Here is a 144,179-nt window from a genome sequence, read left to right as displayed (position 1 = left end):
ATTAAATCTCCGCGAAACCTGATCCAACAGAGAGCAATATATAATGTACGCTCGGCGTGAAGACCGATCAATGTTGCTCCGGCGGTGGCCTAATTCGTTTTATTTTTATTTTTGTTTTTTTTTTTTTTGTATACATACATCTCGAGTTTGAGCTTTCAGAAAGATCTAGTGCTACTTACATAATACATATAGGTACCTAAGTCTCACACATTTTACACATTATTATATACTCGGAGGCGCCGTTTTCTGGCCCCGCCGAGGACACTTTGCATTACTCATTCGGTTTTCACCGCCCGCGATCGAATAATCCGAGAGACCATATTAGAATATTCGATAGCGGTGAACATTCGTGTGAATAATGACCGATCCAATAATGCGATTTTATCTATATACCCACTGACGAATGTTTCACTACATAAATATGATTTTATTACTCCTAACGAGCTGTAATATTTTATAAAATACTTTATCATAATATTTTGTAACATTGGGTACTTTTAAAACGAAGTAATAGTATCGCCCTGACAGTTCTAAATGTATACGTCATCATGATTCATGAATGATATTGCCGATACCATTATAAAATGACTACAAAATCGTTGAATAAAAAAAAATACTATAATATACAGTAACGACGTATCGTCGCCGTAGTGCACCACCGTATGTTATATCCCTGTTAAGAATATTGAAAAAATATGAAGTCAAAGCTCGCTGGTGATGGTCTTCGGACACGACGGCGTCACGGAGATAATCTTTATATAAACTAGTATGAAATGGCATATTATTATTATATCATAATAATACACCTAGTCGCATAGGTACGTCGCCGTCCTGAGCGGAAATAAACTCGCAGGTACCTCCTGTGTGCTTTGCTATTAATATCGTATTTTTATTATTGTAATATTATCGTACAGCATTACGACGTCATATTGTACAATGCCCATTGTTATTGTGCGGAAAATCGTTTTGTACCTGTGACTGCCGTCGCGCGCGTATACCTATCGCACGATTTGATTTACGGCGTCACGACAAAATTAATTTCGCCCATTATATCGTATAACGCCGTTATTATGACGCCGCCAATTATGAATATGTTGTGTAGGCACGGGCCCCGTGTGCGATTAATACCGCGTGACATGATATTATTATCGGGCGAACCGAGAAAATTACGCCGAGAGAATAAATACCTATATAAATACTGCAGTGTTGTGTTGTACGAAGGATGGTATAAATATTGGTCTTCGTACGGTGGTAATACTTTGGAGGACAGTGAGCCTGTTCATCAGAGAGGCATATTATTATTATTTTGGCGATAGTTTTTGACATGCTGTAGGTCAATAATATTACAACCGCATCGTCGTCGTATGAATGGGTGACGAGTATGGCTTTTGACTTACAGGAGCCAAGCTATTGAGACGTCTGTTTTCAAGTTGGCATACTCTCTACGAAATATACTCAGTAGCCAATTTAGTGATGTCACTAATATCCGGATTCTAATACTATTCCGATAAACCGGATATCCGAATCCGGATAATATGTATAACGGATAAATCCGTTAATTTATTGGGGACAATTCCGCTAAATTCTGAGGATGAATTTTCAAAGTACTTGGCTGAACCACAAATTAATCATAATGATGATCCGTGTTTGTGATGGAAACCGTGTGAACTTACGTTTCCTTTTTTATCTGTCCTCGCAAAAAATATTCTTTGTATACCGGCTTCTTCGGAACGTGTTTTATCTACTACTGGATCAATTCTATCCCCGAAGAGGAATAGAATGACTCCCTTTCATTTATCAGTCTTAGTATTTTTAAATAAAAATATTTGATCCCATACTAGACAAATATAAAAACAATTATTTCGTTATTACAGTGTGTATCCCGTTTATACTTAAAATTGCATTAAATGTGGCTGTGTGTTAAATTTATTTAATAAAAAAAATATTATTATATTGTATAGATATGTGTATATCGTATCACTTATTTATTATGGATTAATTATTTTTATAGTTGATTTTGATATGATTATTATCTATTATAAATGCTGAAATTATTGTTATTATTTAAGTATTTAATATTTGCTAGACATGATCTATATTCTATAATATGAAATATAATATTACCAACATCAACCGTCAACATATTTTTAAAACCTTCCTTTATAATAATTAGATATGTGAACATTTGAACTATTCGAACTATTCAGATTATTCGGTTATTACATTTTGGATTCGGATACCCGGACAATCCGGATTTTCGACATCACTAGTCGCTATTGGTAAGTGTCCATGGAGGTCAGTGGTCACTTGTCAGTACTAAAACAGTAGCTACATATTGCCATCATACTTGATATAATCGTTTTCGCACTTCTGTTCCGATTTAGGACTATTAAAATCGCATCACGAGTTGCCATAATTCTTAATTCAAATGCAAATAAAAATTATTATGTATCTACACTCAATTTTTTTTTAATTGCCATTAACCAAAACTTACGATGAATCTTACACAAGTTTTACGACTGAGCAAAAAATCTTTTATCGACACTAGTTTAAAAAAAACTTATAACAATCGAATTTCTTCATATGCCTATTTTACTTTTAAGTCTCTAAAGTACCAACTAGATTCACTTTTCTAACAGAATTCATGCTGCCGAAGAAAATTGAATTATTTTTACTGCCTTCCAAAAATTTAGGACTGACTGACAAAAAAAAAAAAATTAAAAAATACATCATTGTAAAATCAATACATTCATCGCTCGACTCAAAATCTAAAATGACTATGAACCTATTTAAAATATTTTTAAAATACTATTAGTACAACTCATGGGGTTTTTGTATTAATAACAATGAATAAGCTTTTATCCGTCTGCGTTTTAATCATCGTCGAGCGTGGTTAAAATTATTGTTCCCGTATCGTAAGTCATAGTTTATAAATGTTTATAAATTTTTTTTTTTTGTTGCAATATACCGAAACTATATAAACGGACTGAGTTAGTCTGAGCATCAACTTGAGCCAAAAATAAAAGCAAAATATTTTAATTTTACCAATCGATTTCGAAATATATAAATAAGTAATGCTTATATTTGGCAAAGTAGTAAGATACATTTGATCTTACTACCTACTTATGTATTATGTATGATAGTTAGGCGAAACTTAATATATGTACCTATCTAAATATGTACAATTCCCGGGAACGTATTAGAATACACGGGAATCATAGCATAGTCTATTCATCATAATGCTAATTAATGATGTTTTTTTCGTTTAAAAATTAAAGTATTTTGTTAAATTTAAATTAAAAAATGTACTTATTGGAACTTCTTAAAAATATTAAATTAGTTTTCAATTGGGATATTATGTATATTAAGTACCTGTACAGGTAGAATCAACGCTAGTTATGTGAAACTTGAGGGTCCCGTTATAATTAACAGATTTTATTAAATTAATAGGAAAAATAAAAAACAAAATATGATTACAATTTCGGAAAGATTTCACTTTTAATTTTGAACCAATTATGTAAGAGGAAAACGGGAAATACCACTGCACAATAATACAGTATACAAATTATTAGATGATTCTATACAAATGTATAATGATCAATATTATACTTAGGAAATAGTAAGGGAGCTTTATGTTAGGTTTTTGTCATATGACTGTTTTGTTGGCTCTCCTAATATTACAATAACAATTGATTTTGTTTTTTATGTTTTCTTAATTTGTCTCAGAATCTTAAAAAATATTTGAAATTATTTCACCAATACCTAGTTGAATGTAGTATGTGTACACTATAATAGCGGTGAATACGTCTTATTCTGTACAAAACTAGGTACATGTACTATTTTTTCCTCTAAAATATAAACTGTACTTTAAAAGTAATGATGAAAATCTTTAATAAGTTAAATCAATATCTTGGGCTAAAATAGTAGAATTGTAAAATACATTATAAATCACAAAAATATCTACAATAATATAAAGTCATACTTACTTAATTTGTAAATACTTCATAAGTCAAGAGATTTGATAGAACTCTAATAGCAAAAATAATCACAGAATTCCCGGGAGAGCCAACTCCTAGGTCTTAATGTACCCATGTTATAAATTTTTTAATTGTTTTTCTCACCATTACTATATTTTAAAATATGAATTAGACGAATGATATAATACATTTATCTACGGCGCAAGTGACGTATAGACGTTAGTCCACACGCACATTTTGAAAATATCACTACCTATTAATATTCTAATATTATTGTGCTCTACACATTCATCCGGATAATCCATTATTGTTTTTATCGTTTACCGTTCGACGTTTATAAAATGTTACATTGGCCGTCTGTATCGCTGCATGATGCTTCACATATCATGTAAAATTGTATTGTTTTCGAGCCGGACGTAGGTACTTATAGTATAAGAGTATAGCGGCGCCCGTAGTTGGATTACAAAAACAAAAAACCAAAAGGACTCTTCAGGGCCCTTTACCACGTTTTAGTGGATAGGATATACTTTTATTGGTTTCTTAGCTACATAATACGAAAGAGCTATTATGTATCAGAAACTCAGAACAGAACAGCAATCCATTGACTTCTGTCGTGCTGAAAACAAGAAAAATAGATCAACTGGAGCATACTCTTGTCATTGGCCACCGGAAAAACGAAGGCAATTTTGAAAACATTATTCTAGTTTAGCTTCCCAATCATTTTTAATGCCTTTTTATGGAATCTTCAAAAAAATTCAGACCAAAATAATAATATACTTTTTGACTTTTGTAGTATAATGATCAATAAAGAGCTCGACAATACTAATTTGCCAAAAATCTATTTTCCTAAATTCAAAACATCATATTATTATTATTATATGTCTACTAATTGAGGGTAAAAAAATTTACAAATAATATTCTTATTTCAGTAGGACACCATAACACGATTACGCGCATGTCATATTACGCAGTGACACAGTGCAGTGAGTTATTGTAAAACGGCAGAGTGTTTATCTCTCTTTTGAGGCTCGCGACTTGACTCTCCGCTTAAGCCAGTCACTGATCAAGTGGTCGTGTTATTGCCACCATCCCGTATTCCTTTGAATAATATTATGGACCTAGCTATATTTTTATAAATATTTAATTTATTTCTTACGTTATGCCTAAATATGATTAGAAACACATATAGAAATAAGGAAATAGTTAATAATTTCGTATGAATCATCAAACAATCCATTCAATTCATTCAATTCGTCTTCCGACCAGTCTATATTTGAATTATCAGCATTTTTGGCAATAACTTCCTGCATTAGTCCAGAAAGGGGGTCGTACGCTACGTCATCGAGTAGAAGAACCCAGTCATAGCGTGTCACCCTGATTCCCGGAATGACTTATATTATACTTTGCCGGATAACTTATATAGAAGCACTTGCTTTCTGGAGTATTGTATTATTGACGCTTTGGCGTAACGCCACATTTACACACTCACATGCAGTTTCTAGATTTTCAAATTGCATGAAATTATTGACTGTCAAATGTTTATACTTTTTATTTTAACTATTATCCCACTAACGTAACTCTGAATTTAAAAAGATAAGTGTAAAAAAAATGTATTAGATTTTATAATATTTTATACTTACCTACTTTCCGCTTCAGTTTTTAAAAATCGGCCGAGAGTATAACTAGAATTATGCAACTCCCTAGACGAGCTAAACAGCGGAAACGTAAAAAAAATATTGCTACAAACGGCAATGTGTTTTTTAGAAGTAAATCCTATTCGCCGAACTGCATCGATTCTGCAACTGATTTTTCCTTTGGATGTGAACACGGGGAACCTCGGGTCCTTTCTCCTGTTCAATTAAACGGACCTCAAACCACCCTACTGTGTGACTATATTCTCATATAGATTATACAATTATATTATACGTATGTCATTTCATTATGAGTTTACATTTTTTAATAGTATAAAAGAAAAAGCATGTTTTTATAACTAATTTTACCTTAGGTAGGTACATACTAAAAGTTTAATAATATGATAATTTATAAGATACTAACAAATATTACTGACAAGAATATGAACGTGATTATATTTTGTCGTAATAAATATAAAATGAACGTGTTCCATTATGGAAAAAAGTCAACTTGAATAAATTTAATTTTAACGTGATCATTCCGAACACTGATTTTTCTAGTGTGTATATTATGTTTATGTAGTGGATAAGAGGGTGTCTGACTATTCAAGCAGTCATGTACATCGTTTTTCCTTATCGTTCATTAAAATTTAAATAATACCATGTCGAATATTCTATTATAGACGTCATAGCGTGTATGTACATTTTATATTATAATATGAAGATTATTTTACAAATTTATATTACACATAGATGCGTCATAATGACTACCAATACGATGTAGGTACACATTGGCACACTTTCTAGTGCCTCTAGGGACCTCTAGAGGGTAATTTTTATGTTCGAAGTATGTCATGTCAAAACATGTCTACTCGAAACCAATAAGCGCACTGCAGTTTACGAGTTACATTGTATAATAAATTGTACCTGCATAGGTACTTAGAGTAAGTATATAATATTATAGATATGAATATTTATCGTAAAGTGTCAAATTAGTCGTTGTTGCTATGACGACAAAAAAAAAAAAAAATCGTACAGGCGAATCAATACCTAGGCACGTTTGTTTTTTTTTTTTTTTATGTCACAAATTCTTTGACTGTGTTAATAATAATACATCTATATCATGCATGTGCGCATATGACAATAATATCAAATTATTAAAACGAAATTATTCAAATGCGCAATTTAATTTATGTGCGCACACGTTTTGATGTGACCACGATGACGGTGTTGTAATGGTATACGAGAACGTTGTTATAATAATACAAGTCATGACGTACATATTGTAGTGGAAAAAAAAGTTCACAGTGTAAGAATAAAATATAAAATTATATAAATAATGATAAGTTAAAACTGTGTCAAATGATATTATACAGACTAACGAAATGAGATAATTACGAGAATATAAGTTTGTTTGGCAGTACGACAATCCGTTTTCATAATATGTTAACACTAAATATTAAAAAGGGGAAAAAATAATCGACAGTGCAACAAGGAACAGAAAAACGTATTTAAAAAAGTAATGAACTACTATTATAATCATATTTTTATTATATTTTATTACATACATAGAACGAGAAAAAAAGTTGTCAACAATACGTATAATAAAGTGAATACAAATATAATACCGTTATAGGGAGGAAAAATGGAGAAAGGCAACAGGAAATGTTGTTATATTATCTTCGTTTCCTTCGATATAGGTACACAGTAGCTTTTTCATTTTCCGATAGACAATTTTAATTTGTTTTTAATACCACGAGCTAGCTTTTGTGAATTCTTTTTTTTTTTAACGGAAACTAAAAAAAAAAAATGATTGGCGCTTAACGAATACAATGGAAACGAAAGAAGGAAAAAACCGTTCTTCCGTTGTTTTTGAGTAATTATTTTTATATTGTTGCAATATAATATAACTATATAGTATAGGTATACCTATAATACAGGTCGTATCATTTGTGACAGGCTAGTATATATAGTAGGATACATCGTATTGGCTCCGCGCAAAGGGTACATTTTTGTATATTATTTTTTGTCGAGCAGAAAAATAAACAATTCCGTCATTACATATAGATATACGCTTACTGCAGTGTTGTTCACTGGCACCACATTTCGTAATTCGTACAATACAACTACGGACATAAGACGAAAAAAATACTTTAAACGTAACCAAAATCACCCCGAGGTGATAAATAATTTTAATTTCACGTGGACATTGCTTATTTTTCGTTTCTCTTGATAGTTATTTGACGAGCTGTTTAAGAGCAGGGGAGACTTGAATCCAATTTGATTGCTCTTACTACTGCATTGACGATGGACAATTCACATTTTACGGTGTACAATGCGACACATTTGATCTTTTTCAGTAAAATTAGTGCCCTAAACAAATCGTCAACATTTAACGAAAAAAAAATGAAGTGAAAGTATTTGGATAATATTTGGTATCTTATTGTTGTGTACTTGAATACCAGGGATATTTTAGCATTTGTTTTTTAATATAACAAAATACAAAATAAAGCCTATGACTAAATCGTACATCCATATAATGTTTATTAGATAATGAAAATTCACTGGGGGAAGTCACTCTGCAGTTTGTGTCTCGCCATTGAGTAGGTCACCGAAATAGATTTGTTGAATTCAAATTTAATCATAATTGCATTTAGAAAAATCTTCTAGGCGGAGACGGTGTGTCAGTCAATATTTTTAAAGTTGTTTTATAAAGTATTTATTCAGCTTACTATAAAAAAAAGTTTACCCGGATTGGACTACTTTTTTGCCGAAAAACATTAAGAATTCCATCATTGTTTTAATTTATAATACCATATCATATAATATCATTGTTATTTAATTATTAGCCAATAGGCACCGACGTAGTATCATAGTATATTTATTTTGAAAATGCCATTTATATATAGAAAATAATGGTAATAAATAGTATAAAATGAAATTTAAAAAAGTTCCATACGTTTTATATTTTTTGAAGAACAACTAATAAACTTAATAGTTAAAATCAATATAATTTTTAAGTGTAGCAGGTACCCTTGCAGATTTACGAATCTGCGAGGTCGGGAATTAACGAATTGAAAGGTGATAGTCAACAACTGTAAAGTTACTTTTAACTAAGTTAAGTATTTAAAAAGCTAGTTTTTTATGTAACTTCTAACTTGAAGGCGGGAATTTATAATAAAATATATGTGTAGCCTAATTGCCAATACCAAATAGTTTAGACATGTCAACATGTTGAATGCATGTATAATTATTAAATACAATAATATGTATATAATTTGCTGTAACCAAAAGTAACTTATGATACAACTATTTCATTGGATTTCTACTGCTTAAATATCGAGAAAAAATTATGAAATTTGATCTACAAAATAAATAGTGGGTCGGTAGGTAAGCGATTTTGAAAACTCTCTGTCTTTGAACAGATAACAAATTGGCTTTTAAATATTTTTTTGTTTTATTTCACAGTTAAAAACTGATAAGGAACAATTAAAAATCAAAATTATAAATGCATACAGAATTTTTGACAGGGAATTATTTGTAGATTTTCCTGGATTTTTTTCTTAGTTTTTTCGATTATTCTGGAAAGTAAAGGAAATATTTAGGAGTAAGCTAGATAAAAGTGTACACTAAGAACCACCCTAACAATTTGAGTTTTTAGGATCGCAGTTTTTTTTTCGGCTGCTGAAAGTTACATCTGACGCAGTATAATAACCCACACTTTAGCATCACCATATTACACAACACGGCTTTGCTCAAAACCAAATATGCTAAAGTAAACAATTTTTCTATCACATGCAATAGTAGTAAATCAGCGACCATTATTGTTTCATGCAACACCTTACACCTTCCAATATTACACTTATTTGACATTCCTAACTGAAAGGAAGAATACTCGTATTTTAAATGTACATGTTAAAGATGGACATCTTGCTTTTCATCTTATATTTAGATTTGATTTTATGTTGTGTTTTGTATAATTTTGGTTTTGCATTCAGTAATCATAATTTATAATTAATGTAATATATCGTGTTTTAGTAATGCAGTATTACAGTACATAAGCATTGAGTAAAAATAATTCAGCCAAAGACTTTAAGATAAAAAAAAAAATGAATTGGTCATGGATCAAAATGATTCTTCCGTTTGAACGATAATTTAAAAATATGTTTTGGAAGTGGTTGTAGACTAATCGAAATCAAGTCGAAGATCAGTGAATGCTTAACTTAATTAAAAATATATAAAGTTTTCTAAAAAAAAAAAAAGTTTCGATATTAATTATTTAACAACAATTTAAACAATAAATAATTGTTAATAATCGTTGTAATGCACGTACAATACATTTCAAGTGGCCTGGTGAGGCGTGGTCATACGCTCAATCTGCGGAAACGCTCTGACTGTACTTACCTAACGTTGCTAGCTCTCGGATGGGTGACCACTTGGGTTTTGAGCAACACATCCTTGCCAACACGTGTTCCTACAAACATAATAACCTACTGAAACCTATACAAAAAACTCCCTACCGCACCACCTCACACCCAATGGCCTATGTCACTGCGGGTTAAAAAATACATTTACATGCCTATTATGTTAATAAAATATAATATGAAAAAAGTTAAATGATTTCAACTCTTATCACTATATATTATATACATTATAATATTCACCTAACACTCATAATCCACATAAATTTATTACATAGTGTCCTAAAATATTTAACAACCAATTCAGTATAGTTTTCACTGTGTTTATGTAAAAAGAGACAAGAGCCGTTGAGTTTTTTTAGGACAAAAACATATTTTAAAAGAAAAATTCTTCTGTAGAAAAGTTGGATTTCGTTAATTTATTTTTTTATTTTAATGAATAGAACATTTTTCAGATCACATCAAAGCTTGATTTTAAAAATTATTCTTATAGAAGCTAAAATATGCATTTAAATAATGCATAATATTTCTTATATTTCAAACATATTTTCTAGCACTATTTAAAGTAAAATGAAAATTCGATCTTTAATCTGACCTAGAAAAAGTTCTCAACTTAGAAAATAAAAATAAAAATCTGACATATAAACGAGGCGTAAAAGTTGTTCCTCGAATTTATTTTTGATGGTATACTCACCATAGTATTAATCCCACCTAAATAGGTAAGGAAATTAGTGGAAAAGTATTATAATTAAGGTAGCAATTAAAATATAGAATATAGTTTTAAAATTCTATAGAATTGTAAAAAATTGTGAAAACTGGAACCAACCGCCCTTGGCAGTAATTACTTATGCATAAACAATATGTAACAAACTATTTACGTATATAGTTTTTAGGAGACTTTAATAAGGTCAATGAAATAACTAATACCGAAATTAAATGTAATATAATATTGACTTGTTAAAAAAATACACTCAACCCTCAGAAAAAACCACTCCCCATATCTGTGATCCTTTATTGCTTCAAACAGTCAGACATATATTGACCGTTTACTACCCCAATTAACTCTCATACCCAAATCCATAACTTATGCTCAAGAGCTACTGCTAACAATGTAGCACACATCCACACACCCATCAACCAAACCTCACCACCACATATAACCAACCCTGAGCGGTTTATAATAGAATTATTTAAATCAACGGTCACGCCTTCGATTTCTTTATTAAACACAGTTATCGTGCACTCAGTAGAAAAAAAAATGTACATTAATATTAATTCATATTTGCGGGCTACCTCTTTGAAAACAAACACTATGTGTATTATACATGGATTTTTAAAAATTCGTATCGCAGTGGTTCTTAACCATTTTCGGTTAGAATCTAACGGAACACCAATGATGTTTTAAACCACTTAAATAAATTAACTTCACCACCATTGGAGATAAAAACATAGTAAATCAAAAATAATGGAAAACAATATTCCCGTGACTTGTCGTCGGTGGGTAACTTCTTCTTCGAGATAATTAACCCTAATAATTACAATCACACATTGAACAAATATTGTATTGATTCTTTTCTTTAAAAAAAAAACATCACCTGGAACTTCGTTATTCACATTATTCATTATTTAAATCCGAAAATATAAGACCAAGGTTATATTAACCAAGTGATACGTCCCGTTACACTGTAATATTATTGCATGAAACTTAACAAAATTGTCTTGTGATTGCCCGATTTTACACATGTATAATTAATATACACTAAAAATACAAATCCAATGTAGGAGTTTCGGTTTTAATGTATTTCTCACTGTGAACCGAAATAGGTACTTGGAATGCAATTGTTCTTGTCTCAAGAGTATCCCAAAAAATTCACTTTGCAATGAAATCCGGGGCCTGGCCATCACATATAATTTTATTACTATAATACGTTCATTCAAAACGCTTATTGTGTGCTTTACCCCCCACGTAAACAGCGGTAATGTCTGTGTTGTACTGAACTCGTATTTGAGTTTACCTAGAAACATCATAAAATTATTATTGGTATAATATTTTAATATTTTTTTTGGAAATAGATACTGCAGTTTCAGATATAAAATCGATATTAAACTAACAAAATATAAAATTTTAATATTATAATATTATACATGCGAAATTCAAAATGCAAGTTATATGTATTGTGTGTGTGCCATCATACGAGAATTCAATATGCATAAGAACAATAATAAAGTTTTCTTTTTGCATTGAGTGTCTGTAAATGATCTAAATGTTAAGAACTTAGCAGGGTTATACAACAATAATATTGCATTTGCATGGATACGTTTGTTGTATGTAAAACGGCACTCAGGGAAATACAATAAGCACCAATAATGGTACGTATCATTGACTCTTTATGAACAAAAATGCAACTGGACGGACATAATTATTATAATATTTATAGTAATAGAGTTTAAAGCAACCGACAACGATGATAATCTGTCAGAAGTGCTAGATTAAATTTTTAATATTTTTATTTCAACATCTCAACAGTCCATGAAACATTAAATAAATATTATTTTTATACATGCGTCCACATTTTAATTATGCATCGAATGTTTTTAGTTCACAACATGTATATTTAATTTGTTTGTGATCCATTACAAAATACGACCACATATCCACCATATCATTTATAAGCAATGGTGTTCCCATAAAATTTGTTGACGGTACTTAGCACTATTTTAATAATTTCAATGAAGGAGTTTAGAGTACTAAAAAAAGGTTTTAAGTATGGTTTATAAAATAATTACATTAATACATTATACATTAAGTTAACATTTTTTTTTAATATTATATATCTAAATATATTTTACATTTTTTTATGGCTGTCATAGACTTTTGAGGTAGGTAATAAAAATACTTTGATTTTCGAAATCAACATCTTTTCTGGTGGAAAAGCGAATCTATTTGTTAGTATTGAAAATTCTCAGAAGTTTCAGAAAACTCAGCAAAAAACAAAAATAAAGTTTAAAAAATTGATAATTTTTACGCAAAACCAATTTTTGAAAAATGTATTTTATTATTTTGGCGGTACTCAAAAGTTAATAACCGTAGACACTTTCAATTTTCACAAAATATTTATATTTTGAATTTTCATGTATGGTAATGTTTTCGAAATCTTTTGAAAGTTTTCGGTTACTCATGGTTTTGAGAATTTTTTCAAATTTTGTAATTTTTTTTTTTTTAATTATTGTTGTGTCAAACAATTTTTGCTACGTAAAAAAGCTTAAAATTAAACCTTGAGTGATTTCAAAAGATGCTTTTATAGCAGCTCAGAAATATTAAAGATTTATGCATAGTTAATTATTTTTTATAAGTAATTAAAGTTCAAGTTTTGATAAAATTCATCAAAATCCCGAAAATTTGAAAATTATTTTTCAGTTAGAAATTCATATAAGTTTTCTTTTCATAATATCTAACATTAAACATTTTAATAGAAGATCCCACACATGTTTTTTTACCTTTAGTAGTTTGTTGTGCAGCAGAGCAGTACCCATTTGTCTGCATTTTTTTTATTGGTTTTCATTAAATTCTCGAATTCCACTAAAAAAACAATAACTATGTTTTTTGAAAATGCATTGAGACTTGAGAGTATCCTCAGCTGTATATTTAAAAATCTTGATTGTGTACGTCGTACACATGGAGTATACCCCATGCCCTATGGGAATACCACTGATTATAAATAACAATCAAGACTTTTGATATCTGATGTTTTCTTTTATTTATAAATTTATTTACAATTTGTTAACTAAAACAATAAGTAAATTTGGTTCGTGGAGAATAATAAATTAAAGTTTCTCATGAATTATTAGTGGAGGAAGCTATTCACTTACGGGCTCATTCAATAATGTTTAATATATTTTAAATCATAGGAAAGAATAAGCAGTGATGAATTTAAAATTTAGAGGAATAGATTTTCAGGGTAAAAAAATGTTGGAAAAATTACGAGTATCTAGTGTAATAAAAAAATGATTGTCATAAATTAATAAATAACTATAAATTATAAGTCGATCATAAATTTATTTCTTAAAAACTAATTTATGAATATAATACAAAATATAATTCATATAATAAAAAAAATCATTTATTGAAAGGTACCTTATTAAAATATATCTCTTTAAAATACTCGACATTATAATTAATCGTCATATTTAAGGGTTTTATAATTGTTATGTATCTTTTTTTCGATGATAAATACCTAATAATTAACATGGAACAACCACACCAATAGCTTAGTGCAATAATGCAAAATATTTAGATACCATCAATTGCCTACCTTAAAAATAAGACAATTATTATGGTGCATGGGTGAACCATTACTTCAGGAGGTACTTATAATTTATCAACTCGATGATAATGTTCAATAAAAATACCTCGATGTGTAAAAATAATAAAATATATTTATATATACGATATAATTATTATCTATGTGCATAAAAGGTACGAGACATTGCGTGATGCTAGTTGTACTTAAAGGTCTTATTTATTTAGGCATAATGGGCAATAAAAACAAAACCGGGGAAGTCACTCTGCTGTATAGTAGGTATCGAGTGTACAAAATTTAAGTCAGTACAAACAGTAAGTACCTATACTTATATAATTTTAGGTAACATAATAATTCGGTAGGTATCGTTTTTTGATAAATATAAATGATAATATACTGTAACAGAATATGACATAAATAAATTGTCATTCCTTTTTATCAAACAAATTGCTGAAATTGGTATGACTAAAATTTAGGACGTTCATAAGATTACCCACACTTTGAATCATATACACGCATATTATGTAAATGTATTAAATAGAAGTAAAAATGAAAACGTATCATAAATTATACTTTACCTGTTAAATTGCATTTCCTAAAATAAAGCATGAAAAATCATGACAAAAAAAAAAAAATTGCCAGAGGTTTCAACGGGCATCTGGGAGTGCTTAGTTTAGGTTAGAGTGAATTGACCTATTGTCAAGCTCAAATGAAGAACATAACCTGTTTTTACTTGGGTTTTTTTTAGCTTTAAAGAGAGATATAATAATTTTTAACTGTGACAAATCACATACTCGTATCTCGCTTTAAAATTACTAAACCGGAGAAATCGAGCTGCTGAATAGTAGGTAATGAGTCTTCAGTATATAATATCTGGGCACTCAGTAAGTCACCTAATGAGTTTTATTTTGTTAAATTAGAAATCATTTAAAGAGTGGATCTAAAAAGAGAAGATCTAATAGTTTATAAGAAACATTTTATTTTTTGGGCTTTGAGACTAATTGATATTACTTAGCAATAAATCTAATAGCCCATAAAAAAGCATACACCAACTTCTATTTGAGTACAAAGTTTAATATTTGCAATTGCATTACTTATATAGAATATAAAAGTTATATAAATAATATTGAACTAAAAATTAAAATGTACACTTAACTAAAAATTGTTGTAAAAAAAAACACACATCATAATAAATCCAGTACATTTTTCGTTCCGCTCATAAATTAAAATTCAATTATTTCGAAGACTACGGTTTAGTAAATACGAATAAGGTTTAAGGTTGATTTGTCAATTTTTTTTTTTGTATTTGTTTATTGTTTATTTTATTATCCATAATTTATCCAAATGATTCAGAAGAAAAAACTAGCAGTACAAAACAAATTCATATAAAATATAAATCATAATATTTTCTAAAAAGTTGTATCACAAGATATCAATAGTTGGGCGAATACAATTATTACTATAAGTACTCGCGTTTTTTTATGAATGACATACATTTTAGTTATTCGAAATTTGTGACATTGGATCAGACATAAAGCTTTCAAGAGTGATACTGATTTTGGAGTAGTGTTAAAGTGTAAAACTATCTAAATATCATGTATAATGATACTCGCGTTTGAACCAAAAAAGTTATAGGCGAATAAGGTAAAAAAAAAATATATATCTGAATCATTATATTATATACAAATAAAATGTTTAGCGTAGTTATTATAATAGCTTATACCCATTAACAATTATTGTGTACATTTTAGGTACTGTACCAACTAAGAAGTACCACGGTATATCGTACCAGATAAATTACGTATAAATATATCAGATGTAATACCGTATCCTAACCATCATTGGAAAGTTTAGAGTAGAAACGAATTCGATAGTAATATTTTGGGAATTATTAGAACATATCGCTTGCTTATACCATTCAATAGATATCTATTCGATGGTCACGTATTGAAACATTCTTCCTTGATGATATTAATTACTCCTCTTATTAGGCACTGCGCTGTGAAAAAATCTCCTGTAATGGGTCAATTAATACTTTAGATATCGATCCGACGACATAAAACGATGTAATTAATAGCACTGCAGTCATTTTACAAAGACGATGGAAATTTTCAACGCTTGCAGTGTTATATTATTTTCGATCTCAAAAACAATAATAATAAATCGACTTGCATTACGTAGGGTAGTTATGTAACAATATATTATGTACTAATTTATAGGGAAACAATAGAGTAGTACGTCATGGCGGGTGAGCTGCACTTCGACCTTTTTAAAAATTAGATGTTTTTTACACGCTGGTGTTTAAATAATTTAAGCACGACGCGTACATGATTTTATCCCTGTATAGTCCGCAAGCAATATTTTACTTGGATAATACCAAAAAAAAAAAAAACAAAAAAAAAGGGGGGACGCGGTTTAAAATATTGCATGACGAGACCACTCCACTGACATGGAAGACACTTCACTCGGCTGAAGTTTTATAGTATTATTTAGAGGTGTACATTATTGTGTAGTGGCGTACGTCAGTATATAACTACATCACAATATAGATGTTCATGTGTGTGTGTGTGTGTGTGTGTGTGTGTGTGTGTGTGTGTGTGTGTGTGTGTATACGTATTCTACGAGGACCCCCTGGACCACTCACCTGTGGTATAGGGGTAGTTCTTTTTTATGACACAGATTTTGTCGACGGTAATCCACTGGGATTTTAATCGAATTTATGTGGGTCAAAACGGAGCAGGTTGTGTATAGAGCTCTTTTGGTTGTTGTTGGTTTTTTTTTTCGTTTGTTTTTGTTTTTATATTGTTCGAATACGATTTCGGCAGCAAGTTGCTGTCAGACGATAACCACTTTAGGGGACTTTTACGTGTCGTAAAGTATAAACAGCCATCCATATAGGTACCTACATCCTTACTTCTTAGGTAATACGATTATAAACATAATAATAAGTGCATTTGGACAACAGACTATCGAGTGAAATCGAAAATCTTCGAACAAAGTACATAATATAGGTATACATAAAATAATATGATATCGATAGGTAGACAGCCATGTCCAAGATATTAGGGTTTTACATTATTTTCAGACTCGGCCGACTCCCGCTCATTTTTGGACGTGTCCGCAGAAGGGGTTATATCGCTGCAGAACACTCGACGTAACAGTGTATTATATTACATTTGTTTTAATTATTATTATTGATTCGTATATGAAACGATCGTTTTTTTTCCGGACAATATTATTACACACAGCTCTTTCTCTGTCCATGTAAATATTATATTTTACGAAAAATCTATAGTGCCCGATGGAGACATACTATTCATTAAACGTCATGGCACGAGTGAATTCCTGGAAAACGTTTCCCTAAACAGTATAACAATAATTATGAATGACTGTATAATATAATCACCAAGAGTTCAAAATATTTAATGGAGCTCGAGCTCTCGGCAAATATTCAAATTATTCCATTTTGGGCTACAGGAGCTCATAATATGTTAAACCTTTTTATGTTTCGAATTTCTAATTGAAGACTATAGTAATTTGTCATATAATTTTATATTGATAGGTATTATTGATAATATTATTATACAATATTCTTTCAATGAAAATATATGATGCATGCCATATTCAGTCAAATATTAAAAATACAGAGTTATTCTAATACAATGTAAATAATAAAATAAATAAACAGCGTAGCTAGGTAATGCGTTAGACAGCAATATTATTGTTTGCAACAAATTTGTATAATCTAACGTTATTGAAATTAAAATTGTATTATCATTTCAATATACTTACCGACACTATATTTTCTTCATACACTTCATTTTTTTTTTTCAAAATTGATTTTTATTTTCAACGTGACGTTAATCGCTTGAAAAATATTTACTTAGCTATGTGTTGAAACAATCGTAGTTCGATAATAATTATACTAAGAATACACATTACATATTAATATGCTATAATAAGCAATATGACGAATGTCACCATTAAAATAAAGTAAAACCTATGAACCCGCGGTGTGGCTGTGTCACAGGAGAATATTATCGATTCGTTTGAATGACGTGACTTAATGTAATATGTACAATTTGTTTTTTAATCTGTGTGACATAATTTGCATAAATAACTACATAATATTATTGCTATTATTATTATAAGTATCACCGGGATATTAGATTATGATGTGATTCACAACACTATACATTGAATAATAGATAAATGTTTTAACAGTTTCCGGCGGACCGCGAAGGGACAAAACGTATCAAAATTACGTGTGCAGAAAGAACGTGATCAGAGTACTATCATACTTGTCTTATGGCAAAAGCATATCAAACTCAATCGATTGGAAACCAGATGTAGGATATTATAGGTGTCTTATCGAAGCCAATAGACTCGAAAATTGAATTAAAGGTCGGGCGCCAGACTTTGATACGTAACAAACTTATAAATCGCAATTTTATTTCATACACTTTCCAAATAATATATTATAACGTTGTAGTGCAAACCCTGAGTTATTCGTCGGTAGATTTCCACTGACCGCGAGAAGATATTATATGTTTATCTTTTTATAAATTATTTATCATTTTACATTTTCCGAAACGTCCAAATAGGACATATTTTATAATCCAGACTCGGCTTGTAGGAAATCAACAAATTAAGTCCTTCGTCTGACTCATTCTGGTGTAAATATAAATGACAAAAAAATACATTCCAAATGAATGCACCAACAACTCTTCAGGAACTTCATAATTCACTATGAATTTTGAATTATAATATTTATGAATAATGTATATCATAATACCCACATACCTATAGTGCAGATAAAATAATTATTATGAAAAAGAACGTAGTTACTCATCAATTGTATAGCTTCAGTGAAATGGATTATTATTATTGTTATTATTGTACTATTGTCTATGTTACTCATAATTATTATTAGTATTGTAAAAAAAAAGTATAAATGTTGTATTATTATGATCACTCGTACCAATTAACTAATTCATTTCACTGGTAGAAATGAGCCTCCAGTCATTAAACATTACCGCGACTGATGGTAAATGAAAAAAAATATTGAACTTTTGTACACGGTTTTAGCGTATTTCATATTTTTTAGTGTGTGCGTCGGCGGTTTATCTTTCGACTGGATACCGAAGGAACATTGTTGAGCCTGTTGATAGTTTTATATTCATAAAATATAATTAATGATTAACAATTCAAGTAAAGGCGCATGGTGTGAAAATATGTGTTCATACCCAGAAGATATCCAGACATAATATAATAGGATTATGTCCAGGTTCATTGTAAGCGATAGCTATTACTAAACCTTCGGGAAACAGCGTCTATCAACTTTCGAGATGAGGACGCACATGCAATTACGTCAATCCTTATCCGACATGAAGCGAGACGAATGGGTGTCTAAATGTTTGCATAATCACACACAACCCATCACTTCTAAAGGGTGTTAAACAGTATAAATATCTCCTCGAGTCGGATAAACTCAACTTTTTTTTTTTTGCTCGTTTTTAATAATCACGAAAATGAGGTGTAAACATTTGACGATATAATTTCATTTTCACGACACTCAATACTAACGATTTCGTGTTGTAACCGAGCAGGCAAAGGTATAAACTGGATGAGTGGTGACTCGAGGATGTTAAACACTGCAGCAGGCCATATTATAGTTTCTGATATCATCTTACACTAGTATTATAACGAACGTGTAGTATTCATTAAAAAGTATAAATTTCGTCGTACTTAATATATTATCATCTAACAGATTTAATTTGAAATCCTAACCACTTAACTGTCAAGTTATAAACGTAATCTTAAAACCACAAATGTCCACAAATCATTATTATAAACTTCCTACTTAAATGTATTACCTGCTTGACGGTTTACACAAAAAACAAATAAATCGCAATATTATAATATGTATTTTATACAGATATTATAGTACGAACTGAATTACTATGATACAGTAATTAAGGCGTCTCCAAACTACGGCCCACACACAAGTTTCAACTGGCCTCCTCACAGGACATAAATAGATTATCTAGAAACATGCGTAATAACCGAATTCGTTATCGCCTACACTTGTCAATATTGTCATCTGTATCGGCTGTATCATAATTTACGAGCCGAACGATTACATTTTTTAAACACCGAGATTAACCGTTATAAGAATTATTTTTGAAATATTTTTAATAATTTATATCTCTATAAGACTATATTATCGTATATGCGTTGGTACATTTTGGCCCGCTTAGAGTTTTTCATATTTCATTTGGCCTTCGAACGACGAAGTTTTGAGATCCCTGCTGCACAAAGTTAACAAAAATAGTTATGGTCAATTAGTTGATGTATGATGTACTATCATCGTTGTCGAGATACTGTAAACCAATATTTATATTGGCAATAATTAATGAACGTTTATGAATACCTATAATATGTACTGCACTAAACCCATAATGCGTATAATAGATACATGGGATATTAAATACATTTCGTGTAGAGACTAAAAGTGTTAGAACACTGAGAGTAAACTGTTCGATCGGGTAGTTCATTATTCGTATTTATTCCCATGTATAGTTTTATAAATATTTAATATTTTCAGGTAGATACCGCATTAGCCAGTTAAATTACTATCGTTATATTATTCTACGAAAAAATATGAATATTAAAATTCGATTCATAGAAGACGTTGTAGAAATCCAATAATTATAATAATAATATGTTGGGTAACGAAACGTTACCTACAAATTGAATTGAATTGAACTCTACAACGCGGTATCTATCTATTTTTTAAACCAACAGCTTAAAGGCGCATTCACAGCTACGTGACGTGTCTTGTCGTTTTGATCAAATCGCATTGTCATTTGATTTTCATTTTTTCGTATCGTGTGATAACCAAGTTTCAATCGTGTATACCAAGAATTGGCTACAGCTCAACTTTTAGACCACATTGGTTACCAAATTGACACGACACGCGACACACGACGTAGCTGTGAATGCGCCTGTAACCTTACACTCGAAACCGGGTAACCACGATACTTAACCACCGCGGATCAGTCTTGAAGGAAAAGTCAACCATTTTCTCCACGTGCACAGCGATTTTCAATTCTCAATATTATGTCTTTTCGACTACGAACAACGGAAAATACATATTTATAGTACGCAATGAACGGGTGTCACCGCGATAAATTCCGAATGATTCTAGTTAACTTACTCACTTGTTCTATGAAATTTGACGGTTTATGAATATAATATTTTTATTTTTATCTATTATAATTACCGTCGATCGTGCGAAATCTAAATAAATGTTTGCATTGGTGTCACGCGAGTGTAAAAAACCTCGTTTGAGGTCACCTGTAAGCCGCAGTGTTTGTCTTAAAGCCTGATTTTTCAGTAGACGAAGCAGCATATATTTTTATATTTTGTGTAACCAAAACAGGTATAATATGGTAAGCATTACTATTTTGTATTTTAACAACACAGCCGATCGAGGAAACAACGACGTGTCCTTTGAAATGATGTTCAGTTTGTATAGAAAATCCTAGGCCATCATCCGATGTAACAGCGGTGGGAACACACTGAGATGGTGAACAAAAATAATAATTAAAATATTATAATTGTGTCGAAAGTGTTTTTTTTTTATTTATCTTTATCAAAAGTAGTATCGTATGACGAGAGGAGTAAAAAATAGTTTTTATCGAACTACTATATTGTCTACTCGTAAATACATATTTTATGTTTTAACAAATAGGTATAAGTATATAATATTAATCATAGTGTGAGACGTGTGAAATAATAATATAAAATAAACGTATATGCGTACCTAACACATTAATTAATTGTATTGTATAATTAAAATAATATGTTTATCAATATAACTCTTCATGTAACACTCGATTTTTCAGAATACAGTGGCCGTAATTATATTTCGTAAACATTTATCAGTAACCTAAGCAAAACTAAGCTAATCTAAGAAATATCAGACATTTTATCGTCTTCAATATTTTTTTTCTACTACCTTTTCATATTTTTCATATCTTATATTATTTTGTATACCTATGATACATCATAAATAATGTGATCCGAACCTAGTTGAATCAAAATCGTACATAAATGCACGGCGAGAAGTATTTATTTATTTATTTTTGCATAGTACCTAAATATAATGTAATGTAAATATTTTTAAAGTTTTTTAAATCTGTTTTTTATTCATCGTTGATGTGTATCGAAAAAAAGAAAATCCGGAAAAATAAAACAAAAGTACCTTACTCTGCATTTAATTACTTCTGTGTTAGGTATATGAAAACATTGTTTTTCAACTTTTTTTATTTTCAGTTCAATGAAAAATAATAGATGATTTTTCTTTTATTTTCGAAACATACACCATTATTATTATTTATTTCCATTGCACTATAATATGTAGATTACAGTAACCTAATGAAACGTTCACCTGTGTAATGTATAAGCACATCTTTATGCAATAAAATCATATACTTTGAATAGTTTAATCGTTCAAGATATAGATATTGTATTTATTTATTTTTTGTTCATTATTATCAAATATAATTATGTATATTACGCAATCTGTAAGTAATTTTTTTTCTTCTAATATTATGTGAAAATGGTGATGTGTTGAATAGATCGTGATATTATTTCGTGTTGCACGAAGAATCCGTACATTTTGGAACTTCACATCATGAGGGTGTATTTTTTAATCAATTAGTAGGTCACAGCACCATTCCTATTCATTGGTCTTCAGAGGTCGCATGGAATGGTAAGCTTGTGGACTAGAGGATTGCGAAGGCTTGTGGTGTTTGGAGTGTAATCGTTTCAAGAGGATTATGAGCTGCATTTTGTAAAAGTTGAAATTGAGAGGTCTTAAATTATATTTTAATGAAATTATAAAACCAACAACACGATAACAAAAGACTAAATGTAATGAAAACTGTATGGTACCTATACAAAATTACACGAGTCAGTTTTAATTTATTCGTTTAAAAGTTGCAACTATTTTTTATCTTCATGGAAATTATTCAAACTAATTTTCGTAAATACTTTTTTATCCGACTAATATTATTTTCTTTTACAAAAACAAATCATTCTACACGTAAACGATATGAGATATAAAATAATAATGTTATCAATCAACCTTATGAATTTAGCTTGGGTATTAGTTATTCTATTATAATTTACTAATTTAGTAATAGTGCCTATATTTAATTAATATGTAAGTTGTTATTCATTGTAATTATGAACTGTAAACCTTATTCAAGTCTTTATGAGGGTTATCGATGATTTACATTCACAAAACTACTATATTTATTTTTTGATAGTTTATATTAAGACCTCAAACTAATGGTGATAAACTGTTAACTAATAATATATTAGAATGTTAATTTGTCTTCATGTAATGGACTTACAGGTATTCAATCATTATTCTGAAAAAAAAAACAAATTTTTATAACTCTTATGCAAAAATAAATTAAAATAAATTTTATTTTTTTGGGGATATTTTTTGTACTCTAGCCATATTGGAATACAGTACCATAAAATAATGTTACTATTTTACACTTTTAAAAATGTCATACATATTACTTTTTAATTTTTGTTTATAAAGAAGTTTTAAATGTCCTTTTTCTTTGAATTTTTCAAATAATTAAAAAAGTTACACAATATTATATTATTAGTTATAACAATGTCATAAAAATATGTAGAAATAGAAATAAAGTTAATGTTTAAATAATTAAACTGTCTCACAATTTCAAACGATAACATGAATTTGAAATAGACTTGATATAGCCATATTGTGTATTAGCGTTTAGTATATTTTTTTTCATATTATTATATTATAAAGGTACATACTAGGTACCTACATAACTTTAATATAGGTAACTGAACAATGATAAGTACTTCTAAATTGAAGAAAATTAATTTTAATTTTTAACGATATTGTAGTATTGTATGGGAAAAAAATTTGATTATAATGATGGTATGATATTTCAAATATCGTTTTGAGAATTCCATTTAATTATAAAAATATAAGGATTCTAATAACAATACTTTTATTTTCCAGTAAATAATATACACTATATTATAGGTACGTAATTCACCTAGCGCGCTCACGCCAATCTTTCTTATAGTAATTAATTAATTCAAATTCTGATTGCAATTAAGTGCAATAATTGAGTGATATCAACATCTCTGAGATATTAAATGTTGATCTCAAATTAGACATCACATTCTGATATCCATTTGTCATTACATGGATTAAACTTTAATTATGTTTCCATACGAACATCCAAAAATAGGCCCATTTACATTGACTATGTGATGTTATGATTTACTTATAACATTAACTACTATGCGATGTTTTGACAAGTTCATCAATTAATGAACTGTACTCAATAGATTATTCACCCAATGAACATTGAGTATCTTTGAGAGCATTTAGTTCTCGTAGTGATTTAAATGTGACAACAAACCAATAAATATTATATTGTTTCCAAAAATATAAAAAAAAACAGATTATATAGACATATATGTATAGTTGATAAGGACTATCATAAACTATGAAGTAATAATAGGTGATAAACCGAATTTGTCGGTTGTGCTTGTCGGTCATTTTCTATTGGTTCTTCAACTGTATCGTTGTGAGTGCCTTCGCGTTATACGACCATTTACCATTTTTCCCCCGATTTTTTCATTTATTGACCCTTTTTCCGCCCCGTTCATATTTTATTCGTGTTTCTCATTAAGTCTTAAATCTGTGGGTGTCCGGTTTTCGTTCGTTTTCTGTCCTTAGCGATCGCTATCTCGATCGAAAACAGTGCCACCCGTCCGGATCTTACAATAATACTACTACAGATTGTATATTACAATTCTTTTTGTATGTTAGAAGTTATTAAATAACTAATTAGTTACACCACGAGTAGGTCGTAATAACGACGGTATTTTGTTAAATCGGCGTTCACCGCTAAAATCAAAAAATACGTTTTTGGCATTAAAATGTGCAGAAAAATCGCGAAAATAATCTGGTGGAATCTACGAAAAAATAAGATAAAAATACCGAATATATTATATCCGGAGGCCCTTTTAACAATTAAAATAATCTACACAGGACTGTTGAACTGTTGTACCATTTCGAATGTATGCTAGTCGTTTACAATCTATACAGTTTGTAACAATAATTATGATTTTAGCTGTTTCTAACAAAATACCGTCGATGTATTGGTTATTGAATATGTTATTAAGCACACAAATTATTGTGTAATTATACAGTGCAATATGATAACACAACTTTTTATTACTTATATTTATTGATGGAAAAAGTGGAATGCACACAACGAATACGTTTATGTAATGTTTTATTACACTTATTATTAATTCATACGGATTTGACAGGTTATTATTGAATAAATATATTAAATATATCAATATATTTAACGCAGCATTCGTCACATCAGATAAATGGCTTAAATAGTGTTGTTTTGAAGCTTGGAGACACCTCGAATCATAGGTACAGGTAGCATTAGGCGTTAGCCCCCCCTTCCGCTATAATACTATGGGTACAGGTAGCAAATTAAATTAGGTAACATTTTTTTTTTTTGTAGAAAAATAATGTGGTGCAGTATTTATTTTCTGCCCTTCACCCATCGTTTTCGAACAGAATTTATAAGGACGATAGATATTACCTATATTGTGATGTATGCATACAATAGCTCAATAGATAGGTATATTTCAAAAATTAAATTTGTTCCGCTAATATCCACTGTATTAACACGGTCCTATCCAAAGTTGCAAGTCACTGAAGCGTTTTTTTCTGCATTTGCAAAGTCGAACTATGATTTCGAATTATAAAGAGAAGGTTAAATTCAAATTTTTTTTTCATAAATAAAAAAATCAACTCCCAAAGAGTGGGTTACGCGTGTATTTGTTTTCAGAATACAATAATTGAATACCTAGGTATAGTTGTTTGCTCATTTTTGGTTTCCGTTGGTTACACGGAAAACCATTTATTATAAAGAAAGTCCCATTTTGAAAATGTCATCCAGTTGGTTTATTATTCTGTCCAAAACATTAGATTACGTCGATGCCGTACGTCTTGACTAAACTGGTGAATAGGTAGGTTTTGTATGTATATAGCAGCGCTACAGATCTAGGACTTCGCCATAAGCTCCTACGCTGATTTCCTCATAGGCAGTCGTCCCGAAGAAAATTCGCGTGTAAGGAGAAAATCTCTCTTGGGATTGATGGTGCCCATTATATTGTCGTACCCATGCAATATGAGTTCGATTTCACCTATATTACAACATATTTTATACAACGAAAACAAATAAAACATTACACATCCGTAGTTCACGTCCTATTCATTTCGGTATGCTGCTGATTAATCTCATGTCGAATGTCCAATAATTAATACGCTTTGATTTGAAGTGCTCGAGTTTTCTTCAATTCAGAGTCTCTGTCGAGAATGATCGATTGAGAAAATAGTAGCCATACTTTTAATTCAAACAATATTATTATATCGAATTAAGACGATTTGAATCATTGATAAAATAAGACTGGTTTTGTGAGAACCAATATTGGAGAAAAAAGATAAATTCTTAGACGGATTTATGATTTTTTGAACTCGTGGTGATGAAGCCAACCGAAAAGTAGTTATTAAATCTTAAATTGTTTGTCTCGAATTAAAAAGAAAAAAACAGATCAACTTGGTTGTTTTATTCCTTGAAGTTTGTCTATCAATACGTCTGCAATTCCTGCGCAACCATATTTTTTTTAATAATCCAAATCCTAAACCACCGACATTTTTATTTTGTGCAATGTGTGCATTATTACAGCGACCGACGCATTGACGCGACAACAAGGTTTCTTTCAACGCTTTCAAGTCTCGAATAATAATGCTTTCCTCTATATATGTGTGCAAATAATATTCTATGTTTGCGTTTTAGAGTATTGTCGCGGGATGCGTTATTTGATGAAATATTCGGTTTGAACTTTTCGACCCTGACTGAACGTACATGCGAGATCATCTCTGGAAAGCCATCAACTACCCACCTACGTGACTATAGCTGCGATAAAGAACATGGTCGTTATTTACTAGCTCCCCGCGGCCATCATTCGTGTTTTTCACCATCATAATATTATATATTATGACGTTATGTTTTAGACTATAACAATACATTATGGTATCGTAATAAATACTTAGAGAAAAGCTTTTATTCAAATGCCATCACTACTACAGCGGCCGTGGCTGTGGTGGCGGTTCGTATAATATTTCATATTATCATATTATTCTACAGGATATAAACCGACGGTACTAGTGAATATGCGTAATATTATTGTTTGTAATACAATATAGATTGTACAGTGTGGGGGGCAGGCGCGGAAAAAAAATAAACAAATTCGTCTGTTTCCGGAGCGTTTTAAATGTTGGAATTCCGAACACGAGATAATACTTTCGAGGGAAGAGCACGCGCGCACGGTCGCCACTCGCAACAGCATAATATTATTATTATATAATACAACAACACCCACACACACACACACACACACACACACACATATATTATAGACACTGCACGCGGGTCAGGGTTTCCGGTCGCCCCACGTGCGAGCACTATACCGATACCGATATATATCGTGTTCACGATGAAAAATGCATACACCTATGTACATGTTATACTATCATCGCAGGAAGAACGGGGGGGGGGGGTGGCGAAACTATAGTTTGAACCCTTATTGTATACACGACTATGACTACCTACTACAGTGGCTGGTGTGTATAATATGCAATATGGCACGGTACTGTGCTGCACCCGTATTAATATTGCATCGGGGGTTGTTGTGCGTGCATTACTCACGTCGTCGCATATATGTGTATAAGTCTCGTCCTGTGTATAGGCAAATACGCACAAGAGACCAGCAGACCTAGGTACGGTCGGTTCGATTGACCGACACTATATGACGACAATAAACCGTAATCTGATTACCGCGGTATACAACAGCGTAGGTGGGTATCGACATTGATGTCGTCTGTTTATCGAACGGTTTTGTTTTTCTTCATTAACCGCAGGCATATAATATAACAGAATGTGTTAGATCGTCTACATACCTGCAGCGGTTCCCGATAATTAGCATCGAGCCACTGGTCCCTAGCTGAAACTCAAATTGCACCCCGTGTTTGTGAATACTCACCTCTCAGTTTCGTTTAGTGACAAAAATAAATTATATAATGATTTATTTTAATTTTACACGAGTGCCTTTTTGTAATATAATACAGACGTTATAACTACAGATTTAGGTACTCAAAAAATACAATACAAAGAGATTTACTGGTTTTGACCGTTGGCTTAACATAGAAAATTATTGAAATGCAATTTTACGATTTAATGACGAGTTACTTAAATTAGTGATAGCATTAATTTTCGAACTTTGTGAAACGAGTGAAACCTTTCTTTTTTGTTCATAATCTCATCCAAGTTTTTTTTTTTACTGAAAACCCCATCATAAATTACATAGAATACAACACATGAAGTTATTTACATGATTATCTATCCCTTTTAAGCTATTAGCTTGTGTCAGAGATATAGGGTAATACTTGATTATTAAGAACACAAATTACATTGTATAAGTAGCATAATAAAGTGATAAATGAAATGGAAGTTAAAAAAAAAAATTTAAAAATAGAAAAATTGTAAGAATGAAATATGCTATTACACAATTCAGAAATAATTTTTTGGACGAATACTTGATATTTTAACTCTGAAATATCTCTCAATATTGAGTCTGTTACGATATTTATTTTTCATGTGACAGTAGGAAGAAATAGCTTGTTCTCATCTATAATGTTGTACAGGTCTTAAACGCATAATATTTATATAATATAGTAGCTGGACAGCTGGTAACAGTGATTGTTGGTGATTAGGTGAGTAAACACGATAATTAAAATCAATTTATTGCAGTTTAATAAAATTACAAAACAATAATCATTTTTTTTTTTTTTTTTTTTTAATTGAATTAATCAACCGTTTGAACACACGAAACCGCAGGCTAGCTATTGGAATCAAAAGAGTTCAACGTGACAATATCAGAATATTGTTCAGTTGAGCGATTTCAAGGATTAAAAATTAAAACGATTTACTTACACCCTGGTGATTTCGCAATTTTTCCATCATCAATTTCCGTAAATTCCCATTTCGCATCAATCACATTTTAGGTATATTTGCAAAACAATACCTTTTAAGTGAATATGAACCAACTTTAAAATGTCTAGTATGGAAACAATAGAGTCTATCAATAAAACATAATATCGTTAACAATTGTATTAATTTTTTTAATCGATAAATGTTATATCCGATATCAATAGTGAATTTGCACTCAACATTATTTTCAGGGTTGCTAACCTAAAAAAATAACAATATATTTAGGTACCCGTGTAGGCTATTGTGAATATAAATGGAAGTGTATTTACTTATGTTTACTTATTATAATACAACCGTTGATTTTAACTATCAACTACTTCAGTATTCTAATGTATGTCCCGACATACCAGTTTTGAAGTGAACCAAAAATATTAGTGATATTGAAATACACGATACTTATAAATTGTTTGATTGCATACATATATTTTCCGATTACATTTTTTTGTTTGTCTTAACAACAGTTATGTAAAAGATACTTTTAAAAGATATTCAATTATTATAGATATATATCCAGATAATTATTTTGAAAATTATTTAAAATACGTGTTTGAATACTCAGTAAAAAAAGTACTTGAGTACATTGAGTACAAATTCAAATGTCTTTTTTTAAATACATATTTGAGTTAAAAAGTATTTGAATACTTTTAATCAATTGATCAATTGGATTTATTCGATACCATTTTTTGTCTTAACTACGAATTGATAAACAGAATATTTTACCTATGTATCCGGCAAAGTGATTGTTTATGACTTTATGACTCATATATAGAACTTTTTGTTCTACTGACTTATTAAATAAGAATAAATTATAAAATGATTACAGGCGAAAAAAATGCAGACAAATAATCCTCAACCGAACAGCTTAAAGCCCCATAATAATTGTTTTATAAAGAACTCTTTGATTTCAAAATCAGAAATGTTATCACAATATAAATACAATAAATCATAATGAAATAATGAAAAAAGTATTTAAACATAAATTTAAAAAATTTAACTATTAAAAAAATATTTTAAACACTTGCTGTATCTGAAAGCTCTGCAGAATTGGAATTTGTAGAGATATTTTTTTTTTCATAAAAAATTATTAACAAAGATAAAATATTTATTTAATTTTGCGGAAACCAAGTCAAGAGACAAATCCTAAGAAAAATTAATAATGACACTAAATAATATTATTATATCGAGCTCGATTTTTTTTTCAAATTATAAAATTACGAAGATATGGATAGTAAGTGTAAGAATAATACTATCTAGACTATTATTTTAAATGTATTTGAAATAGGCGCACAGAAAGAAAAAAACTGCAATATTTACCATTTCTTTAAATAATAAAATTACTACATACCCAATACAACTAGAATTTATTTCATTTTTAAAAAACACTGAAAAATATAAATTTTTTAGAATCCAAAAACGTACTTCGAGTACAACACACAAAAGCTTTAAATAATGTTTACATTAAAGTGTGAAAGTAAGGTGATAAATTCTTTTCGATAAAACAAAGTTTTATCAAGTAAGTTAAATGGTAGCTGCACCTTTGACTTTGTCTATTTTTCCTACTCACTGAGATAGGATAAATTCTTCGCCAAATAAAATACAATCACATAAATTCAACTATGATGCGAAAAACAAATACGTGACCGTTTACTTTACAATAAAGTACAAATGTTCGAAGGATACCAACGTAAGTTCATGTCGGGAAAAAAAATACATTTTTAAATTACGGAGTCTCACTTTGCACTTTGACGTTTCTGGATGCTTTGTTAATCTTTTCGAGCTAAAATAATGGTATACAACTTTAAACCAATAATTAAAAAAAAGTTTTCCTGGAAGTTTCGACAAAATTTGCATATTACAAAAAAAAAATACGTAGTACTTCAGTAATAACTTAATTAGTTAAAAGACTTAATACTAATTATTTATGCACAGTTTTCGTGAATTATTCATCGATGGGATCAGTAAATTTTAATGTTTTTATTTTTTATTTTTATAATGAAAATTTATGATTTAAAAAGCAAACGAGAACGGTTGGGTGAAATGATGATTTTAATTATTATTTGAAATGCAAATTTTTAGATTTTGCAATGTTTTGTTTTCACAAAGCCCCCTCCAATTAGTTCTTTAAACTTTTTACCTCCGGTATTTTGTTGGCAAAAAATAAAAAACATAATTAGCAGTACTCACATCCGTGTCACTGTGGCAAACAAAGTCAATGTATGTACGCATATACATGTTAACGTTATTATTATTATTATTTTAGATGAAAACATACATCATATACAGACCTGTAGTTACATTTGTACTTTTCGGTTAGCTTATAACTAGGTACCAGCTTATGCGATGGAATGCCGTTGTTTGTTACAATGCGGTTACCGCGACTACCACAATTCACGAGCACTGTAATTTATTACAAATTAATAAATTACTCATTTATTTTACCACGTACAAAATAAATAATAATACATTTAGAACGAATCACTTTGGTAGTTTGAGTGGACATACATAAATAATATGACTGAAAGACAAATACGGTGAAAATACCTACATCAAATTAAAACTGTAATTGCCAATTAGTATATTTTTTTTGGTGGTTTTTTTTTTTTGTGTGTACGTTTACTATAATATTCATCATCACTATAATATCTATTGTCGAGTTTCACGAAAAATGTTTTCACGGTTATTGGTTGATTAAAATGTTTTGGACCACTTAGTCGTGTTTAAGCGGCAATGTTCTCACTATCGATTCGTTAAAATGTTTAGTTATTAATTGTTCATGGAACTCGGCACTAGTATTGTGGTTGATATTATAAATAAGGAACACATTCAAAATAACAAAAATGTAATAAATTCATAATTGAAAAGGTGTTTGAGTATAATAAAAACCGTTCATCATGCAGTGCTGTTTCCGTCGTCTGAGCAAACAAGTTAGTTTTTAATATTGTTTCGTTTCCTCTTTTGTACTCATAGATACCTTTGTCCGACAAGATAAATGAAAATAATAGCGTTTTACGACAACAATACACTTTGATTATGACGTTTAAGTGTTGGATGGAAAAGAATACTTTGTAGATTTGCAAATAAAAAATAATTAAATAATATGTTGACAATTTCAAATTTGTGACGAGAGCACCGAGTACCTACTCCACCAATGATCATCGACGTTGTTAGAAAATATTTAACGAAGTAACTGTTGTAAAAAAAAATGTATAAATTATTGCTATAATAATAATAATTATGTATCATATACGTCATATGCGTCTTAAACATATGAGTAAATAAAATAATGAAGCAATCAGATGGTAAATGATAATAATACCTGTACACTATAATACAGGGTGTCTCAAAAATAATGCCGATTTTGAAAACGCCGCCATTGTTGACGACCTAACACTACGTGATTTTTCCTTATGGGGACACAGTAAGTCACGAATTTACCAGAACAAAGCCTGAAATTCCTTGACATTTTAACGAGAAATTTGACGTGTTCTCGACAACATTGATGTGCCGATGATGTGATCAGATGATGGTCAATTTCGTGGAAACAATAATCATCTATAATTCAGGTAAAACGTTAGGGGGGTTCAAAATGGTAAGTTTTTTGGGGGGTTTTTTTTACAGAAATAAACTTGATTCACAGAAGTTTTAAATCCGGCTATTCTTAAGAGACAGCCTAAATATTTATAATAATCGATGACGCGCGTCTATGTAATCCATTATTTTTGAATTAAATATGAACTGACATTATTTGTCTAGTCTTTGTTGTATAATTATATGTTCGTGAGATTTTTCTGAAAATGCATTTGTTTTGCATTTTAAATATTACTTGCCCGTACATTGAATCACGATGTACGAATTATTGGATATCACAATAAATCAGTCTTAATAATACATTTTTCAAACAGTTATACTTTTTAGATATTGTTTTTTGTCAGTCATAAAATCATTGCTCCACTACGTTTTAGTTATTTAGTTATATGCATTCCACTTGATTTACAGGTTTTAAGATTTACTACTTAACTCTGCTTATGAAATAATATCATAGATAATTATTTAAGTATGATTGAATATGATAATTATTTGTCACTTAATCAACATATTATGTTTTTCATTATTCTTGATGCATTTTAAAAGATTTAAAAAACGGTATCGACATTTTTAACTTATTTTTATTGATTAATAATTATTAATTATATGTTCGTGTCATTGAGCGATAAAGTCACAAAAATTAACATTACAAAAAGCTTTCCATAAATGAACATCTTTTGAAAATGTTTAATTTCAGAACTTAATTACCTTTTTTTAATCGAGTAAAAAACGATCACAGATTTCTTTACCTAGAGATAATTTACAAAGTGTAAAAATCATAATATGGAGTTTTTTAAAAAAAATTATTACTCTCAACTATAGATGAGCTTTTAAGAAAAAAAAAGCGCATAACAATAATTATCGTGTACCTATTACTTCCAGTGATGTATTTTGAATTTTAATGATCTTACTGGAGATCGATTTCCCTGGGTGCTCTTATTTATAAAGCTGGTGCATAGATCACAAAATACTATAATGTTTTGCATAAATGTCAAATAATTGTCAAGTTCAATCCAGATTCTGGACTTTTGACTACGATTTTCCGCAGGAGTTAATTGATGTAACGTTTATCTTGTAAAACCTACAACTTTACTAATGGCGTACATTTTATAAATAAGTAAATAAAATAAACTGATTCAATAATGCCTGTTAAAACGACGGGCAGAAAAATAGAATCTGTGCATTGATCAGTGTCATGTTTTTAGCAATTTTATGTTACACAATAATATTGTGCTTAGAAGCTATGTTTATTTTATAAATAGGTATCAAGACTTTGAACTTTTCATGTTGATTTAATAATTTGTGTATATTTACTGTATTATCTATTTGAATTATAATAAGAGTAACTGTGTGTTTGTATTTCTAGAACTAAAAAAAAAAAGTTTTTTTGGTAACAATAATATTATAATAATATAATTATTTTTTTCTTATAACTAATTAAAATCGTTAAATTTACACTTCACTAAAAACTACTATGTTCATTTTTACGTTTACAAATCTTTCCTCAGTCTAAAGGCTGTTGAGCGTTTACATTAGTGAAATTGTCTTGTTATTTCAAATCAACGAAATCTTTAAATAACATTTTAATTAGATCTGTTTAAATCACGATTTCAATAAAATTCAAATGATTTATTAAGTTCTATACATGTTTCCATTATTTAAATTAAATACTCCAAAATAATATGTATATCAAAGCGATAGTTTAATTGGTTTAAAATTATATTTTTCTATGGAAAACAAAAACGTTTATTATTTTTAGTTGATCATTTAGCCATAAGATAAATGAATTCAAAATTTAACAGACACGACAATACCACAATTTTATAATACATAATATTACGTACACATACCTGCACATAACATTTAGGTGGGTACATAATTTTGAAAATTACATTTTGTTTTTTTCATATTTACACCACTGTACCTAACATTAGCTCCCTGGAGCTATTTGTTTGTTTCACCCATTCAGACTCTGTTGACAATTTTTGCAAACAAACAATTTTTTTCTCATTTTACATGATATGAAAACAGAAAATGCAAACACTTGTAGTACGTTATGTATTTATTCACTATATTTTTCGTTTATTACTCTTTTTAAAATTTCACTTGCCTACCAAATATTGTATTAGTACTAAAATAAACACTTAAACTTATTTAGATTACATTTAGTTTCAGCATTTAAGAGACTAAATAATTCGTTTATAACATTATCATGTTTCAATGATTTAGGGATCATTGCAGGGTACCTACTACCAACTAACCAAGGGATTAAGGTACAGTGATTTGGACTTCACTTTGGTACTTTAAAATACAGAAGGCTTTAAATAACAATTAATCGATGTTTTGTTCAAGAGGACACAATAATACAATTTATCGTACAATAGGTCCACATAGCACATAATATATGATGTCAACGCGGGACGCTCACACAACCTACCCATTTAGAATTCATCTAATTTCACTGTGATATTATATGTTAAGCGTGAAATAAAATATGAATTATATGCAGAACCAAAGTAAAGGTATTCGCATACTTGAAATAATAATATGACAATTTTTCTAGGTATTGGAAATGATGTTCAATCACCTATAATACTGAGTAGAGATTTTTACGTGGAAACGTGGAAATGAATGAAACAATTTTCTAGTGAATTCGAAACATAATGGTTTTAATATTATTTAGAATTGTATCAAGTAAGAAGAATAACGATTTTTAAGTATATTATCTGGAGGACTTTTTACTGACGAGGTTTTATGGTTCTGGGAATACAATACACATTAATTATTCTGTTATAATTTGCAATCACTTATATAGCAAGTCCGTACTAATTACTAATTAACCAATGTAAACTAGTTTAACCATTTTATATTCATAAAATAAATAAAGCTTAAGACAATATTGGGTGTCTTAAAATTAATAAAACATGACTGTAACTGGTCCGTGGAAATTGTTAATCCTGAAATTGCAGATAAATTCACTAGAAATCTGTAAATATATCTTTTACTGTACATTTTTTATTGATATAATACTATATAATATGTGAAACTAGACTCAAAAAAGTAACTACAACCAAATGCTAATAAAGTAAATAATTAGCATACAAATGATGTTGTAAAAAAAGAAACTCTACCATTAAATAATCAACTGGGTAAGTGATCATGAAGAACTGCTCATCATCGAAAGCTATTTGACATTTTCAAGAACAAAATACTGAACAAAAACATATTTAATTTAAGGACATACAAATAAACGAGAAACTCTTTTTAACCATTATATATAAAAAATAACAATTCAAAAAGATTGCATTACCATTTGTATGCCAACTATATATTTTCATACGTCAATTTATTGAAATACAGTAATTTTACTTCTATGAACGTGTTAATCCTAATAGTATTTTTGATATTTCTAATACTAATTTTTTTAATCATTAAAACCATTTTAAACAGTTCGACTTATTTTAGTGAAAAGTAATTAGGTTCTTTTTTTTTGAAAAAAAAAACAACTGTTTGATGAAGTCTGCATTTTTTATAGGTTACATGTATATTCATCTTAATTACATAGTTAGCTGGAATGAATATTTTGTTAAATTTCAATTAAAAGCGAATCACTGTGTACCTACGAAAAACGATTTTCAGCGGAGACGGCCGGTCAGCCTATTCTTCTATATTGTTAGTAATTTTGTTTTCTATCACCTAGAAATGTGGTAGGTTGAACTAATTTTTTCCAAAAAAAATTACAAAATTAAAATAGTTTATTATTATAATATTAACCATTAAGTACAAGTTGTACCTAATAGTTGGTAGTTTAGTAACAAATCACCGACGTACCGAAAAACGATGTGAATAGGTTTGTGGTACAAATACCTTATAAAATAACCCAAATATTTTCAAAATTGCATTGTTCATAAAAATAATACCTAATATAATATACGTAATGGTAAAAAGTTTTAATTACTTTAAAACTACTTATTTCTAATCACAACACAATCATTAAAGGTAAAATACCTAGTTGATATTCTCTCCTTTTAATATTAGAAATTTCGTCAACATTTTAACTTTAAATATCTGTAGAAAAAAATCGTTACAACGACATGTATTTTTGCTTTTATCGGTATTATCGGTATTTTTAAATTTTTGTTTAAAAAAAAGTAATGATGTATTTTTTGGATTTTTGACAGAGAAAAAAATGTATCAGCTTTTATAAAAAAAATCATAACATCAATAATTACTGGTCAATAAAAAATCAAAATATGTTATCAGTACCTATTTATATCATGTTTAAAAAAATGCTCATAAAATAATATTTAGCACAATTTGCAATTACCTATCTATAATACTGTTGTATACATTTTAATTACAATAATATAACAAAATAAGCTGATGTTGTTGAACCTGGTATTGCGATTAAGTAATCCCGTTGATTTTTAAAAGTTTTTCTGAATATTTTTAACCTCTAAGTACTAACGAAATTAAATTTTCTGTCAAAAACTACCCTCATAATTTTAAAACTTAAGACTTTTTAGTGCATTCAAAAGATAATGACCGACACACGTGAATAAAACAATATTATAAAACAAACACACATAAAAAAATTGTAAAATCACAACTTAATCGCTCCGTTTAGAATCTAAAATGTTGAAATACTCGAAATGATACTGCAAGTACACCCTAGTAGTTAAAATCGTAACTACTGAAATCAGCTAAAACCAGTATAATATTGTCTTTTGGAAGCAAACAATCATAATACAATTATTGTAATATTATGTTGCTCTTGTTTTTACCATTAAAGTGGAAATTACACTATTTATAATATTAAACAAAATAATGCATTTGTTTTGATAATAATGTGTTGTCATATGTTCTATATAATAATATCATCGAGTGTTTTTGAAATATGTGTAAGTGTTATGGTTTTATTCCGATGTAATTGATAGTCTGCAATATTATATTATTATATTTTGAGACCTAAAAATCTTAATTTAGCTACAGACTAAACGAGGAAGAAGATGAATTGCACACAGAGTATGTTGATTTTGAGCAACCATTAAAAATAGAATGTCAAAATTATGAATAATAATTTATTACATATTATAGTAAAATGTACAAAAAAACCGGCAAAAATGACACGAATCAGGAACAGGCGAACATACGGTTTTGTCGGAAAAGTATCTCCCAAAGCAATTGTCAGTGGATACACTATGAAACTATATTATACACTTCCTGTTATAATTCATAACTATTATAAGTGTAGCAACAAAATTATTTTTTCCTCTTCTCACATTTACTTGTTTTTGCTATTGTACATTTATGGAGACGATAATCCGAAATAAAGTTTTTTTTTACCGTACTTACATAAAAAAAATCTGTGTTTGACGCACTCGTTCAATTGCTTTGAAATATACTTTTAACGCAAAACCATATTTTATTTATAACATACATATTACACAAACTTAAATTTAAAAAAAAAAAACATTATTATTATTAAAATATAATAACCTACGTAATTTATATCGTCATTCCTTGTACTAAAACACAGCCTTTTTAGTTAATTTGCTATAGAGTATTGTCTTGGCTCGAGCTGTTATTTTTGTATTCATTTGTATTATTATAACTTGTCTTTAAACCGATCGACTAAAGCTCGTCAAACCGAATATTATGTTGGCTTAAAACACCAATATGTTATAATTATGATCTACTTACTTACAAATGTTTAGACTATATAGAACACTTCCCCACGCTATGCAATGGGAAAATAAAGTTTAAACAAAAAAATGTGAATTAAAAGACAATATTCTTATAATATATTATAAATTTAATATTGTAAAAACATAAGTTAAGACTCGGCGTTTTTGTTCATCGATATTTAATAGATTAAAATGATGTAGGTAATGAATTTTCATAAAAATGCGTCATAAAAGTATAATATAATATACATTATATATATAATATTTTATTATTTTACGCAAATGTGTTTGGGAACAACTATTATTCAATAGTCATAGGTGATCATAATAATAAATGTTACATCGTTAAGAGTTACACCTTAGAGGATATTATCACGTGTCACGTTATCATTGGTTACTATATTTGTTCGAGATGGCTATGTCTCAGAATCTTACTTGGTATGACTATAAAACTTATGTATGAAATTATCTATAGTCTACTAAACATAAAAAATATAGTGACATTTTAGCTATGTGGGGACGATGGTTTAGAATCCGGTGGCGTTGTCCTTTCGCTAGCAGTAGTTGTTGGCGAATTTTCTGGCCTCAACGAATCATCCATTCTGTTTTCGTCGTCTTCGTCCTCGGTGTCTGCTCTGTAAACGCTTGTCTCAGCTGCCGAAGGAATAGTGGCCAAAAATCGAACGCTCAATCTATTAGGAGAACCACCCACGACCAGCTCGGGGTCGTCTAACACGGCTGGTTGGCGGGTCAGCCGAGCCTTTGGTTTGTGATCGCTGCAACCTACACTGGACCTGGAAGCCCTCGTGCTTACACTAGTGCTGGCCGTGTTGGCAGAACCCGAACTGTCGTTTCTCGAGCTCGACAGATTTGAGTCTTGTGAAGTCTTCCTCGTCACAATCCATGAACTGGCACGCCTCTGTTTTGGGTCCAGAAGTCTCAAAGGTACGCCGCAGTGGTGGTGATGATGGTGGTGGTGGTGTTGTCTCCACGAATCTGATCTTGATGAACTGTAATTTTCACTAGAAGACATCGAAGACGCTCGCTTATGCTGTTTTTGCTGTATTTCGGCGATTTGGTAAGCGTACCGGTCGCTCCTCATGTACTGTCTGCCCGAATCAGACTCCCGCTGCAAACACGACATTATTCTTCTAAATTTAATGTTCAACCAATCGTAAAATGTCTCCTCTGTTTTCACGGATTTGTCGTCCAACAGTTTAACGTTGCAGCTGCACGGAGGATGTGGATAGTTATCTCTCGACGACCTGTCCACCAGACTGTTGGTGTTAGCCGGCGTCTGCCTGTTGCTGAAGTTGGAGCTGTGTCTACACCTGCCGATGCCTCTGGTCACTCTGGACTCTTCGATGGCTTTGCATATCATCACGCAGTCTTTCTTGAACTGTTTCGTCAGTATAGCATACAGGAACGGATTGCAACACGAGTTCAACGGCAACACGAACACCGTAAACACTTTGGCCTGTTCCAGAGAGACGAGGTGAAACCCGCAGATGGCCGTTAGCGAGACGAATGCTATGGGGGCCCAGCACAGCAAATCAGTGAATACGAGCAGTGCCATGCGTTTGGCGATCCGCGAGTCGTTAGAATTCCAAGCCTGGGAGCCTCTGATGGCGCAATACATCTTTAAATAGCACCCCATGAGTATGAAAAATGCTACACCATTAATGAACATCAGGAAGACTACGTAAACCAAACTCCACGTGCCAGTGGTAGTCTCAAATGGCAGGCAAGTTGCGTACTTGCGATAGTCGGACACACCAAACAGGGGTAAGGCGGCCATCCCACCGGCGAAAATCCAACCACAGAGCATTATATACGACGCGTGCTTAAGGGACAAACGCTTGTTTAGATGCATGGCATGCGTGATAGCGTAATTCCGTTCCAGCGTGATAACGGCAAGTGTGTACACCGAAAGTTCGGAGCTAAGCACTGCCAACACGCCAGCCAACTGGCAACCAGCAGACATTTGCCAAGGTATCGCGTACACTTTGAACTCTCCCAAGGTGCCAGCGTCAACGACAGCCAATATACCTGTAAAACCATCAATCTATGAATATTTGGGCTGGAATTAACTGATATCGCTGACAGTAGTACTACGCTAGTACTAGTGAGTTTCGATAGGTCAATACATTGTATTACTATACCTAAATAGAGGCCCATGAAGAAATCGGCTGCGGCCAAATTGCACACAAGAAACCTTGGCACGTCTATTTTACTCCTGGCAAATATCAGCACGAATACTACCGTCCCATTTCCCAACATGGCCAATAAGAACACCACCCATACTCCACATCTCAATGTCCACCAATCGAAGAGATCTTGGCATGGCAAGAATGGACCTATATGAAAAATATTAGTTGAACTCTTTTGTCAACAACTGATTATAAAACATATAACCCATATAAAATATTTACCGGGAAGTGGCAAGCACTTGATTTTTGACGACATTACGTCCTGTGATTTTCCTTCCAACTGTTGTTCTTCAAAATATTCTTCCATGTACGATGGCAAATTTCCTGGGTACGTGAAGTCTGAACCAAATGAATCCCACAAATCATTGACTTGGGTCCCAAATTTTTTACTTAAATTTTCTGTAAAATAAAGACAATTTTAAAGACTACAAAATTTAAATTTATTTTCAAATAAATGCATGAAGAGTTTTACATAGATATGTTATTCGCGGTCCACTGGATATTAACAAGAATAAAAACAGATGTATAGAACAATTATTTAAAAAGGGGTTTATAACGTTTTTGCAATATCGTAAAATGTCATCTGCAGATGGTGTGCGTTTGTTAAACAATAAGTACCAACACAATTTAAAATATAAAAAATGAAATCACTTCAAAAGTTTTATTTTACAAACCAGTAGTTTTTATAATTTTCCAATATGTTTTTTCCTCTATGATGAAGTAGGTAATATGAATAATAAACAAATAAATCTTAACTTATCTAAACCAATCTATTATAAGTCATCAGCTACATTAATTCAAATTTGCTATACGATTGAATTCATGAGGAACTAGAAAAAAATTAAGTTAATCAAAATGTGTATTACATTTTATAATTTTTTTTATGTGCATATTCAAATATTTAATACGCATATGAACTAGGAATAATTAAGTCCATAAACAATATTCATGTCTCATTCAATGTTTTTATACAAGCTTATTACGTTTATTCATACACCTAAATTATAGCAGAGATATGAATTTTTTTGGAAGTACCCAGTACCCACCTAAAATGTTTTCTATACATAAATTCAGCAAAGTTATTTATACTATCAACGCAAACACAATATCTTAACGACCCGTGTCAAATTTAGAAATTTTATAATAACGGTTTTGGAACGTGTTTGAAAAATGCCATATTTCAAAAAGAGATCAATATTGTACATAGTATGATAATCACGTTCCCGTACAAGTTATGGTAAATATCATGATAACATTCAAAATAAGTTCTTGAGTTTTCGTTCACTGTTTTTGTACATTTATAAATCAATAAAATAACTACACGACCATAATTATTATTATATGGTAATAATAATTATAATCATAATTATATTATTATCATAATTATTATTTATAGTACAACTGAGCTTTATTCAAACATTGGCTTATTCAACGGATAATTTTCAATTTTTATCAATACAATACAGATAATATTCATGTTTAGTATACTTTTAGTGACAATTATTAAAATGATATTGATATTTTACAGTTAGATAACTTACATTTTACGAATATGATGTTATCTGAACAGGCTAGATAAAAAACTGTAAAACATAAATATAGGTACCTAATAAAAACTTTTTTTGAAACTTTTAAAAACACATTGGTGTATTATATTTGTATAATATCAAACGTACACAGAACACAAAATTATTACAAGAAACAAAAGTTTATAAATTATATTACGCGTATTGAATATTGATATTATAAATTCAGAGAAGATAGTAAAGTATTTTGACGTTCTGAAATATGATAACGAAATTTGTATTCCTGTTGTACTTTAACCATGTATTATATTTCATATGAATGCCAGTTATTATTTGTAATCCAATCCGTACCGATGATATAAATTATTTTTATTTATATCATAAGAACATTGAGAAAATATCACAAAAAAATAATGGTGTCACAGTGAGAATACTTAAACCCTGGTACATATCAACCACTTGAAAATATATTTTTCTACTCGCTTCATGATAATCATTATTCTAAAATACAAAAATAATATATTATCATAATTTTCAAAATACAAAAAAATTCAGGAAATTTCAACCTATGTATTTGGTCACTGATATTTTTTACATATTTTTTTTTTTATATATGTAATTAATTCAATATTTTCTTATTGTTTTCGTATAGTATCAACTCATTTATCAATTTAACTGATGTATTTTTTGTTAATTTCAGTTTATATTGTGATAGAACATAATATATACAAATGACTGAAATTTGAGGATCTGAAAATAACTTCTATTGGACCTGTTGATTTATAACTATAAAACATCTTTATTATTGTGATATTGAATAACTTCAACGTTTTTGAATACAACTACTTTTTAAGGAATAATAATTATATTACACACAAAGTTTTAATTTACAAATTACGTTATATTATGAAGGTATAGATGACTGTTCAGTTTCATTAAAATAGTTCTGCAAAAGTGAAAATTATGTATTCATGAAAAATATATTTTCAAAAAAGAAAATCCCCTAACGGTACATAACGAATATACATCTTATGTGTTCTTCAAATTACCACTAACTATTTGACTAAATCTACGTTTACGATTATAAAGCTGAAATCGAGCAGGGCATCAAAATACTATAAAATTTATCTTTTAATATTATAAATATAAACTTTAATATGGAAAGTTGTTTTGTTAATAATGCACACAGTCGACTTGAAATAAAAGTTAGCTAAAATTACGAATTGGACGCTGGGCAAAAGATTTCGAAATCGATCAACGACCAATGAGGTTTTTTTCAATTCAACCTTATGGGTATTTGTGCGACAATATATTTGAAAATGTATTTTCTACATCGTATACTTATTCCAGATTGTCTTATCCAGATGATTGCATAACGCGTCTTATTGTTCCATAGTCCTATGATGTTAATTATTGAATAATTAAATAATTGTATCATAATATTCAATGTAGGTACCTATCTACATATTATTATTATTGTTGTTGTATATAGGTTTATGATAAGTGTATTAGAACTATTTAATTTATTTGGAATATTAATACGATGTTTACAATTCCAAAATAATTTTTCATACGAAATCCGATTCCAGTGTAATCTCGATAAGAGTGTCCGGCAAAAAAATATGCACAGTATAATAAAAATCCAAGGGGAACAAGGAACAATATTCGGCAGAAAAATGTCCATAGCGTGGCATAGTGCCATAATAAGTATAATAATATCCGTATAATGCATTGGCATTGTATATGTTCAGCCTTTGCTTGTAAAAAAAAATAGTGTTGGACCTAATTAAGTTTTATCTTTCTATTATCTAACAGATAATAATGGCTGCATAATACAGGTAAGTGAGAATGAGTAATTGATTACGTTAAAATACTCCTTCAATGGTACTCAATTATGAACTAATTATTTTTATAACTATAATTATTTTTAAAACATCAATTTCTGTGTATTTTATGAATACGGAATTATGGACAGGTACCTACAGTCGTGTTATGTATTTTATTTTAAAATCGTAACATTTAATATAAAAAAAATCTATTTTATTTTCGTGTATTTTTGAAAGTTAAAAATTATATATTTTTAGCTGTGAATAATGATATATTGCATGAATACTTTTTTTTTCAAATACAATTTCCCTCGGATTTTAGTTCTTTGCATATTTTTTCGCCAGACATGATGTGCGAATACCACGGTTAAGTTTATACTAACGCAATTGAGGCCATATGTCGGACATGCTGGAATTCCAGAGAGTCATGTCAAAATCGTTTTCGTTGGCTGGAAATATGACGGATTCGTGGAGACTCGTCTGGGAAGATGGCGGCAAATCGTCTTCGGACTGGAGGGGTAAAAACGAACAACAGTGGTATGCATATGATAACACCAAAGATTGAATTCTGGGAAAATGTTCGGGTGTCGGGAATTGTCTCAGGTTCGGGTTGTTGAACGTTTTTAGGTGCAGAAGTCTCTCCAGGCCTTTGGTGGGCAGTTGTTCGAAGACGTTTTTGCCCACGTTTCTGTAAAAATAGATAGTTATTATAATACTTGTTTTCAATAGTTCACACATATTATACAGCCGTGCTTGTCAACAATATACTTTTAATATACAAATAATATTATAATGATATATTATCGACGAATACGTACAAATCTTCCAGTTGGGTAAATGACAAAAACGTTTCGTCGTCAATACGGTCTATTTTGTTCGATTCCAAATCCCTGGAAAACAAGAAACATATTATTATTATTATAGCGCCATCTGTGAATGCCATGTCCGCTGCCGAGATGTCTCTCTGTGGCAACGATAATAATTTTGTTTCTGTTTGAAACATGGCAGCGGTATCTAGTGGTAATATCGTAACCGTTGCGCTTACAAGACTTTGAGCTGAACTAATCCATGAAACGCGTCTCTGGGCACCGAAGTTATGTAATTGTGACCGAGTAACAAGTCGTGGAGATGAGAGAGGTTACGGAACAACGATCCATCCAATGACGCTATATGGTTATTAGCCAAATCTCTGCAAAATCAAATACCAATAAATCGTGTGCTTTGTGATTTGTGTGTAATGATATGCGATCTATTATAATGTGAAATGAGTAACGAGCTTAAATTAAACAATGTTTGATTTTAAATTTAAATTAATAATTCGTTTCGATATGATAAAATTATGCATTGTTCTTCAATCGTAATACATTTTAATACATAATTATTTAGAGATAGAGTAGATTATAACACAATTAGTTAAAACATCCACATTGTAAAATTGTGTTTGAGTTATTTATGAAAGAATAAATCACGTGTGTTTGTATTTTCAAATCACGTCGTTATAGAATAAGTAAGATATAAATCGAACATAATAATGTTACATCAAATGTTGTATAATATGGAAATATTGTATTAAAAATATCATCACGTATAGGTATATAATATTATGAATGTTATGTGAAAATAAAAAATACTCACAACACTCTGAGTTCTTTACACTTGTTGAGATTTGGTATCCTGGATAATCTATTCGATTTGATGTCACTAAAGTAACACACACACATAAATACAATAAATTATAACATAACATTGGTACATCGTGTGCAAAGCAGTGGCGCCGATCTCCTAATTTATGTATGACACATGCGTCGTAGTAATTTTTTTAAATGGGATGTAGGGCATTGTATGGTACTGAAGGGACCTCGCTGTGGATCCAAAATGTTCGTTAAAACGTAAAAATGAATGATTAAACATTGTATTATGTGGTTTCTTTGATTCGCATCTGATTGTCAAATTTTAAAAAGGGGAATTACGGTTCGCGGCTCTTTGATGTATGACGTCATAGTATGTTTTCGGCGCCACCGGTGCAGAGTATAATATTATAGAATCACGCACAGGCTTTTTAATTTAGGACATGTGGTACACAACGTGTCGGGTATCGAATAGATGCTCGCCCTGTCGATTCGGAGCACTTCGAGTGCCGACGTCCCGTTAAGATTCGGAAACTCGGTGAGTTCTCTGGCTTCTGACAAAACTCTGGAACAACAATAACAATGGTAAATCAATAGAAATTAGGTTTTTTTTTTTACTACGTCGATGACGCACTGTCCCCAGACAATCGGACTTAAAAATCGGATAAATCCGGTAGCAGTAACGCTGCACACATCGTTATGCACTCACAGTTTTCTTAATTTCGGTAGGGAAGCGAACGCATACGGGTGTACGCCAATCAGCGGGTTTCCTTTGAGCTCGAGCAGTGCTAGGCCTTGCGATCGCTGCAAAATGCCGTCGGGCACGAACTTAATATTATTGCCAGACAACGACCTGAAAAATGCCACGAAACGAATGAAGTGTCGTTTTTTTATTAATACCTCAGCACCGTAAAATGTGCAATATCACCTAAAGTATAATAATAATACAACGCTCCACAAGGTACGTGTAACCCACGATACTCCGTGCGGTTGACGTACTTTTAAGTAATAACAAAGTACGCTTTATTACAAAACCTCTAAATAACATATCGTGTCCCGAGCAGATTTTTATGATACGAATTTCGTCCCGTATACTAACAGTCTCGTATTATTTCCGTCATAAATTACCAGAGGATCTGAAATAATGTTTTCATAAGTCTTCCGAGAGACGACCGCAACCGCGGGGATAGGACCTTTTTGTTTCAAGTATTACACATTTTTTGTTTTTTTATCTTATCCTCAACACTTCTACATAATAACTTAACCTACGCCGTATATCATATATTACCTAATATGCGTTACGCATTATTACGGAGCACAACATTTATTTTAAGATGACTGCACATTGCACCGAAACCATGCCATTCGTTCATGTCTCGACTTTATGTTACCCATAACATACCTATAGTAACAAATCCTAACACTATTCTTTTTCAAATTTTCATAAAACCATGTTGTTATTTATATACGTCATATAACTTACTACTACTGCGAGGACCTTATTTTCTACAGCGTTTTTTTTCTTTTCTCATTTTTTTTTTTTTTTTTTTTCTCTCCATAATCGTATTCTACATATCATAATATCTCTTTACGACTCTAGTGCACTACCCCACTTTACTTTTAATACACATTACTTTTCTTTCCAATGTATGTATATAATAATATGTACCTATATATTATGATATAATATATAGTATATTATATTATTACCTATCATGTATGTTATGTGCATAATACATGTAGTATGTATGTATGGTGAGTATATCATGCATATTATGTGTATAATGTATGTAGTATATTATGTATACTGTATATACGTATCTGAGACGTATCTAATATTCGTATTTATTTTGATGTCTGTATTATTATTACCTTTTTATTTTTATTTTTTCTCAAATGCATATTTACGTTTTATGTACAATATTTTACAGTATGGGAAAATTAGACAGTGACATATCAAACTATTATGTTAACCTATAAAAACAATTCGTTGCAACTGTATTCGAGTAGAAATACTAGATGCACTTTATGTGTTTAAATGGTGTTTTGTTAAATAAAAAAGACAAATTAGGTATGAGTATTGAGAAGTACCCTACGTAATTTACATTTCCAATTGATAAACGTTATTTCTTACTTTTATTTTTGCTATCTATTATCTAATAATTCAAGTTTAGATGATCTTACACCAGTTGTACCTACAGTACAAATATTGCTGGACGAAGTATTTTTATTTTATTCAAAAGACGTAACGCATTGTCATACCTATATTGTGTTTTTTAAACAAATTATTACTGACCATTATATTTTTATCATTTAGTAATACGGTGTCATTAAACATATTCACGCTGTATACAAAATAGTTTTATTGTACCAAGCTTATAAAGCACATCGTAAACCATTTCATATTAGTTTACGTATTTATTATTTTTTGGAACGTATTCAAAGTTTATCCCAAAGATTAACAATAATTATTTGTTAATGTTGGCCATAACCAAAACTATTGGATGTATTCCAAATAGCAAATTTATAAACATTCATAGATGTGTTATTAATTTTTGGTACATATTAACAATCAAATTAAAAAATATATCCATTGAAATATGACGTTAAATCAGTTTAAATGTACGTAGTATCATTAATTTTAGGTACCTACTCAAATTTATTTTCAAGATAACGACTGAAGTTGAGAAGTAAATAATTTGTTTTGGTGTTTATATTTTGGCAACATAAAGGTCATTAAAAAAATATATTATCTTTTGCATTAAATGGTGTTTTTTAATATATCAAGTTATACAATAAATAAGAAAAATAATACTTCGGACCTTGAAGGTGTTGAAAAAGATAAAGCAATGGTGTTTCAAAGGTTTTGCTCACTTTTTAAGTAAAAAAAAACCAAGAAAATGTTATAATTCTATCGTTTGAAATAGCTAGAAAATCGTTAAAATTCTGTATGAAAGCTATTAAAAAACTAAAAAAATGTTGTAAGTATTAAATTATAATATTCGTTTATTTCTTTTTTTTTTACGTCTCTAAATAAATTTAAAACTTCCAAGTATACCTATGTGCAATTAAATTAAATTTATCGTACATAAAACTTATGGCTATCAAAGTGAAAATTAAATTCTTAATATCATTACATTTTAATTTATTCACATTACAATATTTAAACTATTTTGAGAAACAATTGCAACGATTCCACCACCAAATATTACGCAGTCACAGAAAAACTTATTCTTGTGCATTTCATTTTTTTTTTTTTTGTTACTTTTATTATTATTTCCATATACCTCATACAGTCTATGATAATTTTTTTGATGTGACTTCAACCTCTATATCCATGGTTTGGTAGTTATAAAATAACAATTTCCATTATGAAAATAATTTCACCCGTAACGAGTCAGTTGGTTTTTATTAAATCGAAATTTCTATTCAAATTGAGTTATTTATTCATTTTTCCCGAAATATATACAAATAATATATACAAACATTTGAAATATGTTTTCCAGTATACGGCGTGAATGCGAATCGCACTACACTGCTCAAATACTTTTATTTTTATAAATGTTTTTTTGCAAATGAAAAAGTTTCCGAATAATATTATGTCGTCGAAAGTGAAAAAAATTACAGACAATCCTGAATTAAAAACACATTACCAGGGTGTGTTGCGGGAAAGTTGAGAATGAGGGGGTTAGTATAAACGAGGTGCTAGAACCGAAACCCAAGTGGTTAGCGGACGAGTACCATATAATATTGTGACTCATCTGCCAAAAACCGTCTAACAGACTTCAATGGGTTAAAGCAGCGAGTTCAGTGCATGTATGTGCACGTATATATTATGAGCTTGGTACACGCAAATTATTTATTAAAAAATATATTAGCAATAATGATAATAATAGTAATAATAATGATAATCTTACAGCTCCTGTAGAGACGTCAACTTGGCAAGAGCGGCCGGGATCGTATCCAACTGATTGTCGTCGAGTTCCCTGGAAAACACACACGAGATTTAATACGCGGTACATACTCACCGTATCTTACAATAATATCTTATATTATGCCACATTATACTAGTATTATTATTATTATTATTATCATACACAAACGGATGCGGAAAAATGAGAAAAATGGCGGAAATAATGTATAGTAATATATACGTAATAATCCCTCGTCGTCTCGTAAAATCCGATTTTATTGTTATTATATTACGACGACTGAGATAAAATATCTCGCAACAATCATAAACGCCCTCCGATTTATTATGTGCAGCGCGAGGCGGTGGTGACGTTTTCCTTGAGAGGTCTTCGACCCAGCGCGAAAATAAATAATAATAAAAGGAAGAAAAAGAAAAAAAAACGATACCGAGAGACAGACGACCGACGACGATTGCAACCCATTGACCCGGTCGGTTCGGTTAAATACGCCGTGAAATAAGCTCGTCCCCCGTCGACGATACTATGTAGTAGTATTGTGTATTTTGGGACGGATGAGAAACGCGTGTGATTTTACACGGATTTAACGACGGCAAATATTGACGACGGCTGACAAAAAGTTTTTTTTTTCTTTTTATCCATTTATACGACTGGTAAGTATATAATCCGCCGACGTCGATGAAGTGCTGTAATTATGATTATATGCTGCTGCTGTGCAATAAATTGCTATCTATTTCAACGTCGCACGTATGTGAGTAATTTATTTGGCTTACGGTATCCCCGACATTTTAGATTCCGAACGGAGCGATGAGTGTATTGATTTAACAATGAAGTGAGTTTTTTTTCTTGCCACTTTCATCGCGTCTCGGAGCGGTACAAATTCTGAGATTTTCAACTTCGATAATACGTTTTCTGATTTGAAAGTGAATCTAGTTGGTACCTACTTTGGATGGGTGAAACAAGTAAAATATTCCCAGAACTTGTTTTAATAATTGAGAAAAACAAACAGATATTAGCGGAAAAACTTTAATTTTTAAGCAAAACCTGTTTTTTGACAAAATCGATTTCCTCATTTTGTTGTAATTCAAAAATGAATAATAGATTAGTACATAGTTGAAATGTTCATAAAATTTGTATTCAAACATTTTCTATAAGTCGTACAGTTTTCAAAATTTTCTTTTTCCGTTTTTTTTTCAATAAATTGTCAATAAAACAATTTTCTAAGTATAAGCTCAATATTTCGTCCAGACATTTGAAGTTAAAATATGGACGAAATTAGAATATATTTGTCTTAAGAAACTTAATAGATTTGATTCTAATTCAAAAATATTAGTTCGGACTTGATGAAACTTTTGCTTATATTATTAAGTTGTATAAACACAATATTACTTTCAAAATATTTAGATTAATTTTAAGTTATTGCATATTTCATACAACGAGCCTATTTACAACGCGGTCAGTGGCTCATAAAATAATAATAATCATATAATTTGATAAAATATACATATATACTATTCAATTAATTAAAAATTTACGAACGCAGTGTTTTTAAGAAAACTTAATAGCTTTCTAAACTTCTAATTTACTTAATGACCAAGAAACTACCCTCGAAAATTTATACTATACAGCAGAGCGGCTACATACTTTTAAAACCCTCTCCCCAATTTGTTTCTGGTAAATATAGGAATGTTATGTAGCGTTCTGGTTTTTTAAATACATTTGCATCTGACAATTTATGATGAGTATTATAATATTAAAATAACATTTAAAGCTAATAGACCTTCTATTATATTATCAAAGTGCAGCTGGATAACAAAATAATCCATTCTGATCATAGTTCATCAAAATAATGTATTAATTATACAAATTAAACATTTTATTTTATTTCACAAAAATGTTTGCAATCTGTTAACTAAGACATAGATAAATTTGGTACATGATAAATAATAAAAGATTCACATGGATAATTTGGGGAAAAAGCTGTTCATTAACGGCACCTCAGAAGCAATTTATGAGTAGTAATTAATAAATTATATTGTTATAAAATAATATTATGTCCTTAAAAAAATCGCCATCACAGTTCATATTCATTGTCGATTATCTGATTTTGAGTGAGGGGGAGAATAATATTATTGGGCCATACGACTAACTAAAATAAATAGGGCACTTCGGGGTTAATCTGCCCTAAGTTTTCACTGAAATTGTGCCTCTAACAATGGTCGCAATGTTTTTACATCCCAAAGCCTAGCGCCTGCTATAATAATACACAATGCAGGTCTGTCGTAAGTGTTGTGTGTTTTATTTTTATTTTTTACTGTCCTACACGTGAAAGCATATGAAACAAAAGGTGGAGAGTTCGGTTTTATTATCACTCCAGTCGACGATTTGAAACGATTAATCCCCGGAGGGTGGTATCTAGCAATTTTTTTTTCTACTTCCGAGAACTCCAGCGTTGTGCGTTATTTGGCTTTCCGGGAAAATGAACCGGAAAGCAGTCAGCGTAAAATCAAAATTATTTTGGCCCACTTAACAACGACTATACACAAAAAGTAATACCCAGCCAACTGACCACCACCACCACCACCACCACCACCTCCACATCTATCACCTCCAACACCACCACCACCACCACCACCACCTCCACATCTATCACCTCCAACACCACCACCGTCACCACTGTAACAACGACGCCACCGCCGTCGCCGTGCTAGCTGCTCGATATCGCTATCTAACAGTCCAATAAAAACAATAATAATTTCAAAGTGCCTCTGGCTTTTTGGTGGATAAGATGAAAATTATTAATCAATTTGTACAAAACGGTCTTAATAAAACAAATCGATTACAATTTATAGTATAATATGTACCTATTGAACATATTTTATGTTACCCTCGATTTTAATTGTTGTATAGTATAATATTATTTACCACCATAATTTAATTTTATGAATTTAATTCATTGGATTTTCAGTGAAATATACAACACAATAGGAACGATGGCATAAATTACAATCAAAATACCTATTATCACCATTTTATAATAATATTATTTTATAAAAACCAAAAATAATTGCAATTTCATGTTTGCGAAATTAAAGGTCGGAATTATTAAATTCAAATCCACACATAATTTAAAATAATTATATTTATACAAAAAATACTAAAATAATTGTTGGTATAAAGGTTTTAATATATTTTTATAAAAATATGTCTTTGCTTTTAGTCAAAAATGAAATACAAAAGCAGTTATAATAAAAATCTGAAAGCGACCTTTAAAATATGCAAAATAATAAATAAATTATATTAATAAATTAGTCTCAACAATAATTCCCTTGGGAAGAAACAGCTGCCTGCATAAACGGTGCTTCATACAAAATATGTCTAGTCTTTTCCATTAAAGATTTCAAAAGTCACTTACAAGATATTTCAAAACTACGCCAGCTGTTATTTAGTACAATTAAAGATTTTCCAAACTATAAATTGGTGTAAACTATAAGCTATAAGTGTAATTACCTCACTAGAAACATTTCATGTGTGTCTTGGGGTATTATATTTATAAAAAGTTTGTACTAAATTTAAAATAATATTAAGTTTAATAATTATAAGTTGTACGAAACAAAAATAATTTATGTAAAAACTTCAGCAAAACAATGTGTAACTATACAATATTATTCTATGGAAAATGTATTTAACAAAATATAATCTTATTTTACCAAAAATAAATAATATTTTCTTATTGATTAAGCTTTAATTTATAACTTATTCAAATGATAATTTAATACCTAACTGCTATTTTATATTAATTGAGTATATTATTTTAAACTTAGGTACATATAGATTATTATTTATGATGTGATTTGTCTTAATTTTTAAATTGTTTTATGCATCGGACACGTCACGCAATAAAACCATTATCAAAATTAAGAGTTAAAAAACATTTTAAATTTAAAAAAAATATATTTTATGAAAATAAATACAAATATTATTAGTTTAAGTACATAGTTTAAAGAATTAATATTTTATAATAATTGTATTGTTTTAAGACTGTAAATTAAATTTCAACAACTCATTGGCTTATACTACGAATTTATTAATTAATTAATATTGACTGTAAGACAAACATATTGTTGTTTCATAATATTTTTTTGAGTTTGAATAGATTTTAAACTATTTTTCAGATCAAACATTAAAAAAGTCGTGTGTCATCTTAATAATTAGAAATTTAGTATGTCAGGTATCAATTTTAGGTAGTTTTAAGTTTTACTAATTTAATGTCAATGCATTTAAATACAAGTTAAAAAATATCTTAACTTTGTTTTAGTTACAAAATAAATCAAAATTAACTGCCACTATAAGTAAAATAAAAATTAAAGATAAGTGTCCCCATAAAAATAAAAATGAAATATAGATACGAAGACATACTAAATTAGCTATAATAATTGCAATAAAATTAATCAGAGACATTGTTTATAACACTATAAAATCAAAAATATTGATAGTAATACTCACAATATTTTCAAAGAAGTAAGGCTCTCAAACGCAGTTTCATCCACGAATCCGATTTGATTTCTCTTAAGTAGCCTATAAACATAACATTTAATAAGAACTTATGAAAACAGTGTAAAAAAAATTACTTATAAGCTGGCACGTTTTATTGGCTATACATAAATGTATTATGGAAGTGCAAATAAATATCTCATAATAGATTTGAAGTATTTATTTGATTAAAAATTGAAAACCGCATATTTTGATTTATTTACAATATTTTTAAAGACGTGCCAAAATGTTTTATAAGTAATTGGTGTATTTATAATGACATAAATAAATATTTATTTTTGTTACATTTTCTAAAAACAAAATATTTTATAGAATTGTATATTCTTGTAATCAAACAAAACGTGTTTATGATACAGAAATTATAATAAATGGTTTTCATAATACATAAAAGTAGATGCTATTATTCGAAAAACATAATATAATGTAGGGAGGATTATACTTATAGGTATCACAACTTATTGCCCTAAATCACGATATAGGCAAACTTCTAATACAATGTGTTAAAAATGGTCAAAAATATACTTCAAAATAATATACCGTAAAAACTGTTGTATTTATAGCTTTTAAAAGTATGTCACAAACAAAAGGCACTTTTAAGTAAGGTTATAAAACTAAATATGTGTATTTTATGTGTTTAAATTAATAATCCAACACGGGGAAAACAAACAATAAAGAAAAAAACATTTATAAATCAATACAATCAAAAACTGTTTTGATATTAATGACACTTTGATAGTAAGAAATAAGAATACAATTAAGCGTTTATTTATTTGTCAAGTAAATTTAAAATGTACAATGTTTATATACATTTTAACATTAAGACTTCTATTAAATAGCAATGTGCATATTTTAGTAATATTTGTATTAAGTGCTTAGATATATCGAGGAACAATATTAAAAATGAAAAAAAAATGGTAAATTATAAATTTATTTTATGTTGCAAACTTTTTAATAATAAATATTAAATGAAAAACAGTATTTTATATGAAAATAAAACTATCGAAACTTCTTAGGATATTTTATTTGTATTTAGTGTCTTATATACGTTTTATACTGCTGCTGTAGTATTTAATATAGGACCATAGTTGATTTCCGTCTTTACGTCACTTTTTTTCATCGAAATAGTAATATCTAATAACTAAAATGTATAAAATAAAAATTGTATGTATCAAAGATGTATTACTTGAACGAAATATTTTATACTTGGTTACACACGTACATTTGATAGGTGCCTACATTAATATTAAAACGGATAGGTATGCAATAAATTCAACAAATTGTAAACCTACAAAAAATATATTTTTGTATACTTACAATATGACCAGATTGGGTAACGAGGAAAACGAGTCATTTGAAATATCTACAATTGAATTACTTCCCAAGTTTCTGTAAGTAAATAGTAAGATTAATGTTTAATCATATCAACAAAGCTAGAATTTATAATCAATTAAGTACACCAATACAAAACATGCAATTAATTTCTCTTAACTGTTATTATGATTTATGACCACCTGATGAAGAAGGTTATATTATGGGGGTCCCATAGAATAGCTTAGGTAGAACAAAATATAAATTAACCTATTCATTTTTAACGTAAACTATTATTCAATTAGGATAATTATTAATGTTAGAACACTTAAAAAACAATTTAAAACGTTTATTCGTCTCGAAAACATTTTAGTACAGTCTGTTTTTGTTGACATATATTTTTTTTTTAATGAAAACTATACAAATAAATTTATTTTGAATTTAAAGCCCACTTTAAATGTATAAAGTATTTACTTATTAGACTGTCCAAATTAAATTTATCAAAAAACGTTATTCCTATACCTTCACTATTAAACGAGTAGAGTAAAATAAAATTGATTAGGTAACGATTAATATATTATTTATATATTTTCAAAACAAAAGTACGAATCAAAATGAAAATGTTCCTCATAGGTATTATTTGTAAATAAATTCAATCATAATATATATATAACCTCACTTTGTTTATTTTTTGGTTTCCATAGGCAATTATTATTTCACACGTTTATAACTTTCTATCTTAAATCGGAACTAATTTCAAAAACATTTACATTTTAGGTTTTGACTTTATTAAACTAGGTATATGACAAATATTTGTGCTAAATTTCATGTTTCTACCAAAACAGGAAGTTTCTCACCTATAATTTAAATGATAAATCTGTGAGTCAGTGAATCAGTGAGTCGGTGAGTCAGTGAATTAGTGAATCTGTGACTCTGGAAGTCATCTGACAAAGTCAGTAACAAAAATGTAAACTTTGAAAGTCTTGATTTACAGCTCGAATTTTTCACATCACCTTCGCTATTTGGGCTTAATAAATGTTTCAAATTTCTAAAGCCTAGGAATCCAGAAAACAAGAGTATTGGGGCCATAAAACCAGATGAATTGGTTCATGTATAGACTTAGGCAATACGAGTATGATGCTTGAACTTGGCTTGGCGTTCTGCCGTGCACTCAGATGTGTGGTCTTATTGTCTATTATCTATTTTACAAACCGGCACACAATTATTGTACACAAGCTTAATACAACAAATTGCTAAACCAGAGAATGTTCGACCACAATCTGATGACAATACCTTGGAAAAACGGAAAGTGATTTGATTGATCGGAACATCGGAGGAATAATAGAAATTCTTCACGTGTGTTTCAAAGGTTATAGTTGTAGGTATAGGTGATTAGTTACAGTAAACTGGATTTGGACTTCTTAAACACAACTATGAGAGTTGGATAACTAACAAAACATCACTGTCATAGAGGGCATTCAATACAATTTCTTTCTTATACTAAATTTCCGATGCCTATCGGTGATAAAATAATAGAGATCATACTAAGATCGCTAGTTTCTTGACGGCTAAAATCAAATATGTCAGGATTTCAGGAACCTGAAATTATTTTACTGAATAATACAGGTTATAATTACATTAAACTATGTGAATTTTTATTGACGTTTAAGTTTCAAGAAGCCACATTTCGTTGGAAGTTTAACTGTAAACATGTCGATGGAAGTTATTATTACTCATTTGTATTGTATAATATTATAATCTCTGTGAACTGTAAGAACTTAAGACATAAGATGATCATTATACAATTCTTATGTCTTAAGTTCTTACGGTTCACAGATATTATATTATACAATGTACAAACTCGTATTAAATCGAATATCTTTTGTTGAAGTAAAAATAAATAATAAACACATTGTTTTATTGTTTTTATCATAAAATCATGTGTACAAATACGAATGAATTGGTTCAAACTTTTATAAATCACCAATTTGGCGGAGTTCGGGTTAAAACCCTACATATTGAAGATATAAATTAACGTAAAAATGTATTTATCGTTTAGCTGAAAGATCAAATAATAGAATTCCTACAAAATAATTATACTAATATTAACGAAACATATTTATATATTATGCATAAAAAACAATGAATGCATAGATAACACTCATTCACATAGTTTATAGCTATATTTACGAATGATGACGTATCAATAAATTTAAATTATTGTTTTCCATAATTTTCAAAAAATATTTTTAAGTTTACAGATTCAATTGTGTATTGTAGATTAAAAAATCACAAATTAAATTATACTAATTGAACTCTAGTGTTAAACCCTTGAGTTAATTACAGTACAAAATTCTATTCCAAGTCATTTTTTTTTTTATCATCAGTGTAGCGGCCTTTATAGAAAAAAATAAAAAAGATAGAAATAGAAACGCAACTGAATAAAATAATAACAACAAAAAATCCTAAATAATAAAGTTTTCTCGTCACGCAACGCAGCCACTTGGCTTCTAAGGGGATTTTTATCGAGTCACAAAACTGGCGACATGTGTACTAACAATAAAACCTGATCTTGTTCCATTTTTAACATATAGGAATCATATGCAAGTTTGGAGAGATACGAGATGTCGAATTCATAATACAAACCTAATTTCCAACATGCAATTTTATTTTCACAAAATATTTTAAATTACCAAGGATTTTACATGATAGATCAATAAATTACAGTTATTTTTTATCTTTTTCTACGTATGTTTAATGTCCATATTATTGAAGATAATAATATTTTAATATATTGATTTAATAATATTGGCAAGTTGAATTGTAATTCTCAATGTATAAATCCCGATAACGATAGAAAACGAAATATTGCTAAATTTTAAATAAACCCAAAAACCACTTAACAAAATATAACTAATGAGTATTAATAAAATTATGATGTTCTTGATCTATTCATAGTATTCTCCATGTAATTAGAAACTTTATGAAACATTAAAAACAATTCATAACTAAAATAGCATTTGTTGGCTCAAGTTGTAAAAAGTGGATGCACCTACCTCGTAAATTAATAATTTATAAGGATTAACATATTTTACAACCTAACATAAAGAACGAAACTAATGTCGTTGTATGTACACAAATATTGAACGGAATGTATCCTGTTAAGATGGAACATATGGTATTCAATTATTTATTCTTGTCGATTTTATTTCACTTAACTATAATATACAATGATACATACTGACTGTCATATTATATTACGACAATATAATAATATAAAAGTGTTATTTTTATTGATTTTTGATACCTACGCGTGCATGCATCATTATTGCATAAGCATAACGCCTTACTGTTCCAATTTTAAATTTAACAAAATATATTTATACCACTCGTATACAGTGCCGAATTTTGGGGTGGGAGTATAGATATGGATAGTGGATCCCCTTGACTCTTTTTATAATTTTTTTACCTTCTAAGAAATGATGACATATTTATATTACTAAAAGAATTTTTATTAAAAAAAAAATGTATTTTGTTGTATTTGGCTGTTTATTGACGACGAATGTCAAATAAAAATAACAATAATTAATACTTGAGTATTAATTATTGTTATTATTTATTATTATTATCAAACACCAGTCGTGATTTTGAGTAAATAATCAAAGGATATTCTAAATGGACATTCTAAGTTAAATTCAAATATAGGAACTGTTTTTGTCTGAATTTTTAAGGGCTGGTTGGCGGGTAAGTAACAGCTAATGAGTTATTATCCAGTACTTTAGTATTTACTGTAACAGGTAGGTAGTGTAATATATGCCGGTAAATGTCCTTTTTCTAACTTTTACCATCATTTGAATGCAAAAACAATTTATCTTACATTATTTTTACTTTGTATGAATAGACTATTCCATAATTAATTACAATATACTTTTATTTTAATAACAATCGTATAGATAGTAATCCATGCAGATTAGTAACTAAATAAATTTAAATTATATATATAATAATATATGATACTCACAATGCTTCTAAGGTAGGGACTAGGCTTAACGCTTGTTTAGGAACTTTGGTGAGTTTGTTGTTTTCCAGTCGGAGATTCCTCAATTGAGATAGTTGGTCGAAGCACTGATCATCGATCTCAGTCAAATGGTTTTGATCTAGTTGTCTACAAACGAAAATAAAATAATTTTAAAAAAAAAACATTTAAATAAATAAAATAAAAAAACTCGATGGCATTGTTTTTCTTGCAAAGGTAATAATATTTACTCTGTTATCTAAAAGGCTAAATGTGTTCAATTGTATGTCTAAAAAAATACCAACGCATAGGATAGTCCTTGTTTTTCAAGGTCCTAAACAACGTTGAGTTTTATACTTTCTTTACTTTCTCCACAACCGTAGGCTGTAGAAACCAACCACCGTTTAGGATAAACACCGCAGGAATGGTGCACACAAAAGCTTTAATACGACAATGATAAGGTTTATGCTAATGCTTTTAGGATAAAGAACACGGCAAACGAATAAAACTATGTGAATTTTATTCTTACAAGGACGACAGTTGTCTGAAACTCTGGAATGTTTCACATGGCGCCCGGACAAGCTGACATTTCTGGAACGACCTATAAGAAAAAAAAAATAGTGGTAATACGTTACTTTTCTACTTGTATAAACTTTTTTTTCATAAACCGTCCAAGTCCATCTTTGCGTAATGGATTTCAATTCATATTATATGTATTTTTTTTAACCAAACATTTCGATTTTTTATGAATTCTATTATTTCCATAGAAAAGGAAATCGTCACAACCGTAAATTCCCGTTTCAATGGCTCTGGGAAAAAAAGTAAAGTTTTGGACTGCATCCAGTCTTTTGATAATAATTGCCTTTGAATTTCTGCGGAGAGGTGTTTGTTAATCGAATGCGAGAATAAAAGGCATAGATAAATTTACTATGGAAGAAAAACGAGTTGACAAAAATAAAAAAATTACCAATGAACGATTTAGAAGTTTAATGGACTGTATTTTAAGAATTTATTATAGATTTGGGACAAAATTTGTCATGCTTAGAATGAATGTTTGGCATTCCTCCACGGTTTAAATATGCTTAGGGTGTATGAAAATAATAATATATTGGGTTAATAATATTTCTTTGAAATTACAATTATTGATATAGATATTATATATTCGTAAATTATCTGTAAATGAATCACTATAAAACTACTTACAGTCTTTTTAATCGTATATTGTTTAGAAACGCTCTTGGGTGTATCTCTTTTATAGGATTATCAGCTAAGACCCTGAAACAATTAAAATAAATATCAGAATTAAAGTAGTGTTTTAACGTATTTTTAAATTTACTGTGTGATAAAAATATTGATCCAATATAATATACAATATACAGTATACATATTTTATTCGTTATCATAAAAATATACTCCTGTATTATTTATATCAACATTTTAACGAAATCCGATATGAAAGTTGAAAACCCATCATAAGAGTAGGTAACTACAATTGGAATAAAATGATAAAATATAAGCTTATGGAACTCATAAATCATTCCAAATGGTCACCTTTTTTTTAAAGATACTATTTTCGTAAAAATCTTAAAGTTTATATTTCTATTGAAATTTTTTTTTTTAAATTACATCGACCTCACACGTTTGTGCTCAATAAGTATATAATTATAGTTTGCTAATACAAAATGTATTAAAATGTACCAAATAATTGTTGTTGTTTTTTTTCAAATTATATAATTCATCAAATAATTCTAAACGAAGATTGAAACATAATTTTTAAATAACCAAATTAATAGTATTTAAAAAAAAACACTTCCAATAAAAAATCTATTTCAATTTTATATGATATATTGTCATAAAAACGAAAACAAAATGAAGTCTTTTAGAAAGTTTTAATAAATTCTTTCCGAATTTTTACGGTTTTAACAGTTTTACAGCAGCTCACAATAATTCTAAATAAATTACACAAGTATATGACTTTATTGCTTTAATTTAGGTTGATTTTATATGATCAAATAAACCTTCAGTATGATATAAACATTTTAATGCAATAAATATACACATTTGTAAATTGTATAAGTAAAAGTATGAAATATATTTAAGATAGGTACCGAGTTTGTGATACTTTAAGAAAAAATATGTTTTATGCATTATTGTATTTTTTACGCTTATTATAAAATATGGAAAGCGTTATTAACTCCTCAACAATTATTTGCTTATCATTCAATACTTAACATTAATAACTATTTAGAATAGATTAAGGAATTTATCGTATAAAATAATATATTGTACATGAATACTTTTTTAAGAAATGTATGATTTATACACAACACATAATATCGCCTATTCACGTCACCAGTCATTGAACATGTCAAGATACCAATTATGATTTTGCAATTAAATTAAAATATAATTAATATAATATAAGTTTTAATGTTTAATTTCAAGAGCGAGTAGTTCAAACTTTATAATTACACAAACATATCAGAATATATACCGCCTATTTGATAGAAAAGTGGTGTTATTAATAATATGTAATACTTTAATCATAAATCACAATTTATTAAACCATTCTTAGTCTGTAATTTGTTTAATTTTTATTTTATTATTATATTCAATTCATGGCAAATAAAACCATATTTACATTAGTATTTATAATTAAAATAAGCAATAAATTAATGTTTATCTACTATTACAGTTAATGTACAAATTTAATTATTATATTATTATTAGGAACTATAACAATTATTTAAATCATTTTTAGCACCTACTTATAATATTATCTTTAATGTCTATTTGACATTTTTAATTTTAAAATATTTTATGACATTTTATTAGCATAACTTTGGAAAAACAAAAAAGTTAATGGTTATTTTTAATGATATTCACGAAGGTTTCAAATATTTGTTCAAATGCATATTATAAATTATATTTTTGTTTCTAATGGCATAAATTAGGTATAAAAAAAAAAAGTAGGAAACATAACCTTTTTTGATTTTATCTTACCGGTTACTGGCTAGGTCATAATATAATAAAAGTTACAGTGAAATAGGGTTTTGATGTTTAAAAGTTAAAATATATATATCCAAGCAAACTATGAAATTTCGGCAAATACATTAGTGGCAGTGTTACAATAGTATACAACTAAAATATTAGATGGAAGAAAACTTCTCAAATAAAAAAAATATATATGTTATAGAAGGTTTAAAACTATGATTTTGAACACATTAATAAACTGTGTAACTATACAATATAACATTCAATGATCGTATCATATATTTTCGGTGCAATACAATATTCTAGGTACAATATACAAAATTTCTTGAAACTTTAAAAAAAAAAATTATTATTTATTAAAACATCAAAACTTTTTTTACTTCCGTCTCTACACATTTGATGCATTACAATATTGGATATATTTATATGTATGATGTATGATGTGTATACATTGTAAACATGTGGATGTTTGATAGCACTTTAAATGTACATTGATTTTTTCTGTGTTATGACTTTCTCTGATGTAGACAATTTAGTAGACAATGGATGCATTATAATATTTATTTATTTTTATACTTTATTACATTAAACTGGTTTTAAAAATCTTTAGCAAATTATTAAAATAACAGTGTATGTATATTCTCTGTTTAACTTAATAATGATATAATTTAAATAGGTTATTATATATTATGTGGACGGCAAAATAAAAAAAGTATTCATTAGTATATATGCCAATAATAATAGTGGAACAGCATTGTAATATACAAGAACAATTAATATAAATACAACATTAATAGTAACATTAATAACCAAGAAATGGCTAAATAATTCAAAATATTAATTTAAACAAGTACATTCAAGACCATAATATAAACATTCTGCCTGACTACATTACGCGACATAGAAAAAAAAATGTTCGTTATACGGTTTGCAAGTGAAGAGCCCTGGAGAAAAATGAAGTGGAAGTATAATTGTATTTATAAAGAGGAACATTCGGAGGAGCATGAAATAAGTTTTATTTTCTTAATCACCTAGTGCTAATTTTGGAAAATTAATATGTTATATTCCTTGACAACGCATCACTAAAATAAATATTGACTTATTAACAATTATATTATGATATATAAATAAAGGATAAGACATGTATTAACTTCTTATCAATAGTTAAAATAACACATTTTTACCAGGCAGATTATTTTAAAATAAAAACTGAAAACTGAACATTAGTATCTCGATCAATGTACTTACCTAGTTATTCGAATAAAATATTTAAAAAAAAAAAAAAAGGTTGCTGCATAGTTTGAGCTTCATGAAGTAAGCACACTGGCAACAGTACATACTTTATAAGAAAAAATATTTTAAAATGTGTACTAATAATGTTTATTATTCAGGTATTTAATATTTTTTTTAATGATACCTTGTATTATTAATTTAAATATCTGAAAAACAATGATTTTCATTGAACTTAGATGATTGTGTTGAGAGTTGAACAAATAGTTTCTGTTTGTCCGTTAACATAAAGTTGAATTCATTATTTTTAAACATTTTCTATTAAATTTTATGTTAAAGATAGGACAGGTGCTTTAAATTATACTATGCAAACATTTTTTTAAAAACAGAAAATGAGGAGGAAATGAGTGTGCATGCCAAAAGAATCACTGTGTAAAATTGTAATTATTTGTTTTTCAATAAAACTTTAGTTGACACTTCTTAGGAGAGCTTTATAAATGTAATAGAATCTTAGTGCTTCTACATTGTATTGCTAGATGTGACTGATGAATGATCGGACATTTAGAATTTTCTTTAATAAATAATAATACAGTGAGAGAAAATATAATTTGTTGTTAGACTATAGAACTATACATAACTAACTTTTAACTATGTTATAATACCTAAATGTTATGTAATATGAACAAAAAAATGTCACACCCATAATACAATATTTTATTTCAAATTATGTAGTAATAATAATAATAATAATATTGTACCAACATAAAGTACCGAAAAATTGTATTAAAATCAGTGTCATTTTATTGTAGATAATGAAATTAATATTTCTAAATACATCTTCACAAGTTACTGATTCATCCTAAAATAAAAGTGATCAGTATTACTTCTACAATAATTGTACTAACAATTACAATTTTCCGAATCTCTTGAAACACCTCAAAGAAACTAACCTATTTCAGAAATTATAACAAGAGTACATAGATTAAATCTCACGTATTTTCAATAACTTAAACCTTAATGGATCATTTTAAGATATTTTGAATACAACTTCAATAGTAATTATTTTAGAAATTGTAAAATGTAAAATATAATGTTTTTCTTCAGCTACCGCCAACTACCAACAACCCTGGTAGTTGAGGCGTATTTAAAAAATAAATTCCAATCATTGGAAAAATAGAATGTAAGGATTCGAAATACGTAATAAAATTGTCCTCTTTCCCAATCTAAATATTCAATATTTAGAAACGGTAAGTTCAAAACAAATTTGAATTGCCAACCTTAAATGTATTTATATTTTAATCTGTGTTTATCTAGGTAATAGTTTAAATTTCACGGAAATAACATTAACCAACGTATTTATTTATAAACCATAGGTTTTATTTATTTTTAATTAATCCTTATTTCACTTCGACGACTTGGCCAATAGCTCTACATTTACATTAAAAATATATGTTTTATTACATCATTCAGTATGACTTTTGAAACATGAAATTCTTAGTGACTGCAAAACATTAATAAATGTAGTATGTACATGCACAAAACATATATGATCCTTGTATTATATTCTGATGTTTTCTTAGTTCGCAAAAAATGTCTAAGTCTTACAAAACCTTCGTAATATTTACATTTCTGGTAATTTGTGTTTTCATATCATAAAAAATACATATTACGAATAAAGAAAAAGAAAAAAAATAAAGAAAATATTGCTTTTTATTGTGGTACAATGGGTTCATAATTGTGTATTAAAAAATATATTTTTTAGACGAACTGTACCTACATTATTGCATAAAAAAAAATAAAGTGGTAATAATTTAAGTCATTAACTGCCTAATGAATATTTTAAAGTATGTTTAATATTATATACTTTTTTATTAGGTAGGTCTAAAACGATTTTTGCATTTTATGGTTGTGTTTTTAATTATTATTGCTATAGAATACTATAATTTAAATTATTTCACTACTCAAATGTTAGGTATAGTCGGTACAGATAACTAGAATGATTGCAATCAAAGCGCTAATAATTATCTGATCTTTTTCGATTTTCTAATCTTATTTATTTTATACAATTAAAAATGCGTAAAATGATTTATTGCAGCGGGAACATAAATCATGCATTTTAGTAATTTTAAATTTTAAATTGTATTTATAAAATTTTAATTGTCATTGCAATATACGTATAAGTATGTTTAAATTCAAGAACAATAGAATTATATGATACCTACTTGTTTAGTTTACTTAGAATATTTTTAGTTAAATATTAAATTATATAATGTGAAATGACAAAGTTATTAGTCCTAACATTAAACCGATATACCTAAATTGAATATTCACATAGTTATCTAATGGAAAAAACATAATATAATTTCAATGTATTTATTTGTTTTAGATAAATTCTTAGATACACTGTTTATTTTTTTTCATGTTCGATAACAAACAACGAATATCAATGAACTTCCGAGAAATGTTTAAAAACCATTTACAGTTTGTTACGCACAAATATGAAGTGTATATAAAAGTGTAATTCATAATAATTATGTATACAAATTGTTGAGCAATATAACATGTAATACAATTGAATGACGTGATGAATTACGTGAAAAGTGTTTGACGATTTCGTTTAAAACGCTTCCGAGTTCAATCAATCAACTTTATTCTGAATACAATTTGATAACTTAATGTTCATCATATTATCGTAATATTATTTCGTAAAAGAAAACTTTTCCATTTACAACGGTCCTTCAAGTATCTACACCAGTTCTTGTACGTCTTATTGTGCTCCGTATAAATGTATTTCTGTACGAGACCATGGAGCCATACACACACAAAAAGGATTAGGGTATGTTTTTGGATTGGGGGTGGAAACGTTTGGTCGTTTTGATTAGGTTATGGGCGTGCATTTCTACAATATATATACATTTAAGTGTGGCTTGTGTGTGTGTTATATATACGATTGCCACTCTCATCTATGTTTTCGTTCACTGTTCGGTCATTTTCTCGTGGGACGTATTATAAAACGTTTTAAAACGTTGCAGCGTATAATGTACATAATGTTAATGAACATTTATATGAATAAGTTGAATGTGAAATGTTAAATGGACTCCCTAGACGGTCTTGGCCATTTTTAAAAACGACAAGTATACCTCGTTAAAATTTAATGCAACTGTTATTACCTATATAATAACGATATGTGGGTTACTATTCATCATGACGTACAGTTTTATTCAGAATACAACAGTGAAATAATTTTTTTTGTGGGCTTAATACAATCATATAATGTTTTTTCACCGATGAAACAAACTTAGTAATTTTATTAGGAATAAAAATATGATTTGATAAAGGATTATTGTTCAAGGAAATATAAGCGAATGAAAATTAACTGAAATTGACATACAAATTAAAACTGTTTATTAACAGTATTTTTATTAAACCATAAATAATATAATAATGTTAAAATGTCTAAAATTATGATTTAATATGCATTTCATAATATATTAAATTACTTTTGCATCACAATGTTGGTATCAAGCATATGATTAATGACTTATAGCGAAGAGCAATGTAGTAGAACCACTAAAATGGTGAGTAAGGTAAAATGTTCTAAAAGGAGCCCACCTGAACTTGACAAAAACATACTTAGAGAAGATAACACAGGCATGACAAAAGGTTTTCTACTCTATAGTGTTAACAAATTTGAAATAACTACTTTAAATTTATAAATTATCTATATTTTAAATACTAACATACCAATTGAATTTAAATTAAGTAGCAAATTGAAATAGTTAAGTAAACGCGAGAATAAAAAAAAAATAAAAGAGTATGTGTAAAATCATAATTGTGTTAAATTACTATTTTTTTTCATTATTTTTTCTCATATGCTTACATTGGCCATGGAAACTTTTTACTTTTGAGTAAACTAAAAAACCGGAATTTCAAAAATATCTCTAAGAGATGACTTTCAATCAATAATTTAAAATGCATCTTGAAATTATTTGTAGAGCACAATTTTTGACAGAAAAAAATGTTTAGAAAAAAATATTGAAATTGAATTTAAAAGTACCACAGAAAACAAAACATTCAAGGCTCACTCAGTATCTAAAAGATTCTACACAACATAAATTTTTTACAAAATATAAAATTGTTTATACTAAAACATCTTTATACAGAAAAACAAAAATATTTACCAAATCCTTGATCTTATGTAAATTTTAAAAATTTGATTATGGAATATTATGGAATGTTCTGGAATATTTTTTTCCAAAAAGACCCAAGTACATGAGAAATATATTATGTACTAAATATCGTATTATACACTATACATTTATAAACATATTAATTTTATTTAACAATATCCACAGACGTATATTTCAATAAATGTTTTATTTTACAGTTTGAGAATCCAATAAAGAACAAAAAAAAGAAATCTACATTTTAAATACAACTATTACTGATCAAAAAAAAGGTTATTAATAATAGTTGTATTTCATAGAAATTCAATAAAATTACATACCCCCCTGGAAATCATTAAAAAAAAAATATATATATATATATTCACCCTAACAAGTACTCAAATATTGGATATTTTAGATTTGAATGTTAATAAAATGGAATAATATACTACATTACTTATGTGGATAATTGTTTTTGTTAACAGTAAAATATTAATAAAAGTATCTAGTAAAATATTTTAACAAATATATGAAAATGTTTTGAATGTACGTAATACACTAATTATTGATAAAATCATATCGTATAAATACCACCAAATTTTAATGAACTTTTAATGAATTATCATTCATTTATTTCAGTGTTAAGCATTTTTTTTTTTTTTAATACACAAAATGTTTATAATGATAGCGGATAATTATTTTAGATTAAGATCACTGTTGCAGAAACAACTAATTAGGTTTGACACTCGATTTGTGATATAATGTTTGCAAAAGTAAACCCTCACATTTTAAAAACAAATCAGGGTGCAAAGTTCTGTTAAAATTACAGTTGCTTAAATTTCTTAACTTCTTCAGAACTTCTATGTAATTTTCTCTATTTGTAGAGAAACTAGAAACGAATGAGACTTTGAAAAATCAAAGTATCAATTAGACTTTATTTTCAACCGATAGTTAGGACTACTTGTAAGTTTTGGCCGACTCCTTCTGTCCAACAAAGTGCTCATGAACATTTGTTTTGTATATATAACATTTTAAAACCAATACTTTTTATGTTTTGTGCAAACTAACGTATATAATTTATTTTATACAAATTTTGAATCAGTAAAAAAGTTTTGAGACATGTATTGTCATAGTTTTTTCCATTAATGTACTTAAGATATTATTTTTTGTACAAAACTAAATCTTTGATTCCTTCAAAAAATCTATTGTAAAAGTCGTCCACAATTGGCTTTAAAATTATCAACCAATTCTTCCTGTAATTTGCAAACATGTCCTTTAGAATGAACTATTTTATGGACGATAAGCAATTCTTCAACCACTCAAAAAGTTCTGTACAGGCCCGTATTCCAAAATAGTCATTTAATCAACTTGTACTTTTATCAACTGCATTGGAGCAAATTCCTTATAAGGTGGACAAAGACGATAAACGTCTAACCTGACAAATTTCACGGACACGATGTGTCCGAAAAACGTCAGCATGATCATGAAAGTGACTAATATTGTATCCATTACTACAAACCATTTGTATCAGAAACGACCATTTCAAAATTAATTATACTGCGTGGTTCACCAAGAATGCTCACACCCTTTTTTCTTCAATAATGCAGTTATTCAAAATCTGATTTTTTAATTTTTAAATATACTTCAATATCATATTTTCAAATTCTTGAGATTTTTTGTACTGCCTAAGGAAATACAAACTTAAGTTTTTTTCAAATGAGAAATTACCTATTCAACTATAAATTATAGAATAAATAATATTTCTGAAATTGTTGACGAATCAAAATCAAAATTTGTACTAGTAGTTTCTGAGTTATTTCAATTTAAGTTAGAAGGATAAAAGGTCCATAGCAAATGAGTTTATAAGATATGGGGGCTGTGGTGATTTGAAAATTGTAGTCATTAATATTAATCTATAGATATTAATAATTTTTAAAAAATGGCCCGAGTATAATAATCCTAGATTTATTTCACGTCTTTTTTTAATATAATTATGTTGAACCAGTCTTAAGGAATTTTATTCTTCATACAAACATTTTAATAAATAAGAAGCTACTCATTCAAATTTTGAATGTGGTACATCAACGTTTTCAAAAAAATTATTCACTAATTAATTTACAATAAAAAAGGCAGTTCTTATTTAAAAATCGAATTTTGTATCACCACAAAACCTTACTTAAGTAGTGCATAAAATTCAAGAATTCGAAAATATAGTCTTTAAGTATATTTAAAAATTCCAAAAATTAGAATTTGAATAAATTTTTAATACAAAGAAAAAATTAGGGTGAGCATGTTTGGTGAAATACCCTATACATAAATATATATTTCAACAATAATGGACATTTTTGCAAAATTCCTTTAAGTATTATTTTTCTATAAAATATCAATAAATATTTAAAATTTAAAACATTTTAATGATGTATATATTCTTAGTATACATAAATAGTTAAAATACATTTTTTATTAATATTATTATTATTATTTTTTTTTTTTAATTGAGTTAAAAAGGCATCGACTTGAACTGAGGTCATTAGCCTGTAATTTTTATGTTATTATTATTCTTTTTTAAGGTAGTTTCTGTATTTACTGTAATAATATTATTATAGTTCAACAATCATGTTTAAATATCTGATTTTATAAATTCCATGCACAGCTAGACAGGAAACATAATATTATAAATAAAGTGTGCAGGACACTTAATCAAACTTAAAATCCCCGTTAAAAAATATGAAAATATTGACATAGGGTATTTGAGATTTTATAAGTTATTATGATGAAAATAATAAATCGTAATTCTTCGTAAAAATTAATTATGTGAATTTATAAAAAAAATAAAAATAGTTTTAACTTTAAAAAAATTGTATTTTTAGTTAGAAGTCTTATCTATTATTTTCAGGTCATTGAAAAAAAAAATTGCACACTATATTATATATTTTAAGCTAAAATAAAATAAAAGAATATTTAAAAAGTCTTAAAAAAGTTATTAATTATTACTTTTGTTGCACACATTAAGTAATTATCACAACACAATAATACTTAAATACATAGTTTGTGTAGTTTAAAGTCTTTATTTGTATTTTAAATATGTTGATGTATAACCAAAATCGTTTTTGTTAACAATAACGAGTTTGGTTATACATGTTGGTAATTCTTTATTATATGGTTATAATTTATTGTTTAAGGAAACTAATGGCCATAATAGTAATGAGAATGTCAAAAATGACCTGTTTAAAGTATTGACTAGACAAACATTTTTAACTGGACTACTGAAGTCTTATGAATCTGTATTATACTTACTACACTTACGCTATAATGATAACAGACAAAACTAATTATGAGAAAACACATATTTTACATTATAACTTATAAGTATGATGTATATACATAATAATATAATACACACTCGGACACTCCACTCAAAACTTAATATAATAATGAGGGTACATTCGTATTATGTGTTAAATATTATTCTCAGGTTTCAAAACCTAAGCTGGTTCAAGGTTTTTAAATTTATTAACAAATTATTCTTATAATTAATGAAAATAATAAACTAAATAATAAAAACTGAAAAGGTTTATTCTATTAAATCACTTACAGATCTTCCAATAAGGTCAGTCGGTTAAATACATGTTCGTCTATCTCCGTAATGTTGTTACTGGCCACATCTCTAAAAACAAAAATGGTACATATTTGAATAAGTTTTAACATTTTCAATATAGAACAAAGTAAAGTTTTGTTCACTTAAATAATTATTAACTATTTAATTGAATTTATTGATTCGGAATGGAAATTCAATTAATATCCTCAGTCAGTCCCCCCAAACTTAATGTTTCAACAAAATGCATTTTAAAACACCATTTATGGAATGAACGATAATACCATCATTGAACTTTTTCACATTTAAAGGCATTAATCTTCGAGTGCACGCTCACCCATTCCGTTTTCCAATTATTAACGGGATTTAACGAGTCATTTTGGGTAAATAATACAAAACTCATCCATAGCAGAAAATAAATAATTATATTTATGTTTTTTTCGAAAAAGTAGTGATTCTATTTTATTCCAGTTAAATTTCTTATGAATTTTTCTACAATGCAGAAAATTTTTTATTTATTATAACTCGAAACATTATTTTTTATCGACTCCATAGCGATTCCTTATAATATAATGATCGCTATATAAATGTTTCAGTTTTACTATTGTTATATAATTTAAACCAGATGATACGATATTAGTATTGTATATATATATGCATTAAGAAAGAAAAATACTATTTATTAGACGTTTAAAAACAATAAAGTGGACTTTCTTACTAGAAAATTTGATTTTATTTGTTTCGATTTTGTCCATGTGAGTTGTAGTGTTGTGCATTAAAATTCGTGTGCTCTAGATATTAGAAAGCAGTCCAAGAATAATAGAGTTCAAATAAATTCGTCATCGAGTGTGTTTTAACGCGCCCGAAAAAACTTATTGAAAAGTTACCAAACACACACAGACACAATAGTCTGTCTAAGCATTTCCCCCGGGTATATGTCACTCCGAGGGGCTGGTGAAAAAGAAAGGGAGAGGTTGGTTTACTGAATAAAATTTGTTGCCAGTGACACAATCCAAATATCTAGTCGAAAAAATTGAATACATTTTTCAACACATAGTTCAATAACCCTCAAAGAGACTCGACGTCAAAACTAAGTCGCTGAAGAGATGAATTATACTGGGCTTACAAAAAAAAATAAATAAATAAATAAAAAGAAACGAAGCTATTAATCATCGGCGGATAATCCTCGAGCTCCAGTGCTATAAAAACAACGCGTTATCATTTTCTTTATTTCCCTTCAAAACAATAAACGATAATCGACCAATTCTTATATATACGCCTGGAGCACCCGAATACGATGATAAATTTGAAACCACTCAAACCAGTCTGCCGCTGCACTGATGACTATAAGAGAAAAGGGTGCAAAATTTAAAAAAATAATAATAATACCGAGAAATAAATAAATTATTGTTTGGTGGTTGGATGGGGTGGGTGGAGAGAATTGCAATTTTTCAGCTTAAGTACAAAACCTGGTTTGGGGTGAGAGTTTTGGCTTACACAAGGTTTAATGTCTCTGTTTCATTCGGTCTATGTCATTAACAACAAAAACAACAGGGCCAGCCCATTATTTGTAGCTATCAGTGTGTGAATGATTAACTGTTTCGTTGTAGTGACCTACCGTCTGGAGACAATATAATATATTAATCTGTTATTAAAATATTAGACTTAACTAGTGAAACTGTAGGAAACGGCATTGGTATAAATATCCATAAAATATTTTTTACTCTTACGTGTATGCCAATATATTAGTTATGTACATAATAGGAGAATTTATTTCCAAAGATACTTTCTTAGCAGAAACCAAAAGTATTTTTTTAAATAACTCATGTGTTAGGTATTCACATAAAAATGTACACACAAAATTATTTAATTTATACATGTAATATAATATCTTTGAACTACCTTCCTTCCAAATATAATCATATCAAAATGATACGGAATAATATCTTAGACCATTTTATTCAATTATATAAATTTACTTTAAGTTGTTATCTCTTTTAAGTTCTAATATGCGGAAAAACGATGATAACTTTAGTAATAAAGATAACGGCATAATACTAAACGTAAAGTTCCCAAAACACACCATGTGTTACTTTTATTTTTTCGTTTGAAGAAGGAGGCATCCCTACACTTGTTTATCGGTAGTTGAACGTCAATCGTGCTGACGAATCGTTTAAGGCTTAAGGTCTGAAAAAGTGATTAAAGAAATATATCCGGAAAGTCATCACTGATCAGGATTTCCTATGGGCTATGGAATAGCTATTTGTTCACTCTGAGATATTTTAAAGTCCGGTTTATAACAGTCCCTGTGAATACTCAACGCCGAATGATGATACAGTTACGCAAAATATTTATGCCACACAGTAGCAAATATTTCTTCAAATCCATAATACTTAGTATTTATATTTAGATATTTATTAGTTTAATCTTACTTTTTATTAATTTACATTATATTTACATTTGATCATCATTTATTATATTGATAATATACCCATTATATCCAAGGTGAATTAATATCAAGACACATTGCCTATATCATAAACTATAAATAAGTGTCATTATATTGAGTACTAATATCTGCAGTTTTAAATCCAATTTATAAAATTAAACAGAAGATAAACAAAAAGTTTTTTTAATTTTTTCTTTTTATTGAATTAAAGCCCGTCAACTATGGAAATTAGCTGTTTTTAAGGAGAAACGGTTAATTTTAGAACACGTATAGTATGTGTGGCAAGGATTTTGTTGCTAAAAATCCCGGGTGGTCACCCATCCGGGAGCTAGCAACGCCGGCCGGTACGTTAACTCAGAGCGTTTCCGCAGATTGAACGTACCAAGCCACATGTATTTTTTAAAGTTCATTATTTCCATTTAAATCATTATTCCGTGTAATCAATTTTAAATGAAATAGTATTTATAAATAAAATTAATCATCATAATTTTTTGATGACTAATCAATTTTAGACTAATTCTAAAGATCTGCATACATTTTCATTACCCATGCTTATAATACATATATATTTTTTTTTTTGGTTTTTTTTTTAATACATGTTGGTTCAATACTATTATCGAAATAATATTAATGTAGGCATCGTACAGTCTCAAAACAATTCAAAGTGTTTTAATGTTACATTAATATTTTTAATCAATTTCTTAATTATATTGAATAGCATTGAACATTTAAGTAAATAATTTTATCCAGATATTTATTTTAATTTTGGCCCTTTAACAATACACTTGACTGATGGAAATGTTGATAAAGTTTACGCCCATTTAATTGTTGAATGTCATTTAAATAATCCGAGTCATTTGCATGGCTATAATAATATGGTTTTGGGGCCAACTGTTTAAATCTAAACATTTCTTTAGGGGGCGTGGATAGGATTACATTCTAAGTTTTTACACCATAGATAATAATTGTAAGTATGAACTACGAAAGCAACTGTATAAAGGAAAACGAGATTTGGCCAACCATTGTGTTCGAAAAAAATCTGTTATATGCGTTTGACCTCATTACAATATTCAAATAATCCTCTTATTCACGAAATTAACAAATAAAATAGATTTATGAATAGGTAATAATAAATGTGATTCTATATTAGACTATTTAATTTGTATCATTTGGATAAGTGAATGTATATAATATGAATATTTTTCCAAGTATATAATATAACAAAGATATAAAGGCATCGCGCATATTTCAAAAATGTTCTACAGTCTTAATTTGAAAAAAGCACACGATATATTATAATATAATGTACATAAATGTTTACAAGTTATGTGTTTATTTTTAAAGTTAACATAAAAAAAAACACAGGTATTACTTCAAAACAAGATGTATTTAACTTGTTATTCTTTATGCACTTATAAATGAATAAAAAAACATCTCCGACAGTAAAAGAGATAGTAAAGTATGGGTTCTACTTAAGAAAAGAATTATGATCTAACATAATGATCGGTCACGTTTATCGTTCGTTTCAGCGGATGATCAAATGAGAAAAAAATAAAAGTCCATAATAATCTATATGCAGAAAATTGGACGAACCGTACAACCAAATATTTTTTTTTTTTTATCTACACTATTTGTCGTATTTTCCGCTATCAGACTCCTCGTGAAATGTATTATTTTTAATATTATGCGATAGGACGCTGTTAGTAATAGGTAATCGGAAGTTCGGCCTCCGTAAAAAATAGATTTATAGATTTTATATAAAAAATGAATCCTGCAGCGACACGAAATTCGTTTGTATGTAATTCGACTTTTCGGCCACGTGCGATAATGGAGTCGGTTAATTTCCGGGGCATTAGAATTTCCCTCCGGGAAATGTTCTCGTAAAGTCTCGCGGCGTCGTCGCCGTCGCCGTCGGATGCGGCAGGTATTTGGGGCTGGTCGTCGGCGTAGTCGCAGAACCGGAAGCGGTCCTGGTAGAGAGGGTGGTGGTGGTGGGGGCGGCGGCGGCGGCGGCGGCGGCGGTGGCAGCTGCGGTTGTCGTGGGCGCTGGGGAAACATTCGGAAACCGATGACGACGACGACGACGACGACGACGGTGGTGGTGGCGGTCGGACGTATTATAGTGTCGAGAGTGGTAGGAAAATGAATTACGACCGCAGATAACGGCGGACCCGGGTAATAATTATTTCGTAATGAGGACCGGCTGAGACTAATATTGCACACGAACGCGTAATTGATATTTACGACGATCGGTACACGGACGCGCGTGTATTGGCGTAGTAAATCGTTTTGCGTTTTCGGCGGAGACCGCTAATCGCCGAGGTTACTGTCAACTCGACAGGCCCGACGGCGGAGGGGTGAAGGGGAGTGGGGAAGAATATGTGCAGCGGCCACAGAAATCTTTTCTGCACACAAAACACACGCGAGACCGCCAAAACCAAAAGTTAGTTTAACTGATAGGTAAGCCGAGTGGACGTGGGTGCGGGAGATTGCGGTGTTTGTGTGTGTGTGTGTGTGTGTGTGTGTGTGTGTGTATGAGGGGTAGGGGCGTCCGACTCAGTCCCGCACTCAGTCCGTAAGCCTTTGGAGGACAACACGACCATAAATCTGTCTCACGCAAAAGCGTTAAATCCAATTAAGGGCGTTTTCCATTAAGATTATTCGGAGAGGCAACGACCTCGCCGCAAAACCACTGCACACAGATATACTTATACACAGACTTTATGTTACGATAAGTGTCCGCAAACGGGGAGAAACGGTCGTCGTCGTCGTCGTCGTCGTCTTCGTCGTCATCGTCTTCGCGGCGGAATACGCGGTTACGCGGTGGAAAGAAGAAAACAAAAAATAAATAAATAAACAAAGAAAAAAAAAAAACCAAAAGAATTTTATTTGTTTAATTCTACACTGTGACGCAAACGGCAGGGGCAACGTATCTCTCCAATATCTTTCTCCTTTTTCTTTTCCGTCCCTCTTTTCCCGTCGCCATCTCTTTCATTCCGCGCGTCAACTCCCTTTAGTTTTCGTAGTAAATCATCCGGGCGAGTTACACTATTTTTAATTTCCGGCCAAAGGGACGACATGACACACACACACACACACACACACACACACACACACACTCAACTATGCACATACGCGTACGCACATACCACGATATATTGTATATACATATAATTAAATGGAGATAACTCCAGAGTGGTTAAATGGGCAGGAACGTCAAGGCGCATAGGTGTATAGTGCCGCAGATCGGATAACACGATATCATATTATTATTATTATTATTATTATGCCATTGAAAATACATCAATCAACCACAATTACCTCTACCTGGGTACTAAATGAATTCAAACTCTCGTGAAGCGAGTAATTTTTAATTTTGAGGTTATTTACTATACCTACACAAACTGTTTACAGTATCTCGCCAGTGAGTGTGTGTGTTTAGGGTTGACAAAAAAAAAAAAAAAAACAAGAGAAACTTCATACTATTGTCTTTCTGGTGAATTTCCGGCCCGTTGAAATATTTAAAAGGTTTTTTTTTCCTTATTGCCCCCACGACCCATAAACCAGCCGCTTTGGTTAAATTGCCCGGGATGTAATCTTATTTTGAGCTGGTGGGCCAGATATATTTTTTTCTTTTACTTATTTTTTCCTGCTTTTCCGCATATATTCTACCTACCACTAAAGCATATTTATTTTTTTGTATGGTATACAAACAAATTTTTTTTATTATGCTTGGCAACCACCGAAATTGTACGTGCATCTTGAACAATATCGTTTTCAGTACCTCTACCTATCATTTTACAGTATTTTTTTTATTTTTATTTTTTTGCAGTTTGCAACACGCCCAGACCTCCACTCTTTCTTACAGTAACAACAAAATATATTATAGTATATTATACTTTTGATATATATTTTTAATTAAAAATATTCCGCAATCTACCTATTAAATAAAATCTAAATACAGAAATGAAAATCTCAAATAACAGCAAGCAGTTACAAGTAAGAGGTGATGCGAATAATATTATTTTTATAGAATATTAAGCTATGACAGATTTCCAAGCTCCGTCAATATTTCTCGGTAAAATAATAAATTATTGCTACAGACGACAGCATGATTTTAAACAGTTTTTAAAGTTATTTGAAATAATGACTTGTCATTTTAAAATAATACTACAATTTATAAAATATCTATGGTTGTTATTGTACCATGTTACATATCAAAAATTTTAAGTTTCCGAAAACATCTGTAACAGCAATAAATTTCACAACAGACAGAGTATTATATACATTCAAACTTCTTAATACTGAAGTAAACAGAGTGGAATTCGAAAACCATTTTTAGTCATATAACACAGCATTTGATTGTATTGTATAGAATCTATACGAAATATTTCACTTGTAAACTTAATTCTTTGAATTAACATGATTTTGTTGACCCGCAAATGTTTAGGTTTTACACTGTAGTGCAATAAATGTAATCAAATAATCTCTTATGTAGAAATGAAATATAATAATAATAGTAGCATTGTACAACCGATTAAACAAACACATGTGTTAAATATAATAGTTTAGTATGAAAAAAACCTTTTATGGGATCGTTTTATGAATACCGTTTTAAACGAAAGTCCATTAAGTATTAAAATACAATTAACCTAAATCAACTGTAATTTATTTTAAGTTATAGCGAATCGATAAACACCAAACACTTAACCACACAACATTTCTATTTTCATACATTATCCCAATGTCCATACATCAAAAGAAATGATTTATTTTCGCCCAAATACTCTATTTATAACAACAATAAAAACGACCCATCGACTTATTTAATAAAATTGTATTTTTTTACGAGCGATTCTGTAAATAACTATAAGGGAAATAAGCACATAAGCCCCACATGATTATGTATAATCTGCTCGGCAATCAGATGGATTATCATAATATTATATTATGTACGTTTTTCTACATAATACAACACACACACGCACGCACACACACACACACACACACACACACACACACACACACACACACACACACACACGCGCGCGCGCGGAACTTGATATTTTGGAATAACTTTGTTATAAATTACGTTTTTAGGTCAACTCAGTTATATTGTAGAGATTGAACGGTAGTTATACAACAATAGTTTTTTGTTGGTTGTCAAGAAAAAATAAAATAAATACGTATACGAGAGTGAATAAATATACATATTACACAATTCGTTTTGTACAATCTGTGACGTTAGGTTTTACGGCCGTTGATATATTGTATGGACTTAAAATTACCCGCCATTTATGAGTATCATTTATATACTTATTACATATTTATTGTAGTAATATGTCTGGTCAGCTAAACAAGGCACTGGATAGTAGGTAAACCTTTTTAAAAATCCCAAATATTTTATTAAATATTAATTTCAACCCACTCTACGGTAAAGAATAAGAATAAGTAGACTAAAGTTAAACGTTATATTCTGTTTGTAGTGTTTGTACTGTTACTATTGTCTATACTATAATAAATAAGCAATACAATACAACCAATTACAGGCTGTGTGTTTATGTTTTATCTAATTTAACGTAATCTATATTACGGACTGCTTGTTATTCTATTGTATCGTATAATTCATAGAACGTGAGATAGATCGAAAGTGCAGTATAAAATAATAATACATGTATTTCAAAATTAATTTAATTGTGACTCACCCTTTTAATGCAAAAGGTTTGTTCCAAATGCGAACAAATAATAATAATATTTTTTGTTTTCGTGGTACACGAAAATTAATCACTCATAATTGCCTGCTTCACAAAAGTCAGTTTTAATAATTGCAATACATTTTTCGTCCAGAGAAATGATCAAATATAAATGTATTTTGTTCAAATGATAGGGATTATCCTGCACAGTAGATGTCTCGTAGATTTTTCAATCAGAATATTATATAATTTCTTGTTAGATTATTATAACTAGTACTCGATTAACAAGCCTGCTGTGCCAAAATTATTTTTTTTATCAACGATATTTTTTTTGCGAACCTAACTGTGAATTAAACGTTCTTACTTGCTATGTCTTTAAGCTTATGAGTCTCTATAGCTTATTAAATGTCACACTATTTCCGCATACTTAGATTTTGTAATAATAATAATAGATTTTATAGGTTATATAGGATGATGTCTTATGAAACTAATACTAATACGAGCGATAATATAAAAATCCATAATATCTTCACATTTTTTTATCGTTTTCGTAACCATCTTGAGAACACTTTAAATGTGCACCTATTATAATAAACACAATTTATACAATGTATACTACCTATACACATTTACTTGAAACCCCAGTATAGGTATCTAATTCAATGTTGTTGAATTATGTAAGTTTATGAGTTTATATCCACATCGTATGTGATAGCTATGCATTTTCAACTTATCTATTATAATATTAATAACGGTGATACAAAATGTGCATTCATAATATGTCACGAATTAACTTCATTTTGTTCACACTGATGATAAAATAAACTAAAAGCTATTTAAGTATTATTGTTGAATGAATGTATAAATAACAACTATGATGATTATCGTTAATGCAATTATATAGGTACCTATTATTATATCATGATACAATAAATGTCAAACTTTACTGACAACTATGTAGTTTGAGTATTGATAAAATAACTATCCACTTATACCATTATATAATATTATATCTAAATCAATTTATAACTTATTGTATAACGGTGTTGTAGTTTGAAAGTTGTACAATATCAGCTTAATTAATTTGTTGTAAAATACAAACAATTAATTTTCTTGAATAAATGCATCATTATACAAAATATAAAATGAATTGAATCAACGCATAATTATAGGTACCTATATCTAAAAAAAATCGAATTGTACAATAACATATAATATAATGTAAAAATGTAATAATCTTGTAAAGCTAATAACCTTTGTAGTTGATGTTTAACCAATAAAGCAAAAAAATGAATTGAAAAATGTTTAAAGAATAATACATCACTATATATTTTTAAAACAAACACAATTAGAAGAAAACTTTTTGTAACAGAAATGCGTTAATTACCTTGTCACCCTCGCCCACTGTAAGCTTGTTTAAGCATACCACAACTATGATGTAAAATTAAAATTAAGGTGCATTTCACTTGGCAACTGTAACATGAAATGCTTATTTAACCAAAAACAAATGTTCCAGTCTTAAAATAATATCATCAGTTGTAAATCTAACTGAAAATTGTTTCTAAACAGTTTTATATTGTATTTAATGATATTTTAATTTTGACATCTCAATTTTTTATTACTCGATAAAATTATATTCTTAAATGTTACCGGACTCATTTATTCATAAAAAATAATATTTTAGCTACGTTTTTCGTTGGCGAGTGTTGCAAAATGAATAAAAGTTATAATAATTTTTAAAAATTTAAACATAATTTAATAATTAGTAATGGTCGTTTTTGTTCAGCCTCTGCCACAACACGAGCTATATTTATATACAAAATCACATAGCTGGTGACATCATGCAAAATGTTGCTATGATAAAAAAGTTTTCAACTATACAATACCGATCTATACACAACATCACTATAATATCTTTTTGCAAACAATTGTTTTAGTTATTGAACACATTGCTATAACCTTAAATCGAGTAGCCAAATTTCTTGGCACTAAAATAATTATCATCAGAGAAGTGCTTTTGGACGACTAAGTTTGGACGAATTTAACGAAAAACAAATATTACGCAGTCAATAAAATAAGACACAGAGCAATCATGCAAGTCGTCGGTTTTGGAAATTATTCACGTTCGAACTTGTATTTTAGAAATAATTCAAGCACCGGGTATTTATACGCATTGTAATATATTATCCTGTATTATTTGACAACAGTTGAGTAAAAGGAACAAAAAAAAAAAAAATCAAAAGAACAAACAATTATTTAACTATGGCTCGTTCGCTTCTGCCGAGGCAGTACAATGCGTGTACGACAAAAATCGAATATGGAACCACGTTAATCATTATTATTCGGCTCGGTGCTATAGACAGGTCGATCGATCACACACGAAATATGTGTGCACATAAAATAATACATAATGCATGAGCGCATGCGCAAACATATTAAAATGGTATGCGCGTATATAAACTGTATAAGTACAAAACATAATAATAATATATTATTATAATATACGCCCGGGCGGTCGGCAACGTCCCGAATAACGTACTGGGCGTGAACCGTAAACTGACTATTTATGCGAGCAAAACACACATGGTGTACACACAATAACAATAACAATAATGTGTAAGATAAACAACAAAAAAGGCACACATAGTCGGCGACTCGGGCGGTCGAGCCGGCAAAATTTGACTGCCAAATAGTTTTGCACCTATCCATACCTGGCCGTATGCTTTCGCTACGCTCACCGACGGTACTTCATCAGGTGCCTACCTACACGATACGTTATCGAATAGCTGTGCAATGTTAATAAATTAAGTTACGTACATCCAACAGTGTATAAATGTTTAATTATTTACGTACAAATTGACGGCACGTCCCACGTATCACATAATATTATAATGTGCGTTAAACAGTAATTAGATATTATAGCAAAGCGTGCTTGAATATGAACGGGGCACGCATGACGGATGGAGTCATAAATAAAAAAAATTCGACTTACACCTTAAAATTATTATGTTCTTAGGAATAAGACATTTAAGTGTTCGGGCAAGCGAATTTTCTTATGCCTACGTTTGCTTCCCCATAGTCACATTCCAGGATGTTGTACAACGTAGCGCAGAGTACCAAGTAAACAAATACATATTGAAACGGCAAATCGAAATGAGTACTTTGGGTTAATTTTGTTTGTTCGGAGAATTCTAAGTAGGCTCCATTGTTCGACTATATTTGTTTCTATTTATTCAGAAGCCATCGGATATTTTACAAGAGTTAACGACTACTTTTCAAAAATGTAGGGAATACTAAGTCTCTTAAAGCCCATTCTCCTCAGTTAGTCTGTAGAGGATTTTCGACTACTTCCACTACCCTTATGTGGGTGTGTGGTAGTTGTCAACTATGAACGTGTCATCGGGTTGGTGTTTTGTTTTCATCCAATCAAGGCGACAATACATTAAAATAATAATAATATAGGCGCGAGATTCCAGCACTGCTAATGTAACGTTATGTATTATATAGACCTAGGTGAGAAAAAAAGTTATTTCTTTGTAGTTGGCAGTTTGCTATTTTTGAGGGGGAGCAGTTTTCTTCCATCGCACATGCTATGCGTGTACTAAACGTCACCTTTTCGGGGGGTGAGAAATGACGAGGGAGAGAACGTGGTGTACCATGGCCAAGTTAAACGACATATTCGCATTAAGGAGACGACGGCGTAGGGGTAGGCAAAAGGCAAAAGCGACAAAACGGTCTTCGGCATGCCGTAGTGACGAAGGGATGCGACCAAAACACATTCGGGTTATTGCAGATCGATACAGACCCGCAGCGGTGGCGGTGGCCATTGTGGCACATCTGTGACGACGGCGGCGGTGGTAGTAGTAGTAGTAGCAGGCAGTTGTATTGGTAGTAGTAGTAGTAGTAGTAGTAGTAGTAGTAGTAGTAGTAGTAGTAGTATTGGTGGTGAAGGTAGTAGTAGTAGTAGTAGTAGTAGTAGTAGTAGAGTATAGCGCGTTATGCCGGAAGACCCTTTAAACGATAGATAGATACGTGGGTTGAGGTAGAGAGGCCCGGTCCCGAGAAAGGGATGAAGGGGATGACGCGAGTGAGTGTGTGTGAGAGAGGAGAAGAGCGTGCGCGAAATTCGATACACACACACACACACTATCGCCAGAAGTCTGCACTGGCTGCAGCAGTTACTCTATATGGAATTTCAAATCGATTTCGATTTGTTTCTCCTTGTTGTTATTATTATTATTATTATTATTATTATTATTATTAGAGTCTAGTTTGCGCGTTTTCCGTCTTTATTATATCAACTGTATACTTTCTTTTTTTTTATCCGTCGTCAGAACACACCCTGCAGCACACACGCAAGCACCGAGTTTATTATTATGACGATATCCTATGTGCGATCCCTCCACGACCAACCATGTCGGATGTGGTGTAGTGCAGGTCGGAGACGATAAGTCGTCGCAGCAGCAGTCGTACAAATCAGTTCCGATACATTTGGCCCGGTCGGGAAACGGAGCAAATTTACTGCTAATGTTCCTTTCAACGTACCTACCCCGTTCGTGAACGTGCACAGTGGATAATATGTATATGTACATGTACGTTTCGTTGGTTTTACCCCTTTGGCGATTTTATGACCCCTCCGCCGCAGCTCTCCCACCGGCACCTCCGCCGAATCCGAAATTCTCCCCGAAAGGTTATTGCACCCAAACACGCTGGCGCGTGCGCGCGCGCTTTGACTGCCTGATCGGAATAGACCAGAAGGGTCCCGCCAGTATTTCGTACGGTAATAACTTCAACCGTATAAATTATACCAGTCGATCTCAACGCACGTAGTTAATTTGATCGCAGTGTGTAGGGATTTCACGGACTTTGGGGATCTACACTATCAGCTGTATCGCCAGTGGGTTGAAAAAAAAAAATAAGTAAAAAAGTGCTTTCGACGTTCTTGCCGTTTTGGTATCCGATAAACTCAATACTATTCAATTTCAAACAGATGGCGTCCGCACACTGATTTACATGACATAATTATTATTATACGCTATAATATTCAACTAGTTTCAGACTATATTCGACACTATAAATTAAATATATATATATGTAATAGCCGGTGGGCACTGTGTGATGTATATATGCATATAAATTTGCAATAATATCAAAAGACCATATTTATTTACGTAAATGTCATAGTGCAAGAAACTTAAATGCGAATGAATTTCCAAACGCTGAATAATATTCAAACGTATAGTTCACTGTAGTGTTATTATCGTAATCTTTATATCAAACATGTCTTTATTTTATTTGTTATTACTATACGTTCAATAAACGACCATCATATTATTATTATCCATAATAAAATCGGAGGAAAAAAATTAAATTATAAAACAATTCTAACATAATTTTCTAACTATTTGGTGTCGTAAGTACATAGTTTAACGCCAAGATGCATACGGTTTTTTAATTTTCTTGGCTACATAAATATTATAATTCTAGACATTTATAATTCAGATATGTATAAATCATACAAATACATTATAAAATGAATTTGTGACTAGTATCTCATAGATCATCCATAATATTGTTCATATTTTTCATACTTAATTAGTAATAAATAATATTACATTTTTTATTTCTTTTTTATTAAATATATACAAAATTGTCATCAATAAAAATATATTATATACACTTAACTGTAATCTCACACGTATCTATAAAAAAAAACATATCACAATTATTACATCGAATTTCAAACAAAGCTTGAAATTCAAATGAGGATATCAAGTTTTTGCAGACCAAAAGAATATTACACTAACAATAAATGTATAACCAACGTGCATAGTTCACATTAAGACTCGAAGAATAGCACATAATATAATACTCAATCATAAGACATTAATCCTAATCGTTGTTAAATAAACGAACAAAGCATTAACTTAATTATACATGCATAATACACATTATATTTTGTTCTTGCACAATATAATTGAGACATAAATATATTTTTATCGATTCGCATAAAAGAACATTATTTTTATTATTTCGTAAAAATATATTATTATTTATTTGTGCAATATGCACTCAAATACTCAAAACTTGGGGAATATTACTCCCAAAGTCCCTTTAGTAATAACGTATACAAAGAATGTACAGGGTGAACCAATATAAGTTTGACTTTTTTTTGCCTAAACGTTTTTATTGAAATAAATAACACCATGTAACCAACCCTATACTGGAGAAATTATTAATAACGTTTCTATAAAACCATAGAGTACTTTATGAAATAGCAGTACTTACTTATAGTTATAGCGTAATCTCCACGAAAATGTATTAAAAGTCATTGTAAACAGAATACGATGGCGAAATTAAATTTTCATTTTATCATATTTTTAATCTAAATGCTTAGATAAACATTGTTTTAGTAATTAAAAATCAATTTTATTTCAATATAGGTGTACGAGTACATAACCTAAATAAGTAAATCGGTAATTAATGTAAATTATAAAGATATTGAAGTATTGAAATAATTTACAAATATTATATTGTATACATAAGTTATACAAAATACAAATATGAACAAAAAAAATATCTAGAACTAGAATATATAAATTACATATAAGTACAAAACTATACGAATTTGACTTAAATATAATTTATTTCTTATAACTCTTCCCCGGAAAATAACATGAATTATTATAATACAAGTATATTTCTTAAGATTATGAAAAATGTCTGTAAACATCTATCCATTTAAAACTTTCATTTCTCTATACTTATTTGCTTTATTACTTCCTTGGTGAAAACTTTTATAACTTCATATTTCAACGAACAAATTTTTAAAGTGAAACTGTTATTATCATTTAAATATACATTTTCTCGTGAACATCAAATTTTGTTTATGCTTATTTGCTGTAATATAAATGCAATAGTGAGTATGTTGTATATTGTAGTATCAGCTAAATGTGCGGAAACGTAAAATTTTAGGTGTAGCCGGAGACAAGTGTTATAAATGTGTTTGCATTTTTGTAGTGAAAGTGAATAATATTATGAAACAAAGTTTTTTTTGGCACTGAAAATCGGATAAAATGGCGAAACTTCCTGCAAAGTGTTTACCCTTTACGTCAGGTAAATCACGAACAACATTGAAACTAATGGGTTGTTTACTCATCATAGGTATGTAGATAGTATGTTTAAATTTTTAATAAATATCGTCCAACAAAAACCATTTAAACTACCTCTGGGTGATGTGTGGTCAAAATATATCTTTTTTTTTATACAGCTTATAATTATTATTTTTCGGTGAATAGTGAATACTAATGTATTATATGTTTAAAAAGAACCTAATCTAAATTAATTAAAACAAATAGTAAATAGAAATAGTGAGTAATAAGTATTAAGTAGTAGATAGAATGTAATTTACACAAGCATGGCACTTTTCGGGAATATAACCTGTTCCGAGACTTACGAAAAGTTTAACAATTGTATGATGGGTGTAAATTATGTATCAATAAAAAAAATTTTTGTATTCAATAAATGATTGTAATTTACAATATTTGAATATCATAAATATCAGAAATTTTTTTTAACAATAAATAATAATTGAGTTTTAAAAAAATGTATTTCACAGGCATATTGTATATAAGTGGGATATAACCTACTCATATCGCCATTATTGGTGGTTATCGGTGTACATTATTTTACAGACCAAGATTTCGGGATTGTTATAAATAGCAATGCACATAATAGGTATAGCATAAAATGTAATTCATTGGTCTTCAAAAACTCAAACTTATTTTTTTGGCGGAAATGGAAATCAAGCCTTTTGAGTTTTTTTTCTAAAATAGTCAATGTTATTTTGGTTTGTGTGAATATCACATTTATCATCACCTCTCAAACTACATGGATTATATTAAAAACAATAATATTATTTTATATAGATGAGCTCAATTCAATACAAATACAATATCAATATAATATCATCAATTTATTAATCTTACGATCATATTACTTAATAATAGAATGTTTAAATTAAATTTAAACAGAACAATAAACAAAAAAATATTTTTTTTATTAAATGTTTTACTAAATTATTCTTCATGTTATTATTACCATATACACAGTAACATTATTATACTTATTTTAAAATACCATAAATCACTAATAAACTAATTTTAAAAAAATTATTAAATTAAAGTAGAATATTTTTGTAATATCATAAGATCGTCTTTATTATTAAGTTACTTTCATCAGAGTGAATTAAAAATGTAAAGTCACTTTGTATTATATTAGTATAATATTATTAATGATTTCAACAAACTTGTGGAAAAAGAATATACTTTTTAAGAAAGAAAATAAAATTGTGCACCAACATTGTTTAGTAGTAAGTATTTTACTGAAATCGAGATAAAACAATTTCTTAAAGTTTCAAACATCAAACATGTACGACGACGGAAAAAAAGATTATATTGACACCATTGTGTACAAGTTTTTTTTTTCATTTAAAATTCCATTGGAGACTCGAATGTTTTTGACAACGCGTATCTTGACGTGGAAATAACGCGATGATGAAAAATATCTTAAGTACATTATGTATGTTATTCAATCTAAGTTTCTTGGCTAAGACACTATCACGCTACGTTTAAACCAAATTTATTGTTTGTATATTTTACGATATAAATTCTGCATGCACGTCCATGTAGATATATAATACGTACCTATATTCTCGTATAACCATTAAATAAATAAGCTTATATTTTACTTCACTTAAGAATAATTATTTAATGAAAAAAGTATAGTATCATATACTTTATCAGTAACAGCAAAGTAATAGGTCATACTGCGCTAACGTACTTGACTAGTATTTTTATGACCAAAATAAGAGTGATGTAGAATATGTTTGTTGATATTTAAAAAAAAAATCTCACAGATCTTTGAACCACAGTAATTATATTATAGCAGTCGATAAAATTCAGATAGATTTTTATTTCTACACCACTCGGAAAACCCGCATCAACTGAGAAAACATATATAATATATATTGGTACCTACATTTGAGACGATTAATTAAACCTTTAACCTGCGTACAACAACTGCACCATTTTTCTTTTCTCCGTGATATAATACGACTATACCGAGTCATAACTTGGAACCATGACATTGCTAAATGCTAACATAAATACTAAACATACTATACACAACAACAATTGTACTATACACGTAGACTGCATAGAGAACAGTTTTCCGTGTCCGGTCCATTAGTCTTGTAACCAGGCGCACAACAATAATATAGAAATAGCTTCGAGACTAGATCAAAAAATGCACAAAGTTTTAAAACCTGGTGACATTTATACGGCCGAGTGGTCGGTCTGTCGTTTATCGGTCGTTCCGCGTGAAATACTTTCAGTACCCACCAGTGGACCTTTCTTGCCACTTCCACTACGGCAGGTCATCTACTAATACTATTACTCTTATTACTACCTACCATGCCATAGCTGTAGCACTGCTATTACTGCTACCATTATACTATTACTCGACAGCATAGTGGCGAAGGCGGCCGGCGGTGGGACGGAAGAGCTCTTTTTCCTTCACCCGAGTAAACAAATTCCGAACGAGTAGAAAAGGTCACGTCAACAATTAATTAAATTTTAAAAAAAAATAGTGCACCTAATGAAAACAGGAAAAGAAATAGCCGTAAAAGTCCGTATATCGGTTTGTAATTTTGTTGAGAAAACTAATTCACGACAATGCACTGTGAGTTATCTTGTGCAGGGGACGGAAACCTTTGAAAATAAATTCAGGGACCTGTGCTTTTGTTTGCACAATAAAAGCACTGACAGAAGAGACGCGGTATGAATGAAAACCAACTCGTGTTCGCGAATTATTCAAAATATATAAGTCGTTAATCGAAGAAAATAACACTGTTGAAAAAAAAATGTAGGTGAGGCAGGTACGCATAAATAATTTCTACGATATGAATTTGTAAGTGAAACATTTTCTACTGGACTTTCAGTAGTCAATATTGTAACATCGTGTTATACAAGGGGCTTCAATAATTTTTTCCTTTTAATGAATTTATTGAGATCCTAATTTTTGTGATTTTTAAGTATACCTACTTAAGAACGAAATCTGAAAAACGTACATATTTTTTAAATAATTTATGGAGAGTCCTGTGGTGATCAAAACTTATTTTTATCACATGAGGTCTAACCTTTTTACTCTAAATTATGAAGCAGGCGATTTCATTTTGAAAATGTTGATGTATCTATATTTCAACGACCAGTTTATAGTTTATGAGTTATTAAACATCATATACTATAATCCTTGTACACCATCATCCTGAAATCCCTTTAAAAATGATTTTACAAAACTAAAAAATGCATTATACAATGTGCAATCAAGTGCCACAAAACTGAATAACTCAATACTTATTTTAATTTCAATTAGGTTATATCAACATGTTTTTCAAGATAATCATCCCCATAGTAAAATAATTTACAGAATTAAAAATGATTTTCATTCGAAAAAAAAGAAGTTCGATACCATCTATTAAGTAAACTCCTCAAATGTTATACAAAATCTAAGTAAATATACATGTTGATAAATTCATTAAGGTATAACTACTACTTAAAATATTCTAAATATCAGGATTTGAATAAATATATTATGAAATGAAAATACGTAGGTAAACGTGATTGGTGAATCACGCTGTAGTTATGACAGCTAAAATAAACTAAAATATAAAAATAAAGAGACTAGAATATAATATGCATTGATATATTGCTTGATCTACACAACAAAGTGAATAAAATTAAAAAAATAATAGCTTTCTAAAAGATAACTAACTTGAAAGTTTAGTTATGAGAGAAAATATTTAATAGTATTTATAAGTAACTGATCAGTTGTAAATAATACGAAATAATAATTAGTTCAGGGCCAATTACAGATATATCCCTAACTACAAAGTTCTTAAGCATTGATGTAGTTGTCTAGCATTTTAATACAAAATATTTGATACAATAACCAAGCTAAAACGTAAATGGATTATGGGGTGTTCAATTTGACGTAGTTAGGTCATTCATTATTTTACAAAACACTAACATTGCGAGTATGAAACTTTTACTTAATTTTAAGTCATTGCCCACAAAACAACATTTTTGGAAAATCTATGTTTTTTATCTTCATTTATTTTTAAGTTTTTCACATTTTTGAATGACAACATACATTCTTAATTTTATGTTTTAATATTTTTAGGAGTATTTTTATTAGTAAAAATCATATTTCAGACTATAGCAGTTTATTATTAATACATATTTAAAGTTCAGATGAGTAGAGTAGTGTATGTACCAACATTTTGTAGTACACTTCTTACTACTCCTCCCCACTCATCTAAACTTTCAATACCTTTAAATAATAATCTACTGGTATAAAATTATATTATTACAAATCAAAGTACACAAAAAAATATTCAGATTTAGAATATGGGATTAAATATGCGTGTCGGATATGAAAACAATAAACAATTAAAAAATGTATGACAGTAAAAATACCAAAATCAATATCCATATTTTTTTAGAAAAACGTGGTTTTCTCCAATTTAAAAATTATGTCGATAGTCTGTTTTTAAATAATGATTGTCTCACGTTAATTGGGTCACACGGAATATAACTTATTTGGCCGCATTATTTTGAGTATTATTAACTAAGTATAGAACTAAGACTTAATGTAATATTTTGCTGTTATAATTTAATATATTTCTCTATTTTTATACATTATTATTAAGATTGAATTAATTAAATGCTTGATTTCACTAATTTGCATAATAATATTATTAATACTTCATAAAACTGAAATTAAGTTTAATATATTTTATGAATTTAAATGCATATTTTAAATCAATTATGGATAATATTACAGGAAATGCATCCATTAATATTTATGACTGAAATAATTATTACTAACTTATATTATAATTAATACGAAGGCGTGTGCTAATAAAACTATGTCACAATAATAATTATACTATCAAAATTACTTGGATTTAATTTCAATTCTATATTATTTATCATCATACAGTTGATCATATTATTGTTCTGTTGAGTCTGACGAACTAATAAATAATCTGATAGTTAAAAATCTATATTATTCTGTGTATAACTAAATCGTACATAAATAATCTTGACTAGTAACACCTCGGATAAACAATGTTAAAAGCTATTAACGAGATTAAAATAATCCTTTTAGTTCTTTAAATGTAGTTACATTTTATGTTGGTCAGAACAGTTTGTGCCAAAAACATTTCATTAAACTCGGAGTCATTATTCACCTATACAAGACCAATTCGGCTGTATTGCCAGAGTACGTTTTCGCGTAAAAGTCATAAAGTTATTTCAGAGACTCAATTTAATAGAGTTTCAAATAAGATATCTTAGGACAGGAAATCGCTTTCAGTATATTATCTTGACATAGACGATTTTGTAGGCATTCGTATTTTGTGTTATTTATTTATATTATTTATTTATTGCAATACGGCTTAGTATCTACTTGTTATAGACCTTTTGTTCAATTGCTTAGAACATTCACCCGATAGTGCTTAACGTTGATGCATTTTAGAAAGCCTAATTCAATTATTTATATAGGGATATGCGATGAAACACTAAAACAAAATGTTTACGTTGGAATAAATTAATTGTTGAAAACTTTCGAATGGTATTTTATAGCCATGCCAATTTTCATGGCAATAACAAATGTTATAAATATTTTGTGTTTTTTTTTTTTATCAGACTTTATTGGATGTCCCATGCAAACATCGATTTTCTAGTGTTTGTGTTTATCATACTAATACAGTAAAAAACGCTAGAATTACTGAAATTAATACAATATTAAAGTAGGTATAATATTATTTTATTAATATTCAACATTTATCTAACTCTGGTGGAGAGTATAGATATCGTATTTTAATATTGACTTAAAATCTAATAAAAATATTGACTTTGAACCCCATCTACCATCAAGCTCAAATTTTACAAACAAATTATCTTGATATAGTTTACCAACGAGGTGGCAGTTAAGAAAATATAACATGTCACTTTTGAAGGCAACTAAATAGGTAATAAAACGAGCTCTATTTTTGTTTTTAATTTATTAGGACAAATTATTTTTTTTTAGATTCATTAATAAAATCTCATGATGCTTATCTTATAGATATTATAATATTAATGTACCTACTAAAAATTGCATATAAAAAAATACATGAATGTAATTTAATTAATTGTACCCGATATTTTTGTCCACGATAGTATTAATAAATATAATTATTACGGTTAACTCATCAGACATTTGAATAACTCTCAACAACCGGAAACTCTGTTTCAAATTAACATTTTAGCAAGGCGGGAAAAAAAGGTCAAATAATGAATTGCTTTTTTGCGTGTACATTTTTTAAAACCAAGGGATTTTCTGGATATGTACGTCCATTATATTTGTTTTATAATTCCAAACTAATTTTGCACTCGTTTACAGACAAACGGGGTCAAAAAACTGAAATTTCATTGAAACTTAATAGTTGTAATATTATAAAATATTTATAAAAAGTATAAATTTATTTTAGCACCAAATTTACGTTGTACGCATAAATTATACATAAAATATTATAGTATATAATCACCAAATTCCAAACACTCTCATTCGCTGAAATTGTGTCATCTACTCAGAGAGATCAGTTTGAAAAAGTCTGTAGTTTATTACCAGAAAAACTTTCGCTATTTGAGGAACGTGTCCGTTAGTGGAGGTTTCGAGTTTTATAAAGAAACATATATATAACAAAACAAAAATTACTAATATCTACCATGACAGAAAAATTATTATAAATTATTAATATTTATGATCTAGAAACTCACTAACTGGTTCTTCGTCGGTAAAAATGTACTCAAATATATCAGTTACAATAGTCATGGTATTATTATGCTTTAATATTTTAATCGAAAAACGTAATGTACAATGACAATAAATAATAAGCAACATCAAAAAGTCCCTAACTATTAATGCATCGCATACTTTAAGCTTATGCTATCATTAGTGATATTATATTTTATCATCAACATAAAAAAACCAGACCCAGTGGAAAATAAAAATAAAAATAATTGTATTAATGATAAAAAATTGTATTTTTCATCTATTTTTCATATCTTCGAATAATTTTAGGAGATAAAATGTTCCCTCTACTATAAAATATAACCATTTTCCAAGTCTCTTATATCAGTTTTATTTTCCTTTTCAATAATTTTAATCAGTTCATACCTGAATATTATGATATACAATATATTATGTTTAGTATTTAAAGTAACATAAATCCCAGAAAAATTTATATTTGAGTAATATTTGGTTAATATTACGTACCTATAGCAAAATATTTTTTTGTTATTTTAAATTATGTACCTATTTTTTTACATAGAACACGTTTATGACACCGAATTGAAACTATTGTGATGTATTTACTTTTTCGTATTTTAATTTCAATCGATAACCATTCGATTAAAAATTTAAAATATAATAATTAGGTATACGTGTGACAATAAAACGTTAAACATTTTAAGCACCACATTTCGTGTACAATAATATGAGCGTTTTAATTTTTCGAAAAACCATTACCCCATTTAATGACGCATTTATTTTGTCACAGGAATATGCGCATTGGTCGCGTAAGTCGTTATTAATAATAATAATTTTATAATAACCGTCGAAATTTCAGAAGGTTGGCTTGACACGTATAATACGACAGAGGCGCGAGTTTTTAATATTGTACGCGTCTGGCAATGCAGCTTTTGATAAAATATCATATTTTTCGCTTAACGGCAGCGGTGGCCAATACCTAATAAAATATTTTGTTGAACGAAAACGCCACATAGTTGCCACGGCTCGCCTGCAGTACGCGTGCATATCGCTTGTATATTAAACACATTAGCAGCAGATCCCTACGCTATAAAACACACATACGCGCATATAATATAATTATATTTATATTTTTATCGTACACCGTTTGTGTTCCAGTTTTATTTCTAACCATCAACGCCGCCGCCGCCACCACAGCTACATGCTGCCGCCGGTCGTCCTCTAGTCCTAACCCGCAAGAGTGACGTCATTAAAACTGACACGATTGATGATCGCTCTGCCCCTTCTTTCACTATCAATCGTCGTTCTCTCTCGCGACGACCGTCCACATTATTTGCATGCCTCCCCCTGGTTTGTACGCGTTGTACGACGTGTGACTGTTGTATGTGTGTTGTGTGTTGCATTTCAACGAACCTACGGTGGATAAGCCCATACCGGAAATGCTCATATATAATACATATATATATTTTTTATTTTTTTATTTATTATTAATTTTATTTTTTATATTTGGAGGAAAAATAAAACGCCAGCCAACGCGATCGGTACGACTACACATTACTTTATTGCACGATGTTTGGATACCACTTGGCATCTCTTAAGGTAGTAGAAAAATAACGAAAACGTGTGGCTTTAAAAGACACATCTAAAGTTAGTGTTATGCCAAATATTTGACGAGTTGTGTAAAAGTTTACCTCATTCGACCTTCCCAGTGGTTCTCTTCTTATAAAATACTTTTTTAAAATAATGAAATTTGATTTTCAACAATATTGTCGAAATTCTAATTTTAATTCAAATAATTTATGATCTAAATATTTTATTTTATTTATGAAGGTTAACGCAACATAATACACACTATTTTAGGTGAAACAAAAAAATAAGTTATTACTCATGAGTAATGATGAACAAAAGAACATGATGAACTTGAGAGATGAACTTTTAAAAAAGTGAAACGTTTTTAAATTCGAATAAAAAAAAACCAAATTGAGAACAAATGAAATTCATATTAAATATTACTTGTAAACATAACATATAAATATATATTATGCATACATTACAATATAACTCTATTCCCCTTCAAAGCTGTCTCCACACAATTATCTCCTTCATAAAATAGTCTAGCTTCCTTATTTAATAAAAAATCAGTTTACTTTTGTTTGAACTATATGATCATATTTATACGTGCTCAGAATATAATAAAATATTTTATTTTAATTGTGTCACCAAAATTTAAAAAAATAAACATCAAGGCAATGAAAGAACAAAATCTGTGAAACTAGTTTGAAAAATATATATTAAAGCATAGCACATTTAATTAGTTAGATAAGTGTTTAGAATTTCGTAATTAAGAAATGAATGCTTGTTATACAAATCTGAAAACAATAATTTTTCCCACCTACCCAAATTAGTTAAAAATAATGTTATATACTATTATAATAATGTGTAATGAAAAAATATGTAATAAAATATGTTTACAGATATTAAAAACCAGACACCATTATTATATACATAAAAAAATGATTATTATTATTTAACGATAAAAAACAAAGTATAGGGGTATAGGGGTATTTTAAAATATAAAACATAAAACATGAGACTTAACTCTATGCACATCATACATATATGATAAGGAAAATATTTTTATGTATTTATTTATATTCTTTTAAACCGTGTTTTCGATATTCTAATGCCAACCCAATAAGTATAAATTTGACCAGTTATCGTTTCTGTTCGCATCCGTAACCGTATACCCACCCCGTAACTTAGGTACCATTGCCACATATTATAACGTTATAGCTCACAAAATGAGGTTCCTAGTATTTTTCCCGAACAACCATTATCGTAAATTCTATACAACGCGAAGAATTTCGTGTGCAAAAATCCAGAGTAACTCCAAAAATGGAAATCACAAGCTACAGAAGAAAATACAATGGCAAATTGATATCCCTCCGGGGAGCGATGGACAACTTTAACGGTGCCATGTCGTCGACAAGACGACTGAAACGGTTGAAAAGATGTGCGAGAAAAAAAAATAAAACTGACAACAAACGCAAAGTTTAAACGGCCGTAGAAATCGTTCACTGGCAATGTTAACCTTTGTCTGTAAAGAGTATCATTATTGTATTGCTCCAGAGAGATGGATAAACGCCTCCCTTCATAACACGATGTTTCACAATTTTTGTATTTACACTTTCAAAAAGTTCATTATATTATTTGCTTGACCTCATAAACATTTCACGGTATAATTTGATGTAGGTAAAAATAATATTATATTTATAACTTATAGTCAACTCTTCCAATGCAAATAACAATATTTTGAAAACCTTTGACACGGTGTTATAAAAAAAAACTTAAAAAACTACACTGATAATCAACACTTTTAATAAATTAAAATACATTTTGAAAAACCCGTCAAAAATGTATAGTTTAGTTAACATGCTTTACAATTAAGATATTTTTTTCTGAATAATAAAATAAAAAGTACATCAAAAGGTGTTTGTGAAACGGTGTAATTTAGTTGTAGTATGGAAATAAAACAATTACAGTTTTGCAAACTCAGACATAGCCACCTGAGGTAACAGAAGATTAATTTTTGTAGTTTTTCGGGCATTTGTCCCTTTACACTTATTCAACACAATCAGTGGGAGATATTTAACTAAAATACATCTTAAAAATGTTTAGTTCATTAAGTGGTGTATTGTTGTTCTATAGAAAATATTTTGTTACTTTTTAGTGACACAGCGATTAATCATCATTTTTCCCCTTCCTACGGCTTAATTCAAAATGATATTAAACAGTGCAAATAAGTATCTACCTATTAATATAATTATTGTATAAATATTATTTATGAAACATTACGCGGTATAAGAATAAACAAATATTTCATGATACTCAGCCCAAACTCAATGTTTTGATAGTTAATATTATGTTTTATTCATCGGTAATACTAGCATGTTTAACATTGATATATTTTGTAAAACTCAAAATATACAATAAAAAAATAAACCATAACAACCAAAGTAGGTAGTTTTTAAACAACTACGGGATTAATGTGCACTTTAAAACCTTTTGAAGGATTTTTGTTGATAACTGTTTTGTATTTATAATTATTAAAATCGCTGAACAAAATGTTTTCATATACATAATAATATAATATAAATACCTAATGTGTATTATATATATATATATAAACGCAGGTACATACTATCAGTACATTTTAGTAATTATATGCAAAACAAAAACTTAGAGTACACTTTACTTTTGTGAAAACCGATTGAGATTAAAGGATGAAACTAATAATAATGTGTTCACGACTAACTTGATCGGTTTTACTTGCTTACATGTCGAAACTTACGTGTGTTAAATTCCATATATAGGTATACAGCAATAATAATATATAATATGTGCAGTATTTCCAAAAGATGCACGTGATCAGAATTTTAAGATAATATTAGATTAAAATCTAGATTTGTTCCTGTGGGATTTCAACATAACAATATACTTTTATCACACTCGCGGCGCACATTCGCCGGAAACGTTCATTACGTTCACCAGAGTTTCAGTCAGCTGATGAAATGTAATTTTAAAAACTTTGCGGGACTCGAGCAAAAAAATATAGTTTAATAGAATTTGAGAGCAAAATGTTAAATATATTATCAAAAGTCAAAAGAATTTTGTAAAAATGTATGATTAAACAAAGGATTTTTAAATTATATCTAATTATATTTCCCTACAGTGTACCTCGCCTTCACCTGCTAATGACGTGCGAAGTAAATAGTGTCGGATAAGAATTCTGATGGTAAACACATTATAACTTATGGTGTCCCGACTCTTGGCGTCTGGCACAACTCAATTGTCTGAGTTTGACTAACAGTCACACCGATGACTAACACACGGCGAAGATGTACACACACCAAACAATATAATACGCCAAACTTTTTAAAATATCAAACCTAATTACATATTATTACACTGGCGGACAAATTATATTTTAATATGATAAAGGGACATGTCTGAAAATAGGCATCGTCAAATATATTTTGTAGTCTGGCAATCATCCAAAATAAATTATTTATAGTTTTAGGTGTCACTAATTTAATGATGACGTTTCAATATACGAGGGAAAAAATCATGGAATAATTGGAAAAAGCTGAATAACCGAAGTGCTTGACTTCTTTTAATGGTAAACTGAGAGAAAGGAATGAAAAATCTTCGTGTTTCGAAATTAGACTGTTTCTTTATTTTTGAAACACGTTATAATTAATATAATTATTTGTTTTATCAACATTTTGTTATATAAACAATACACGATAGGGGGTTGGTGTGCATTTTGTTATTTTATCATTAGGCGTCTGTTAAAATGACGATAGATAAAAAATAACTAGAAGATCACAATCAAATTCAAATATTTTATGTGGTTTAAAAAGAATTGCTGAAAATATTTTGATCCGTGCCTGTGTTATTCGCGACGCATTACATTGTTTAATGATACAGTATACGAGCAAAACGATGTGTTTTTTAAATACACAAATTAAACCATATTTATTAGTTGTTAAATTCCAAATTTATTAAATGTTACATTATATTTGCGCACATATTTCTAAAATCATAAACTATACAGTATACGTATTATCAATGACATTTTTTCATGCTACAATATTTTCAAGACTGATACCTATTGTAAAACGAAAACATTTTTCAAACCTGAAATATTTAAATCAAAAGTTGTAATAATTATTAATATTCTATTTAAAATAGAAAAATAGAAAAATTCAAATATAAATTTTAAATTTGCTAATAGCCTAGTACCTATTTGAAATCTCACAACACTAAAATATACGGGTGTCTGCAGAATCAAAATGTAAACATGTGGATGTTAAATTGGCACATATGATTTAATTGAAGTATGCACGCACGATTGAGTGGGGTTATTAGAGAAATAAAAAACTTAAAATCTGTATTTTATATTAAGGTTCTTAGATTTCTCCAATGTAGAGATATCTCACCTCCTCCTTAACAAAAAAAAAATGTCTCATAAAGACAAAACAAATAGAAATCAAATATTCATGATATAAATGGAGAAAAATTGGTCTTGACATGATGGTCAAGTTTTTACTTTTGTTGTAGTTGTAACTAATAGTGCAAGGTATAAAATATACCTAGGGTAATTCCAAGTATAATTATATTTTATAAATTTTATAGAAAATGTTTAATTACAGCCATTGACTGTATTGTCACAGTACTATTGTTTTACTCGTTTGGATGCCGATGAATTTAATTCAATATTTTCGAAGGCTAAATTAAATTAACCATGAGAAGATATGGAGATAATTTTGAAGGTTGACTTTCAATGTGTTCACCGTTATATTGTACATTAATACATACATCGAAATACTTATGTTAAGTTCTTTTCTCTTAAACATTTCACTCACAATATGTTATAATAATACCTTTTTCATTTTTCTGTGCCTCACAAAATCACATTCTGAATGCTTCTTTTAGATGAACTGTTGGTTCATTGTTCTTATTGTTGTAGACTAAGGTCAAAGCTTGTTTAACTTTCTAATCATGCTGTAGGTATACACCTTTTAGCTGCCATCAAACACATTAAAATGTATTTACTTTACTCTTGTTACTAACAACATAATAAACTGTTGGTAATCCATTACAAAAATGTTGATTTAGTCGAAAATATATGACTTTTTAATATATTAACATTTTGTATTTTAATTTTTCACTCGAAATATGCTTGTTCTTATTTTTTTTTAAATTTAAGTTCTTTTTCATAGTGAAAAATTGTAATAATAACTAATTTGAATTACAATGAAATAAGTTTTGTATTAAATGTCATTAAAAAAATATATATTTTGAATTAACAATCAATAAGCATTTTATTTTTTTCACGATGTTAAATTCTTTGATTAGGTATACGTATATTATAGTAAAATATATTTTATGCAATATTGGTAACAAAAATATTATTTGTGTCGGTTTCGATATTGTATCATAATACTACAATTAAATGCAACAATAAAATGTAATTATATTAAATAATACAACAATATAAATACAATTATTGTTGAATAATTCTATCTTTGAGTTTCATTACTACATTATTTTTCAACTCTTATTTTAATACACATGGTATTTCACTATTGTTATTATTCTAGACATGCATTTTCAATTCCAAAACATTTTAAGCTCTTTTATGATTAATGGATGAAGAAAATTCGTTACATTATTTTATATAATATAATGAAAGGTAATTAACACAATTTAAACAAAACTGTGGATTTATAACCATATTATTCAACACGCTTAGCTTCTTGGCTCTAAACAATTTATCAAGATAAATTTATAATACCTCAAGAAAAATAATTTTAGTTGTCTTCAAAAATAAATAGTCAACATTTTCAATTTTAAAATAACCATTCACTATTCTATAGTTATATCTATGTCCTATGCGCCTAATCTTGAACAAAAAATGAATCAAAACAAAAATATTAAAAATATAAGCTTGAATTAATTTAGGGGATTGTGCGATGTTACTATAGTGCTAGTCAAATTCAAAAAGTAAAAATAGTTACTGAATGAGCAAAAATAGTTGTTAAATTATATAAGGTATATTTTTTTTTGTTAACAAAGTTTCGTCAGTTATAACATTGTATATTTTATAAAGATTAACACTGATAAATTTTAATTATTAATAAACCGTACCAGTGTATCCTTTTATACCTAATTTATAGAAAATAAATTAGACACCTAATATTATATTATATAATATAATATTCAAATAGTATGGCAAAAAAATAATATTTTGTGAAATATACTATTGAATATGTTTACTGGAATCATTCATTAGGTGAATAACGTGGTCAAATAATGATATAAGAAATACTGAATAGTCTAAAACTTTTTATGTTAGCTATTTCCCAAATGACCGTACAATGTTTAACAGTATAATATTATGCTATAGGCATTTTCACAATATACGTAATCATACAATAAACTTTACAATCTTCTAAATGTTCTTCCATCCAAATGTAAAACAAATTTGAATTGATTAAAATAATATTTTAAAGAAAACTACCAAAAAAAGATAAAATTGTGTCCATCATATTTTATGAAATACCTTATGTAATGATGTAATGATATAGGTCATATTATAGTATAATAGGAGATGCACAATAATATTACACATACTACGTTAACTTTATTTTAATTTGTGCCCTATAAATGTCTACCGATATCGGCCATTGTTTTAGTTCGTTTCATTTTAAAAATGTGTATACATACATATTATATTATAATATACTATGAGAAGAATGCATTTTATTTACTTAACACAAATTTATAAATCAATGTAATATTTATAATAATTAACGAAAAATAAGAAATTATCATAAGTGATAGAAAAATAATTGAGTAGTGTAAAAAGTGTATTAGATGTATCATTAATAAATAAAAGAAAATTCGATGATAATAATAAAAATATAATATACTATATAAATAATATATTTTATATAAATATAAATATAATGTATAACCTATTTAAATTAAAGAAATAACAAAACACAAAAAAAAAAAATTCAATCTAAATAAGACTTTCTATCTATGTGGGTGCTATAATGTGACATTTTTATTTTTCTAAACAAAATATGTTTATCAAAAAAAATAAAAATCTGAAAAAAACCTTATAATAATAATACACTCCTCGTTTTAATAATTAATATATAGTTAAAATTATATTTAGACCTTAAAAATAAAGTTCAAAATGTAATTATCGTTTTATGAATATAAATATATTATTAATTATCAACTTATAATGTACAGGCGTACAGACAATGGGTGGCTGTTAATGGAATGTGCATCAAATCATATATCACAGTATAACTGAACACATGATTATTGTAAATTATAAATTTATAGATAAAGTATAATATTAGGTTTTTAAAATAAAAAAACACCATTATAATACGCATTGAAACCTTGGTATGTATTGTGTTTTTTCTCTTAAAATACAAGATAGGTACTCAATTAAATTGATAAGATTTTCATTAGTATTGTAATTAACTTCTAAATCACAGACTAAAAATATTCGAAATGACCCTGCGTGGTAAAGTACCATTTCAGTTTGTATATCACAAACTAGACATTAGGAAAACCGGAAATTATCCTAACAACTTTTGAGAATATTGTTCTATTATAACTAGTATAAAGCATTGTAAAATACGAGAACTGAGGAGTAAAATCTGGTTGGACATTTCGAGTTACCACAGATTATTTCTGAAAAGTTTACAGAAAGCAGTGGATTTAAATTAAAGTTGTGTAATTATATACGTTACCCAGCCACCGGTTTATATAATTGTGGTTTGTTAAATCCAAATGAACAAATGTCGGGGTATTTATCATAAAAGTATGTTACTTTAATGTCCAATATTTATACATTTTAATAATAATTAATAATTATAGTTTTCTTCGTATTAGATAGTAAATTAATTGTAAATCCTAAATTGCAAATGGTACCCAAAATAAATTATGTTATTATTATGAAGCTTTGAAAAACGCTTAAAACAAAATAATTATGAAATCTCTCTGCAATAATGTATATCGTTGTTTGCCAACAAATGATAAATTTCAAAATCGCCGGTGCTTTAGTTAAACCATTATAGGTTTTCTAGTATCGTGAAGCCGGAAAGGCAATAAAAACCGATGACCCCCTCCTTGCCGCTACCACCAGAAATGTCGTGAACGCATAAAGGCTAAAACTATCATCCGACCTTTTATTTTGGTGACAACTTTAACGTCTCAGCAAGGAGCCAAATTTATGTGAAATATCTTCTTTTTTTTTTTTATTAGACACGAAAGAAATCCATGGTATAATAGAAGATCATTGATCAAAATAAAAATATACATTTATTGGAGACAGTTTTTTAAATATTTACCAGATTTCAGTTTTAATTATACAGCTTTAAGTGCAAATCATTAATGGAATAATGAACCAACTATTGAACATGGCGCAATATCATCAGTCGTGAGTATAGGGAGATTCTTAAGGAGTCAGTACCCTTTAATAGAGAACGAGACGAGCAACTATGGAGTCCTTATAAGGCGAAACAGATGTAAACTGGTAGTTGCGACCAATAACTTGAATTCTTTTCACACCCGATAACTGTGAATCGAGTCTTCAAAATCAAATCAATAACGTAGCGCATTATGCTAAATAACAAAATATAAAAATTAATAGCTGTGTGTGTGTTACTTGAATATCATCAAGGTATTTTTAAAAACTTAAAATTATTCTATTAAAACCTTTTTCATTCTTCATATTTTTAAATTATAATAAGATGTTTAAGGCCTTATCTTACGGTGTAGGAAGTATACACCTATCATTTTCAGATATTAAAAAATATTAAAACTGATCTTTGAATATGCTATCTAGACACCCTTTTTTAATTAAAAACACAAAACGTATTTAAGTAAAATTGATCTGAAAATAATCAACACTATTGCCGATATTCAACTAAACTATCATAAACTATCTCTGGTTCATTCAGTGTATTTTAGTACAAAGTTTTTAAAATCAATGAACTTGTTTGACATAAATTTCGATCTGTAATTAAACGGCAACGTGTGGTTAGTTAAGCGTAATCCTCGGTAGCGCCTAATGTATCAAAACCTGTCATACCGTTGTTCTAACGAAGCGACTCGTATAACGAAATGCGACGTCATACGATATCAGTGTACCTAACATTATAAAATAATGAATTTTTATACGATAACAATTTTAAATTTATATCATGCAAGGCAAAAAAATATGAGTTTTATTTTTTACATCTGTATTCAAAACAACATTCATTGGGTCAAGGTTTATATCCAAAATGTTTATTTAATTTTAACGATGGTAAAAAATATTATATTACTTGACTTATATACCATTATGTGGGTATAATAGTTTTCTTTATACCAGGTCATGATATTATAGAATCTTTTTTATGTGTTACAAAAAAAATATTCTTAAAACTTTCTAATTAGGTATTCGTGTAGGTAATTGAATAAAAAAATTGGTATCATTCTATTTATTTTAAATTTTAAAACGAACTATAGGTATTAACTTTAAAAAGTTATTGCCCCCATTATTTTATGTCCTTACGGCCACCTCATTAAAATTAGATTTAGATGTTTTTTAATGTATACATATTTATCTCTTCTAATTCTTAAGTTTTTTTTAGTAAACTAATTACGAAAATAAACAACATAGGTTAATTTTAAATATAAATTTTATGAAATTATTTAATTACTATTCATGCTGGATCCCAGTATTTTTAAGTTAATCTCTAAATCTAAAAATATATTATCTTCAGTTCTGACATAAAATATTAATTTTTCAAACGACTTTTTTTCAATGATTTACCGACAATTACTTATACCTACAGGCTACAACATAGGTACCTACTTGAAAACATGTCGTTTAGTTTAATTTTAAATTATAACCAACACGTCTTTATTTATTTGCAATTAAATATCAGTATGATATTATTCATTACTCAGATACCCCAGTATACTATTTCTCATATTCGTATTACTTTGGCATATAACTGTTGAAACTAGTGTATGCACATTCGATTACTTTTGACGAAATATCTAATTATTGTAAATACCTACGGTAGAACAAGAGAAGAAAATATCTAACACATTGATAAAAAATAATATGTAGGTACCTCGCGTATCTATAACCAATAATGAAATCATAATATTATCATAAACGACGGAATATAGTAATAACGCTGCTCTGTATAATGCATAATATTATTTCGTACGCAAAAACAATGTGACAACGATTTAAGGGGAGGGTCACACTACTACTACACTGCCACTTTGCACACTTGTACACAATATTCGGTGTTATATACGTACAACAGGGAAACGCGTGCTTTTGGGCATGTCAGTCGCGTTGTGCGGTCGCCGTCGTCGCAGTGGGGTCGCTCGTCTAAATGCTCTCAAATGCAATTAAAACGACTTAACTGGAGCATAGAAGATGGCTAAATGTTTTCCGGCTCGGTGGTTTCGTCCACGCCCGCGACCACTCCGCCTGGGCACGACGTATAAAATGCAATTTCGCGATTTTAATTTCAACGCGCGCTTCACACACGACGCGACCGTTCCCGAAAATCGCCATAATATAATATTAATAACAATCTTATATAGTCGTGGAGCGCCGAACAAACGCAATAATACCCCACGCCATAATATTATCACCAGTTGTTGTAGTGTATAATGAAAAAATGATTATTGTTATACACGTGATATTATGTTATAATAATAATATACGGAAAACATTAGGTATCGTAATATTGTATATTTATTCGCGATTGTCGACGTGCAGCTGAGGACCGTCGAGGATACGATAATCTATGTAACTTGCTATATGCATAATATATTATGCACTATGCATATCCAAGTAAAGTCACTGGCGGGTGATATATATTCAGCGTCGTCTCGTATAGGCGCGGTGGCACGCGCGAGCTGGTTGATATTGTTATTATTTTTAAAGTAATGACTTCGTTGAAGATCTCACGGTGGGAGAGGGCGACGGCGGACGCCTCACATAAACACGATAGATATGTACACACGTGACAAGCGCGAACACACAGAAATAATATTATGACTTATATTATTATTATTATATGTATATGTTATGAACAGTGCCCAGATATATATGTATATTATATTATTATTATAATATATACGGTCGTCGTTCGGACGAAGAGGAGAGAAACTATACACGCTGTGCTTGGCGATTGGCGACAACGCGAGCGGCAAACAAGTATTTAATATTCCAGACCACGATCCAGCCGGAATTACTCGCAGCCGTTTTTGATCCCATTATAAAATCCTTCTCCTCCCACAACCCCAACCCCGGCCCCACACACCCTACCAACAGACGATACTGTTGAGTGTATACGTGGATCGAGACAAGGGAGAGAAGTGCACACACTGCCAGAGGGTGCCTGCCGTGAATTCGAGACTCGTACACACGTAAAGTGCACGACAATACGCGCGCACTGTTTTGGTATTAGCGGCGTTTTCATCCCTCCACCATCACCTACCCCTGCAGAGCACTCGCTCGCTTGCCGCTCATCGGTGTGACGATAGCTCTCTAATTGTTCCAGCGTTTAACCTCCCTATAGCTATAATATACCTTACCCTCTAACTTTCCTCTATCCACCCACCCCGTGCCTGGCAGCATTCACCCCGTATTGCACTTATAAAAGCCAAAAACGTGCTAGCGCCACCGGCGCCGTCGTTGACTTTCACGTACGTTCAAAAAACGTACGTTGCACGCGGTACGACTATGGCTACAGTTCAATTTTCAGTGAGTATACAGGAAGGGTGAGATGAGAGCAGTAAATGAGTTCATTTTTAAATTATTTCGGTGCCTAATAGGAATGCAAATGGCGTATTATGTTTTATGCGCGGTAAAATAAAAACTGCCACAGACATTAAAATGTATTTTTTGTTTTAATGTTATCAATCGTGAGCATATTTTGTTAAATCAAAATAAAAAACGAAACACAAAAACATTAATTCGTAAACAGTGTTTTCACAAGAGTATATCATTTTATATTCGCTCAGTGTTCTATATTCTGAACAAGAAACTATTTTAATTTAAACATACAGGTCGAAAGGTCTTTCACTCGTGACTCTGTGGTATTAATCCTAATTAAAATATGCTACAATAATATTATAATCACAGCAATAAATTATCCCTAAATGTAATACCCTATTTATTAACACTAAGACTGTAGTTAATAATATATTGTGATGTTCCTGTGCAAGTATAAAATCACAATCACTTTATGATATATTATTATTTAAATTATTTTATAGTAGTTATAAGACAGGTAAATTGTTTTACTTATATTCATATTTGTACATAATATGATATTATATGTTATTGTGAATTAATTTTTACATTTTGGGAAAGAAAACAAACGTAGGTTATAACCGATTATCAGAAAAAAAATTATATTTTCAAACCACGCTTTTTTCTAGTTTTTTCTACCTAGTTAAATGTTTGACTAGTGACGATGATTTTCTTTAGTCACCCGTATAAATTAATCAATAATTTATATTATATTAATATAGGTGTACTTTGTTATAATAGTTAATTCTAAAACAATTATTATGAATTATTTACCAATGAGCTGCAATAACTTATAATTCTTATGAATATGAGACACGTCGTATCAAATTATTTTTAACGTTTATTTTAAAATATACTTCATAATATGTATTATTCAGAGCAATAATAATATTCAAAATATTTAGTTTTAAATTTTCGTACAATGTTTAATAAAGTTGTACATGCATAATTGTTTCAATTACACAATTTAATAATATACATTTTAAAGAAAAATTACTCGTACTGTTAGTTTTTTATTAAAATTATACCATGTTTAAACGTACTCATTTCGCGTATTAACTGTAGAATAGCGTTTTAATAGCTCTATTATCTGTAATATGTTACCATTTTTTAATCGAAAATTACAATTAAGAAATTATGAAAAATACCAAAGTTAATTATCAAACCTAATTCGTTATCCAATTTTTCCTATGAATTTATTAAATAATAAAATTGAATAAATAATACTATTATAACTCATTGCTTTCAAATAATATATTGTGGTCTTTAAATTATTTATTGTAGGTAGGTCCTTATTTGCGTGTGTTATGTTCATTAAAATTTAACTACGACATATAATGATTAAAAACTCTGTAAGTATAGGTACTTACTAACAGTTTTAATACAAAACTTCTAAGGTCGGAGCTACCCTGCAATAATATAAGTACTTTAGTTTACTCAATTACTCCTTAAAAAATATTACCGGTACCTTATTGTTAATAATTTCAAGTTATTTTAAGTATTAGTTAAGCTCTATTTACTGAAAATCCTCTAGTTAAAATAAAATAATATTATGATTGAACCAGGTACTGATATATATAATTTTTATATATATTTAAATTCTCAGTATATGCGCATGAAATTAAATCAAATAATTGTGCAATGCATTGTACCTATTATTTAGTATTACTAGCTCACTAACAGTTGTATCAATATCAAAACATTCGTTATATACATAATACATTTTATATTATTTGGCATTTGCAATAGTTGAAGCCACTGTTGCAATGTAAGATATTTTATTCGATTCTTTGGTTACGGTCTCTGCAGTCTCAATGACTTACCATAATTTGATTGTAATTGGATAAACTTTGTTCATCTAACAAATATCAGTTATTCGTATAAATAAATAAAATAAAACTATGAGCATAACTACTATAAGAGTTGTATAATTTTGTTCTTGGAAAATAACACTTGTGTCATAAATAGTAAAACTTTTGATTTGTAAATAATAATTATAATAATAAATACAACTCCTGAAACAATGACGATATAATATCAGTAGTACTCGTAATATTATATTGTTAACATCTAGCTATTTATGTATAGGTATTAATTAATGTATTGAATACACATTTTAACTTTTTTTTTTTAATGTAATAATAAATCACCATATAATGGTTCCTGAAATATTTTATTCCTGTCAAGATAATCGAAATATTTGAAGAAAAAAAATGTAAGTACAGTATCTTTTTTGTCCATAGAAAAGAAAATCGCAAACATTTGAATATATACGCAAATTCAAATGCGGCAAGAAAGAAATCTTAAAAGTCATAATAGGATGACTTACGATTATTGAGATAAATCCTGCACGTATAACATTTCCTTCAATAAAATTATATTACCAAATGCCCATTTCAGTACGTCTCGGGTCAATGGTTTTTAGGGTTTCCGTTGTTTATGATAACGAGTCCCCTACTCTTCGTAACACCAACGTCAGGATAATATACAAGGGAACGACCACAGTGGCGACCGAGAGAGTAATAATTAAAAATGCCGCAACATCCTCTGGTGCCGAAATTTAATCTGCAAGCGGATTTTGCTGAGAGTAAAAACTTTTCTCGTCCCGATTAATTTATTGTCATTATTACGTTATACGAAAAACCCCTTCTCATAGTTTCATTATATGGAGTTGAACAAAAAAAAAAATTCTAAGTCATTAAACATTAATTAGGGAATAAATCGAATTTATTTTACGCTACACTTCTTGGGATAAAAATAGTGGTAGACTGGAACATTTTTAAAAACTTTTTTATTCCACTACATTACAGAGGATAATTTTTTAAATCAATAACATAATATATAATACACCTATATATAGTCAATATTTTTATTATTTTTATTCTAAAAGAATATATTTTGAAAAATATTAAAGTTTAAATAATATTATATAATCGAAACCAAAAAAAACGATTGTGTCAATTGCCTTATATTTTGACACTAGTTCACAGTTTTTTTTGATAAAATTATTACATAATGTTTTTTAAACTTATAAAAACATTGGGGCACCCCAATCAATGAACTACTTCGATTGTGAAAAATTACAGTTATTAAACGTACAAGCATCTTACACACTTTACAGATATTCAAAATATAAGAATTATAATAGTACAATCAAAGCTATATATAGTTATAAAATGTATTTTTCTTTAATAAGTTAACCATTTAATATACTACTATATACATCCTAAAATAAAATCGTTCTTTAATCAAAATAAAAATAAATTTATTTTTTAATTTACCCTTAAAGTAGTTCAAAAAGTAACTTTTCCTTATAAAATGTAGTTAGTTGCTTCCGTTTCTCGTAAAAAAAATGTATAGTAATATATTCTTTAAAAAAGTAAAATAAAGATAATTTTAAATGTATACATAATTTAATATTTATTTACATTTGTATAATAACATTTTACAATTGATAACATTATTCAATTTTTCTAAAATATATAAAAAAAAAACAAAATAATTTCAGACAATATACGGCTATTTAAACAAGAAAATAACATAATACGTATTAAAATCAACGAAGCGTGCAAATAATAGCACATATTATCACAGGGTACACGGATAATCTAACAATATTAAGGTAATTTAAATGCTGCTATTACACAATATGGCTTGAGAGGAATCGTAAAAAATTAATACTAATTTAATATGAAACAAAAAGAGAAAAAATATAAATATTGCCGTTGATATTTAATAGGATTATTACACAAAATAAAAAACAATTTGTCAGGAAATATACTTACTTAAAATTAAATTAAAGTTTTCAAGAATTTTTTTTCAAATAAAACATAATATATATTATTATTATATATATTTTCAAATAAAATGAAAACAATTTAAGTTTAACATAAAACTGGTTGTGTCGTTGAATTTAATTTATTCTAAACAAATGATAATTTGTTACCATGAGCTAAAGAAAGCTGTGAGCACTAAACTATAGCGAAAACCAATATATTATCGAATACAAAATATTATATGTATTACGATCATAATGCTTAATTATAAATTCTAAACGGAGAAAATATGAAACTATTCGTTTTACTATGATTTATTCTAATGGGTATAATGTTTTTTAGGGTAATGGGGAAAATCCAAAACTATTTGTTTGTGAGTTCTCAATCGTCCAAATTGCACATCTTCAAAATATACCTACAAACGTGGATAGTTGAGAATTATTTGAATACCTAATAAGGATATTAAAAACAATGACTAAATAATATTATGTATACATGTTCGAATAAATTTAGGCAATTTTTACAATGCGGATACATTAAGTACACTGTATAGTGTATATGCACTATACAAAATAAAATATTATTCATAACATTTCTCCATTTCATCATACGTTGAATGACAATATAGTCATTATGACGTGATCAGTGATGTGAAAAACTAAAAATTTTGTAGAACGTCTAAATAGATTTAGGTAATTAATCATCATAATTCGTACAATATAGAGAGTAATGTTAATGTTTATTATGGCATCGTAACAAACATAATGACTCTTTGCACTTTGAAGTAACTTGGAGTTTATTTTTCAATTAATTATTAAATAAAAAATTGGAAATCTCTCATGCCGTTATTCAATTTATGTGTGTATCTATAAAATTCACTCAGGTCGTATTAATGTATCAAATTTGAATACTTGTTGTCGGTTACTGGTTATTAACACTGTATTTTTGGAATTTGTCCATGACTTATTATACTTAATACGTAAAAATCACATGTTTACTTATATTACAACTTTGATTACATTTTACCAACATTAATTTACGTTTATATTATAATTTGCGTTAATACGGTTTGAAAATGCTAGTTTTCTTAATGATGAATTGAACAATTTGATTTACACCAGTTAAAAAACAAATATCAATGAATCTAAAATCGTACTCCATTGTATTATTATAAACGTACCACTTAATGGCTAATAATTTTATTGTTAGAGTTGCATGTTATACAGACAAGACTATACGTAGTTTGGTTAGGTGGCAATGTCGTTTTAAGACATTATAAAATGAATAAACAGTGTCTTCATGGTTTAGTTTTTAACGATATGGCAATAAATATTTATCTTTATCGAAATATTTCAAAGTTATTCTACGCTACGAAATATATTTTTATTGACATTTTAATATTTTATACTATTAAGCACTTAGCTATAACTTATATTATTCGTCATTAATAAATTATATTTTAAGACGAATTATCGTTACGCTTGAGAATAAAGTATAGTATTATATTGACGAAATTATAATTTTTACTTAAACGTAGTTTTATTTTAGAAATATGTGAGTCAAATAGTAGGTACCTATGACTGTAATGATATAGAGGTTGACATTATGTGTGTCGGACCAAACAATTTTGGTCGAAAAAACCTTGGCTTTGTAATAATTAATGGCCCGCATTGTGTGAGCTCCGTGGTTTTAACCTCGATTTTCACCTTGCTTGAAAAATATGTAATACAACGTATAGACTATAGACTGCAGAAGTGTTAAACATTATCAATGTTACGCGCCGTGGCACCTTCTCGCTAGATGAAAAATACTACCTACTTTGGCACCTTATGGTATTGGCATGACAAAATTGTTAACCTATAAGAGGAGGGTCGCTTTTTTTCATAATATCGTATTTCTGATGCTGGACGTCTGTCATGAGCAACGGTGCAGAAAAAAGTAGTAAACGGCCCAAAAATACATAACGGAAAAAGAATCTCCAAGCGCAAGATAAATAGTAGCCAAAAACAGAGCTCACACAAGTTTTTCATGAAATGATTTATTATTGCTCGTTCCTTCCCATAACAGTTTTCTTTATCATTGCTCCTGTATGGCATCGTTTCGATTTATATATTCTGAGAGAATTTACGCTCTTTGACAGTCTTTATAGTCCAGACCTATACTTCAAAATATAATTTATTGTTAGTTTCATTTATTATTATTATTATATATATATTTTTTTTTTATCAAAAAGATAAGCAGAGTTATTTTTCAAAGTTTATAAAATACGTGATTCGCATGAAAACAATCAAGCAAATTTAAAATTCCAAGCACTAAAATAATTTAAGTTATATTTATAAATTATTCAAAAAAGTAAACAATAACGAGACAATTATTTAATAATTTAAATTAAATTAACGATTTTCAAAACAATTTAAAATATATTATTACGTTCTTAAGTTATTATTTGTTTATTTCAAGAACCAAAAGAATAACAGGCAACATTATCCCTCAGGTGCCGTTTATTTTAATATAGAACTTTCTTAGTTAAAAAAATAAATAACCAAACTAAAATTGTGAATTGTAAAAAAATGTTTTTAGGAACTACCTATACAATATAATATTATTTTTTAGCTTCTGATCAAAAAAATAAAGTTCAATCCAAATAGTAATAAGTAACTACATTATACCTTTATACTGAATTTAATAATATATGCATCAAGGTATCACAATTAAAAACTTGTATGACTTACTTACCTATAATGAATTATTAAATTAAATAAGCATTAATTAAATACGAATAAAATTGTATCTATTATGATGTAACCTAAATATTGTACGAGCTAATTTCTTATTCAGAATAATATACAATTTAATATAGTATTTGCAAATTGTAATCGTTTGGTTGCGAGTAGCTATTTGTAATTATTTATAATTATAATTATTCAAAACATGAAATAATTGAGTCACATTTTTCTTATTGAATGTTAATCCGATGGCTAAACAGTATTATGTCCAACAAAATTAATTTGATCCACATTATTACTTGCCATCAGAATATTAGATATTATATTAGATACCTTCCTCGATTTCCCTTTATAAAGTCTTCAATATTTAAAAAAAAAATAAATAACGTTAATTATTAATGAATATTCGAATATTAACTATAGTAGAACCATTAAATCACAACATGTAGGAATAGCAGCCTACGTAGTTTCCAAAGCTGAATTAGTATGATCAATAAAAAAAATATGAACATGACAGAACATGTTATAGTTTGAATATATTACAATTAAACTATTTACATACCTACTTGTTATTATTACTTATTTAAAGAAAATTTGTTGTAGTACATTTTGAAGTATTTATAGCTATCATACTGTTTAAATACATATTATACGAATGTTTAAAACGAGTCCTGACGAACTACTGCACCATAAATAACATGGAACAATTATTTTACTTTTTGCTTTATGGTTAGTAACTGTATACATTTAACGGCGTCGTTAAAAAGGTCCACCCAAATCCGATTTCGATGTACACCACTCTCAAGTCGATGACTGTCGTTTACGATCACGATTATACACTGAAATATAGGTGGTTAGGGAAAACCCAGAGGATATTGTTATTTACGACCGACGTGAAACTTTTCCCGAAGGAAATATGAATTTTGCTTTCATCATCAAGTGCCTTTCACGCAATTCTTCATATGAGTGCCAAAAAAAAAAAAAATACAAGAAAATTTATAGTCAAGCCAAAAGTTTGTGCTGATAAAAAAATATATTATATAAATTTGAATTCTTTGTTTTCTTATCTGAAGTACATATTTAAAGAATATACTCATTTAATGTTTATTCTACAGCAAAATGTCTCAAAATATTCTGTTTATATAAAAAATTCAATTTTTTCATTTCGATTCTTAGAGTCTCGTATAAGCTCCTTGAGGCGTTACAATTGCATTTTAGTGCCAAATAAAACACAACGATAGGTTTTTTATGATTTTCTTGGCACAAATTTTTATGTTGTTCGTTCATGAAAAACTAATACATCCGGTGATCCTGTCGTCCAAATACCTAAATGGAGTTTTCTCAAAACACATTGAAGGAACTCGTGCCGAACTCATCGAAAATTCGAAAAGTTTCCAACCCATTGTATATACTTATTTTTACTGGATTCGATTTCCTTATATCACGTACAAAGTGTTACAATGCATCAACTTCAGAATACATTATAAAGAAATCAAAAAAAAATCAAAACAAATGTGCAGAAAAGGAATGACTTGAAATTTACTCAGTTTATAATAATATTTATTGTGTTTATTGAATACCTTCAAGTTTGTAAAAAAAATTTAGTTTAGTATTAAGATAAAAAATATTCGTAATTACATAAACAAAATACAAAACAGCGAGCCGTATATATCGTAGAAGATTTTCTGATATCTCGTTTATTCTCTGGTTTATTCAGAAGTACCTACGCTTCCGGTTCCCAAGGACTGTTCCACATTATTATTATCTAAATATTAGGTACATTCTCAGTTTCAGTCTAATTAACTTTGTATCTAATATTTAACATAATATGATAAGTTAATGCCTTTAAATTATAATTACACACATATAATCAATTATGGAAAGTTAATCCCTTTTATTACCCTGTATAAACTATGCTACGGGTTTAATTAATTCAATTAGGGCTAATCATATTTTATGATATAGAATCAAATTTGAAACTCAATACCTACCCACTATATTGCATGGTACCTATATTAGATATTGATTTTCTAACTACGAGATATTCCGAAATATTATAGATGCTATGGCCGAATTCATTAAATAAATAATGCAGTCGATTTAATACAAAACAAAAATACCAAAAAAGTATACGTGGATCCATAAATCAAAATTTAAACAATTACTAAACACGCGCAGGTATGAAGATGATATAAATATGAATAATATTATAATTCTCTTCTAATTAAGTATAGTTTTAATTTATTTACCATTCAATTACATAAAAATCAATGAGTATCAATATTTAACCTATCACTTATGTTTATAGTTTAATTATATTTTTATACAACTGCTCTGTTTTTATAATAAATGTCCAGAGAAAAATATTGTGTGCCCACAGCATAAACAATAGGAATCTAACTCAAAGTAAACAGCTACTACTAGCTCATTATTTATGACGAAGAAATATAATATGTAATATTTATAGCTGTGATTTGAATATCACAAAAACCTAAAACAGCTGGTTTTACAAACCATACAAAAATGTTTAATTATATTATATTTTAAAAATTAACAAATGCAAAACATTTTTCAATTAAACCTAATATTATTTTATCACTTAAATATATGAAAAAATTTGGCTTTTTAATGACCGGACTAAAATAGATAAATCAGTAAAAATAACAATAATATTAGAATAAAAAGATTTATGTACAAAACGAATTAAGTACTAATCCATTTATTACATTTACATAGAAGTAAAACATATACACTTTCAATTTTAATTAAATTTTTTATAAAATTTTACTCTAATGGTTTATCAAAAAAAGAAAAAAAAATACTAAATATTATTTTAATGAAAATTCTCAAACATATAAATAAATAAATAAAAGCCATACCATGTCAAACAAGTTGATTGACCAACTAAAAACTCTAATAACCCAAATTCAGAGTTATGTAACAACTATAGTCTCAGGCTTCCCATTTCGACATTATATAATAACTTAATCTCTTTAAATATTCAATAATTACGAGTATGGAACTGAAAATCAAGACAAGCCAAAAATTATTCACTGAAGGAAATAAAGTCTTACACGTCGCCTTGAGATCATGAAATTATTCTCCACAGACGCAAACAAATAACACAGAAAAAAATAAACGGTCAAGAACAAGATTTCTATGATTCATGCGCCAATTCAGTCACGGTAAACATATAATCAGTGATAGAATCATAACTTACTATTCAAAACGCAATCCATCAAAGACAATTTTCCACAACCTATATAATATGCAAGCTACTAGCCCGTCTTAGTAGCTTATGCAAACTAATTACATTCAACCGTATCTTCATAATATCATTATATACCTAATAACATATAAATATTATAATTTTTACACAGTCTATAAAACCTATCATACTGTATGCCAATAACCTTGCCATTGACGAGTATTATTTATAAATACGAAAAATGTAATATTCTGTCTTAATTTTAACAGTAAATTGCAGTCTGTTTTTTTTATTAAACACGTCATGTTAATAATAAATTTAAAAAAAAACATATAAAGACCATGGTAACATACTTTTATTACATTCCATGAACTAATAAAGGATGATTTATAGTAAGTAACGGGTTGGTAGGTACCTATACAGTTTATTAATATAATTGCTGAATTTAAAAATACAAAGCAAAACGTGTTTCAAAAAGTAATTAGATAGGTATCTATTTTTATACTATCTATGGTTACTAAATTTAATGATACATTATTATCAATTACTGATTGTACAAATTATTAGATAGGTAGTAGGTACCTACATTTTTGATTCATAATTTAGATTATGCGTTAAGACAGGAAGTGTCGGAAGTACGCTGATATTTTATTTAACACTTTTACTAGGAGATGATCTTTTTCAAAAGCTTCAAGTAGCCTTTAATCGGATTATTCGTTAAACCTAATTTGTTCTTTAATGTTGTTTTCTGTCTTTTTAGTTGTATCTTAATAAGTAAAGAAAACAAAAGAAAATATCAAAGATATTTTTTTTAAAGTAAGATTCACTTAAAATCTTTTTTTAGAATTCAAGTAGTATTAGTAGTTTTAGTATCAGTTTTAGACTTAATATCACAAAACGAATGTAATTCACACTACACGATAATAGTCTAAAGTGAACCCAAACCTAGAATCGATTCTAAATAAAATTATCAAATATTTGGTAAACAAATTTTATAGTGTTAAAATATATTATGTGGCGTTCAAAGCAATGTATGTTTGGGAAGTTAATTTTAAATACCTAGTAATTAGTATCATATAATGAGAAATGTATAATACTATAATGTATTTATATATAAATGCATATTATATTTACCTATTTCCAAAAGTCCAATTCTAAGATTACCCAACTTAGATTTTGAATTATGGGTGAAATTAAAAATGTTTTAGTATACCCGTACAAACTATTCTGTATTTAAAAGTTTTTTTTATCATATTATTAATTTGGTTTTCTATGTCATATCTGCAGTTTAGGAGAGACAAAGAGTACCTTTTATAAGCAATAAACGTTTTATGGTACTCCAATAGTTAATTTAAAATGTTAACTAGTTGTTACTTCGAAGGGGTAATTTTTCAATTTTCTCAATAGTTTTAAAAGGTTTAAGCTAATAAACTGTAAGGAAAAACTAACGATAACTCCGGAAGTGTGTTCAAGAAACGTCAGCAGCAATTGAGGCTGATGTAATAATATATGTAACAAGTCAAATTATGAATAATGTTTCAAATATTATGTTTTTTTATTTATTTATTTATTTCTAATTGCTAACAGTATCACATCACACCAGCGACCAATATAGTGTTCTTCGCATAACTGAGTGGTGTTATTAGAGAATATCGAAACCTCTACCTACACATGTCTGGTTTACAGATAACTACCTATTGGCTATTGAACGGAGATAATAATGATCCCCGACCAGACTCCTGTACCAGGTGGTTGTGCAGTTTATTATTTGAAGTATTGAATAATAATTTAGTTTTACTATTCCAGAAATAATTGGAATTTATTTCCGTAATAAAGAAAAGAATAAAGAATAAAGAATATATATGTCTGATTATGGATTAAATATAATACTGATAAATAATAATACTAATGATGATAACTTTAAGCTAAACTCATATATTTTATTCGAAGAGTTTCGGTTAAATGTACAAGTCTGTGGCAATGGTGTGGGATAATGGGTATATGCTGACAACTACTACTGCGTTGGTCCTTTCCACAACATTCCAAAACCCTTGAACGTGTGATATTTATTGTTTTGGGGGTTCCAGAATAAATTTAAGGGTTCCCTACAGGCAGACGCGTTTATTGCTAATTAAATCGAAAGGTCGCTCGATCGATTTTTTTTTCTGCCCAAAAACCTCTATGCACGTAATAAACGCGCGCACACGATAACAACAGTTTACAAACTATATAGATATATAGTCTCTTGAGGGAGGGGCATGTGCTCTTAAATTGTATTATTAACAAAGTTGAAACAAAAACAAGTGTACCTATACAATATAATAATAGTGCACTGCAAGTAAAAAAAAAATAAAAACTCAACAAAACACAATGCACTGATAAAAGGTGTACAAATATTTGGCTATTCTCTACTATGCAAAATAATTCTATGAAGAAAGTTACTACCAAATTATCAACGCAAGTGGTTTCAATACGAATAATTGTAGGTTTGATTGTAGAAAATTCATGTAAATTAAAATACATTTAATCGACAGACAATGGACATATTATTATTACTATTTGAAACTAATTCGATTTTAACCTTAAAAACACATTGAAATAATTTCGATTGTTTTTTAAAAGTTTAATGAAAAATCATTAAATCTGACTAAATCGAAATCAACATTTGATTATGTGATAAGTTTTTTAATGTTTAATATTATTTTTAAACATGCTTATAAATATTTGAACATTTGTGGTAGTATACAAATATCTCAACTACTATAAATAACAATTCATTCATATTTTGATGTAATTACAAAATCTATGAAAAGTAAATAGCTACAATTGGTGCACAAATAAATGATTGGGTCTCAGGACTCTCAATAGTGATCCAATTTTCTCATAAAATGTATACCGATCACAATTTTATGGATTATGCTAATTTTTTTAGCGGTAAAAAATAGAATGTTTCGCCCTACTAACGGTCCATTGTGTAAATTAAATCAATGTTCTATTACATTATTAGCAAATATTACACTTTATGCAATAAATCTATCATACTTTTTCAGATCATACAGGAACTTTAAGTACTAAACATTAGTTAACTATTAATAATGTATCCATTATAAATTTTGCTTTTACATCACAAGCTATTATAAATTAGCCATTAAAGCAATTATATTATAAACCTAGAATATTTTTTTTTATTATTATTATTATTATTGACTAATTTGTACATTTCAGATTATCTTTGGCATGATAGTATATATACTGTCACTGATTTATTTTTATTGAAAATAAACTATGTACTAAGAATCATCCATGATTCATTGGACGCTTTAAATAATGAACAACATTGTAAATAAAGCTTAAACTTTACTGATGCTGCATTTACTTGACATGATTTTGATAAATGAGCGACTAGGAATTGAAAAAAATAAACGAACTGAAAAAATCTCTATGGATTGAGTGTGAATAGACATGATGTGATTGCAGTCATTTTGTTACTAAAGAAACAGTGGATTTTAATATAGAACTACAGTCATTCCAACGAATTTGCACTAGTTGCACATAAAAATCGTACATTTTCTTAAAAAATAAACAAAATGACAATATTTATCTATTATTACTAATGAGTTAGGTACTTGCTGTTATTTATATTATTAAAAAAATTATATCCAAACCATATTTATGAGCAATACAAATAATTTCATCTTATAAATGCGATAATATAATCCTACGTCAAAAAAACGCTTAAAAAGGAACATTTTACTAACAAGTTGCCATACCTTAATACCTATATTAAGTTAACTAAATTCTCTCTACTTTAATGATAAAAAAAAATTATTTTACTAAAATATTCACTATCTAGTCTCCATCTTGTTCATTTTCAACTTGTATTCATGCCAAAATCACTATCCTTTGACGCTCACGTTATTATTAAGCCTATAATATTTACGTTATTGTTTCTGCCATTAATCAATCATTATCATGTAAATATTCATATATTGATATATGATATGTTTGGGAATTCAATAAAAATAAACCATAAAACTGTAGCATGGAGAGTGATGGAAATCATTGTCTTTTGAAGCATATACCTTCTGTCAAAAAATATTTTAATAATAAACGCTGTTCAAAATAGGCATTTAAAATTAAAAAATAACTAAACGTTTTAATTTCGTGTTCTGACTATCATATCATGAAATATTATTTGAAGTCAATATATTGAAGTCAAAATTAAATTTAAGTTTAGTTTTTATAACTATTATTTTAGAGCACTACTTTGTAGTGTAACAATGTCCAACGACCCACATCATATTTTGAGCTTTGGTGTGTTAACTAAACACAATTAACTAGGTGTTATATTTTTAAAGATAGGTACATAGGTACAATTTATAATCAACATTATCCAAATATGGATCAGTCTGGATGAAATTTGTAGCTGAATACATAAAAATAGTAAAAATGGTAGATTGCATCACAAATATATAATTTTATAATGACGCTCTCAATATTATATACATTTAATTATAAAATAACAAATTAGTTATTTACAAGAAATTTCATTCGGAAAGTTTTTATAGGTCATCATTTCTGTGGACGAAGGTCGTCGCTAACCATTTCCTAGTTTTATCTCTGAATCACGTATTATTACGCACACATAACATTATAATTAAAGTAATGAAAAATGTACGTGAAAATAAACAAATGTTTTGATATAACTATGTAGTATTTATTTGATTTCTAATTTTATCACACTATCATGTAATAATAATTGCTGTTATATTATTAAAATAAAACATATGCTAAAATGTTCTCTACGTGTTTTGTTTACTCAACCACGTGTTAGTTCTGAATCGTTTTAAGAAATAGTGATAATAATAATTATTGATTAGATTTATATTTTACTTACAGTTTAGTGATGTTAACGGGTATGTCGTCGGGTATTCTGGTGAGTCCCAAATTTCTACAAGACACTTCTGTCGCTTCGTGGCCATCGCATCGACACTGCGTAGGTGACTCGCAAGATTGCATAAAATTTACGTCCGCTGATGCAAGCGACAATATCATTAAAGACAAAGCCGTTAGCAGCGCGGATATCATTGTTTAATAGATTATGAACAGTATTAATCTGAGTAAGTAAGTCTCAGGTCAATGTTGACGATGCCACTTCAGCTAACTTCTTTAATCTTAGCCGACACTTCCAAATCTCCGAATATGGATTCATTTTTATGAAACTTGTCATTCTATTAACACATGAATCGAATCTAAAAAATAAATTAACATAGACAATTAATAATCAAAATAATAACGGCATAACGAAAGTCTTGTATAAGTTATCAATATTGCAATATTATGTTGTGTATTGTAACTGTATATATTATACTATAGGTGAGTTAATATTATTTATTTATATTATGATATACATTCACATATTGTTTGTAATAATATACAGTTTGTTCATGATAATGCATTCTAATTATTATCAATGTATTATAAAATATATTGAAATATTTTTTAAACTCATTAACTTGAGCAAAGAATAAATTTATTTAAATTATATGTTTTTCACTTCCAGTTTTAATAAAAAAATACTTCAAGTAAATTGTTTAAATTAAAAGTATACAGATGGATTAATTAAACAAATTCCATATAATTTTTACTTGATCAATTTTCGTTCCGGTTCATATACATTTATGGTTGTAAAGTAGACCAAACGTATATAGTACCGTCTCTGCATACATAAAATTTTAACCTCAATAATGTAAAAGTAGTTTTGAAAGGAAGAGTGAATATACATAAGTTTCCGAACAAAATAGTATGGACATTTTTATTTAAATTTTACTCTCCAACAATACATTGCAATTTAATATTAAATTTACAGGGTCAATATTTTAGAGCAGACGCAACAACGTATATCAAATACGTGTGTTTATCGTCTATGTTACGTCATTATCGCCATTGAAAAAAAAAACGATATAGGTGAAAGTTGATTTGCAAACAACGGCAGTGAGCTCCTGCAATCGTTATAACTCAGTCTAGGATCATAATTTTATTCGACTATCAATATAATAATATGTATTCGTTTATATTGGCATGTACATTGGAGTTCACGTACATTATTGAAAAGTAATTCGACAAGTAAAGATCCTATTGTCAATTCTTTATTTTTTATTAAATGTTAAAAATTAAACATTTTTTCCATAATATGTCGACATAAAATTTATAGATTTATTTTTTAGAATTAAGAATTCATTTTACAATATTGATCATCATTCGTCCCCTAAACAAAATTAGTAACAATACCATATACGTGTTCCAAAAAATTGTGGGCGGATATTTGATTATAATCACCATCAGTGGGTCAATACAGCAATCTGACTATTGTTTGGCGCTCTAGCCTTCGAAAATATAATATTAAAAAAATTAACCATTTAATTAGTATCACGTTTTTGAGGTTATTGTTTAAAATTATTAGGTGTTTTCATAAATAAGTTACGCAAAAACATATAATAAATAATTTAATGTCCTTCAATCAAATTCAAAATGTTTATCATTCTTACATTGATCATCCTAACGGCTAACAATGAACTATTTAATATATAATATAACTGCAATACATCTATTTATTAATTACAATATTATTTTTCAGATAAAGCTTATGTTTTATAACTAAACTCAAGATTACCTACCTACTTGTTTATTTAAACGTAAGGATTATATTATTAACTATAAACCACCACATAAAAACACTCAAACCAAAAAATTAAAAAAAAATCAACATTAATAATACTAATTAATTATATCTAATTATAATATTCAATGACTTAAGTCAATATTTACTATACACATCTATAAGCAATGTTTATATACAATCATTTATTAGTAAATTGCACAAATATAACATAAAAAAGTTTTTAATTCAATCGTTGGTATTAAAAATGATTGTTATGTGCCTTCAACAGATTAATTAACACTGTAATACATTTTTCACATTTCAATTTCATAAAAATATGTCACTATGCTTAACAAACGAATTAAATCATAGCATAATGAGTCAATGAAGTAGTTTATTGCGATTTATAGTATCTGTGTGATAATACGACCAAAAACAATGGACCATTATCATAACTAAAAAATTATAAATGCAATTCACAATTCCCACGGTGTTCACAATATCTTGATCATTCTGTATACATGTATAATAATATATTATGAATATTATATCTAATTAATTTATATTATCTATTTATCTATAATTCATATAATTTGTATGTATTTATTCAAAACAACTATTATTTGTTTTATAATAGTAACAATCCTCAGTATAAAATCTGATGAAATTAGGTGATTGATAGATAAGTAAATTTAAGTAATTTAAACGTTTTACTTTTGTAATATTTATCGGTCATAATACATATTTACACATCGTTTGTCAATAGTTCTTCAGTAAGTATACCTAGTTATTATTTTAAATTCATATGAATTAGTAAAAATATATGCATGACTAAACTCGTATTTTAAATCACTTTATTTAAAAAGGAAATAACATACTAGGTAGTCCATTTTAAAGCAATTTAAAATGTACCGAACTATAATTAAATAACTGTAATTATTATTATTAAAAAAATTAATTATCTCCTAATGCATTAATTGCACCTATTTATTTTTTAAATTATTTTTACTAGAAAATAATCACAATTTATTTATGTGCTGAACGTTTTAAGATCTCAAAACTATTTTAGTTTAAAAATAATATAACTGAAAAATCGATTTACATTTTTATCACATTGTGGAAAAATTAACGGGTTAAAACTGTATAATATTATATGAAACTTTTCTTTTAAAATAAAATACTTTATTTTATTGAGTATAAAGGATCGCAAACCCTTGTACTTGTATACGTTTCACAAGTTTTGTTTCGTTTGGCTTTCATTGAAGGAGTAATACAAGAAAATAATAGCTATCATAACGATCACAGTTTATCATAGATGTGTCAACATTTTTGTAAAAGAAATTTTCCGTTAGAAATATTAAGAAGAAAATGACAAATAATATCTAGCCATAAGTTAGGTATGTGAATTGTGAATCACTGATATAACAATTAATATAACTTTAAAACTTGAACCTACAACAATAATACTTTATTCACTTAATTTAATTTAAAAATATATGTATACGTTCGTTAAAGCTGCATAAATATAGAAAATTTCAATCATTCTACTTCATAATAGCAATAATATATATTACAGATCGTATTTATTTATTTTGAATATTGCACAACATTTTATATAGATTAAAATATGATAATGTTTTTGTTTAAAATAATGTTGATCAGTCTACTATTACAGGTTTATTAAAATAATGAAAAGGTTAACATTGAACAGTTATTTATGAACCCTCCGGGAATATTAAATGAATTAGTCTAAAAACTAAAATTATTCAATAATTTAAAAATACATTATGAACTTCGCACATATAATAAAATAATAAATGATGACTTAAAATTTTAAGTTTAAAACGTCATTTACTTTTAAAGATTAATATATTTTAGTGAAAAACTTTTATTTTCTGAATATATTTTTCCTACTACAGGATATTACACAACTACCTACGAAGTTAGTAGTAAGTTTTATACTTAGTTAATACGCGTATGATATATAATTAGTATTATAAATAGTTAAACTAAAGAATATAGTGTAGTTATAAGTTTATAACTTACTAAGTATTAGTTATACTGAAACATGAGATCATTTGTCAAGCATAATTTTAAATCAAATAAAACAATTTCATTGTAATCGACTCACTATATTATTCCAAAGTGTATTTTTGACTACTCCAAGCAATAAATGTATTCACAATAAAAATATACACCGCAATAAATCACTTCAAAAATGTCAATTAAAACAACACTAAAAAAAACTATTTCCAATACTTTTTTTAAAAATTACAACAAGAATTAAATAATCTTAATGCGTTTTTTTAAATTTAAATAACACGATTAAAACATTAAATAAAAACATAACAAAACCATGAAACAAAAAAATCAGATCCTATCAAAAATTGAGTTTCGAAAAACTTTCACTGCGATATGGACACCAGGCTCAGAAAGACCATAGCGAAGGGCATGCGGCGTACCATTCACTGAGGAACGGATTTTACGGTTATCCCGTTACTGAAGCCAATTGCCGCCGGAAGCGGTCGTGAATGGTCGGCTATGGTCGGCGACAACTTTCAAGGAACCCGCCAACGGTGATTTTTTGTGTTTTTATTTTTCTTTTTGCGACCAAACCGATAGCGGACTTTATGATACACAACAATAACTTTCTAGTCTTTCTAATCAAAGTTCAAATAAAAACTGATATGGGGTATTTGATGAAACCGTTCACAAATGTTATTCCAGTTGTTTTTTATGGCTGAAGATGCATATTATTATACAAATGCGTGACGTTGATATTTTGTACATGCACATTGCATTTATAGGTACTTGAATATAAATATGATCTTATCAATTGTGGAAACAAACATAAAACAAAATATAATCCGAGGCAATGCACAATAATATATGAAAACAAAATAGACAAAGCCAATTCATTCCACCGAAGGTTATTTATACAATATAATATAAAAATATTATTATTAAATTAGTGTAAGCGGCTAACACCAAGGAAAATAAACTTTGGGAGTACATAACTTCAAGTTGGTACTAGTAGATAATAATACAAAATAATAGATAATAATAGTAATAGATAAATTGTACAAAAATTTGTAAATTTTTTCTTAAGGATCGATAATTATATATTTTTCTCTTTGTTTAGTATGATCATAAATAGAAATTCTCTCATTATAATATATACAACACAATAATAAAGGTGTACCTATATGTAAATTAAAATGAAAAAAGTTTCATAAAAATAATAAATATATTATAAATTACACAATATATAACTATACATAGAAATAGAAATTGAGTAATAAATTTTCAATCTTATTAGGTATCATAATGACTAATTATTTAGCAAACGAACAACTAAGGCGATTAAAATATAATTATGTCTATGTCGTCAATGCGGACCCAAATTTCTCATCCCTGTAATATCTAATTTTGATGTTCTAATTTTTTTTCGCTGTTTCCTATTGTTACATTTATTATTTCTGAATTATTGTTACCATTGCACACTTATTTGTTATGAATGTAAATATAAACTGTATATTTAAAAAAGGGCTCAGTCATATAAAAATTTAAAAAATAAAATAAAAACAATAGGTAATTCAAACATTTAAAATAAGATGTGAGTACTAAATAAACATAATATCAAATGAACAAAAATATACTCATACTGTAAAAAATAATTTAAAAAAATTATCATAATATTTAAATTATATTTACTATATAGTATAAACGTATATACAGCATACAGAAAGTAGTATTTCCGATTCTGCTCAGAGCAATATCTGCGTGTCTAACGTCGCCCCTAGGAGTAGTAAAAATGCTTCGTTCTTCAACTTTGGTTTTTACAACAAATAGGATTTTTTATAAAAAACGAAAAGAGCTATAAGCTGTACCTCCTTATATCAATTAAAAAATGTCGAAAATCCATAGTTACAGTTGTTTTTTTATATAAGCGTATTAAGTTTAAAATTTGCCAAAATTGAACATTAATTTGTAACTAAAAATGTATAAAATGTTTAATTTTGATAGCTTAGTCTAAAAAATGTGATATAAGATTCCTCATATTTTTTCTGACAGCAATCTGAAAGTCTAAAAATGGATATGCACAAAATTTTTTTTTTTAGATATTTTAAATTCAATAAATTGACAAAATTGGATATTTAAACATTTTAAATAAATAATTATAATTATAGTCATTTTGTTGTTATATTCAAAAAACATTTTTTCTTTGAAACTTTTTGGAAATACGTCATATATCATTATTTACTGTATACATTATGAAATTTTAAAAATATCGAAATCAACTTTAAAGTATTTATACCATAAACCTTATCATGAGGGCACATCCGTAGAACTATTCATTAATAACAGCTATCTAGTAATATAATTATAATAATAAACTTCATTGTTATATACTTTTGGGTAAATTAGTTTATGTACCTACCACATAGCTAGTGCAAAAATTAATTTCCAATAGAAATAGAAATATGTAATTAAATATCTTTAGAACTTTAGAATTATAGAATGACAGACGGTTTCGGCTCAGAATCGTTTTCGTCATATTTATCATGCAGAAAACTATCTTCCTTTACAACGACCTACTCAATAATGAAATACACTCAACACTCATTCTACATCAGAATGACATCCTCGTTTTTGATAAATATGCCTTTATTTATATACTTATTTAGTTATTGCTGATACAAAAATGAATGGGTATAAAAATGATGTAGGTATATTATAAATTTATAACTAGGTAATACAAATATGAATCAATCATTATGTTATTTTAGCCGACACTAAACAGTAAAGTATATTTTGTATGGTAAAAAGTAGAAAACTAATATGTATAATGTCGAAAAGGAAACAATTCAAATATATTATAACTACATTTTCAGAAACCTAGTAGTTTGAGACTTTCAGATAAGATTGTAAATTCCACCTAGAATACGACGGTCAAAATAGTAAATTCTACACAAGTTTTTATTTTATTTCTCTTAAAAGTGTCTACAATCACAGGGGATTTTGCAATCCCAATTCCCAAGGCAGAGGAAAGGCGGCAATTTAAGTTTTGATATAAAATAGTATAATAGTCTAATGATCCAGACAGTCCAGTTATCTACTATTGATAATATATGTTCATATACACGCGCATTACAATTTATAATAATGATTTTAGTTTTATAAATTATTATATTCTAGTAACTCGTTTGTTGTTTAAAATTGCATGCAATAAAATACGAATTAATTATATAAAACGATTATAGCTTTCATAAATAAAAATATAATAACGTCACAAAAACATGTACTCAAATCATAACCCTCTAAATTATTTATTGCTTAAACTATTTATTATATTATATTATAAACGCATACAACAGTTTAAATTATTTTGGGTTATGTGTTTTTAATATTTCAAATGCTTCAACTCGTCACCTATGTGTGAAATATCAAATAAGCGAATCAATAAAATTATTATATTCCTTTGTAAACTACAATGAATATGGAGGTAAATAGATAGTCATAAATTATTGAATATTATGATTCAATAAAATATTTTACTTTTTGAATAATAAAATATACAACTTACAAATTGTATTACTATTTTTTTATAACAAATCAAATGTATGATTTAACATTAGTAAGCTAAAGTTAATTAGCCAAATATAAAATATATTTTTAAGCAGAAAATTTTAAATTGCATATTTTTCATTATTAAAATTTAAGTTTTAAGGTTTGATTTAAAAACGAAACATGAAAACATAATAATATTATTTACATTTTAGTTTTCATAGTACAAATATATAATTTTATCAAATAACTGTGTTATAAAAATGTACACAATAAAATGTATACATCTGTGTTTTGTAAATGGTATGCATAATTCATAATAAAAACCATTTTCTATAAAATAATGGTCTAATTTTATATCACGTATTATGTAGAAGTACAACAGTGCGTGTTAGAATTTATATTTATTATTTTTTTTTTTTTACCACATTTTATCATTTATATCATTGCTATATCTTGTAAACCAAAGTTGTGTTCTCCATAAAGATATGAAATATAATTGTTATGCACAGTGATTATATATTTTATAATCGGTCACATATTTTTTTTAACGAAAATACATAAAGATAAACCTTTTTTTTGTAATAAATGCCTGAAAAATCCATACTATATTCCCTTGTATGTATTTACGTTTTATTTTTGCATACACTTTACGCCTGATTATATTGAAATGTTGACAAATCGTTTCATGGGTAGCTAGAGCGCTGGGACGTGACAAAAAAATGTTTGATGGATTACCAAACGTTATATTAACAAAATATTTTTTCCTGATCACTAACAGTTTGGTTTGGTAATTTATGTCGAACCTACAGCAGATTATTTATGTTAACGAGATACGCATGCATGTTCGTCATTATATATTGATTGGTATTTTAATCAAATTCGTCAATAATACAATTATTAAACATAAATAATATATAAATATTGTTATAATATCATGGTAGTATTAGAAATATTTTTTACCTCTTTTTAAAATGAAACTTTATTTTCAATAAAACTTTTCATTCATTTAAACTTTCTAGAGTAACTTATGTTATATTCACTGAATGATGTATAATGTTTAAAAAATAAGTTAAAAATGTTTTTTGAGCTAAAATTAAGTTTTACCAGAAATAATTTCGAACTAAATAAAATAACTACTGAACGAACCAATACTAGTTTTGTTAATCTCAGTAATGATTTAAATGAAAACATTATCTTATTGATAGCTGTGATATATTTTTTATCGTGGTTCATGATAAAAAAAAAAGTATCCTTAGTAATAAAGAACCTTTGTTTTTACGTAGCATAATTTAATCATCTAAATGTGAAATGAAAAAAAATTAATAATATGATTGAATGAATTTTCTTTAATACAGTTAAAACTAAACTACACCAACCAATGCTCAAATTGACCACTAAAGAATTTTTCAAACTTTTTCCATGTGGGAGGTATACAAGCTATGTGCTTAATGCAAATAGATTAAGTTAAAGAAATATAATGCTCAAAGAAAAATAATGAAATTAGTCTTATATTTTTAAAAACCTGTTACCTGAAAAAAATATAAATTTTGAAACAATATAATTTAATTTAAGTAAATAAATGTTTATTTTGTGTCTTGACGGTATTAATACCTACTTGTTTTGTATTTTTAATCTAGTGATAGATTTAATAACTCACAGTACCTATCTTATATAATTTGAACATATTATGTATTACATTTTGAATGTATAACTATGAATTAAAATAATTGTTCAGGTATAATGGGAATGAAGAATAGTATTTAAAAGTAAATTAGTGAATAAAAACTGTTAAATATGTATTAATGTCATAAGATAAAACTATGTATAGTTACTAAATGTAAATCATTTTTATTTTCAGACTAATAGGTATAGTAGGTAGGTACTTACACCTAATATGTTTATATGTATCAAATTATATCCAATAATTATTTATGTTTTAAACGAAAACAACTAAAAAAAGTTCTGTATTTGATTCTTACACAGTTGCAAATGAAAACAAAAAAAAATATTTATTTATTTTTATATAATATTTGAGATTACGTATGATGCAACGCTGTAGTAAATTAATATGTTTTAAATTGATAAGTTTTGTTTTATTTCATCATCATTTTGTATTTTTTCAGTTTCCATAACTATTGAATATTGATGAAAAATTCACACTTGGTATTGGTATCTATACATTTGAATTTTCGACATCATAATAAGCTTATATAAACATGGAAAAATTTTATCAACCATTGCCAAAATATGTTTAAAAGAAATAACAGAAGGCGTGGTTTATGTGAGTTACACTCGGAACCGTTTTTCGAACACGATGATTTATTATTTCTCTCTTGTTTATAAAATATAATAATTATAATAGGAACGTAATTCAGATTCAAACAATTTTCTGTTTATAAATAAATAATGGATGAGATTTTACTTTGTAAACTTGAGTAATAAATTAATAAAATCTTAAAACAATTATCATGACGGTTTGATATTTAGAAAAAAAAACCCCTTACATTATAATATGAAATTATAGACAAATTACATTTTATAAAAATATTTCGTAGTGTTCTATTATTACTATGTACTATGTAGTATAATGTATAATAATTATATTAGTTACATATTATGTAATATCGTAAACTATAGATATTTATTTAATTTTTTTTTTTTTTTGTACTATAATTCGAGGGCTGACAGTAAAATTGTTTACTTGAACATCTATTATACAATAATTATACAAACATTGTATTCTAGTTATTGTATAAACTTACGTCTGATAATCAACGAAAGTATATTTACATAATACCCAATTTCAAAAACGTTATATTCCTCATTTTAATCATTATATTATCATACTTGTTATAAATATTGAAAACTCTTCTAAATATTAAACTATTTTCTACTGGAACTATGTTTAAATAGGTATGTAATATACATATACCTGCTCCAAACCGTATTCAAAAATGCAATGTGGTCACTGATCATTTTTTATTAGGAAAAAAATTGAAGAAGCTACTAAATATCACATTTTTTTAATGTCTAACTTATGCTTAATTTACTTTCCAAGATTAACTGTGAACAATGGAAAAATTACTTTTTCACATCCAAGTTTTATAAAAAGAAACATTTAAATCAGTTGGTACATCTTTTTTTTTTTTTTTTATTATTTTTTTTTTTTACTAGTAGGCAAAAACAGAAAATATTCTTATGAAATACAATAATCAGTAAGTATGATGACAAAAATTATATATGACATTATGAAATATTCGAATAGGAAGACCCTCAGTAGTGTCACCTGACCAGAGATAATGTTGGTACATCTAAGCATTTATTTTATACTAAACGTTCTTATAAAAATATGTCTGTTTAAAATTAGACGCAACATAGGACATTTATCTGAACAACTATCTTGTAAAATGTTTGAAGCTTTCAAATATTATAATATAATGCTTGAATTGTTACATGTTGCGAGATGTGAGTAGCAGATTATACATACAAATATGTATTAAAAGAAATAAAGGTCTTTACTAAGTTTTTTGTTTAAACAAAATATAATTAAGTAAAATTGTTTGAAATTGTTGGTCATGCACTCTGACTATACCTAGTAACTACCTACCTTTATTATCTGTAGTTTAAATACATTTAATGACGTTCTTTGAAGACTTCATAGAATATAATTGCTGAAAACTTTTCATAACTTTGACACTAGTAATGATTTAAGAAGCCAATATTCGTAGTAAATTAAACAGTAAATAATAAAGAAACAATCCCGATAAAATTTTTGAACAAAGAAAGAAGGATTTATGTGAAACTATCTTAAGTAAAAGGGTCCGGTTCAATAACCAGGTATCTCCAATTTTTCTCGAAATTACTTTTCCATGAAAACGATGTCATAGAAGAAATGACAACAACCATACAAATCCGATTATTATCTTTGGAGTTATCATAAATATCGTTAATTATTTTCTATGGGAGAAAATGAGATAATTAATTTTCAAACGGTCGCCCTGAGTAATTCTGAGAAGTGGAAATACTGGGTTATTGGAACCAGACCCTTCTGACACATACTATTTTCGAAGAAAAATAGTTGAGATTTTTTTTAATCTCTGGTTCTAACGTGCCTAGTTAAGTAAAGGTAACATAATTAATAGGTATTTTATTATATAGGTACACTATAACTACGTGCATATGAATTTAAATTATAAAAATATTTCAGTTTATAAGTTTATAGTTTTATAGGTAAATATAAAATAAAATCTCTTGACACAATATTCATAAAACGTAATGTATATATCAGATTAATTAGTGACATAATATCTTAACACCTAACCTGTGTGGCTGTGTACTTATATTTGAAACTTGAATGTAGGTACGTCATAAAGAAATAGATTTATATAATTTTTAAACGATATCATAACTAATAATTATACTTGTAATTTAAAATACAATGTACACAGTTGCCGAAGATAATCTAAATAAATACATTTTAAATTTCATAAAATTGTTTAAAATTAAAATGCCAGAAATGAGTTTATTTTTAAATATCTTACAATACCCAGTAAAATTTCCTGATGGCTATTATTAAAATATGCTTAAAAAAAATATATTATATATATGTTTTTGTGTGTGTCGTGTCTTTAGCTTTAATTTAACGGAAAATACTATTTTTTATTGTAATTTACCGTAAAAAATTCTGGCGTTCGTCAATAAAAACAAAAGCATACATTTAATGTCCTGTAAAAATCAACAAACTTCAATCGTTATGAAAATCCGTAAATAGACGAAATACTTAGTACTTGTCATACCTACTATGTTTTGAAGGGAAATTAATAGTTCGTGTATTTTTATTTATTGATCTAATGATAACGATATATATATATATATCCTTTTTTTATCAAAATATAAAAATCAGTATTGTTATTCAGCGTAATATTATTATTGTTATGAAATTATAATACAATATATAACACGAATAAGCTTTGTTGAGGAAGTCGCTCATTAGTACATCTTCGAACTGTAATCTCTTATTCACTTTGATTTACGATGATAAATCACGATTCCATTTACGTTAAGCCTAGAGGAAGTTGTTTGGATTATTATTCGAGGCTTTGTTTTTAATGAGAAAATTTCTATTTGAAGTATGTATGTCTATTATTGATATTAAAATATATTTTAAAACCATACAATTTTAAAAATATTTCCTAACGTTCTTAAAATATTATGATGCATAACCAATGATAAATCAAAAATTCTGAGCAAAGCTCATAATAAACCATGTTTTCTGCATTTATTCGAACCCGTGTTTGCTCGCAATTCTTCGGTAAAGACGATTATTATATAATTAACTCCATCAAGTTAATTTACAACGGTATTCAGTTATTTTATGATATTTTTTGGTATAATAATATTTATTATTTATTTATTTCCATTAGTTCAAGAAATCGGAAGTGTACACACCATATTATTAGAACCTAACATTTAATAAGACTATAAATATATCACTTGTATAATATTTTTGGTTTCGTGGTATTGCAGACTACATATTATATTATTATATTTAACTTAAGAAACAAAATTTAATTAAACAGTACAATATACATTTAAAATACAATTGTATTCTATTCATACTACGAACCCGGACATTTCGCCGCGACCGATTCGCCGCGACCGTTTCGCCGCAGACCATTTCGCCGCATACCGTTTTGCCGCTGTACCATTTCGCCGCTGGACTTTTCGCCGCGACCGTTTCGCCGCGAAGGGTTAACCTCCCTGGCCCGGACCTGGACATTTCGCCGCCGGACGTTTGGCCGCCACATTTTCGGTAGTGATAAGCTTTTGAATGATAAGAGTGGTTATACTATGGTATAACAGCCGTTACACTGTGACCAACTTTAGGTGGTGTTGCTGAGCAAGTCGAGTGATATTTTCGATTTGCGGAGCGGAGCGACGGCGCCGAGGAGCGTAGCGACGAGTGCCGCTATCGAGGCATCACTGTAAATTATTTCGTATTGGTGGTGTCGCTGCTGGATCTCTATTATATTCTGGTACGAGTTGTGGTGGTATATTTAACGGCGAAAAGTCCAGCGGCGAATCGGTTGCGGCGAAACAGTCCGCGGCGAAATGTCCGGCGGCGAAAAAGTCCGCGGCGAAACGGTGCGCCGGCGAAACGGTCTGCGGCGAAATGGTACAGCGGCGAAACGGTCTGCGGCGAAATGGTCTGCGGCGAAACGGTCGCGGCGAATCGGTCGCGGCGAAATGTCCTAGACCCATATTATATTATTATATTTAACTTAAGAAACAAAATTCAATTAAACAGTACAATATACATTTAAAATACAATTGTATTCTATTCATACTATTATAATGACAAACAAAAACATTTTGCATCCATACATAAGACATAGGTAACCGTGTAGATTCAATAATGATAAAGTTTATTAGGTAAATGTTGAAAAAAAAGCACATTAACAACAAATTATTGAATCGATTCAAAGGTGGTAACAACTCACAATACGTTCAAACGAATGATAGATGTTTGAGATACGCAGGAAAACACCATTGATATACTATTATAAGTTAGGAATAACACTTCATAATAACAACTATCAGTATTCCATTCACACACCAACTAGAACTTATTTTCTAACCAGTATTTCAAGCACGGACACGACAAAATGGGAAATACAAAAAGGGTTTCCTTGCCCTCGATCGAAAAACAAATTTTAGGTTCACAAACATTTCCAACAATTCTAAGTTTATATATGGAGGTTAGTTACGACAATTTAAACTTGTTGTCAGTTTTTTATTAGAACTGCATGATACAGCAAATTTAAGGCTGCACCAACTTTAAAAAAATATATTTGTGTTACAAATGTAAATTCATCAAGTCTTATTTAATTAGTATTATAAACTTTTTGTGTTAATATATAATATATATATTTCTCACTTAATCTGTTCTCAATTAAAACCAAAATATACTATAGGTATTCACATTATTAAAAATGAGTTTGTGACTTAGAAGATAAAATAATTTTTTGGAAATTAATTTAGAAAACCTCATAAAAAAACAATTTTAGTAGCTTTATAATGATAAAAAAATTTTAATTTTTGCATAACCATACATTATTCCTAAATATTCTATAGGCTATAATTCAAAAATAATTATAAAAAGCATAATATTCATTATCATAATAGTACATTCTTTTTTTTAAATAAATTAAAAATAGAATGTTTAGGTAGTTTTAACATTTATTATTATGAGATGATTGAATGATTACAGATTATAATATATTGTGATGTAATTTAGATGTAGGTACTAACTATGATCATTTCAAGTTTCAACCGAATTTTAGTACTTATAGAAATTATACGAATTTTGATACAATATTAAAGTTAATGATACAAAGATTGTTCGTATCATGGTTTAAGATATTTCTTAACTCTTAAGCCGTGGTTCGTATACAGTATACTGCCATTTGTTGTAACTTATAAAACTTAAAACACATAATGTTTATGTATATTATAATAATAAACTATCTGACATTTATTGTAGATTGTTTAATAAGACGGTATTTCACTCACACATATTTTCTTTATCACACCTACTACAGACAATAATCAAATATAAATGAATTATTACAAAACAAAATTTGTTTGTGTTCATCATCATTCTTGCCTCCTTTTTGATGTGCTTCAATGTTTAATAAATCTTTAACATTAAGGGTAGTCCTAGGCAAATTAAATGTACTTTCTTAAGGCAGCTTATACTTCGATGAAAAAAAATTGTAACTGATTTTCGTCTTAACAAAAAGAATACATTTTTTTATAGCCAACATTTAATATAGTTATGTGTGCATATTAAAAATACGAAATTATTAAGTAAAATAATTATATGAAACGGCTAAATAAAATATTTTGTTGTTTATTATTTTAGTGTTCCTCCGAAAATATAAATAAATAACCTAATAGCATAGTTATACTAAGCAGGTGGCTTTATTTAAAAATGTAGTGATTCGAAGGATTGGGATGGTTTTAAATTGATTTTACCCATATATTTCAACATATTTACATGGTAAATTAAGACATTATTTTTGAAAAATTTTAATTTGTACTTTTTTCTAGTATAGCTACATACGAATAAGGCAACAGTCGTATTATATAAACGATTGAGTTTTCTAAAAAAAATATTTATATTCACTTAGTCTTCTTTAGTATGTTTTATAATTTAATAGCCTATGGTTCGAATTCTGAGTTAATGTAATATTATATAGCAAAAAATCACTTAAAATGTAAAAAATAAAAAATGTAATTTATATGTAAAACAAAGCAATCAAAATTGTTTTATTAAGATGTTCACACCAATAATTATTGTGACTTTTGAGTTGTGAATGATAGAAAAAATATAAATTCATATAGGTATTTTAATAAACTATATTCAAAAAACGTAGATAATTTGATCTTATAACATTTTTATACATTGAGAATGACCTTTCAGCGTTCACCGGAGTTATCGATTTGATAATAACACGTGTGGTATTTTATATACTTTCTGAGATTTTTAAACATATCATCGATGATTGGTTGACTGTGATGTTATCTTTTATTGATTTGATCTGTAAATACAGATAAGTATTTGTGATTTAACAAAAAACATAAAAAAATTCTCAAAATTGTTTGGTTTGAAAATTTGGAAGTTTTTTTACTAAAATTAAAAAAAAATAGGGTTAAGTTACATACATCTTTTGTGAGCTTTTTTAAGTTCAAATTTTAACAACATTGGATATTCAAACGTAGGTATAATAACGTTTTTTGTAATTTTTTTGGTATTCAAAAATATAAATTATGATTTTCTATACCTATGCAATGTTTGTATCCATATTTTTTACGAATAGCTATTATAATTTTAGTATTACTTAGATTATTATTTTCAATATATTATTTATGCAATATAGGTATTATAGGTACGTACCCGCTGCTATCATATACTAAATCATCCAAACTTACCACAACTTAACTTAGTCATAATTTTTGACTAAAATACCACGAAACCACAGTAGGTACTATTAAAATCGTATAAAATACATTTCAAAAAAAAATACGAAATTTAAATGGTGTATTCGTTCGTTTTGGTTTACTAATATTATTATTTACATAAATGTACAACAGCCCACTGTGAAGTATAATAAACCTAAGTACCTAACACTAATTTTTACACAAAATAAAATGTATAGTATACCTACTTATTGGTTATTATTTCACAATGTGTTTGAACATATATAGATGTACTCAAAATTAAAACTGAAAAATGCATTGCTTTTACTTATTATTGTTACAACAGCTGTCACTGCGAGTTAAAATCTAATCGGGCAACTTATTTATAAACGAACAAAATTGGTATATTAGTTTGGTGAACTTACCTATGCACAATCCACATTATATACTACCTATATGTAAAAAACATACATTTTGAATGATACGTTATTTACGTAGGTAACAGTAAACTGTCAACTACATCAATGTCGTGTTTTATAATTTACTTATTTACATATCATAATTACAAACACCACTTATAAGTATTTTTTCATCTGGCATAAACGAAATAAAATCGACGAAATTTTTTGCCGCTAATAAATTTAAATCTGAGAGCATATTTTAAAATAATTTACGAAAATGTAAGAAAATAGGTGATTCATTTTAGGATAATTTTAAAAATATCTAAATGAAACTAGCAACTATACCTACGTTTATTTTTGTTATGATTTCACATTTAGATGCCTAATATTAAAGCCGAATTATTTATAAGATATTGTCTCTCGAATACATCAAGCGTGTTTTTGGCTGAAATTGCTATCGTTGTTATTAAGTTATTACAATATATTACTTTAATCACCTCTGACATTGACGCATCTAAGTGTATGATAAATGTGTCTATGTGACTATATAAGTGTGAAATATATATATTTATATATATATTTAGAAATAGCATCGGTGGCGTAGCCAGAGGGCGGAGGTTCAACCCTTTCACTGTCTCTTTTTATGAATGCCTTAAAATATAGATATTTGAACCATTTTAAGAAAGAAATAAAAAATTCAGAATACACAGGCCCAGAGAGCTGATTAGGAAAATACAATTGAAAAAAATTATTTCGGAGCAATGACGTTTATTTAATTTTCGCTTTTACACCATATTTTTAACGATGATGGATAAATACATCCTAAATAATAGTGTATAATAAATACGTCGGTTTATAATGTTTATAAGGTTAAACTCTATATATATATTATAAATATATATAAGTCATTGCTCTTTTAGGCACAACTTTTGAAAACCTATATATCCTTACGTGAATGATCGTTAAAGGGTTAATAAATAATATGTAACCCACTCATTTTTCCTTCTAATTAAAATATTTAAAATAATAGCTACACTATCCGTGGTTACAGAGGCCAATAATAAGTATTTTTAAACTATATTACCTGCCTATATAGTGTCTAATTAATTCACTATAAGGACTCTGCTAGAATATAATAACGATAATTAATATAAATATTTAGATACAAATATTTTATTACTACACGTCAGTAACGAAATATATATACAATTTTAAAATATTTTTTTTTTTTTAATTATACATTAAAAACCCTCTTGTGTTCAATCCTATAATAAGACCGCTCGTTGGGTTTAATTAAATAGTTGTATCATAACAAATAATATAAATTATATAATATGTTGTTAGTTTCAGCTGAGTTATTTATTCTTATAAAGAACCATCATGGTACTTCTCTATTCTAAATTTCATCACATTTATTTGAATCCACCTCCCATGACTAATTCCTGGATACACAACTGTATATAGCGTATACTATGCTATTATTATTTATTATGTATAATTTTCAACTTGACACTGAGCAAAGAAAATTTGAAATTATTATGTGGACATAGGAAATAGTGTGGGTAAAGTTTACTCAAATAATGTTGGACACGCATGTAACTACGAGCCAAGTTCAGAAAGAAGTAAACGAATTGAGTCGTGACTATAGCTAGGAGTGGAGTGGTGTAGTACGTTTCGTAAAACTACTTTGTACTTAGTAGCATCTTGTGCCACTTTCAAATTAAATGTTTATATTTTTGTTTAGTACAAATTTGTTGTATTTTATTCAAATTAAAACTTTGTCATACAAAAAACAATAGAAAAATAAAATAATGTTAGGAATTTAAGTGCATACGATCATAATATTGCAGGAAAATAAATTATTAACCACTATCTACACAAAAAAAACAAGCTAGAAAAGCTTGCTCTGTGTGCTTTCTAAATTTCCGGTTTCTAAATGTATTTAAAAAATATTATATTAATATTATTAACGTAACAAACTATAATTCCAAATACAATTTAAACATAATTTTTAACCCTACTATTTTGATAGTTTATTTCGGTAGTTTAGAAAATGAATCTATACATTAAATACTTAGGTTTACAATAATTAATTTTCTTAATATCAAGTATCAACAATCGTAATTAAAAAATCTTAATACAAACAATCGTAATTATGTAATTTGTTCAGTAACTACAGACAATAAATCAACAACCATAACAATAATGTACTGCAGGTAACTAACGGACGGACGAACACTACGAGGAAATAAGGTGTTCTAAACATGTGTTTAGAAACCTAAAAGTACTATACAAATACTGATGTCCCTATATTTTAATATAAACTATATCATTAGGTATATTATTATAGTATGCTAATGAGCTATTTAGTACAATATTATGGATAAATCAAAGCTTAAAAAATACATATGGATGTTATGTTTTGTTTTATACCTGGGTACCTGGAAATACTATCAATTGGCTATTGGTATACACTATTCATCGTATTCCTAAATAATCCTTAATAATTTGACTGCAGATCCATCTAGAGAGCTTGCTATTATTATACATTTTAAATTCCATAGAATTTATTGTTCATTATAAATATTTTAAAAAAATATGTTGTTATTTTTAAAATCTATTTTAGGTATATATTAGTAAGTGATAACCGTTGTATTAGATTGCAAATTATGATTCAAGTTAATGTATTCTTTAATGTGTAGTAAATGACTAAACCTTTTTGCTGTTTTAACTTTATTTAAAACTTAAATATCGATAAAGTGCTATTTGTAATTTATATGTGTCGACTACCTATCAACAACAGTCGTTAATAGTTATTGTACTGAACATAATTTGTTTTTTTTCAACTTTATAATAATACGTGTTCATTTTTAAAAGTTTTAACGTGGCTTTAAAAAAATCCATAACGACGATAAATTCAATTTTTTTAACATTTTATCTGAGTACACATTTAAGAGGATGAAACACGCGTTTTATTAAATAATTATTTCCTTGAAAAAGAACCACAATATAAAATAATAGTCCTAGAAGAAGAAACCATATTTTTAGAATTAAAAGAAGATAACTTTCTCTGCGCAATAACGTTTTCTTAATTTTTCGTAAGATGGATATCAAAACCAAAACAAAAAAAAGGTATTGCAAAAAAGATTTTGTGATTTTTATAGTAAAAATTTTGTTTTTAACTATCGTTGTAGCCTCCGTTATAGTTTACCAACAACAGAAACAGTTTTTCTTATTATCCCGTAACTAAGTAACAACCAACAATGTTGCTGACATAGGACCACTTTTAATATAATACTTTGAATTAGTAACCATATCTAAGATTTAAAATTTCAATTTTTCTCAAAATGTCATTTATCAACTTGTCTTATATTAAGCCACTTAAACAATGGGTATGTGGAGTTCATTTGTTCGGTACAGGTACATACTATACCTCAGCATAATATTATAAAATATTATACATTACTCTTATTATTGCTGAGTGCTGTAACGTGCTTTTGGTTCGTAGAAACGGATTTAATACTACACACAATGCCCCGGCAAAACAGCTAATAATAAAATATATATAAATCGATGCTTACCATTGTTACAAAGATTGAAAATGACAGAAGCACAGCCGTGTGTTTAGTATGAAAAATAAAAGTTTGTCTAAAAAACGTTTTATTAAAAGAAGAAAAATCAACATTCGGTAAGCTTGAAGTATTGTTCAAATGAATTGTAGTCATATTTTAATGCACTTCACTGAAATCTTCTGTATGTAAACTAAAGTTCTATTGATGTCATATACCTTACATAATAGCTGGAATTAACGTAAGAAGCTGGCGATAAACCATATACAAATTATACTTTGATCATAATAATAAAACAATTATAAAGTACCTTCATACAATGTATCAGTGCCGGTTAGGTTGGGTTGGCGGGGGTTCTCCCCTTGCCCATCCTTTGGTTTTTTTTTTATACTATAAAAATGTGAATTAACGATTTTATAAACTGTGCATATTATATATGTGTTTTTTTTAAACACATTACATGTCCCCCCTCAATCACCACTTTCAAAGTTTCTGTGTATGCGCTACTATAATGTAGTAACATGTCACCTATACCATACAACAACCAAAAAGGTACCTAATACCTATATTATGGATTTCGTTGTTGTTATAATAAAACTACTTATTTTTATTCAACCAAACGTACTATAGAAATGTATTTGCACAGTGAACATTTAATTAATACAAATAAGAGCCTGTATGCATTTTAAAAATTGTGGTAATGTATACTAAAATGGCATTTTCTTTTTGTCACATACTGCAAAAAAATTCAGTTTTTTATACCTAGTCTGACGATTGGCCATTTAGGATCAAAACTCGTAATATTATAGAGAACCGAGAAAATTATGCATTTATGTGAGTGTTCAGATTGCAGGTCTTCGTAAAATTATAACCTGACAGACCATCCTTGATCAGAATAGTTTTTCGCATACAATAATAAATAATTGAATTAAAATTTAACACACTCGATACTGCGATCTCTCTGGACACCTACTGTAAAGCAGAGCGGTACTCACTTGCGCTGCTCCTTTTGTTTTAATATGCTTAAAAGTTAAATTTAACTTTTTTTCGAATTGGAAGAATAAATTGATTTTTGAAATAAATTCGATTTTTTGTCAAACAAAATACATTAAACTGAACAGTCATAGGTATTACAAGATAGATTGGGTTACAATTTTTCGAATATAAAAATATTTCACAGTATTTATTTAAAAGATTGAAATTAAGGAAATATCAGATAGAAAACACCTATATATTTTAGTAATTGCTTACACTATTCATTAATTCACTTTAAGCTAATATATATTTCATATCATTGAGCATATTAGACACCTAAACTATTTACTGCACGTACGAAATAAACATAATATTGTATAAGCATCAACAAACACGTCATATAAGAACAATTTGCATTCACATTATAATCATATTATTGTACTGATTTACAGTGTCCTTGTCATTATGACCTGTTATCATTGTTATACAATATTGTGTAATACGAGTAACGAAACTAATAATCTCAATTGACGCGTTCAACTAAACTTATTTAAGTGTCGGTGATAAAATTAAAAGTAATAGACATTATATGTGTAGGTGCATATGATAGGTTCCAGGTTAAAATGTATTAATTAAAAAAATCAGGAAACGCAAATCTAATCAAAAAGGTCCTTAGCGAAGACGAACAGATGATGACGGTCACGTACTCCAAACGAATAATTGGCCGCATTCCTATCTACTTTTTTTTTTTTTACCTTTTTGATCAATTTACATCATTCAATCACTTATATTCATATCGCTGTTTCGTGAATTCCAGATAAAACGCGTAAGGACGCGAGCTGGTGTCTTTAAAGGTTTGTCAGTACCTACTTAGTTTCGCGAACATATTTTATACAAATATAATTATAATATTTTATATTATTCAGACACGTTTACGTCTTGGTCGCTTTTGTAACGAGATTCACCAATCCGCATGACGCGTTAATATATTATACTGTGCTAGCGTGTGCTAGTGCGCTATGTTGCATAAACACACGGGACTGTGCTCTTGAAAGTTTCAAATGTGAGAATATTA

At 28.4% G+C, this 144,179-nt stretch overlaps 1 protein-coding gene across 1 annotated transcript; it reads right to left on the bottom strand.

The window, feature by feature from the left end:
* Nucleotides 1-39,316: 39,316 nt before the first annotated feature.
* On the bottom strand, nt 39,317-122,033 carry LOC111035495 (leucine-rich repeat-containing G-protein coupled receptor 5). The gene is made up of 17 exons (XM_022317138.1): nt 121,843-122,033; nt 71,793-71,864; nt 61,011-61,082; nt 60,337-60,408; nt 59,814-59,957; nt 55,799-55,870; nt 54,437-54,508; nt 49,919-49,987; nt 46,711-46,854; nt 46,426-46,566; nt 46,009-46,074; nt 45,419-45,562; nt 45,192-45,263; nt 44,757-45,061; nt 41,244-41,420; nt 40,974-41,168; nt 39,317-40,860 (listed from the first exon to the last, which is right to left on the bottom strand). Exons 1-17 carry the CDS (start codon nt 122,031-122,033, stop codon nt 39,317-39,319), a joined length of 3,552 nt encoding a protein of 1,183 aa, XP_022172830.1.
* Between the last annotated feature and the right edge of the window lie 22,146 nt (nt 122,034-144,179).

The sequence above is a fragment of the Myzus persicae genome, unplaced genomic scaffold (genome assembly GCF_001856785.1).
Source record: "Myzus persicae strain clone G006 unplaced genomic scaffold, MPER_G0061.0, whole genome shotgun sequence".
Lineage (NCBI taxonomy): Eukaryota > Metazoa > Arthropoda > Insecta > Hemiptera > Aphididae > Myzus > Myzus persicae.
Note: the sequence above shows the minus strand (reverse complement) of the source record. Positions and strands in the feature narration are given on the sequence as shown.

Coding starts and splice junctions, on each gene's coding strand:
- LOC111035495 (XM_022317138.1), bottom strand. CDS start 122,033: ATGATATCCGCGCTGCTAACGGCTTTGTCTTTAATGATATTGTCGCTT. Junction 71,865..121,842: donor CCCGTTAACATCACTAAACT/GTAAGTAAAATA, acceptor TTTTGTTTTTAG/AGATGTGGCCAGTAACAACA. Junction 46,075..46,425: donor TGTCCTAAATTAAAAAGCCT/GTGCGTGATTCT, acceptor GTGTTACTTTAG/TGACATCAAATCGAATAGAT.